This window comes from Electrophorus electricus, chromosome 16, assembly GCF_041902795.1.
Source record: "Electrophorus electricus isolate QZ-2024a chromosome 16, ASM4190279v1, whole genome shotgun sequence".
In the NCBI taxonomy this organism is placed as follows: Eukaryota; Metazoa; Chordata; class Actinopteri; order Gymnotiformes; family Gymnotidae; genus Electrophorus; species Electrophorus electricus.
Genome location: NC_137512.1, coordinates 24,575,416 through 24,718,893, shown reverse-complemented (window position 1 = coordinate 24,718,893; position 143,478 = coordinate 24,575,416). Strand labels below are relative to the sequence as shown.

Here is a 143,478-nt window from a genome sequence, read left to right as displayed (position 1 = left end):
ATTTTTAAAAATAAAGCTCATTTTCCTACAGTATTTCCTACAGTATTACCTGTTATAACTTATGATTTACTGAGTTGCATGTATACAAACTATGTAAACTATATTCAACATAAGGCTGAATTCCTATTTCACTTCAACCAATCACAGCGTTTCCTGTATCACGATCAGTTCCTTTCCCTGTCTTGTGTTTAGTTCCGGTCCATAGTTTCGTTTTGTTCTCACATTGTTTGATTGCGTACACCTGTCCCTCGTTTCGAGTTCATGTATTTAAACCCTGCTGTGTGTCTTGGTCGTGGCTGTTCGTTGTTTGTTTGGATGTGTGACTGTTAGAATTATTGAATTTGTGAATGTGTTTCCCTAGCCTTAGTTATAGCCTGCTTCCCCTTGTGCCTTCGTGTGTTTTTGTTTACTCATGTTTCCCCGTACTCTCCGTGTTGGCTCTATGACCCTGGACTACGACAACAGCTCTGATTTTAGATTTGCCCATAATAAATCTCGTTCCTCTCCGCACACGCGTCCGCCTCCTTACGCTACATCCTGGTGCATGAGAAAACCCTCACATAACCCCAACTCTCACGCCAACTCTAAGCTTAAATATTTGAACGCAGGAGTTTGCTATTAGTTGTTGACAATTTTTGCGGAATCATCCGGGACCTTACACTACATCAGTCCAAAACTCTAAATTAATCTACTTTGAACTTTTACCTTGTTCTTCCTAACTATCAACTGCAGTTGTGAAGCAAGTCATATAAATAAAATAAAAAAACAATAAAGCTTAAGATATAAAGTGTTGCGATAAAGATACAGACTAAATGAAGAATTAAGATATATAAAAGTGCACAGTAGTGTTTAACAGTGCATTGTTACAGGATCTGAGGGAAAAGTGTTTACCCGAGCTGAAAGCTTCACCAAATAAAGGATGTTTTTAGTTTAGATTTAAAGCCACTGGATCCATTTATAAACAGCATCATAGCTACACGCTGCTTCTGTATGCTTAGTATGTCTCTTAGGCAGGATTAACCAACTACATCTGATCTGAGGTTTCTGCTTGGCTCATAACACTGCAGTGTATCACATAGATAAACTCATCCTACTCCTTAAAGGATTATTAGACCAGTAAGAATGCCTTAAAGGTCAACTCTGTAGTATACCAATAGCCAGTGTAAGAACTTAGAAATGAGCGTCACTTCTTTTGCCCGTAGTCAGAAGTCTGGCAGCGGCATTTTGATGGCCTGTCTGATTGATTGTCTTTTTGGGGAGTTCCATTAGGAGGCTGCAATTATATTGTGAAGGCCCAAGTGCAGCAAGACAAGGAACAGGACTCGCAGATGTCTCCCGACGAAGACAGACATTTATTAAGCATTAACAATGGCACTCACATACAACAAAGTAGTGACATAAGTGATACATAAACACGAGCATTAAACTTATACAGGCAACTAAATGTAAACACTAGCACTAATATCAACACAAACAATGACTGACAATAAGTTACAAAACAAAGGGTTTAATATACATAAATAAATGGAACAAATAAAGTGCAGGTGTGTGTTAACAAGGTGGTGTGATTACAAACAAGGGGCAGTCCTGATGAAAACAATGACGCCTCCACATGCATGTGGCGGGACGTGCTGTTACATATACAAGAACAAGCTAGATTTTATCTGTCACCAGTGTGGGAAACCCTAACATGTTGCTTACTATTGCAGGGTTATTTTGGCAGGACAGGAGCAAGGCCAAGCAGTGAGTGTTAATGAGACTGACCAGTCTTTAAACACCTAAAACCTGTGGTAACTAGGGCAACCATGGGTGGTCAGTGAAGCATTTATGCAACAGCTACTCAAAACTGTAATGACACAGCACTTGTGGGCCCTAGTAATGAAGGAGATGTGGTGATGAATGGAACTGTGTGTCAGGCCCTCATTGATTCAGGATATCACGTCACAACAATCACTGATATGTTTTTGAAGAAACACCCCCAGCTTTGTTTAATGAGTCACCACCAATGGGCCCATAGTAGGAACAGCAGGCACCATATTACAGTGTGCTGAACATTTACCTCCAACTCCTCAACTCTATCTTTAACAGTTCCCCATTACATTTACATCATTTAGCTGACACTTTTATCCAAAGCCAATTAAAATTATGACTGAGTACAAGTTGAGGGCTAAGGGCCTTGCTCAGGGGGCCCAACAGCGGCAACTTGAACCAGCCAGTTACAAGCCAAATACCTTAACCACTGAGCTATGACTGCCCCAAGCCCCAGCAGTTGTTCCAGAAATAGAATTCAGGGCAACTCATTGGCACCATTTACAGTTTATATTTAGCTGACACTGACTGAATACAACTTGAGCAATTGAGGGTTAAGGGTATTACTCAGGGGCCCAACAGTGGCAAGTTGGCATTTGTGGGACTTGATCTGGTAACCTTCTGATTACTAGTGAAGTGCTTTAACCACTGAGCTTCCACTGTGCCATGACATTTGTGCTTATGGCATATGGTAAGCAGTTCAGAGTGAAGCAAAGTCACCTTGCATGGTACTCAGCATTGATAGCTGTAGTGAAAATCAACGAGAAAGAAATGGAAGGTAAAACTGGCACTGTAAGGTTTGCAGGACACCATGAGGATGTGATGCCTCCTGGTAACGAAATAAATCTGAGATGTAAAACATACAGAGCACCCAAGGGTGTTCCACATACAGCTTTAGTTGAACGTTTACCCTCTCAAAAGCTTCCAGATGGGTTGATTTTTGTTCGTGTTCTGGCCAATGTGGAAAAGGGATTATACCTGTTAGGCCAATGAACCTCTCTACAAAGTCTATTACTACTATTGCAGCTGTGTTTGATGTGTCTGAACCTGCTGGGGAAGTGAGTAAGATGAGTGATTCCAAGCATGAAAGTGACACCAGTTTACCAGAGGGACATAGTAGTGAAATGCAAAATGAGGTGGACAGGTCATGGAGGGAGAGGCAGCCAAAGAAAATGCAGGTGTTTTCTCCCAGCATGCTCTCAACTATGAGCACAGGAAGACTGTGAAATACCAGTTGTTGACACTAAGCCTTTCTGATTACTTTCAACCCAGTACCAGCAGGGCAGACTGGCCATTAAGGAGATTGAGTAGGCACAATGTAAACACAATGTGTATTGCTCCCACGTGATACACCTGCAGGACGTAAAAGGGTTACTGGGGCGACGCCAAGTCAAGTGGAAAGCACTGGATGTCCTACAGAACCTGTCCAAGCCCTGGTGACTGGTGATGCTTTTGATGGGAAGGGCATTGATGTTTTACAGGCTATGACTAAACAGGACATGAGGGCGAGTTTAAAAGACGATACAGTGATTGGTATCTTTTTGCCAAGTAAAGAGCGTGGTACCAGGCCCGCAGGCGATGAGCTGCTGTGGACTGGACTGCACAAGCGACTTCTCTTAAAGGAGAGGAAGCAGTTCATTTTTAAAGATAGTATTCTGCATTGGTGAATAAGAGCTTGTCAATGTAAAGTTGTGGACCAGCTAGTCTTGTCAGAAAACTGAGGGTGCAGACAAAAACTGTTCTTCATGATGACTGTGGTCACTTCGGAGTTGATCGGATATTTGCATTAATTCAGAAAGTGTTTTTATGGGAAATGTTTCATGATGTTAAAGTGTGGTGTGAGCAGTGCAAAAGGTGCTGCCTCAGGAAAAGGCCACTCAGAGGCCTGAAGGCTCCACTGAACAGGATTCATACAAGCACACACCTAGAGATAATTTTTATAGACTTTCTCATGCTTGAGAAATCCAAGTGTGGAGTAGAAAATGTATTGGTGGTGACTGATTATTTGTCACGATTCGCTCAAGGCTACGTCATGAAAAACCAAAAGGCGAATACAGTAGCAAAAGTGTTGTGGAGAAACCTTTTTTGCAGATTTGGAGTTCCAGTCAGATAATTGTCAGATCAAGGGATACATTTAAAAAATGCTTTGGTGAAGGAACTGTGTCACATTGGTGGGGTGCAGAAAGTCCCTAAGAACTCCATATCACCTGCAAGAGAATGGTACCACTGAAAGGTTCAATGGAAGCGTGATGAACGTTAGGCACCCCAAATTAAGTTCAAAGTTCAAAGTTCAAGTTCAAAGAGGTTTTATTGTCATTTCAGCTAAATAAAAGCACACAACAAAAACGAGACAATATTCCTCCAGGACCATGGTGCAACACAAAACAACAGTGCAACAGACAACATGCTACACAGTCCAATATAGTACGAAAATGTCATTAAATAAACATGAAATAAACAATAATAACTACAGGACAGGACAAATACAAAATGAGTAGACAGTGCAATTATTTAGTCCAGTATACAGTACTGGGCATATGTAAAGCAAGTTGTGCATAGGAATCAGTGACATGCTACCCTGAACATAGCAGTCACCGGTAGCAGCCAGAACAGTTCAGAGTACAGTGCTGCTTTAGTACAGTACTCTAGCAGCAAGTAGGATAATGTGCAAGACTGCAACAGGAGTGCATTGTTTATTTGTGTGAGGTTTGACTTCAGCACTAGTCCGATGCAAAACAATGTGTGAGTGTGTGTATGGATATGTATGTATGTACGTACGTACTTATGTATGTATGTATGTATGTGTGTGTGTGTGTGTGACTGTGTATAAGCATGTATAAAAGTGCCCATTTTGGAATCTGAATTGGAATTGGAGTTAGCCAGAGTTCAGGAGTCTGATGGCTTCTGGGAAGAAGCTGTTGCACAGTCTGGAGGTGCGGGACTGGATGCTGCAGTACCTTCTTCCAGATGGCAAAAGGGTGAACAGTTCATGTGAGGGGTGTGTGGGGTCTTTCACAATGTTGGTGGCTTTCTGGATGCAGCGCGTTATGTAGATGTTCGTGATGGAGGGAAGAGAGACCCCAATGATCTTCTCATCTGTTCTCACTATTCTCTGGAGGGTCTTGCAGTCAGAGGCGGTGCAGTTCCCAAACCAGGTAATGATGCAGCTGCTCAGGATGCTCTCTACAGTACCTCTGTAGAAGGTAGTGAGGATGGGTGATGGGAGATGGGCTTTCCTCAGCTTTCGAAGGAAGTAAAGACGTTGCTGGGCTCTCTTGGTGACGGAACAGGTGAGGTTCTCCGCTATGTGAACACCAAGGAACTTGATGTTCTTGATGATCTCCATTGAGGAGCCGTTGATGGCAAGCGGGGAGTGATCTTGCGTTGCTCTCCTGAAGTCATCAATCATTTCTTTTGTCTTGTCAACATTCAGATACAGGTTGTTGACCTTACACCAGCTCACCAGTTCTGACTCGTTGTCTTTGTTTGATGAGACCCACCACGGTCGTGTCATCAGCGAACTTGATGATGTGATTCAAACTGTGCATCGCTGCACAGTCATGAGTCAGCAGTGTGAACAGCAGAGGGCTGAGTACGCTGCCCTGGGGAGCACCAGTACTCAGTGTGGTGGTGTTGGAAGTGCTGCTCCCAATCCGGACTGACTGAGGTCTACCAGTCAAGAAATCCAGGATCCAGTTGCAGAGGGAGGTGTTCAAGCCCAGTAAGCTCAACTTTCCAATCAGATGCTGAGGAACAATGGTGTTGAATGTTGAACTGATGTCTATGAACAGCATCCTTACGGAGGTGCCCTTTTTATCCAGATGTGTGAGTACCAGATGAAGTGTGGTAGAGATGGCATCATCTGTACAGCGGTTGGAGCGGTACACGAACTGCAGGGGGTCCAGAGAAGGGAGAAGCTGGTTCTTGATGTGTCTCATGATGAGTCTCTCTAAGCACTTCATGATGATGGATGTGAGTGCGATGGAACAGTAGTCATTGAGACACGACACCGTGGGCTTCTTAGGCATGGGGGCGATGGTGGTGGTCTTGAAGCATGTTGGGACCACGGCGCAGCTCAGAGAGATATTGAAGATGTCTGTCAGGACATCTGCAAGCTGGTAAGCACATTCTCTGAGCACACGACCTGGGATGTTGTCTGGTCCAGCAGCTTTCTGTGGGTTAACTCCATGCAGAGTACGCCTCACATCAGCCGCCGTCAGGCACAGCACCTGGCCATTTTGCGGAGGGATGGACTTTTCTGCTGCAACATTGTTCTGCGCTTCAAACCATGCATAGAAGTTATTCAGTGCATCTGGGAAGATGGCATCACTGTTAAGTTATCTATAGATAAAAAATGGTAATTTATAAACAAACAAAAAAATGTTAAGGAATTTGATATGAACACTGATTATTACATCAATCAATCAAAGTTTATTTATATAATGCATTTTACAACAGATGTTGTCACAAAGCAGCTTTACAAATATCCAAGTCCAAGCCCCCAGTGAACAAGCCAAGGATGACAGTGGCAAGGAAAAACTCCCTAGAGCATGAGGAAGAAACCTGGAGAGGAACCAGGACTCAAAGGCAGCCCTCCTCTTCTGGCCAACAGTCACCACAATAGTAATAATTCTAAGAGAAAAAGCTACATAAAGCTACCAAATTTAGTTTATGTGATGCAAAGGGAGATTTCCTCAAACCCCAGTTCAGTGTTAAATGTGCTTCTAAGTAGTGTCTGTTTACACTGGGAGTCTCTTCCTCTTCTGACCACAGATTCTTGCCAACTCTTGTTTTAATGGAATGTGTGCACAGAAGTCCTGCTGATGACCTCACCAGAGAGACATGTGAACAAGAGAAATTAAACTACTGCTACATAATGATGATGATTCATCATAATAATGATGATTATGATGACAGACATGAGTGTGATGAGGTAGAATTTAGTTTGCATGTAAACAAGAGATATTTTCTCCAACTGATATTGGCTTCTGATAATAGCATCTTGTGGTAGTGATACTTTCATTGTTTTACTCATGTGTAACCCATAGAGGATGATTAGAAGAGGACAAGACTAAGACGAAAATATATCAGAAAAATGCAATAAATACTCAAATAGGCTTTTGATAATAGCATCTTAATAGCACTGACCATTTTACTTACACCGCACATTACAACTATACATCAAAAATTGAAATCAATATTTGATTAGTCTATGTGTTTAGTCAGGCATTTTAGTAAATATCTCTCATCTTAGGTAAATGTGTTGATCTGGGGGTTAATGGGCATTAGGATTTATGGAAAACTGGGATGTTATGATGCTGTCACTGCATCTCTATTTTGTCATTAATCTTTGTTGGCTGAGAGCGGCAGCATGCTGATGTTCCAGGGAGCCTCCATGTCAGTGTTTCCTTCTGGCTCTGTCCTTTTAGCCATATGGCTATAGCTAGACCTGCCAGAGTCATTCTATACACCTATTTTACACACTTTAGTATTTGACCATGCCAAATAATCTTATCATACACTCACACACTTACACTCATGAAACCCAGACTAGGACTGTTAGGAACCAGGAAGGCTGGACTTCTATTGCTCACCCTTATTTATTGACTATTTTGGTTTTTTGTTGCACATTTTGTGCTTGTTATGATGTCTGGGGTTGACCAGAGGATGTTGGCCCCCTTGGAGTCTTTGTTCCTCTCGAGGTTTCTTGCTCATGTTCTAGGGCGGTTCTCCTTGCCACTGTCTCCTTTGGCTTGTTCACTTGGGGCTTGGACACAGACATCTGCAAATCTGCTTTGCTCTTATGTAAATGAATTAGAATTTGCATGACAATTTAAAAGGTTTAAAAGAAGAATGCAGGGAAAGAACATTCTTTCAGTGAACTCAAAATTGGGTTTACAAGCTCACAGCCCATTGAGAAAAAAATGAGGACGTGAGAGTTGATGTAAAGAAAAGAGGAAGGAATCAGCAGAATCAGGCTTTCTGGAGTAAGGAGATACTTGGAAAATCAGTGGATGCTAATTTGGAGAACAGCCCTCTCTGTCCCTATATAACAGGGTGCAGAACACTGATTCTACACACACACTACACTTTCTACAGCCGTGACTGTCTGTGTGTGAAATCAGAGATTCTGCTAAAATGAGGAACCTGTCTGCTCTGCTGTTTGTGCTGCTGCTCTGTTCTCTCCAGCTGGTCTCTAGTGGTGAGTCTCCATCTCTCTGTTATATGATGCATTTCTTACACATTTGGCAGACATTCTCGTCAACAGTGACTTAAAATTTCCAGGTAGGCAAATGTAGTGTATGGAGTCTTTCCCAAGGATTCTTATTTGTGTAGTTTGGAGCACTTGGCCAGACATGGAATGAACCCCAATTCCCCACAGGGGAGGCGGTGCTGTTCCCCACTACAGTATATTTACAATGTGAGCCAAATTGAACTGAGACATACTAGACTTAATGAGAGTCTTCTAAAAGTGGTACAATCTCTCATTATTGTACTAAGTGACTTTGTCTGGAACTGTTTGCTGATGTCTTCCAGGTCCTGCTCTTAACCTTGCAGACTGCTGTTATAAACCGACTCAAAATAAGTTGCCCCTCAAACGCATCGTGTCCTACAACTGGACCAGAAGCGATTGCTCCATCAAAGCTGTGGTGTGAGTATCACCTGCTCTGAGAGGCAGCACACGCCTACTACAGCCCTTCATATATGTAACACAGTCCACACACTGCATCTATGAACCATTTCTGGAATCACGTTTGGACTTCCTGCTGAAACGCTGCAGTGAAGGTGCTGTAGCAACAACATTAAGAGCTGATTTTACACACTCACACTAAGCCCAGTGGGAGAATCTTCCACAGGTATTTATCACTGATAGTGTCATTTACATCAGGAATGTTTACTGTGATTTTGCCACACAGGTAGATTTTCACCATCTTGGGTCATTAAGTCCTGGCCTGCTGTATTAACAGAACATTGCTGTACCTTTGTCTCTGTTCCAGCTTTAAGATGATTAGTGGAAAGGAGATATGTGTGGATCCTGCCTCTGACTGGGTCAATGACCACATGAAAGCAGTGGACCAGAGAACAGTATCTACTACTGGAAACCCAACATCTACACCTGCTACTTGAAATACAACATCCTCCAAACATTGAAGATGACCAGCTAAAGGCTATGAAATGTCTAAGATTTTATATCACATACACACTGTATATAAGTACATATAACCGTCTACCATGAGGGACTATTTATCTTAAATATTGGTAAAATATTGGTAAAAGTCTTTTTTTTTATAATAAAGTCAGTTTTTCAAAAATGCATTACTTTTTACAATTTGTTTTATTGAGCTGCATATACAAAAACTACAGAAAATATATAGAAAAAAGGAAAAGGTCATTTAAAAGAGGTTCAAGATAAAGATGAATTCCTATGGTACTTGAACGAATCATAGCCTTTCCTGGTATATTGGGAAACCTTAATTTTAACCCTAATCCTAATTCTAATCCTAAATCAAATATTTGAATGCAGTAGTTTGCTGCCAGATGCTGACAAATATCTCTGAATCATCTCGGACCTCACACTGCATCAAACAGAAACTTAAAATGAATCTGCTATACTTTTAGGGTGTTTTTCCTAACTCACTCAAAACTGCATCTGTGAAGCCTCAATTATAAAAGAAAAATCTGGTAGCAGCTTTGTTAAGAAATTATAAGGTTTTCTATCTTCAAAGAGCTGTCTAGACAAATATCATTCAAAATCAAATATCAGATTTTGAACTATCCATAGACTGAGACTGCGCTAATTAAAGTAATTAATCACATTTGTTTAAATACAGACTTTAGGAAGGTATCACTTTTACTACTGCTCTATTTCAGTGCAGCGTTTGATAAACCATAGACCATAACCTTCTTTATAAATTGGATGTATCTTATAGAATTGTGAAGGGGGTTGGACTCTCAGAAACAGTCCTAAAATGGTGCAATTAATATGTAAAGGGATGACTCTGGCACGAATTATGATTTATCCCTCTCCCCAGACAACTATGGTCCCCTCCACTCTGTTTGTATGTGCCTTAAGCACATAATTAACTGGATTGGCCATAAAATTCTGCAGGTGGATAAAAATAAAACAGAGATCATTAAATTTGGGAACAGCAATAAGAGCCACAGACTAGCTGCCATTTTGGCATTATACCCTATAATGTATAAGTGCTAGCTTGTAACCTTGGTACACTAATGGAATCTGATCTCAGTTTTAACAGCCAAATCAGGATTAATAACCTTAAGAACATCAACAAGATCAGAGATTTCTTAACTAAACCAGACCTTGAGAACCTCATCTATGCTTTTATCTCTAGCAGGTTGATTACTGTAATGGCTTCCTCATAGTGCTCCCAGAAAAGAGAATCAAACAGCTACAGTTGATTCAAATAAGAGTGTCACGATATGCCCCCCCCCCCCCCGAGTCACATTGTACGGCCTGCCACATGCAACGGGTTTCACCTTATTTGTAACCACGCCCTCTGTAATTGCACGCACCAGCACTGGGTTTAATGTCTTGTGTTTTTTGTCTATTTAAATCTCTGCTAGTGTGTGTACTGTTTTGGTCATTGTTAGTCTGCTGCTGTATATGCATATGTACTCATCGTTTAATGTTAGTATTGTCTGTGTTTTGTTAAGTATGAGTCATGTCTTTCATTAATGTTGTGTATGAGTGCCATCGTTGTTGTTCGTGTCTTTTGTTAATAAATGTGTCACTTCATCGAGGGAGTCTGTGCGTCCTGCTCCACGCCCATCGGCACTCGGGCCAGCAGACATGTTACAAAGAGCAAGAAAAGAGAACACATCATCCCGATTCACCCCAATTCACCCCAAGAAAAGAGAACACATCACCCCAATTCTCAAGTCCTTACACCAAGTAACAATATACAACAGAATTGACTTTAGCTATTGTGCTGTTTATAAATTGATCCTGTGGTTTTAAATATAAAAAACATGCTTAATAATCCAGTCGTTTGGCTCAGACACTGTTCCCTCAAATTCTGTAGTATTGCACATTTAATTTTTAAATGCTATTGTGTAATTTTATCTTTTGATTCTTAATTCTTTCTTTCTTTTCTCAACACTTTATTTTTAATTCAGGTTTATGTACTTTATATCTTAATAAGCTTTGTTATTTTTCTGTCTGTGTGAAGCACTTTGAACTGCTGTGTATGAAAAAGCCTATTCAAATAAACTTGCCTTGCCTTTAAACACTGAATGTCAGATTATGATCAAATGTCAAAGACTGAAATTCCAGTCATATTCAGTGAATACACTGTTTGGAGGCTGAACCCAGTCTACGAGCAGACTGTGATATGGCTGTGGACCCCCAGCTACAATCAGATGTGTGAACAGGTCTGAGAAGCTGAATGTGTTAGAGATGTGAACTGCATGGAATAAGGAAGTATAACAGTGTTCCACTTGATGCGGTCTCAGTTCCTGTGTGTGTGAGGAAGATCTTGACCAACCATGCCTTTACTGTAATAATGATTTTCTTTTTTTGCTATTTTCCTGGACAGTAATGAAAGTACTTGTACTGATGTGGGTAGGAGGAGGAACATGAACATGAGATGTGACATTCAGATTCCACTGTTACACAGGGACTTCCAGACCCACTGTGTGCGTCTCAGTGGCCATCTATGATTTTAGAGATGAACATTATTTCACCACCACATAAAGCGGGTACTTCACACAACCACAAACTAAATACAACTGACACAACACTCACTTTCGGCTACAGATGTAAATCAGAGTTGATCCATCATGTACGCATGGAACATCATATAAAAGTAATAAAAATAATGTTTGTAGGCAGAAAGGTTTAAGCACTGAATTAGAAATATTGATAACATAAAACCTGAGTGGTAAAAGCCTAGAGTTGAGGAGGTTCTTCACTGTGTCGCGGACCGCTCCCAGTCCCACCGGTCACGTGGTATGGCCCGCTGTGGGATGTGGGAGTTTGTTTGTGACCACGCCCATGTTAGCACACCTGCACCAGCTTCTGTGTCTAATGTCCGCATGTATTTAAACCATTGCAGGAGAGTGCAGAGTTGTCGGTCTTTGTTCATGTTCATGTTGGACTACGTGTTCATGTCACGGTAGTATCGTATGTTATGTTTGTAACCTGTTGTCCGTGTTCACCTACCTGGTATTGTGTGAGTGCCGATATGTTGGTCCTTCGTGTGTGTGTATAATAAATATGTATAATATGTCTGTCTATGTCAAGTTTGTATGTCCCACTCCTCACCCTGCAGAAATCGGGCCGTTACACACTGGAAATAATGGTGTCACACTTCAACCTGTGTGATATTGTATTTTAATTTGCGTAATATTTAAAAAATGTATGATTTGAATATAATGTAGGCGTTTTCAACAACTGTTATGTAAAGAAGGAGGGGCGATTATCACACACAGAAAACTATTTAAAAGTTTGGGCTCTTTGTGATTTCTTCAGTCATTCTCTGGGGGAAGCCTCAGACCTAAACCTGCAATAGAGAAAAGTACCAGCTCTTCTCTTCAACTAATTCTCTGGTTTGTGTCTTCATTTTTTTTGTCTGTGTGTGTGGCTTAGAAATTATAGTACTGGCAAATCCAAGAATTTCTCCCCCACAATATGATCATACAATAGAATTAATAGAATGTGGGCCCAGTCTTGATCACTAATAGTTTGTTGTGTCCTGTGGGACTTTAACGGTGCAGGTGTTCAATCTTACAGAAGCACAAAACTTCATGAGCTGCTCATTGTTCTCGTCAGCTGAACATCAGAAAACTTATTTGTTTTTTCAAAACCACAACTGATTTTACTTGTTTGTAGATATCAAATGTTATTATTTAGACAAGTGAGTTATAAACAAATAAACCTACTTTCAGGAATCAGAATGATTTTGAAGACCTAAATTAAGCCTTGAAATGCCAGCAATACCTGCAGTGTTTGATGTCTGCCAATGAAATAGTTCATAAATCTGCAGTGCAAGTGTGTACAGATTTACTGTGTTTCAAAATCACGTTGGTCAGACCCTCTTTTCAACATATTGGTCAGACACTACTTTCAACAATGGATTTATAATAAGAACCCAGAGGAGGGTTCAGACGTGACAAGCTCCTCTAAACCACCCTAACAGAGAAAATATGTAAGGAATTGTTGATACAAGTAAATGGAGAAAAAGAAGTCTATTCTTTCTGCTCACTGTGAGTGTGTGTGTGTGTGCGTGTGTGTGCTGAGGTGTAATTGTCTGGTCCTCTGCAGTTTGATAGACACCATGAGCAATCTTTGTAACGCGGTGGCCCGAGTGCCGCAGGGCGTGGAGCAGGACGCACAGACTTCCTCGACATGGACGAACATTTAATTGAAACACAAAGACAACGGCACTCACATGTATTATAAACAATGGAGGCAACACAGTTAACACTGAAGAAACACGATGAACAGGATACATTTAACAACAGCAAGAAGAACATTTAACGTTCACATTATCATGCTACATTAACACATTACGTCAACAATAACCGACAACACTGCGCACAATGACAAGAGATTAAATACACAAAGACTAACACAATACAGGTGTGTGCAGGTGTGGCTATGAAGAGGATCCTCCCACTGCAGGTGGCGGGCCAAACCACGTGACTCACGGGAGGCCAGCGTTCTGACAATCTTTCCTGTACTCCCACCCAGATGGTGAAATGAAATTTGAATGAATGTCTGTACATCGGAGTCTCATGTCATCAAATGTAGAATAAAATTTCACCTCTTCTAGCCCTTGAATGACCTATAGCCATTTAATTGTTAAAAATAAATGACAGTCTAATGTTTTTGTCTCATTTGTTTGATTTGGCTCTTTTTATCTACTGTTAGTACTTGTGACTCCTCATTCATGTGAAAATTATCCTTAGTTTTCATCGACATGTCAATTTGAAAGGTTTAAAAAAAGAATGAAGGAAACGAACATTTTCATTCAGTGAGCTCAAGTTCAAAAGCTCACCATCCACTGAGGAAAAAGAGGATGTGAGAGTTGATGTAAATAAAAGAGGAAGGACTCAGCAGAAGACTCTCTGGATTGAGGTGATGATGTGAACTGTTTGTTTCTGACTCCTACAGCTCCACATGTGCGTAGCACCAACTGTTGGCCCAGTGTGACGGATGTGAACATCCCTCTGAAGAAGGTGCTGTACTAAACACATACAGACAGTCACTGTGCCACTAAAGCCATTGAGTGAGCAGTAATGATTTAACTTCTAATACTGACATGATGATAATAAGAGAGCAAATGTACACTTGATTGTTAGTCTTCTTAAAAGATGATCTTTTAGTATCTTTATATCAATTGGAAATTACTGCACAATAACACATTAACAAACACAAAAATACAAGACAAATACCTTCAGCACATTTTCATTACCAAAATGCATTTTTCCTGCAGCATAATTTTGTATACAAACAGTTCACTTCAACCACGTCCTTTTGAGACAGTTTCAGTTTTTGAAATACATTGTTGTGTTTTCCATAGTTCACACTAGCATAGTCTGTTGTGTAAGCAGAGACATTGTTCAAATCCAGACCAGCCTGATCTAGGTTGGACAGTAGCTGGTGATTACAACTTCAGGAGTTTCACTGCTATTACTGTAAAAGTCCAGCAGCAGCTGTGTAACACACTTCTTAAAATATCAGAGAACAAGTGGAAAAAACATGCTGTGTCTCTTAATGTAGTCCTTATGCACAGTGGCACATAGATTTTGCTTTGATTTTCCCACAGGCCACACCTGAGGCAACAAAGGAGTCGATATAAATCTCTCTGTCATATCTAATGCCACAGTCCACACCTCTGTAAGTGTGTCAGTTTTGGATAAACTTTGTAAAGTTCATCTGCAGTGTTTAAATGACTTACTTTATCCTGCATGAATTGAAGACTTTGTTCAGTTCAAACGTCAACATTATCTGCTCATCAGGTTAAGCCATGGAATCCAGTTGCACACATCTGTAGCATTACCACTGGTCTTTATGAAAGATCTATATATAGATGAACATGCATCCCTTGATCAATTTTTATGCTTTGCTGAAAGTAAGTATGTTGAGTTCAAAGGTTTTTGCAGTGAAAAAAATGGTATTGAGGCTTAAAGGAACACTTCCCTGGAACCTCGCCACTTCTGTAATCACCAGCAAGGGCTTCCTCTTTAATTGGATACTGTCGCGGTTGGTCAGCCAGTTAGCAGGGGAGACACACCCACCCCTGCTAGGGACTACTCATCACACCTGCCCCGTTCAGAGCCCCCTAATTTCTAATTGCTTTCACCTATTTCACATTCACTCCCTGCTCTATTTTAACCCCTAGATACGAGGAGATGGAGCTGCACATTAGCGGTATTATTGCGTCAAGTCGAACCACGCATAATTGATTGTCTAGAGGAAGACTAGCTCCTGTACACCTTGTATTTGAGATCCCATGTTCCCATCGTGGATTACCAATGGAGAATAAAGATGACCTCTCTGCTGACCCGCCTCTCGCTTCCATTCACCCACCGCTTGCAGGAATATGCATCATGATGAGTTATAGAGTAATGTCAAAGCCATATGTGCTAAACTCATGGCTCAAGCTATTCACATGCATTAGTGTATGTATGTATAACAAAAAGTATGTGTTACTCAGAGATTAAAGTATTTCTGGTTAAAAGAACATAATTTATTATAGCAATAAAAATCCCACAATTCTACTGTGCTGTGTATTCAGAAGAACCAAAAAAGCTGGAAAATGACTGACAAGAATGATGAAACATGGAACACAAATATTTTGGACTTGTGTAATACTTTTTGCAGATCGCCTGACCCTTTGCCTGAATTCTGCCTGACCTTCTACCTGACCCTGTGCCTGACCTTCTGCCTGACCTTCTGCGTGACCTTCTGCCTGATATTCTGCCTGATCCTGTGCCTGACCCTGTGCCTGACCTTCTGCCTAACCCTGTGCCTGACCCTCTGCCTGACCTTCTGCATTACCCTGTGCCTGACCTTCTGCCTGATCTTCTACCTGACCCTGTGCCTGACCCTCTGCCTGACCTTTTGCATGACCCTGTGCTTGACCTTCTGCCTAACCCTGTGCCTGACCTTCTGCCTGATCTTCTGCCTGACCCTGTACCTGACCCTGTGCCTGACCTTCTACCTGACCCTGTGCCTGACCCTCTGCCTGACCTTCTGCATGACCCTGTGCTTGACCTTCTACCTGACCCTGTGCCTGACCCTCTGCCTGACCTTTTACCTGACCCTCTGCCTGACTCTCTGCCTGACCTTCTGCCTGAGCCTGTGCCTGACCTTCTACCTGATCTTCTGGCTGACCCTCTGGCTGACCCTCTGCCTGACCTTCTGCCTGACCCTGTTCCTGAACTTCTGCCCCTGCCCCGCTACCTGCAGTCACAGTCACTTCTCTGCCCACAGCCTGGCTGCATTATCCCTGCCTACCTCTATAACACTGTCCTCTTGAGCAGTGAACTTCACCACTGAGCGAAACGTTTGTCCTAATGAGAAGACTTGCCAATAAATATAACTGAAAGGATACATTTGTTTAATAGTATATGGAGGCCCTATGTTTGACTTTACTCTTCAAATTATAAAATTGATCCAACCTGTCACGGAACCGCTCCCATGAGTCACGTGGTATGGCCCGCCGCGTGCAGCGGGACTAGCGTGTGTCATTTGTAACTGATTCCAGTTGATTTGACTCCCTTCAGCTGCCTGGAAATGTTCCATTATCCTTTTCCGAAACAAAAATGGAAATAAATATTACACAAAATGATATATGATAATAATTATTTTTATTCATATTGTTTATCATTTTCAGACATATTTAGTTGTTGTCTATATTTTCAGATATAAATAATACAGCTTACAAAAAGGCATATTTTGCCTGTTTTGTCAGAAGTAATGTATAGAGCTAGAATTAAGCTGTCATGGATCATCACTTAAACTTTATAATTAGGTCCCTGCTATATTCACTCCATGAAATTCCCCTTAAAATAGGCCTACCTGACTTTCTGTGAGATGTAGGAAGATAAAAAAGATCAGAGACGCGTCTTAATTGGATGGTGTGGAGTTTAATGCCAGACCACATAGCAGTTTTTCTGTTGCTGTGGAGAAAAGTCAAAAGAGAACATTGCGCTGGGATCTCCAAAATGTAACGTGCATTTTTAACCTACAATAGTTCTCCTTTTGATTTCTGATGTGGATTTTGTGGGCACTGTATGCTCCTGGATGGGGCTCTACTGTGGTTAGCCAGACCTCCTCTAGTCCCTGCATGGGGGAGACTACTGGCCTCAGAGGGAGCCCAGAAGAGTCCCTGCCAGCTGCTGTTCCACTGTCTCCTGTCTCCAGTGCTGCCACAGAAACATGGCCACCCTCCACCACCTGCAGCCACAAGAGTTCCTGGACCCACCTGCGGCTTTTGCGGCTCTCCCGGTCCACTTTGATGACCCACCATCCTGCGGACACCCTGACCCACCTGTCACACCTGTCACCTTCAACAGCCCATTGCCCTGTTGGCTCCTGGACTAAGCTGTGAAACTTGGGACCTTTACACGCTTTTGTTGCTGTTTTCGTCCTCCTGCTCCAGTCATGGTTCCTGTCATGGCTCCTCCCCCTACACCTGTCGTGGCTCCTCCCCCTACACCTTTCCTGGCTCCTCCCCCTACACCTGTCCTTGTTCCTGGCCCTGCACCTGTCTCTGTCCCCAGTCTCCAGTCCTGACGAATTATTTTACTCAAACCATCATAAACTTGTGGTTCTGAAAAGTGTGTAAACAATCTTTTCATTTGTTTAGGAATACAGAATAAAGAAATAATCCAGAAATGTCTACATAAATGTTCGATATGATGAAATGTCTTTAACCTAAAGCAGGACGATTATATATATACACAATAAAATGTATCATTTTTTGATAAACAAATAAAATTACTTATACATTACTGTCACTCCTTCAGCGCCAATCCACATCTGGTGGACTACATTACCCAGAATCCCCCTGTTCTATCCAAAGCCCCTGAATATTAGCTGCACTTGTGTCTTGTTTGTTCCTTCATCTTTATGTTTTCCCTTCCATATTGTCTTGTTTGCCAGCCAAATGTTTCCTATAAGTGCTATAATTCAGTTTATCTGGTTAGTTTTCTACTTCTGCCTGTTTCTTCCAATCTTATTGTCTACTCTCACATTGATTTGTTTGCCTGGATTATTGTTTGCACTGTGACCAGCCCTTGCCTGTTTAACAATGCTGTGTTTGGACTCCGCTTTGTTATTACAATACATACATCTAAACTGCAAGTTACTCTGTCTCCTAAGCTAACAGTTATATGTTAAAATAACTTATTGTCACAGGACTCTCCCCCTCCCACAAGTCACATGGTATGGCCTGCCGCATGCAGGTGGGGTTCATGCTTGTTTGTAGCCACACCCCCGTCATGGCATGCACCTGTACGGGGTTTATCATTTAATGTTTGTCAGTCTATTTAAACCCCGTTAGTGCGTGCCTCACTGTTGGTCATTGTTTATTAGCGTCTGAGTATAATCTTAGTATCCATGTGTGTCTAGCCTGTGTTAATGTTGCAGTCTTTATCGTTAGCATTGTGTGTCTGTGTTCATTGTCAATGTTATGTGAGTGCTACCATTTTCTTTACGTTTTATGTCATGAAATGTTTCGCAAAGTTGAGGGAGTCTGTGCATCCTGTTCCACGCCCTGCGGCACTCGGGCAAACGTCACACTTATATTAGTTCCAGCTACATATTGGAATTAAATCCCTGAATAGAATTCAAATGACCTTTACTTTAAAAAATGCATCATTTCGTCCTCTAGAATTCTGTCCTCTCGTCCCACTGCACCTTGTGAATGTTTCTGTATGTATAGCCTGGAGTGTGTGTGCTTACAGTGTGGTAATAAAGATCCAGCACTGCTGAATGGGTCCTCTACTACAAAGAAGTCAAAACCTCTACTACAAAGAAGTCAAGATACCAGAATTCTGCAGCACACACAACATGTGTAGAAGGAGCACGTTGATGTCACAGTTCAATAAAACAAAAGCAGATTTCAGGGCACAACTGAAATACTCTACAATTTCTTGTGCTGAATTATACTTCCCGGAGCAAAAATTGATTTGGTGTAGTGTTTAGATTGGCCATACTGTACAGATGCTTCATCAGGTGAAAAAAGAAAAAGAAACAAACAAAAGACTTTTCTGTCTTATTCCCCATTGTTGCCAGGGGTTTGACCTGGAAGCACTCTTGACACTATCCTGTCTATGTTCACATGAAGATATGTTTTGATAGAGTCGCTCTGGACAGAATTTGCATACCAAATTCTGTAAATGTAAGTGAATGTTTCTTATTAACATATTACTTTACAAGATTAAAAATATTAAAGAACCTAAGAGTATAAAAAACACATAACATATTGAATTTAAATAATTTTATTAAAAAAAATAAATTATATAGCAATAATGGAATGGTTAAAAAAAATGCACAAAAACACAAAGTTTGTTTCAGTGTGGTATTGGCTTAATAACTTCACACAGAGAACATTGTGGGAGTTGTAGTTGTAGTTTTTGCTGTGGTATTGCGGCGAGTGTCCACAGCAGTGACATGGCTGCTGACCCACACAGCATCTGGATTCACACAAAACTTTTTTCCAGCTACAGTTTTAAATCTGCAGGAGACGATAAATTAAAAGAAAATTAGAAAACATCATTCTGACAAAATAGAAAAACAACATAGTGCTGAAGTTTAACAAGATTAACAATCAAGTGTCCACAATCAATCTGCCCACATATTATCAATCTGTCAATATTAGAAGTTAAATCATTACTACTCACATAATGCCTTTAACGGCACAATCACTGTCTGTATGTTTGTAGGATACCACCTTCTTCAGAGGGATCTTCTTATCAGTCACACTGGGACAACAGTTGGGGCTACGCGCAAGTGGAGCTGTAGGAGTTAGAAACAAGCAGTTCACATCATGATTCCAACACACAGTATACAAATAACTGACCCATTTGTCCTGGTTTGGTAGTTTGGTAATTTCCTCCCTCTCTCTGTGTGAATGTGGGTTCAGTAATCAGTCCCACAGTCCTGCTCTGGTGATGCTGCTCTCTCCTACACTGACAGTAATGCAGCTGAGTAAATTCAGGAGACTCACCACTAGAGACCAGCTGGAGAGAACAGAGCAGCAGCACAAACAGCAGAGCACACAGGTTCCTCATTCTAGCAGAATGGCTGATTTCACACACAGACAGTCACAGCTGTAGTAAGTACAGTGTCCTCTGCTGTGGAATAGAGATCAGTGTGTGTAGAATCAGTGTTCTGATCCCTGTTATATAGGGAGAGAGAGGGCTGTTCTCCAAATTAGCATCCACTGTAACTGAGTTTCTAAGTATCCACTTAGTTCAGAAAGTCTTTTGATTTCTTCCTCTTTTTAAAAACTTTCTCACAACCTCCATATTATTTCTTAAAGTGAAGAAAAAAACCTGAAAGACCAAAGTCTCAGTTTCCCCCCAGTTTCAGGGATTTAGTAATATTTGATTAGGACTTTGGTTAGAACTCTGTTTATTGCTGTAGATACTAGCCCTTCCTACCGTCCCTGTCTCAAGTTGTTGTTTCATTTTCTGCGTTCCTGTTCCAGTCCCTGTTTTGGTTGTTGCTATTTTCATTAGTTATCACCTGTCTCTAGTTAAGTCCTTATTACCCTACTTAAGTAAACCCTGCATTTTTTCCTGTGTGTTTGCTGGTCATTGTAAATCTAGTTGTTTGTTTTAGCCTCCGTGTGTAATTCCTAGTTGTTTGTGTTTCCTATCCTTACAATCGCACCACGCTACAATACTGCATTAATGCTTCACATAAAATACAGAACATTTTACTTTGGTTGTTGTGTCTGTGTAGTTGGCCTACACTCCCGATAAAGGGCCCTGTTCTAGATGTTGCCAAACCTGCTACTAACATAGTACAAGAGCACATGATTTACTATGAAGGAAACTCTCCTCAGATGGCTGTTTAACTACAGGACATATAGAAAGGAAAATCTTTACAACATGTTTTCAGTAAATTAGACTTTAGTCTCTAGTGTTCAAGTGGTCTAAGGTAGTTTGCAAACTAGCAGTTTGTTCCAAGCAGGTGAAACACAGGCTGTCACTGGCTCTGTCCAGCAGTGGACCCAATTCCTCAGGAGTCAGTCGAACCAGGGTCAAAAACATGTGACTATATCACACCTACCGAAGAGCTACAGCTAGTACCCCAGAAGTGACCTGGTCCTACTGTAGTGAGTCTGAAGGACTTGTGTTGGAGTGCACCACACTCCAGACAATCTCCATTGCCCTCATGCAATGTGAGCATGATGCTGGGACATGTGCACTGACAAAATCTCTGAATGAAAGCAAAAGTAAGCTCACTTCCTACAGACGTCAGTGCAATTTAGCAGAAATCAAAGCAGAACAACACGTTCTTTATAGAGTTCTGAATGGGAAATATCCACTTCAGAGGACATTTCTCATGCATGGAAAGTTCAACAAGAATAAACCCTGCAAGGGTTTTAAAATCTTTCCTAAAGCCCTCGTTCACTGCCACAGTAGTAGACATTAAAATGTAATGTGATTATTTGGTTGATTCCTCTCATCCCCACACTGTTGGCTTTCACCAGTAATAAACACAAAAACAGTAGATGTTTAAATCAATAGTGAATTAATTATTCATATAAATCTGATCTAGGATAATAGCAGGTTGGACTAAATCTAACCATGTAAATCACCCTCTATCTGGAATCCTGTGTGTGTATGAAAATTTGTGTGTGTGTGTGTGTATGTGTGTGTGTGTGTGTGTGTGTGTGCTATAAGAGCTGCTACATTCCCTAAACCTGATATAATACAGCCCAAAGTTCTTGCATTTATGTAGCTTTCTTGCTTAGAGCTACACCTTGGAGAGAGGCAAAAAAACAATGAAACTAAAAAAAAAGTTTTTCTATTGCGGAGCAAGTCATAATGTCATATTTCCAACTCTTCAAATTTTTCTAAAAAAAAAAGTGATTATTTGTAAAGCATCCTTGAGTTTGAGAAAGGCGCTATATAAAAGCAACTAATAATAATAATAATAATAATAATTTTCATATAATGCACAAACATATATGTCCATATCCCCCCACTACGATGATCATCATTATCATCATAAGTATCTTTGTTTCTCCAAACGGATATTTTAGATTTCCCCGTGTTTACCTGGGATCCATAAAGATGACTTGGCAGAGGAACTGGTGAAATTGGGTAAAGTGCATGTTTACAGAAACTGTGCAGTCATCAATGGGTCAATGGGCACAGAATGCATTAGAAAAAAAGAGAGTAATTATAAGAAGGAGAAAAGAGGAAGAGCTACTAGCTGACGTTCAGGGACGCTGTGACCCCCCTGTGACCCATGTTTTAAAAAATGAAGACAATATCTTTAGCAATATAAATATTTCAACACATCATAAAACTAGCACAAATAACTAAAAATAGGGGAAAACTAACTTTTTTTCCTTTTGTCTCACAGACAAGAAGAAGGATGTGGGGAAAAGTAAATAAAAGAGCTCGAAATCAGAAGAAGTCTTTCTGGATTACTTGACTTGTAATCGGAAGGTTGCTGGTTCAAGCCCCGCCACTGTGGGGACCCTGAGCAAGGCCCTTAACCCTCAAGTTGTACTCATAATTGTAAGTCACTTTGGATAAAACCATCAGCTAAATTGCCATAAACATAAATGTAAGGTGATACTTAGAAACTCAGTAACAGTGGATCATTATTTGGAGAACAGCCCTCTCTCTGCCTATATAACAGAGATCAGAACACTGATTCTACACACACTGATCTCTATTCCACAGCAGAGGACACTGCACTTACTACAGCTGTGACTGTCTGTGTGTGAAATCAGCCATTCTGCTAGAATGAGGAACCTGTGTGCTCTGCTGTTTGTGCTGCTGCTCTGTTCTCTCCAGCTGGTCTCTAGTGGTGAGTCTCCTGAATTTACTCAGCTGCATTACTGTTAGTGTAGGAGAGAGCAGCATCACCAGAGCAGGACTGTGGGACTGATTACTGAACCCACATTCACACACAGAGAGGAAGGAAATTACACTACCAAACCAGGAAAAATGGGTCAGTCATTTGTTTACTGTGTGCTGGGATCATGATGTGAGCTGCTTGTTTGCGACTCCTACAGCTCCCCATAGACATACCCCTGACTGCTGTACCAGTGTGAGTGATGTGAAGATCCCTCTGAAGAAGGTGGTGTCCTACACACATACAGACACTAACTGTGCCACTAAAGCCATTATGTGAGTAGTATGATGATGATATGAGGGCAAATGTACACTATTTAATCTTGTTAAACTTCAGCATTAAGTTCTGTTTCTACTTTGTCAGAATGATAATTTCTTTTCAGTTTAATCATATGTTGTCATCTTCTGCAGATTTAAAACTGTAGCAGGAAAACAGTTCTGTGTGAATCCAGATGCTGTGTGGGTCAGCAGCCATGTTGTCGCTGTGGACACTCGCCACAATACCACAGTTATGATTACAACTACAACTCCCACAATGCTCTCTGTTAAAAAAAAAAATCTTACGCTATTAAGTCAATACCACACTGAAGCAAACTGATATGTTTTTGTGCAGTTTTTTTTTTACCATTCAATTATTGCCACAATACTCTCTGTCTGAAAACAAAAACCTGAACTTATTGTCTTTGAAAATCCATACTAGTTTGGATATAGATTGAAAAACTGATTGGTCTTTTTATGTTTGGCTTGTGATCATTTAATGTTTTTAAATAAAAACATTCAATATTCAATATGTTTATGCGTCCTTTATCCTCAGAGATCTATTTGCATGATCTAAATTATGTACATTAATATGATAATAAGGAACATTCACCCGATCAAACATCTATAAACTAAATGTGTAAGCAGGAGCTTGATGTCAAGATGAAGGTCTTTTATAAGTCTGATCATTAGATGGCATTCATATTTCACCTACTATTTGCATGATCTAAATTATGTACATTAATATGATAATAAGGAACATTCACCCGATCAAACATCTATAAACTAAATGTGTAAGCAGGAGCTTGATGTCAAGATGAAGGTCTTTTATAAGTCTGATCATTAGATGGCATTCATATTTCACCTACTAACTTTCAACCAATCTCAGTAGGCACAATCATTTAAAAAATCCTTCAAAAATTGTTCTGTACAGTTACTGTGCTCTGAAATGATAGTTTTTTGTACAGTTTATTTGATAGAACACAGTGTTGTGTGTGTGTGTTTTGTGTGTGTGTGTGTTGCTGGGTTTTTTTTAATCCACTAGAGTAGTGGTTCTTAAAGTGAGGGGGGCAGCAAGGCATACAACATGAAAGTTTTGTATGTATTTGTCTGGGGGCGGGGGCTCAAAATTATTCTTAACTACAAAAGGGTGGCTCTGCAGGAAATGTGTGGGAACTATTGCACTAGAGTAAGAGAGCCCCATGTTAATATAATTTACTCTATAAGCAGTTACACGTCTGTCTCCATCACTTTCAAGTAGAGATTTGGAGAAAGTGAACCAGTTCAGAAGGTCATTTTAGTTTTCAGAGTGGACACTCCAGGATATATAATGAACGATGTTGCAGTTAACCAGAATGAGTAGCTGGCAGGATTGGCCACCCTCCTGGCATCCCTGTTTTCATGGCTTCCTTGCTGGGTCTGTTTTCCTTTACTTCCTAGTTCTGTTTCTTGGTTTCATTTTCTCCACTCCTCGTCTGTTCCTTTATACCGCTCCTTGTTTTAGTTTTCGCTGTTCTTATGTTCACCTGTATGTGGTTAGTCTTTGATTGCCTTGTGTTTTGTTCCCTCGGTTGTCGGTTATTTTGGTGAGATAGGTTTGTTCCGTCGTGTTTAGATTATGCTCGCTATTACTGTCGTGGCCCTTGCTTTTCCGTTTGTTCAGTTCTTGTGTTATTTTGCCTCAGTGTTTTCCTCTTGCCTCTGTTTATTAGCCTGCCGTGTTTTTTGTTTCCCTAGCTCAATAAACCGCCTCCTGCATTTGCGTTCTGCCTCTTGTTCCTGTTGGAAGCTGTTCCAACCTGTCTAGGCTGGGAGGCCGTAACAGGGTTTGAGTGTTTCAGCAGTAGACATGAGTGATGGAATGAATAGCCAAACAAAGTTTACAACAAAGATCAAGCGCATTTACAAGTTTTGGTGTTCAAAGATAAGAAACTGGTGGAATTGCATCAGGAGTGACCAAGGCCAACACACGAACAAAAGCCACACTAGAAACAAAAAGATGATGGACTAAGCTAACACAGATAAACAGACAACGACTACACTGACTACACTTTTAGAAACAAAGATAAACTCAGACCCAAACGAAACGGCAGCCACTCCTTACCACCAGTGTGTAACTATATACAGGACAACACATATACAAGATACATATATTATCCAGCAATCAAACAATCAAGGGACAAATCCAAAGTCATACACACAATCTAGCAAACACAAGCTCAAAATGTAGCAACAAGTCAAAAACCAGCAACACCAAACTCTTCTCCAATGAGGCCTCAGCCGAGCCCTTTGGCTCTTCCTTTTCCTTTTATATTGTCCTCTGCTCAGCGGAAAACCTGGTGTGGATTGGGATGGGAGATACCGGAGAGGCAGAGGCAAAACCTGGAACACACAGGCGGACATAACAAAGCGTTACAGAAGCATGGAAGGCTGCGCTGAACTGGGACTGAAACACTAAATGGGATTGGTCCAGCATTCTGGTTCAGTAGTGTTCATTCAGTAGTGTTCATTTGAATTCTATTCTGTGACAAAATTCCAACAACTGTTAATCCACTGTTAATCAGAAAATGGTCTATGTTCTTCCTGTTTTATTTGACGTTTTAGAGACATTTCATTGTTTTACTTCTGGTTATATCATTCTGACTAAATGTATATAATTCTAACTAAATTCTGGCTTCACTTGGCCTAATTTATAAATGTCTTCATATTCATAGCAGCAAGTCTAGCTGTCATTTCTGAAAAATTCTACTGTGGAATTGAATACAGTGGTATTTGGTTGTGTTAAGTCCACCTATGTGTGTTTCTGTCTTCCCTCTGTTCAAGGTTTTGACTCTGCCTCTGCTGCGTCCCCTGTTCCAGTGAGCTGGAGGACCATGTAAAGGAAGAGGAAAAAGGTCTCAGTTTGGGGCTGATTAGAGAAGAGACTGTTGTGTTAGTGCTTGTACTTGTGTCTGCTTTTTGATATTTCATCACTTAGGATTTGTGTGTATGACTTTGTCATGTCTCCCTGAATTATTGTTCACTGATTCCCTTGTTGGTTTGGTTGCTGGTTGCTATATTTTACTTGTATATATTGTCCTGTATAGAGTAGTTATGCAGTGGTGCAATTACAGTTTCTTTCACTTCTCAAAAGAAACAGTGCGGTCAAGATGAAGGTTCAGAGATCCTGGGATGTGCAGAAGCTCGGTTTTGCTGGAGTTGAGCTTCAAGTGGTGGCCTTGTATCCATGAACCAATGTCACTCAAGCATGTTGAGATATGTCTGGGAACCTGTGCATCAGAGGGTGGGAAAGAAAGAATTAATTGGGTGTCATCAGCATAGCACTGGTAGGAGAACCATGACATTATATCATCAGGTGAGAGAGTATATAAAGAGAAGAGAAGAGGGCCTAATACTGAGCCCTGGGGGACACCAGTAGAGAGTCTACACGGATTGGATTTGGATCCTCTCCATGTTACCAGATAGGACAATCCTTCCAGTTAGGAATGAAAACATTTCTATGTGGAGCCAGTCACAGGGAGGCTGGAAAGAACAGAAAGGAGGATGTTGTGGTTTAATGTGTCAAAGTCTGCCGAAATGTCCAGAAGAATCAAGACAGATGACAGCTTTGCAGCTTTAGCAGCAAACTGATATGAGGGCTGTTTCTGTTGAATGTGCTGGTTTTTAGCCAGACTGATTGGGATCATGAAGCTATTTCTGGGGGAGGAAAAGAGATAATTGATTGCAGACAACTATTACAAAAACTTTTGAAAGTAAAGAGTTTGTCTTTGGTTTGTCATTACTTAGTTGGAGCTGTTGAGTTTTGCCTTCTTTAGGATTAAACCTACCCTGGTGGTCTTTAAGAGAGTTGTCCCGCCCGCAGACCGGAGCATTCTCCGTTTCCCTGGCAACCTAGTCACTTCTGTGTTTTCCAGTTTTCATCTGTTTCCATGGTTCCCTGTCACCTCCCTTTTATCTCGAGCTGTTCCTAGTTGGTCCCTAATTGTGGTCCTATGTGAACCTTGTTCCTGCGTCTCTTGTTTGCCGGTCATTGTTTCTGTATTTCCCTCTAGATCTCGCTGCTTGTTCCTACTTTCTATGCTCTTCTGTGGTGCATTGCTGCAAGTTTCTCCTCAAAGAAGATGATGGAACCCTCAGGGATAAGAGGGATGATGGGGAGGGGAGGATTAAGGAGAGAAGAAAAAATACTGAAGAGCGTGCGTGTAATGGGTGCTGATGGTTCAAATTTATCTCTGTAGTGGGATCACTTTGTTGATGTTCCTTCAAGTGAGAACTTTCAAAGGAGTGAGTGGTAGGAAGTGTGGTCTGAATCTAGCTGAGTTTTCCTCCACCACCTCTCTGCAGTGTTAAGTTTTCTTCAATGGAAACGCAGTGCTTTTGGCAGCCAGGGGGCAGGAGGGACAGATCTTGCAGGTCTGGAGGAGAGAGGCACAGAGGATTCATTCATAGTGTAGAAAGGAAAGTGTCAGTACCTGTATCCAGGGAGGGAGAAGAAAAAGAATCAGGATGAGGAAGGGTAGACAATACAGTAGAAGCAAGAGAGAAGGGAGAGATGGAGGACAGATTGCAACAAAGGAGGAGGACCGTGTGAGGGGGGAGGTGTGGACAGAAAGAGTGGGGAGGGAGAGAGTATAGAAAGTGATGATCTGAGAGGTGGAGGGTGACTGCCATGTCTGGTGTTACGGCCTTATCACAGACACCCCTTGTGTACTCAGTAATCCAGGACCAATAGGGCACAACCTAACATATATCACAGAGATGCACACTCCACTGTTTCAATTAATTTTGTTCATCTTCATAAATTACAAAAAAACAATCACAATATAAACCAAACTTACTTCCCTAAAAAAAAGAAAATAAAATACAATAATTCTATCTTAACTCCCTAAAACAAAAACAGGGTAGAAAAGGCAAAAGAAACACGTCACCCACCTTAAGTACAAACTCATAAGGCCATATTTCAGGAAGCCTACAGCTGATAGCAATGTAGAAACTCAAAGCCATCTACTGTGACTGCATGGTAACCACTGATCAAGACACCATGGAGAACCAAGACATGAGCAACATACCTATTTAAGGAGGAGTTCATTGTCCCGTTGGCCAGTCAGGTTGCTTAGTTTGGAGAGATCAGTCACATCTTTACATCTCAAAGCACAAAAGCACAAATACCAATCTCATAATGTCCAAGGAAGTAACATTGATGCTGTGGTGCTCTGTCTGAAAATTTGGGTCATTGTCTTGCTGAAATGTAAACCTTCACCCCACCTACGATCTTGAATTAGAAAAGAGGTTTTCACACAGGATCATCATCATCATCATCATCATTATCATCATCATCATCATCTCGATTTTCTTGGTACAGGTCGTGGCATCAGCAGGCTGAAAAGATCAGCCGAGGCTTTTCTATTCCCTGTATCAGATTTCAGCATTCCATTTTTTTCAGAAGAGTTTGGACTTGGAAGTGCTGCCACCCACAGTAAAGCTCAACAGCAAAAACCCATGATCACTAACAAATCTGTGCCAGAGACCAGAGCTGGTCCATAGTTCCATAACCTTTGTGGAAACCACATTAATCCTCCTAGGTTGAACTATAAGACTTTTTCTAATAGGAATTAGAACAGAACGTCTGGTTTTTAAATGCAGATCATGACTCCAATTTGCCAGTCGGAGGGCATTGTATTCCTCGGAAGAGCCAATGTGGTTCATCAGAAAGATTCTAAAATATTTTTATTTTTGAGTGAAATTGGAAAAATCTCTTTCTGAGTAGTAGTTTGGAAGTAGTTTTCACTACTCAAAGGTTCAAAGGTTAACCTAGGCATTTCTCTTTCTGCTCTTTAATTAATAAACTGATCTTAAAAAACTCTTCATGAATTCATGTCCATATTTATAGCACATAGTTGTTTATAGATAACGTTCAGATCAGGTCTTTGATAGTAGAGTGTTATTTTGCATTATTAAAGATAAACCTGACATAACTCCCAGGATTAAAGACAACATTTTTAAATAAAAAATATTTTATTACAATAAAAATAAAAATAAATTACAGGGAATAAGTCAAATAAGTCCTGACAGTTCCAGTTCTACACTCTTGAACAGCATTTAGTGTAACTCACAATAACGTACTTATTTTCACTAAAATAAGATTTGTTTAGTTGGGTTGTCACGGCACGCTTCCCTTCGCACTGCTCACGTGGTTCGGCCCGCGCGTGCAGTGGGAGCTCACTGATTGTCTTGTTCGTAACCACGTGCGCACACCTGCACGGGTTTGTCTTTATGTGTGTATTTACCCGCCTGTCGGGCTTTGTTTCTGTTTATGATCCTGGTTGTTATTCGTGTTCACCCTGCATGTTCTCTGTGAGTACCAGTATATTTACCAGTCGTGTATCGTCAGTAAATGTTTGTCCACGTCATGGCAGTGTGGGTTCTGCTGCTTGCCCTGCGGCACTCGGCCTGTTACAGCTCGTTTTATGTATAGATATTTGAATTCTAGTGAGTGTTTCTTATCATTTTACATGATTAACAAAAATACTAATAGAAATATAAAGATAAATATTTGAATGTAACTTTTTTTTGTTAGAATATCCATAATGCTAAGTAGAACAAAAAAGGTGGGCTGGCACTCACGCCTTAACATCTTAAAACATGGAAACAATACCATTACACAGAATACACAATACATAACAAAGTGTTATGTGTATATATACACATACACAGTTTCTATAACATATACAGACATCACCTGCCCTGTTCTTTAGGTACAGTTGTACCTAATAAACTGATGCCGCATGTGACTGATCAACCAGTAGATGGCGCCAAAGCCCTTTTCGGCAGAACCGATTTCCTACTGCAGTTTCAGAACTGACGAAGGTGACAAATATGAATAAAACCAGGAAAAATTGAGTAAACAATCTGACAAAGTAGAAACAACATTGTGTTGATGTTTACCAAGATTAAAATGCAAGTATTTTTCCTCCTATTGCCAGCATGTCAGAATTAGGAGTTAAATCATTACTACTCACACAATGGTGTTACTGGTATTGCTGCTACTAGTCCAGCTGGAGGACACCACCTTCTTCAGAGGGATCTCCACATCAGTCACGGTGAGACAGCAGTCAGCAGTAATGCTCTGTGGAGTTGTAGGATTCCCAAACACTGGTACAGCAGTCAGAGATACACCAGTGGCATGGTAATGTTTAGCTGTAGCAATTAGAAACAAGCAGTTGACATTCTAACCCCAGCACACAGTAAACAAATAACTGACCCATTTTTCCTGCTTTGGTAGTGTAATTTCCTCCCTCTCTGTGTGTGAATGTGGGTTCAGTAATCAGTCCCACAGTCCTGCTCTGGTGATGCTGCTCTCTCCTACACTGACAGTAATGCAGCTGAGTAAATTCAGGAGACTCACCACTAGAGACCAGCTGGAGAGAACAGAGCAGCAGCACAAACAGCAGAGCAGACAGGTTCCTCATTTTAGCAGAATGTCTGATTTCACACACAGACAGTCACAGCTGTAGAAAGTGCAGTGTCCTCTGCTGTGGAATAGAGATCAGTGTGTGTAGAATCAGTGTTCTGATCTGTTATATAGGGAGAGAGAGGGCTGTTCTCCAAATATGAACACAGGAAATCTTCTTCTAGCTCCTCCTTCTTATTTAGTTTTTCTCAGTGAGCTGTGAACTAAACATTTACATTACATTACATGTGAACTAAAAAATATTTCTCAGACTTAAATAATCTTTTTACAATATCTTTCAATATCTTATTTTTTAATACAATCAAGTTGTAATTCATTCTTGAAATATGAATGAAATAAACTGTGCAATGAGCTGAAATTTGATTCCTGTTAACTGTGAGAAGGAAACCAAAAGCTCAGAAGGTAAAATGTTTTCGTTCTTTTTTTTTTTCCTGTTTCTGTGTCGCCAGGTGGAAAGATGCGTGTACACTTTCTGTAGATTTAAAGAGTTTTTGTTGTCTGGCTGTTATATTTCCTTTTGGGTTACTGTCTCTTTAAGAAGCCAGTCTCGCGTTCATTCAGTGTATTAGACGCGCGTAATACAGAGCAAGCCATGAAAAGATGGCTTTGTGCATTTAGTCAGCATTAAGCCTGTGGTATATATTTACTTTTTTTTTTTTTGCTTAGATGATGTAATATCAACATAGCTCCATAAATAGTTCTTTATACTGGTAAATTTGATTGATATATTTTGATAATTAAATGCTTGCCATGTTTGCTGTCATGTATGTCCTTCAAGGCAAGAGGCAACACACATGGACACGTCAGAGCAGCACTGAACAAAGCCAGAACTGACATGCAGAGTCAAACACCAGGGAAAACAAGGAAGTCAGAAACTGGTTCAAAGTGTTAGAAACTGGTTCAAAGTAACCAGTACTTCAGGTTCGATCTCCTCTAAGTTACCCTCTGCCCTCTGTCCCCTGTAGCTGGATCCGGGTAACTCAGGAGACACTGACACCAGGGTAGTGAATCAAGATAGTTCCACTTTATTGAGGAAAGCACAGAGTGTATATATGTCCTAAATCTACAGGATGACGGGGAAAAGTGAGGCATGTTCTAAGGGTCTATGTAGGAGGGAAAGCAAGGTTAGTAAATATTGATGTTCTCTGCATGACTGAGCCATGAGCTACTCCTGTGCGTAGAGAGCGACAGGAAGAGAAAGAAAGACAAAGGGAGGGGTAAAGTATGTAAGAAGAGGGAGCGGATGACCTCGGGTGACCAGCTCGCGGTCGAGCAGTCATGTCATGGCTGATGAGCAGAGAGAGACCTTGCGTTGGGTCCCTGAAGACAGAAAGGCTCCAGTGTGTAATAAGGAACTAAAAAAAAACAAACTCCAAACTGCATGTAGGACAGCAAGTCTTCATAATGGACTACAGCTCAGAACATCTTGGATTGTGATTCTAAAATCCTAAAAGGCATTTTGAAGTGAGAAGTTCTTACGTGTATAACAAAACATAGTGACCCCCAACTAACAAGTGCAATAAAAACAAAACAAAAAAAACCTAAAGAGAAAAACTTTAAAACAATTGAGTAAATTGGACTAGACAAAAATTAGTGAAGGCCTTAATTAACCTCTAGGGTTGTGAGGTCAGTATGATGGATGATGTCCACAGTAAACTCCCCAGTGTGTTCTGCTGGGGGTTGTGCTGTGATCAGACTTGGTGTGTGTTCAATGGACTCTCACACATCACCTACAGAGACCTGCTGATCATCCTCGTTTGAGCCTCTTCCTGTTTACTTTCACATCTGCACATTGAGTTTCTCTCTGAGGAAGAGCACATGTGATATTGTCTATATGACTACTCTGGAAAAATTGAGAGATTCTCAGTATCTCAGTTTTAAAAAACCTTACAGCAAATTGTTCATTCATGCTAAGTTTTTAATTAGCTACGTTGGTCCACTTAATTTAGGCAGAAATTTGCAAAGTAAATGTAAACTACAAAGTACATCCAGAAAGTGTCTCTGGACATATGGGGCTGAGCATTGTTCTGCACCAGGAGGAACCCAGGGTCCACTGCACCAGCATAAAATCTCACTGTAACTCTGAGGAGTTCATCCTTACGTAACAGCAGTCAGGTACCACTGGCTATTATGTGGAGGTGCGACCCTCCCCAGACCATGACTGACACAATGCCAAACCAGTCATGCTGGGTGATGTTACAGGCAGCATAACGTTCACCACGGTGTGTCCAGACTCTTTCACATCTATCACATGTGCTCAGTGTAAACCTTCTCTTATCTGTGAAGAGAACGAGGTGCCAGTGGTGGACCTGCTGATGCTGGTGGTCTTTGGTGAATGCCACACAACTGCACAGTGCTGGACTGTGAGCACAGGTCACTGGAGGACGTTAGGTCCCGATGCCACCGTCATGGAGTCAGTTTCTAACATTTTGGTCAGTTTCATCCAATAAAATCCAGTAGAGACTTTATCTAGAGGTCATTTTGTAAAGCTCTGGCAGACTTCCTCCTCACAAAAAGGAGGAGAGACTGGTCCTGTTGCTGAGGTATTGCTCTTCTATGACGCTGTCCTACTCTCCTTGTGTAATGGCCTGTGTCCTGGTATCTCCTCCTGGTATCTCCTCCATTCACTCTAACTATAAAAGTAAGAGAAACCATCTGAATATAATTCACTAAAGTAAGAGAACTTAATATAATTCCCTCTATAAACAGTTACACTTCTGTCTCCTCAGCACCTTTAAGAAGAGATTTTGAGAAAGGGAGCCAGTTCAGATGGTCATGTTATTTTTCAGTGTAAGTGAACACTCCAGTATATATATTAAAGAAAGGTGCTGTAGTGTTTAACCAGACTGTTTGAATGAATCAACTGACCGAGAGTATTTTTCAGTGTTTAAATAATGTTTACAGTTACTATCATGCATTTCATGTTAAACTTCCTAACCAGTCAAAATGTGCATAACTCTTCAGCAAAATACTGACATCATAAAGAGAAGCGAAGCACGAGTGTGGGAGAGTATCTTCGTTTATGCTAACAAAACCCGGAAAAGAAGGAATAAAGACAAGTGATAAGAACAAAGGGATGTAGCAGTCGCTCGTGTGTGTAGGGGCACTTCCCTCTGGCTGGGTGCTGCCTGAGCTGGAACAACTCCAACATACATCAGCTGTGATGAGCAAAGTTCCTTAAGCTATTGTCATAAAATTATTTGAAGAAGAAAAAAAAAAAAGGAAAATATAAAAAATGGAAATATTCAATTTACATAAGTATTCACACCCTGCACTCAGTACTGGTTTAAAGCACTTTTGGCAGCAATGACAATTCAAGTCATTTTAGGAATCAAGTTGGGAATGACCTTTCTGTTGGAAGTTTCTACCACTCTTCTTGGCAGAATCTTTCAAGCTCTGCCAGGTTGGATGGTGGGCATCGGTGGCCAGCCATTTTCAGGTACCTCCAGAGAATATCTCTGGGATTCAGGTCTGGACTTGGGCTGGACCAATCTAGGACCATCACAGTTTTCTTGAAATCCATTCGTGTGTTGTATTGATAGTACAGCTCAACATTGTCTTGCTGAAATGTAAACCTTTCCCCAAACCGAAGATCTTGGACTCAAAAAGAGGAAAAATTTTCATTCAGGATCATCATCATCATCTCACTTTTCCTCATGAGGGTTGTGGCATTAGCAGGCTGAAAAGATCCGCCAAGTCTTTTCTATTCCCTGTGACAGATAACAACATTCCATTCTTTTCTGGGAGAGTCTGGACATGGAAGTGCAGATTTTCATCCCAGGTTGCTTCCCGTTCAGCTGCACAGTAGTCAAGTACTCAAATACTCAAGTACTCAAATTCTCAAGTCCAAATAACAGATGCCATCTCAAGAAAAATCTTTAGTACAATAAAACCTGAAATTAATTACAGTGAAAAATTCAAATAAATTCTGACATTTCCAGTTTTAAATTCTGAACTTTCTTGTTAAAATCATTTAGTATAATAATGTAAGATTTTTTTGCAGGATGCTGTGGGAGTAATGAAAATGAATTTTCTTCAGTGGTAAATGGATCCTTTAATGTATTGATATTTGAATTCCAGTTACTGTTTCTCATTATTTGACTCTTTTAATGAAAATACTAATCCTATAAAGATATAAAAACTCATATAAGATTAAATGTTTTATTGGATTATAATTTATGGTAAAAAACAAAGTTTTCTTTTTCAGTCTTCTTCAATCTACTATTAACTTTTATTAAAGAGAATAACTTAATGGTTTTATCAAACTGGGAGCACTCTGGGAGTTGTTGTTTTGATTGCTTCAGGTCTCATGGACGACAAGCATCGAGACTATTTTCTGTCCTGGCTCCAAGATGGTGGAATGAACTCCCGCTTGCTGTCTGGAAAGCAGAGTCCCTTGCAGTCTTCAAACGCAGACTGAAGACCCATCTATTTGCAGAATATTTAAAGGACAACTGACACTGCTCCCTTATTGACTGACTAATTTAGTACTTATTGTAGGGCACTGTTTATGTTTTTTAACAAACTCTAGCACTTATTGTTTATAGCACTTATCATTGTTTAAGATAGACCTTATGTATTTTGCAGTTCTAGGTATCAGCATTCATCCCTGTATTCTACAGGATTCTAGTTCATTGGTATGTTTAATTCTAACCTACTATACTGTACTTGGATATATTCTATGAGTGGCACTTTTGTAAGTCGCTCTGGATAAGAGCGTCTGCTAAATGCCGTAAATGTAAATGTAAATGATTGCGGCTTTATTTTGTGTGTCCAGAGCAGTAAAATGGCTGCTGGCATGGCTGTTTAATACAGAAAATGACCATATATTTCTATCTGAGCTGTCACTCACCCCTTAACATCTTAAAGCACAGAAACGACACCTTTGCACAGCATACACACTGTGTTACGCATATATATGCATATATACACATACACAGTTCCTATAACATATACAGAATCACCTGCCCTGTTCTTTAGATACAGTGGTACCTAAAAATATCCTGCAATTTCCTTCAGGAGCAATAAAATGTAATCCTATCTCATTTAATAAATCCTATCTCAATTAATCAATTGAGGCTGCATTTGACTAACCAAACATGTGGCGCCAAATCCATTTGGCAGGAATTCGACAAAATCTAATTATTAAATACCATAACAATCGTGTTGTAGTGTAAACACACTACTTTACACCATTACACATAGTGGTTGTGTGTGTGTGTGTGTGTGTGTGTGTGTGTGTGTGTGTGTGTGTGTGTGTGTGTGAGAGAGATACAAAGGGGTAGCTTTGTGTAAACACTGTGTGATTTCAACATAGTTTACCTACTAAATCCTTGGAAGTTTCTGACCTCATGTCTTTACTTCACTGAACGAGATTGTTTCTTTAATTTAGTCTTTCTGAATGACCCAATTCACTCAGCAGCCTGTGAATATGTTACCAAGAAGGGATTTTGAGTTGGGCTTTAGCCTGCAAACACCTTTGATACTCAATGAAAAGTCTAAACCTGGACAGAGTACCTTCTCAAACATGTCTATTTAAACCTCTGCTGGTGTATGCGTTATGTTGGTCATTGTTTGCTGAAGTCTGCTTAAACATTTGTATATCCATTGTTCAGTGTTGTGTAACCTGTGTATAGTAATATGTATTATGTCTGTCGCTAATGTCATTTGTGAGTGCAACCGTTATTGTTAGTGTTTTACGTTAATAAATGTTTCACTCTATCGAGGGAGTCTGTGTGTCCTGCTCCACGCCCATCGGCACTCGGGCCAGCAGCAATGTTACAAATTTCAAGAAATAAAATGAAAGATTAGTGAAACAAAGAGGAACTGAGGAAATCAGTAGGGGCCAATGAGGTTTATACAACTATTCAGTTTCCAGTATTCATACCCTGCATTTAGTACTGGTTTAAAACACCATTAGCAGCAATGACAATTCATGTCATCTTGGGAATGTTGTTGGTAATGACCTTTCTGTTGGAAGTTTCTCCAATTCCACTTGGCAGAATCATTCAAGCTTTGCCAGGTTGGATCAAGCTTTGCCAGGTGGGCATCGGTGGCCAGCCATTTTCAGGTACTTCCAGAGATTCTCTCTGGGATTCAGGTCTGGACTGGGGCAGGGACAATCCAGGACCATCACAGTTTGCCTGAGAGCAGCCTGAAAGATCGGCCAAGTCTTTTTTATTCCCTGTAACAGATACTGGCATTTCATTCTTTTCTGGTGGAGTTTGAATTTTCATCCCAGGCTGTTTCCTGTTGAGCGGTGCAGTATTCAAGTACTCAAATATTCAAATACTCAAGTCCAAATAACAGAGATGCCATCTCAAGAAAAATATTTTTAGTACATTCCAGTGTTAAATTCTGACATTTCTCTTTAAAATCATTTAGTGTAAAACATAATAATGTAAGATTTTTTTAAAAACACAGTGCACTATGGGAGTATGTATGATGAAAATAAATTTTGTTCAGTCTTTAGATGTATCATGTAACATAATTCCAGTTACTGGAATATTTTATTGGAATATAATTATATAATTATATAATATATAATATAATTGCAATATTTTATTGGAATATAATTTATGGTAAATGAAAAAAGAAAACTCTTTGTTTGTCTGTTTCAATCTAGTGCAGGGATCCTAAAAAAAGGGAAAGGAACCCTTTATTGTTTATTGTATATTTATTTTTAATATTGTAGACAAATTGGCATTAGTGTGTCCCAATCCTGTTTCTGAGTTACGTGTATTCATGTTAGTGGGAACCAACACTCAGATCGTTGCATAAAGAGGAAAACCTTACCTCAATGAGCACTTCCTTTATCCCATTGAGCTGGATTCTCGGAATATGTGTAATGTCTTGGTGGTAACGGATCACTTTATAAGGTATGTGCAGGCGTTTCCCACTAAGGATCAGAAAGTGGTGACGGTTGCCAGAACCCTGTGGGAAAAAAAATTCATTCATTATGATCTGCCAACTTGATTTCATTCTGATCAGGAAAGGGATTTTCAGAGTAAATTAATTCACAAGATGTTGAGCATGTTGGGCATGAAGAAGTCCCGAACATCACCATGTCATCCACAGGGTGAACCCCAGCCAAAAAGGTTTAATTGCACCCTGCTGCATGTACTGGGTACTTTGAATGTTCAGCAGAAGTCTGAATGGAGCCAACACCTGGTGAATGCTTCTAATTGCCCAGCCAATGAGGCTACTGGCTACTACCCGTATTCTCTTATTTGGACAAGAAGCGAGACTGGCCACTGGTGTTTGTTTTGGTGTCTCTACTGATGGTCCATCACCCGCATGATGTATAAAATATGTGTCAAGGATGAAATGGGAATTGGAAAAGGCCTATCACTGCTGTTGACTCTCAAGCATTACAGGAATTATACCTACAATACACAATACACAAGCAATATACCCACAATACACAATATACAAGCAATATACATACAATGCTGCATTCTTCAGTTTCAGAAAAAATATCTCATGACCTTTTTGCTCTTCTCTAAGAATGAACACCTACACTGTAAGTCCCACAGGACACAAATAAACACTATTGGCGATAATTATACTCTGGGCTCACATTCTATTAACCATATTCATATGATCATATGATGTTCCAACATAAACTGTCTGATTGACATCAGTAGACTCAACTGAGTGGTTTGTTAGTTGTGTTTAGTCTGTGGTTGGGTGAAGTGTCCTATTTATGTTGAGGTGGTGATGGCATAAATAAATAAATAAAGTTCATCTCTAAAACTGCAGGCAGTCACTGAGACACACAAAGTGGGTCTGGAAGTCCCTGTGTCACAGTGGAACCTGAATGTCACACCTCATGTTCATGTTCCTCCTCCTACCCACATCAGCACAGGTACTTTCATTACTGTCCACAAAAATAACAATCATTATATGATTGAATATCATTATAAAAATAAAGCCATGTTTGGCCAAGATCTCTTTCACTCACACACCCACCCACAGACACACACCCACTCACCCATACCAACAGAATGGGACTGGGACCACAGAAAGCTGAACACTGCTATTTCTTTATCTTTGTCCATATATTCTTAATCTTTCTCCATAACTGCAGTGCTGTGTCTGTCTCATGCCAACTCCAGACTAGTAGTTCCACACCAGAACACCAGATGCCTCAATTTCTTTTGGTATTTGGACTCATCATTGTTAGAGATGAGACCGACCAGAATGATGTCATCTGCAATTGTAATACGTTTAACAGAGTTATTGTTAGAGGTCCATTCATTTGTGTAATGGGATCAGAGTAAAGCGAGAACACACAGGCCTGTGGAGCACCGATACTGAGGCAGAGAGGGTCTGAAACACCCAGCCTTTCATACTGTTTCCTGTTGGACAGGAAGTTGTGAAACCAGTAGCAAACATTGAGCTGCCTCAGTGTGAGCAGAGCTAAAATCTCCAAACAGCACACAGGTGAAGGTGTGAAGGGCATTCAAGTGTTCTATGATATAGTGTATAGTGACTCATCTACTGTCAGTCAAGATTGTGATGTAATATCAGTCTCTCAAAGCACTTGATGACTACAGGTCTGTAGTCATTCAAGGAGGTCTATCGTCATTCAGTTGTTAGAGAACTGGTATAATGACAGAGATCTTGAAACATGCAGACACAGCACACTGTGTCAGGGACTGACAGAGGAGATCAGTGAGGATGGGGAAGATGTTCAGCACAGTGAAGAATTCAGCAGGAAAGAACATCCAGGCCGCTGATCTCTTACACTTCAGTCTCCTGAGAACTTCCTGTTCAGTGATGATGATGTGCTGGTATTTGTCTCATGATGGTTGAGAGCTGGCTAGCTGCTGGATGGAAATGTGCCTGAATATGTGATAAAAGAAACACACAAACAAAAACAAACAAAAGAAAAAAACAAATTAGTAACAGTGTGATTAAAAAACAAGTGCTTTTTAAGTTTAAACAGCATATGTTTGTTAAAAACCTGTATTCCCAGGTGAGAGAAAAAGTAGTCATAAATATCATAAATCATACAAGATGCAATATTATTAATCTTGATAAATGTCACTAATTGTGTAAAGGCTGTGATATAATATTAGTCTAGATTATTATGATGAATTACAAAAATGTTATGATGTATTTATTAAACTAGATAAATGTCATAAATCATAAAAAGTATGTGTGTAATTACCAGTGTTGATAATACACAACTATAAAACTCCTGTTTTAACTGATGTGGTCATTTATTAGGTACATGTAGAGTACTGATATTGTTAGTATAAAACAAAGAACATGAATTATATGATATCACATGAACTTCAAATCTTAAGTTGGGGGAAGAATTCCGTCAACTCCATGGCAATATCCCATCTGGTTTGTGGCAGTTTGATGGAAATGTGAGTTGGGAATTGTGTTCCGCAAACAGTAGAATCCTTATACCCCCTGTAGAAACCTCTGCATGACACAACATACCTAAACAGGTTCATCACGTTCATTTTCTCATGGGAACCTTCTTGGTTACCAGGGCAGGTGACATCATTGAATAATTACAGGAACATGATAATGATTTTTGTTGTTTTAGCTGCCTACATGGCATATCTATTTATTTTTGCATAATGGAATGATAGAATATAGCAAATTCTAAGTGGTTCATTTATTAAGTGTAATGATAATACTCTTCCTGCAGCATCTGGTTTAGTGTATTGAAACATGAGAAAAGCTGTAACTATGAACTGGCTCTAACTTTAACTGCCCATAGCTTTTCATACGTCATGCAAATTCTTATGAACTTTCACATGTGAGGTTGTAGGGAATGTTAATGTAACACTAGAGGGCGCTAAGATTCAAGTGTGCTTCCTCTGACTGTTGTGCCTGCAGACACGTCAGGGTGAAAGGTCAGCTGTAACTCATCGGCCTCTACGGGTGTTCATCAGTTCATCTTTGTTTCATTGATGTTTAGCTGGATTATGTTGTGTTAGTTTATGATCATGTGGGGTAATTTAACTCAAAAGTTCAAATGAATTAGAAACAGAGCAATTTATTTCATTAGATCTACTTAGAAGTATTTTTAGAACTACAGAAATTCCAGAAGAAAATACATAAAAATACACTGACAGCCTTTTAAATGGAAAATCTGTATTAACTCTAACCCTAACACTTCCATGCAACTACTAAATAACCCTAACCGTAACGCAATCCAATATGGAATAAAAGCAATTGCCCCCAATACAAACACTAGGGTGTTCTGAGCGTGCTCAATCTGCAGTGTGAGAGGACGTGCGTTCTCTGTGCATGTTTAGACTGGACAGGTTTAAGATCTGCCTGATGCTGAAAATGAAGCCACATACAGTGTTTCTGAATACAAGAATTGAAGCTTATTCAAATCATATTGAACTGTAGCTACTAGTGCTTTCAAAAGATTAAAAGACAATAGACTACTAAAGAGTGTCACCATGTTAATATGTGTGTTAGTAGCTTCCTGTTCAATGGGAAGTTGTGGATCCAGTAGGAAGAGGAACAAACAGGAAGGGGAACCCTGAGATCACTTTATACATTAGAACATATGGGATGATTGGATTAAACACACAGCTCCAAATCTCCAAACAACACACAGGTGAAGATGTGAAGGGCATCCAGGTGTTGTAGGTTGTAGTGTATATATTGAGGTAGCATCTATAGACATATTAACTCTGTATGTGAATGTCTGAGGGTCTTAGAGGCTGTCAGTCAGGATTATGAGGTGGTGTAATATCAGTCTCTCAAATCACTTGATGATTACAGGTCTGTAGTCATTCGTGTCTGTAGTCAAGGAGATATTCAGTTGTTTGGGAACTGGTATGATGACAGAAGTCTTGAAACAAGCAGACACAACACACTTTGTCAGGGACTGATAGAGGAAATCAAAGGTTCAAAGGTTCAAAAGGCTTTTATTGTCATTTCAGCTATACACAAGTACACAGCAAAAACGTAACAATGTTCTTCCCGGACCATGGTGCAATATAAAACAAAACAAGTGCAATAGACAACACTCTACACAAGTGCAAACAATACAATACAGTGCAATAATGTCATACAACATACAACATATCAGTGAAGATGGGGAAAGATGTTCAGCACAGTGACAGAGATCAGCAGGAGAGAGACCATCCAGGCTGCTGATCTCTTACTCCTCAGTCTCCCGAGAACCTTGAGAACCTAAACTAGACACATTTTCTTATAGGCTGAAGCCAAGACCTCAGGCCTAGCACATGTATTGCTTTGGTTTTAAAGACCCCAATGCACCATTTCATATGGTATGCAAAAAAGGAAAACAGTGATCCCAGGTCTCAGATGGTTTGTAAAAACAATTAAACTATAACTAATGAGGTTTGTATGTAAAAGGAAATGCAACGTACACAATGCAAAAGCCCCTTAAACAATGTCCCACAACAGAATTTCTTTGTTAAAAAACTGTATTGCTGTAATTATTAAACTATGTAATTATTGTAATTACATAATTAATGTAATTATCAAACTAGATGAATGTCAATCATAAAAAGTATGTTTGTAATAACCAGGTAGATAATTCACAATCACTATCAAATTCATTCACGTTTGACCTGATTTACTAAATTATTAGATACAACCTGTAAACTGCTAATATTGTCAATATAAAACAAAATGGCACATTATGAAAGATCACACGAGCATGAAATATTAACTGAGGAGCGGAAGTTAGTCAGCTTCATGGGATCAGCTAGTTTCTAGTTTACACAGAAGGACCCTGATACCCCCTGAATGGCACAGCATACCTGAGAAGGTGCACCAAGTTCACGTCCTCACGTTCACTTCCTCACGGGGACCTTCTTGGTTACCAAGGCAGGTGACAACAACAAATAATTACAGGAACACGATAGCGAGTTTTGCTGTTTTAGCTGCCTACACAATGTATCAATGTCATTGCGTAAAGGCGTGATAGCAAGATGTGCATTTCTGTATCTTGCGGCAAATTCTAAGTGGTCTGTAAATAGCTGAGATCGTGTAACCACACAGAAGTGATGTAAGTGTAAAGAGAACAGGATGCATCTCACAGCAGCAAGACTGACTCAGAGAGAAACAAGTTTTAATTTAGAACCACTGGGGATTTCAGACAGACAGACACAACAGTTCCCGCTCTGTGAATAAATACAGAGGTGCAGGTCATTCCTCACACACTGAACTGCTCTCACTCACTCAGCTCCTCTGTCCTATAGTACAGGGCCCACTCTGACCTCACAGTCTCTCAGTGTGTGTGTGTAATCAGCCATTTTGCTCTGCTGTTTGTGCTGCTGCTCTGTTCTCTCCAGCTGGTCTCTAGTGGTGAGTCTCCATCTCTCTGTTATATGATGCATTTCTTACACATTTGGCAAACATTCTTGTCAACAGTCACTTAAAATTTCCAGGTAGGCAAATGTAGTGTATGGAGTCTTTCCCAAGGATTCTTATTTGTGTAGTTTGGAGCACTTGGCCAGACATGGAATGAACCCCAATTCCCCACAGGGGAGGCGGTGCTGTTCCCCACTACAGTATATTTACAATGTGAGCCAAATTGAACTGAGACGTACTAGACCTAATGACAGTCTCTTAAAAGCAGTACAATCTCTCATTGCTGTACTGAGTGATTTTGTCTGGAACTGTTTGCTGATGTCTTCCAGGTCCTGATCTTAACCCTGCAGACTGCTGTTCTAAACTGATTCAGGTGAACTTGCCCCTCAAGCACATCGTGTCCTACAACAGGACCAGAAATGATTGCTCCATCAAATCTGTGGTGTGAGTATCACCTGCTCTAAGAGGCAGCACACGCCTACTACAGCCCTTCATATATGTAACACAGTCCACACACTGCATCTATGAACCATTTCTGGAATCAGGTTTGGACTTCCTGCTGAAACGCTGCAGTGAAGGTGCTGTAGCAACAACATTAAGAGCTGATTTTACACACTCACATTAAGCTCAGTGCGAGAATCTTCCACAGGGATTTATCACTGATAGTGTCATTTACATCAGGAATGTTTCCTGTGATTTTCCCACACAGGTACATTTTTGCCATCTTGGGTCATTTAGTCCCGGCCTTCTGTATTAACAGAACATTGCTGTACCTTTGTCTCTGCTCCAGCTTTAAGATGATTAGTGGAAAGATGATCTGTGTGGATCCTGCCTCTGACTGGGTCAATCACCACATGAAAACAGTGGACCAGAGAACAAAAGGACCTGCTACTGCAAAACAAACAACCTCCAAAAACTGAAGTTGACCAGCTAAAGGCTGTGAAATACATGAGATTATACGTCAGTACACAAGTAAATATAACTGTGTACCATGAAGAACTATGTTAAATATTGGTAACATTCTGTAATTGGTGTTCTGGTGTTTCTATCCTTGAAAAGCTGTCTAGAGAAATTTTAGTCAGGATTTTTGCCTGCTTATAGACTGAGGCTGCGCTAATTTAAGATAATTAATCATATATGTTTAAATACAGAATCTGGAAAAAGTACCAGTTTTACTACTGCTCGATCTCAGTGCAGCTCTTGGTACTATAGACCAAAACGTTCTTATAGACAGACTTGAGAAGAGGGTTGTACTCTCAGGAACAGTCCTGAAATGGTTCAGTTCATACGTACAAGTACTCAGATCTCTTCACACGTCTGATTGTAGCTGGGGGTCCACCGCCATCTCATGGTCTGCTCATAGACTGGGCTCAGCCTCCAAAAAGTGTATTCACTGCATATGACTGGAATTTGAGTCAAACCTTTGACATTTGAACATAAACTGACGTTCAATGTTTAAAGGCAAGACGAGGCTAATTTATTTGTACAGGCCTTTACATACACAGCCATTCAAAGTGCTTCACACAGACATAAAAAATAAAGCTTAAGATATAAAGTGTTGCGATAAAGATAAATACAGAATAAATGAAGAATTAAGACATATAAATGTGCACAGTAGTGTGTAACAGTGCACTGTTACAGGATCTGAGGGAAAAGTGTTTACCCGAGATGAAAGCCTCACCAAATAAAGGATGTTTTTAGTTTAGATTTAAAGCCACTGGATCCATTTATAAACAGCATCATAGCTACACGCTGCTTCTGCATGCTTAGTATGTCTCTTAGGCAGGATTAACCGACTACATCTGATCTGAAGGTTCTGCTTGGCTCATAGCACTGCAGTGTATCACATAGATACACTCGTCCTACTCCATTACAGGATGATTAGACCAGTAATAATGCCTTAAAGGTCAACTCTGTAGTATACCAATAGCCAGTGTAAGAACTTAGAAATGAGCGTCATGTGTTCACTTCTTTTGCCCGTAGTCAGAAGTCTGGCAGCGGCATTTTGATTGCCTGTCTGATTGTCTTTTTGGGGAGTTCCATTAGGAGGCTGCAATTATATTGTGAAGGCCCAAGTGCAGCAAGACAAGGAACAGGACTCGCAGATGTCTCTCGACGAAGACAGAGATTTATTAAGCATTAACAATGGCACTCACATACAACAAGGTAGTGACATAAATGATACATAAACACGAGCATTAAACACACAACTTATACAGGCAACTGTAAATGTAAACACTAGCACTAATATCAACACAAACAATGACTGACAATAAGTTACAAAACACAAGGGTTTGTATACCTAAATAAATGGAACAAATAAAGTGCAGGTGTGCAGGGGGTGTGATTACAAACAAGGGGCAGTCCTGACGAAAACAGTGAACAATGACGCCTCCACATGCACGTGGTGGGACGTGCTGTTACATATACAAGAACAAGCTAGATTTTATCTGTCACCAGTGTGGGAAACCCTAACATATTGCTTACTATTGCAGGGTTATTTTGGCAGGACAGGAGCAAGGCCAAGCAGTGAGTGTTAATGAGGCTGACCAGTCTTTAAACGCCTAGAACCTGTGGTAACTAGGGCAACCATGGGTTGTCAGCAAAGCATTTATACAACAGCAACTCAAAAATGTAATGACAGCACTTGTGGGCCCTAGTAATGAAGCAGATGTGGTGGTGAATGGAACTGTGTGTCAGGCCCTCATTGATTCAGGATATCACTTCACAGCAATCACTGATATGTTTTTGAAGAAACAACCCTAACTTTGTTTAATGAGCCACCACCAATGGGCCCATAGAAGGAACAGCAGGCACCATATTACAGTGTGCTGAACATTTACCTCCAACTCCTCAACTCTATGTTTAACAGTGCCCCCTTACATTTACATCATTTAGCTGACACTTTTATCCAAAGCCACTTAAAATTATGACTGAGTACAAGGCTAAGGGTCTTGCTCAGGGGTCCCAACAGTGGCAACTTGAACCAGCCAGTTATAAGCCAAATAGCTTAACCACTGAGCTATGACTGCCCCAAGCCCCAGCAGTTGTTCCAGAAATAGAATACAGGGCAACTCATTGGCACCATTTACAGTTTATATTTAGCTGACACTGACTGAATACAACTTGAGCAATTGAGGGCTAAGGGCATTACTCAGGGGCCCAACAGTGGCAAGTTGGCATTTGTGGGACTTGATTTGGCAACCTTTTGATTACTAGTGAAGTGCTTTAACCACTGAGCTTCCACTGTGCCATGACATTTGTGCTTATGGCATATGGTACTCAAGGGATCAAGGGATACATTTAAAAAATGCTTTGGTGAAGGAACTGTGTCACATTGGAGGGGTGCAGAAAGTCCCTAAGAACTCCATATCACCTGCAAGAGAATGGTACAACTGAAAGGCTCAACTGAAGCGTGATGAACGTTAGGCACCCCAAATTAAGTTAAGTTATCTATAGATAAAAAATGGTAATATTTACAAAAATGGTAATTTATAAACAAACAAACAAAAAGTTCAGGAATTTGATAAGAACACTGATTATTACATCAATCAATCAAAGTTTATTTATATAACGCATTTTACAACAGATGTTGTGACAAAGCAGCTTTACAAATATCCAAGTCCAAGCCCCCAGTGAACAAGCCAAGGATGACAGTGGCAAGGAAAAACTTCCTAGAGCATGAGGAAGAAACCTGGAGAGGAACCAGGACTCAAAGGCAGCCCTCCTCTTCTGGCCAACAGTCACCACAATAGTAATAATTTTAAGAGAAAAAGCTACATAAAGCTACCAAATTTAGTTCATGTGATGCAGAGGGAGATTTCCTCAAACCCCGGTTCAGTGTTAAATGTGATTCTAAGTAGTGTCTCTGTTTAGACTGGGAGTCTCTTCCTCTTCTGACAACAAATTCTTGCCAACTCTTGTTTTAATGGAACGTGTGCACAGACGTCCTGCTGATGACCTCACCAGAGAGACATGTGAACAAGAGAAATTAAACTACTGCTACATAATGCTGATGATTCATCATAATAATGATGATTATGATGACAGACATGAGTGTGATGAGGTAGAATGCCTGTAAACAAGAGATATTTTCTCCAACTGAGATTGGCTTCTGATAATAGCATCTTGTGGTAGTGATACTTTCATTGTTTTACTCATGTGTAACCCATAGAGGATGATTAGAAGAGGACAAGACTAAGAGGAAAATATATCAGAAAAATGCAATAAATAATCAAATAGGCTTTTGATAATAGCATCTTAATAGCACTGACTATTTTAATTACACCGCACATTACAACTATACATCAAAAATTGAAATCAATATTTGATTGTCTATTTGTTTAGTGAGGCATTTTAGTAAATATCTCTCATCTTAGGTAAATGTGTTGATCTGGGTGTTAATGGGCATTAGGATTTATGGAAAACTGGGATGTTATGATGCTGTCACTGCATCTCTATTTTGTCATTAATCTTTGTTGGCTGAGAGCGGCAGCATGCTGATGTTCCAGGGAGCCTCCATGTCAGTGTTTCCTTCTGGCTCTGTCCTTTTAGCCATATGGCTATAGCTAGACCTGCCAGAGTCATTCTATACACCTATTTGACACACTTTAGTATTTGACCATGCCAAATAATCTTATCATACACTCACACACTTACACTCATCAAACCCAGACTAGGACTGTTAGGAACCAGGAAGGCTGGACTTCTATTGCTCACCCTTATTTATTGACTATTTTGGTTTTTTGTTGCACATTTTGTGCTTGTTATGATGTCTGGGGTTGACCAGAGGATGTTGGCCCCCTTGGAGTCTTTGTTCCTCTCGAGGTTTCTTGCTCATGTTCTAGGGCGGTTCTCCTTGCCACTGTCTCCTTCGGCTTGTTCACTTGGGGCTTGGACACAGACATCTGCAAATCTGCTTTGCTCTTATGTAAATGAATTAGAATTTGCATGACAATTTAAAAGGTTTAAAAGAAGAATGCAGGAAAAGAACATTCTTTCAGTGAACTCAAAATTGGGTTTACAAGCTCACAGCCCATTGCGAAAAAATGAGGACGTGAGAGTTGATGTAAAGAAAAGAGGAAGGAATCAGCAGAATCAGGCTTTCTGGAGTAAGGAGATACTTGGAAAATCAGTGGATGCTAATTTGGAGAACAGCCCTCTCTGTCCCTATATAACAGGGTGCAGAACACTGATTCTACACACACACTACACTTTCTACAGCCGTGACTGTCTGTGTGTGAAATCAGAGATTCTGCTAAAATGAGGAACCTGTCTGCTCTGCTGTTTGTGCTGCTGCTCTGTTCTCTCCAGCTGGTCTCTAGTGGTGAGTCTCCATCTCTCTGTTATATGATGCATTTCTTACACATTTGGCAGACATTCTCGTCAACAGTGACTTAAAATTTCCAGGTAGGCAAATGTAGTGTATGGAGTCTTTCCCAAGGATTCTTATTTGTGTAGTTTGGAGCACTTGGCCAGACATGGAATGAACCCCAATTCCCCACAGGGGAGGCGGTGCTGTTCCCCACTACAGTATATTTACAATGTGAGCCAAATTGAACTGAGACATACTAGACTTAATGAGAGTCTTCTAAAAGTGGTACAATCTCTCATTATTGTACTAAGTGACTTTGTCTGGAACTGTTTGCTGATGTCTTCCAGGTCCTGTTCTTAACCCTGCAGACTGCTGTTATAAACCGACTCAAAATAAGGTGCCCCTCAAACGCATCGTGTCCTACAACTGGACCAGAAGCGATTGCTCCATCAAAGCTGTGGTGTGAGTATCACCTGCTCTGAGAGGCAGCACACGCCTACTACAGCCCTTCATATATGTAACACAGTCCACACACTGCATCTATGAACCATTTCTGGAATCACGTTTGGACTTCCTGCTGAAACACTGCAGTGAAGGTGCTGTAGCAACAACATTAAGAGCTGATTTTACACACTCACACTAAGCCCAGTGGGAGAATCTTCCACAGGTATTTATCACTGATAGTGTCATTTACATCAGGAATGTTTACTGTGATTTTGCCACACAGGTAGATTTTCACCATCTTGGGTCATTAAGTCCTGGCCTGCTGTATTAACAGAACATTGCTGTACCTTTGTCTCTGTTCCAGCTTTAAGATGATTAGTGGAAAGGAGATATGTGTGGATCCTGCCTCTGACTGGGTCAATGACCACATGAAAGCAGTGGACCAGAGAACAGTATCTACTACTGGAAACCCAACATCTACACCTGCTACTTGAAATACAACATCCTCCAAACATTGAAGATGACCAGCTAAAGGCTATGAAATGTCTAAGATTTTATATCACATACACACTGTATATAAGTACATATAACCGTCTACCATGAGGGACTATTTATCTTAAATATTGGTAAAATATTGGTAAAAGTCTTTTTTTTTATAATAAAGTCAGTTTTTCAAAAATGCATTACTTTTTACAATTTGTTTTATTGAGCTGCATATACAAAAACTACAGAAAATATATAGAAAAAAGGAAAAGGTCATTTAAAAGAGGTTCAAGATAAAGATGAATTCCTATGGTACTTGAACGAATCATAGCCTTTCCTGGTATATTGGGAAACCTTAATTTTAACCCTAATCCTAATTCTAATCCTAAATCAAATATTTGAATGCAGTAGTTTGCTGCCAGATGCTGACAAATATCTCTGAATCATCTCGGACCTCACACTGCATCAAACAGAAACTTAAAATGAATCTGCTATACTTTTAGGGTGTTTTTCCTAACTCACTCAAAACTGCATCTGTGAAGCCTCAATTATAAAAGAAAAATCTGGTAGCAGCTTTGTTAAGAAATTATAAGGTTTTCTATCTTCAAAGAGCTGTCTAGACAAATATCATTCAAAATCAAATATCAGATTTTGAACTATCCATAGACTGAGACTGCGCTAATTAAAGTAATTAATCACATTTGTTTAAATACAGACTTTAGGAAGGTATCACTTTTACTACTGCTCTATTTCAGTGCAGCGTTTGATAAACCATAGACCATAACCTTCTTTATAAATTGGATGTATCTTATAGAATTGTGAAGGGGGTTGGACTCTCAGAAACAGTCCTAAAATGGTGCAATTAATATGTAAAGGGATGACTCTGGCACGAATTATGATTTATCCCTCTCCCCAGACAACTATGGTCCCCTCCACTCTGTTTGTATGTGCCTTAAGCACATAATTAACTGGATTGGCCATAAAATTCTGCAGGTGGATAAAAATAAAACAGAGATCATTAAATTTGGGAACAGCAATAAGAGCCACAGACTAGCTGCCATTTTGGCATTATACCCTATAATGTATAAGTGCTAGCTTATAACCTTGGTGCACTAATGGAATCTGATCTCAGTTTTAACAGCCAAATCAAGATTAATAACCTTAAGAACATCAACAAGATCAGAGATTTCTTGACTAAATCAGACCTTGAGAACCTCATCTATGCTTTTATCTCTAGCAGGTTAATTACTGTAATGGCTTCCTCATAGTACTCCCAGAAAAGAGAATCAAACAGCTACAGTTGATTCAAATAAGAGTGTCACGGTATGGCCCCCCCCCCGAGTCACGTGGTACGGCCTGCCACATGCAACGGGGTTCACCTTATTTGTAACCACGCCCTCTGTAATTGCACGCACCTGCACTGGGTTTAATGTCTTGTGTTTTTTGTCTATTTAAATCTCTGCTAGTGTGTGTACTGTTTTGGTCTTTGTTAGTCTGCTGCTGTACATGCATATGTACTCATCGTTTAATGTTAGTATTGTCTGTGTTTCGTTAAGTATGAGTCACGTCTTTCATTAATGTTGTGTATGAGTGCCATCGTTGTTGTTCGTGTCTTTTGTTAATAAATGTGTCACTTCATCGAGGGAGTCTGTGCGTCCTGCTCCACGCCCATCGGCACTCGGGCCGGCAGACACGTTACAAAGAGCAAGAAAAGAGAACACATCACCCCGATTCACCCCAACTCACCCCAAGAGAAAAGAACACATCATCCCAATTCACCCCAAAAAAAGAGAACACATCACCCCAATTCTCAAGTCCTTACACCAACTAACAGTATACAACAGAATTGACTTTAGCTATTGTGCTGTTTATAAATTGATCCTGTGGTTTTAAATATAAAAAAAACATGCTTAATTCTCCAGTCGTTTGGCTCAGATTAAACACTGTTCCCTCAAATTCTGTAGTATTGCACATTTAACTTTTAAATGCTATTGTGTAATTTTATCTTTTCTTTCTTAATTCTTTCTTTCTTTTCTCAACACTTTATTTTTAATTCAAGTTTATGTACTTTATATCTTAATAAGCTTTGTTATTTTTCTGTCTGTGTGAAGCACTTTGAACTGCTGTGTATGAAAAAGCCTATTCAAATAAACTTGCCTTGCCTTTAAACACTGAATGTCAGATTATGATCAAATGTCAAAGACTGAAATTCCAGTCATATTCAGTGAATACACTGTTTGGAGGCTGAACCCAGTCTACGAGCAGACTGTGATATGGCTGTGGACCCCCAGCTACAATCAGATGTGTGAACAGGTCTGAGAAGCTGAATGTGTTAGAGATGTGAACTGCATGGAATAAGGAAGTATAACAGTGTTCCACTTGATGCGGTCTCAGTTCCTGTGTGTGTGAGGGAGATCTTGACCAAGCATGCCTTTACTGTAATAATGATATTCTTACCCAGTTGCTATTTTCGTGGACAGTAATGAAAGTACTTGTACTGATGTGGGTAGGAGGAGGAACATGAACATGAGATGTGACATTTAGATTCTACTTTTACACAGGGACTTCCAGACCCACTGTGTGCGTCTCAGTGGCCATCTATGATTTTAGAGATGAACATTATTTCACCACCACATAAAGCGGGTACTTCACACAACCACTAACTAAATACAACTGACACAACACTCACTTTTGGCTACAGATGTAAATCAAAGTTGATCCATCATGTACGCATGGAACATCATATTAAATTAATAAAAAGAATGTTTGTAGGCAGAAAGGTTTAAGCACTGAATTAGAAATATTGATAACATAAAACCTAAGTGGTAAAAGCCTGGAGTTGAGGAGGTTCTTCACTGTGTCGCGGACCGCTCCCAGTCCCACTGGTCACGTGGTATGGCCCGCTGTGTGATGTGGGAGTTTGTTTGTGACCACACCCATGTTAGCACACCGGCACCAGCTTCTGTGTCTAATGTCTGCATGTATTTAAACCATTGCAGGAGAGTGCAGAGTTGTCGGTCTTTGTTCATGTTCATGTTGGACTACGTGTTCATGTCACGGTAGTATCGTATGTTATGTTTGTAACCTGTTGTCCGTGTTCACCTACCTGGTATTGTGTGAGTGCCGATATGTTGGTCCTTCATGTGTGTATAATAAATATGTATTATATGTCTGTCTATGTCACGCTTGTGTGTCCCACTCCTCACCCTGCAGAACTCGGGCCGTTACACACTGGAAATAATAGTGTCACACTTCAACCTGTGTGATATTGTATTTTAATTTGCGTAATATTTTAAAAATGTATGATTTGAATATAATGTAGGCGTTTTCAACAACTGTTATGTAAAAAAGGAGGGGCGATTATCACACACAGAAAACTATTTAAAAGTTTGGGCTCTTTGTGATTTCTTCAGTCATTCTCTTGGGGAAGCCTCAGACCTAAACCTGCAATAAAGAAAAGTACCAGCTCTTCTCTTCAACTAATTCTCTGGTTTGTGTCTTCATTCTTTTTGTCTGTGTGTGTGGCTTAGAAATTATAGTACTGGCAAATCCAAGAATTTGTCCACCACAATATGATCATACAATAGAATTAATAGACTGTGGACCCAGTCTTGATCACTTACAGTTTGTTGTGTCCTGTGGGACTTTAACAGTGCAGTTGTTCAATCTTACAGAAGCACAAAACTTCATGAGCTGCTCATTGTTCTCGTCAGCTGAACATCAGAAAACTTATTTGTTTTTTCAAAACCACAACTGATTTTACTTGTTTGTAGATATCAAATGTTATTATTTACACAAGTGAGTTATAAACAAATAAACCTACTTTGAGGAATCAGAACGATTTTGAAGACCTAAATTAAGCCTTGAAATGACAACAATACCTGCAGTGTTTGATGTCTGCCAATGAAATAGTTCATAAATCTGCAGTGCAAGTGTGTACAGATTTACTGTGTTTCAAAATCACGTTGGTCAGACCCTCTTTTCAACATATTGGTCAGACACTACTTTCAACAATGGATTTATAATAAGAACCCAGAGGAGGGTTCAGATGTGACAAGCTCCTCTAAACCACCCTAACAGAGAAACTATGTAAGGAATTGTTAATACAAGTAAACGGAGAAAAAGAAGTCTATTCTTTCTGTTCACTGTGAGTGTGTGTGTGTGTGTGTGTGTGTGCTGAGGTGTAATTGTCTGGTCCTCTGCAGTTTGATAGACACCATGAGGAATCTTTGTAACGCGGTGGCCCGAGTGCCGCAGGGCGTGGAGCAGGACACACAGACTTCCTCGACATGGACGAACATTTAATTGAAACACAAAGACAATGGCACTCACATGTATTATAAACAATGAACGCAACACAGTTAACACTGAAGAAACACGATGAACAAGGATACATTTAACAACAGCAAGAACAACATTTAACATTCACATTATCACGCTACATTAACACATTACGTCAACAATAACCGACAACACTGCGCACAATGACAAGAGATTAAATACACAAAGACTAACAAAATACAGGTGTGTGCAGGTGTGGCTATGAAGAGGATCCTCCCACTGCAGGTGGCGGGCCAAACCACGGGACTCGCGGGAGGCCAGCGACACAAAAATACAAGACAAATACCTTCAGCACATTTTCATTACCGAAATGCATTTTTCCTGCAGCATAATAATACAAACAGTTCACTTCAACCACGTCCTTTTGAGACAGTTTCAGTTTTTGAAATACATTGTTGTGTTTTCCATAGTTCACACTAGCGTATTCTGTTGTGTAAGCAGAGACATTGTTCAAATCCAGACCAGCCTGATCTAGCTTGGACAGTAGCTGATTGATTACGATTTCAGGAGTTTCACTGCTATTACTATAAAAGTCCAGCAGCAGCTATGTAACACACTTCTTAAAATATCAGAGAACAAGTGGAAAAAACATGCTGTGTCTCTTAATGTAGTCCTTATGCACAGTGGCACATAGATTTTGCTTTGATTTTCCCACAGGTCACACCTTAGGCAACAGAGGAGTCGATATAAATCTCTCTGTCATATCTAATGCCACAGTCCACACCTCTGTAAGTGTGTCAGTTTTGGATAAACTGCAGTGTTTAAATGACTTACTTTATCCTGCATGAATTGAAGACTTTGTTCAGTTCAAACGTCAACATTATCTGCTCATCAGGTTAAGCCATGGAATCCAGTTGCACACATCTGTAGCATTACCACTGGTCTTTATGATTATCTCTTATTGGAGGATAATTGTGACAAAGCTAGTTATCTATATATACAAGAACATGCATCCCTTGATCAATTTTTATGCTTTGCTGAAAGTAAGTATGTTGAGTTCAAAGGTTTTTGTAGTGAAAAAAATGGTATTGAGACTTAAAGGAAAACTTCCCTGCAACCTCTCCACTTCTATAATCACCAGCAATGGCTTCCTCTTTAATTGGATAGAAGGTGTGACCATTAAAGTTGTTGGCTTTGCCAGGAATATGCATCATGGTGAGTTATAGAGTAATGTCAAAGCCATATGTGCTAAACTCATGGCTCAAGCTATTCACATGCATTAGTGTATGAATGTATAACAAAAAGTATGTGTTACTCAGAGATTAAAGTCTTTCTGGTTAAAAGAACATCATTTGATATAGCAATAAAAATCCCACAACTCTACTGTGTTGTGTATTCAGAAGAACTGAAAAAGCTGGAAAATGACTGACAAGAATGATGAAACATGGAACACAAATATTTTGGACTAATAATTTTTGCAGATTGCCTGACCCTTTGCCTGAATTCTGCCTGACCTTCTGCCTGACCCTGTGCCTGACCTTCTGCCTGATCTTCTACCTGACCCTGTGCCTGACCTTCTGCCTGACCCTGTGCCTGACCTTCTACCTGACCTTCTGCCTGATCTTCTACCTGACTCTGTGCCTGACCTTCTGCCTGATCTTCTACCTGACCCTGTGCCTGACCTTCTGCCTGACCCTGTGCCTGATCTTCTACCTGACCCTGTGCCTGACCTTCTGTCTGACCCTGTGCCTGACCTTCTACCTGACCTTCTGCCTGATCTCTACCTGACCCTGTGCCTGACCTTCTGCCTGACCCTGTGCCTGACCTTCTGCCTAACCCTGTTCCTGACCTTCTGCCTGACCTTCTGCCTGATCTTCTGCCTGACCTTCTGCCTGACCCTGTGCCTGACCTTCTGCCTGACCTTCTGCGTGACCTTCTGCTTGATATTCTGCCTGATCCTATGCCTGACCCTGTGCCTGACCTTCTGCCTAACCCTGTGCCTGACCCTCTGCCTGACCTTCTGCATTACCCAATTTCAAGTTCAAGTTCAAGTTCAAGTTCAAGTTTATTTGTCACATACATAGTCATACACAGTACAACACGCAGTGAAATGGTGGAGAGTGCTCTGTCCAAACTGAGGAAGAGAACCAGGGGTGCATAGAGAAAAAAATATATATACAGATAAATATATATTCTATGTATGTACAAAAATATATTAACAATGTATGTACAATATATGTATATTATGATTATATACACAATGTACAATGTATATGGTTGAGTATATATGTACACAATCTACAGAATGTACAGATCCATTGTATAGTACCATATCTACAGTTGTTGTAACAGGTTAATTGAGTATAAATCTAAATCTATATATACAGATGTACAGATATACAGTCATGTTACGTGGTGGTGGTCCCCACAGTTTATCAGTTTCCCTGATTCAGGGCCCGAATGGCCTGTGGGAAGAAGCTCTTCTTCAGCCTCTCTGTCTTGGCCTTCAGGGAGCGGAAGCGCCTCCCTGACCTCAACAGAGAGAAGAGTCTATTGTTGGGATGGGTGGGGTCCTTCACAATTTTCCTGGCCTTGGTTTGGCAACGCTTGTAGTAGGTGGTCTGCAGGTCAGGAAGTTCCGAGTGAGTGATGCGCTCTGCTGAACGCACTACCCTTTGGAGTGCTTGTCTGTCCTGCTTGGTGCTACCCTGTGCCTGACCTTCTGCCTGACCTTCTGCCTGATCTTCTACCTGACCCTGTGCCTGACCCTCTGCCTGACCTTCTGCATGACCCTGTGCTTGACCTTCTACCTGACCCTGTGCCTGACCCGCTGCCTGACCTTTTACCTGACCCTCTGCCTGACTCTCTGCCTGACCTTCTGCCTGAGCCTGTGCCTGACCTTCTACCTGATCTTCTGGCTGACCCTCTGGCTGACCCTCTGCCTGACCTTCTGCCTGACCCTGTTCCTGAACTTCTGCCCCTGCCCCGCTACCTGCAGTCACAGTCACTTCTCTGTTACATGTGAGTTCCACCGTTAATGTCTCTGTTATATAGAGGAGTGGCATTTATGTGTAATAATTAAAAGTAAATTAACAATACGATTTTAAATTGGAAACAGCACTTATGTCTTGCTCATTTAATTACCATCGATTAAAAAGTATGATAACATAAATTGACTGTAGGAAAATGTAATTGGATAGAAAATGTGATTCCACTTGATTTGATTCCCTTCAGCTGCCTGGAAATGTTCCATTATCCTTTTCTGAAACAAAAATGGAAATAAATATTACACAAAATGATATATGATAATAATTATTTTTATTCATATTGTTTATTATTTGCAGACATATATAGTTGTTGTCTATATTTTCAGATATAAATAATACAGCTTACAAAAAGGCATATTTTGCCTGTTTTGTCAGGAGTAACGTATAGAGCTAGAATTAAGCTGTCATGGATCATCACTTAAACTTTATAATTAGGTCCCTGCTATATTCACTCCATGAAATTCCCCTTAAAATAGGCCTACCTGACTTTCTGTGAGATGTAGGAAGATAAAAAAGATCAGAGACGCGTCTTAATTGGATGGTGCGGAGTTTAATGCCAGACCACATAGCAGTTTTTCTGTTGCTGTGGGGAAAAGTCAAATGAGAACATTGAGCTTGGATCTCCTAAAAGTAACGTGCAAGTTTCACCTACAGTAGTTCTCCTTTTGATTTCTGATGTGGATTTTGTGGGCACTGTATGCTCCTGGATGGGGCTCTACTGTGGTTAGCCAGACCTCCTCTAGTCCCTGCATGGGGGAGACTACTGGCCTCAGAGGGAGCCCAGAAGAGTCCCTGCCAGCTGCTGTTCCACTGTCTCCTGTCTCCAGTGCTGCCACAGAAACATGGCCACCCTGCACCACCTGCAGCCACAAGAGTTCCTGGACCCACCTGCGGCTTTTGCGGCTCTCCCGGTCCACTTTGATGACCCCCCATCCTGCGGACACCCTGACCCACCTGTCACAACTGTCACCTTCAACGGCCCATTGCCCTGTCGGCTCCTGGACTAAGCTGTGAAACTTGGGACCTTTACACGCTTTTGTTGCTGTTTTCGTCCTCCTGCTCCAGTCATGGCTCCTGTCGTGGCTCCTCCCCCTACACCTGTCGTGGCTCCTCCCCCTACACCTGTCCTGGTTCCTCCCCCTACACCTGTCCTTGTTCCTGGCCCTGCACCTGTCTCTGTCCCCAGTCTCCAGTCCTGAGAAATTATTTTACTCAAACCATCATAAACTTGTGGTTCTGAAAAGTGTGTAAACAATCTTTTCATTTGTTTAGGAATACAGAATAAAGAAATAATCCAGAAATGTCTACATAAATGTTCGATATGATGAAATGTCTTTAACCTAAAGCAGGAAGATTATATATATACACATTAAAATGTATCATTTTTTGATAAACATATAAAATTACTTATACATTACTGTCACTCCTTCAGCGCCAATCCACATCTGGTGGACTACATTACCCAGAATCCCCCTGTTCTATCCAAAGCCCCTGAATATTAGCTGCACTTGTGTCTTGTTTGTTCCTTCATCTTTATGAGTTCCCTTCCATGTTGTCCTGTTTGCCAGCCAAATGTTTCCTATGTCCTATAATTCAGTTTATCTGGTTAGTTTTCTACTTCTGCCTGTTTCTTCCGATCTTATTGTCTACTCTCACATTGATTTGTTTGCCTGGATTATTGTTTGCACTGTGACCAGCCCTTGCCTGTTTAACAATGCTGTGTTTGGACTACCCTTTGTTATTACATTACATACATCTAAACTGCAAGTTACTCTGTCTCCTAAGCTAACAGTTATATGTTAAAATAACTTATTGTCACAGGACTCTCCCCCTCCCACAAGTCACATGGTATGGCCTGCCGCATGCAGGTGGGGTTCATGCTTGTTTGTAGCCACACCCCCGTCATGGCATGCACCTGTACGGGGTTTATCATTTAATGTTTGTCAGTCTATTTAAACCCCGTTAGTGCGTGCCTCACTGTTGGTCATTGTTTATTAGCGTCTGAGTATAATCTTAGTATCCATGTGTGTCTAGCCTGTGTTAATGTTGCAGTCATTATCATTAGCGTTGTGTGTCTATGTTCATTGTCAATGTTATGTGAGTGCTACCATTGTCTTTACGTTTTATGTCATGAAATGTTTCGCAAAGTTGAGGGAGTCTGTGCGTCCTGTTCCACGCCCTGCGGCACTCGGGCAAACGTCACACTTATATTAGTTCCAGCTACATATTGGAATTAAATCCCTGAATAGAATTCAAATGACCTTTACTTTAAAAAATGCATCATTTCGTCCTCTAGAATTCTGTCCTCTCGTCCCACTGCACCTTGTGAATGTTTCTGTATGTATAGCCTGGAGTGTGTGTGCTTACAGTGGGGTAATAAAGATCCAGCACTCCTGAATGGGTCCTCTACTACAAAGAAGTCAAAACCTCTACTACAAAGAAGTCAAGATACCAGAATTCTGCAGCACACACAACATGTGTAGAAGGAGCATGTTGATGTCACAGTTCAATAAAACAAAATCGGATTTCAGGGCACAACTGAAATACTCTACAATTTCTTGTGCTGAATTATACTTCCCGGAGCAAAAATTGATTTGGTGTAGTGTTTAGATTGGCCATACTGTGCAGATGCTTCATCAGGTGGAAAAAGAAAAAGAAAGAAACAAAAGACTTTTCTGTCTTATTCCCCATTGTTGCCAGGGGTTTGACCTGGAAGCACTCTTGACACTATCCTGTCTATGTTCACATGAAGATATGTTTTGATAGAGTCGCTCTGGACAGAATTTGTATACCAAATTCTGTAAATGTAAGTGAATGTTTCTTATTAACATATTACTTTACAAGATTAAAAATATTAAAGAACCTAAGAGTATAAAAAACACATAACATATTGAATTTAAATAATTTTATTTAAAAAAAAAATTATATAGCAATAATGGAATGGTAAAAAAAAAAAAATGCACAAAAACACAAAGTTTGTTTCAGTGTGGTATTGGCTTAATAACTTCACACACAGAGCATTGTGGGAGTTGTAGTTGTAGTTTTTGCTGTGGTATTGCGGCGAGTGTCCACAGCAGCGACATGGCTGCTGACCCACACAGCATCTGGATTCACACAGAACTTTTTTCCAGCTACAGTTTTAAATCTGCAGGAGAGGATAAAATATAATTAAAAGAAAATTAGAAAACAACATTCTGACAAAGTTGAAAAACAACATAGTGCTGAAGTCTAACAAGATTAACAATCAAGTGTCCACAATCAATCTGCCCACATATTATCAATCTGTCAATATTAGAAGTTAAATCATTACTACTCACATAATGCCTTTAACTTCACAATCACTGTCTGTATGTGTGTAGGACACCACCTTCTTCAGAGGGATCTTCCCATAAGTCACACTGGGACAGCAGTTAGGGGTATGTCCATGTGGAGCTGTAGGAGTCACAAACAAGCAGCTCACATCATGATCCCAGCACACAGTAAACAAATGACTGACCAATTTTTCCTGGTTTGGTAGTGTAATTTCCTCCCTCTCTTTGTGTGAATGTGGGTTCAGTAATCAGTCCCATAGTCCTGCTTTGGTGATGATGCTCTCTCCTACACTAACAGTAATGCAGCTGAGTAAATTCAGGAGACTCACCACTAGAGACCAGCTGGAGAGAACAGAGCAGCAGCACAAACAGCAGAGCACACAGGTTCCTCATTCTAGCAGAATGGCTGATTTCACACACAGACAGTCACAGCTGTAGAAAGTGCAGTGTCCTCTGCTGTGGAATAGAGATCAGTGTGTGTAGAATCAATGTTCTGATCCCTGTTATATAGGGAGAGAGAGGGCTGTTCTCCAAATTAGCATCCACTGTAACTGAGTTTCTAAGTATCAACTTAGTTCAGAAAGTCTTCTGATTTCTTCCTCTTTTTAAAAACTTTCTCACATCCTCCATATTATTTCTTAAAGTGAAGAAAAAACCTGAAAGACCAAAGTCTCAGTTTCCCCCCAGTTTCAGGGATTTAGTAATATTTGATTAGGACTTTGGTTAGAATTCTGTTTATTGCTGTAGATACTAGCCCTTCCTACCGTCCCTGTCTCAAGTTGTTGTTTCATTTTCTGCGTTCCTGTTCCAGTCCCTGTTTTGGTTGTTGCTGTTTTCATTAGTTATCGCCTGTCTCTAGTTAAGTCCTTATTACCCTACGTAAGTAAACCCTGCGTTTTTTCCTGTGTGTTTGCTGGTCATTGTAAATCTAGTTGTTTGTTTTAGCCTCCGTGTGTAATTCCTAGTTGTTTGTGTTTCCTATCCTTACAATCGCACCACGCTACAATACTGTATTAATGCTTCACATAAAATACAGAACATTGTACTTTGGTTGTTGTGTCTGTGTAGTTGGCCTACACTCCCGATAAAGGGCCCTGTTCTAGATGTTGCCAAACCTGCTACTAACATAGTACAAGAGCACATGATTTACTATGAAGGAAACTCTCCTCAGATGGCTGTTTAACTACAGGACAAATAGAAAGGAAAACCTTTACAACATGTTTTCAGTAAATTAGACTTTAGTCTCTAGTGTTCAAGTGGTCTAAGGTAGTTTGCAAACTAGCAGTTTGTTCCCAGCAGGTGAAACACAGGCTGTCACTGGCTCTATCCAGCAGTGGACCCAATACTGCAGGAGTCAGTCGAACCAGGGTCAAAAACGTGAATATATCACACCTACCGAAGATCTACAGCTAGTACCCCAGAAGTGACCCGGTCCTACTGTAGTGAGTCTGAAGGACTTGTGTTGGAGTGCACCACACTCCAGCCAATCTCCATTGCCATCATGCAATGTGAGCATGATGCTGGGACATGTGCACTGACAAAATCTGAATGAAAGCAAACGTAAGCTCACTTCCTACAGACGTCAGTGGAATTTAGCAGAAATCAAAGCAGAACAACACGTTTTTTATAGAGTTCTGAATGGGGAAATATCCACTTAAGAGGACATTTCTGATGCATGGAAAGTTCAAGAAGAATAAACCCTGCAAGGGTTTTAAAATCTTTCCTACAGCCCTCTTTCACTGCCACAGTAGTAGACATTCAAATATAATGTGATTATTTGGTTGATTCCTCTCAACCCCACACTGTTGGCTTTCACCAGTGATAAACACAAAAACAGTCGATGTTTAAATCAATAGTGAATTAATTATTCATATAAATCTGATCTAGGATAATAGCAGGTTGGACTAAATCTAACCATGTAAATCGCCCTCTATCTGGAATCCTGTGTGTGTATGAAAATTTGTGTGTGTGTGTTTGTGTGTGTGTGTGTGTGTGTGTGCTATAAGAGCTGCTACATTCCCTAAACCTGATATAACACAGCCCAAAGTTCTTGCATTTATGAAGCTTTCTTGCTTAGAGCTACACCTAGAGGCAAAAAACAATGAAACTAAAAAAATAGTTTTTCTATTGGGGAGCAAGTCATAATGTCATATTTTGAACTCTTCTAGTTTTTCTAAAAAAAAAGTGATTAGTTGTAAAGCATCCTTGAGTTTGAGAAAGGCGCTATATAAAGGCAACTAATAATAATAATAATAATAATAATAATTTTCATATAATGCACAAACATATATGTCCATATCCCCCCACTACGATGATCATCATTATCATCATAAGTATCTTTGTTTCTCCAAATGGATATTTTAGATTTCCCGGTGTTTACCTGGTATCCAAAAAGATGACTTGGCAGAGGAACTGGTGAAATTGGGTAAAGTGCATGTTTACAGAAACTGTGCAGTCATCAATGGGTCAATGGGCACAGAATGCATTAGAAAAAAAGAGAGTAATTATAAGAATGAGAAAAGAGGAAGAGCAACTATCTGACGTTCAGGGACACTGTGACCCAGCTGTGACCCATGTTTAAAAAAATGAAGACAATATCTTTAGCAATATAAATATTTCAACACATCATAAAACTAGCACAAATAACTAAAAATAGGGGAAAACTAACTTTTTTCCTTTCGTCTCACAGACAAGAAGAAGGATTTGGGGAAAAGTAAATAAAAGAGCACGAAAACAGAAGAAGTCTTTCTGGATTACTTGACTTGTAATCGGAAGGTTGCTGGTTCAAGCCCCGCCACTGTGGGGACCCTGAGCAAGGCCCTTAACCCTCAAGTTGTACTCATAATTGTAAGTCACTTTGGATAAAACCATCAGCTAATTGCCATAAATGTTAATGTACGGTGATACTTAGAAACTCAGTTACAGTGGATGCTAATTTGGAGAACAGCCCTCTCTCTCCCTATATAACAGGGATCAGAACACTGATTCTACACACACTGATCTCTATTCCACAGCAGAGGACACTGCACTTACTACAGCTGTGACTGTCTGTGTGTGAAATCAGCCATTCTGCTAGAATGAGGAACCTGTGTGCTCTGCTGTTTGTGCTGCTGCTCTGTTCTCTCCAGCTGGTCTCTAGTGGTGAGTCTCCTGAATTTACTCAGCTGCATTACTGTTAGTGTAGGAGAGAGCATCATCACTAAAGCAGGACTGTGGGACTGATTACTGAACCCACATTCACACAAAGAGAGGGAGGAAATTACACTACCAAACCAGGAAAAATGGGTCAGTCATTTGTTTACTGTGTGCTGGGATCATGATGTGAGCTGCTTGTTTGTGACTCCTACAGCTCCACATGGACATACCCCTGACTGCTGTCCCAGTGTGACTTATGGGAAGATCCCTCTGAAGAAGGTGGTGTCCTACACACATACAGACAGTGACTGTGCCAATAAAGCCATTATGTGAGTGGTAATGATTTAACTTCAAACACTGACATGATCATTTGAGGACAAATGTACACTTAATTGTTAATCTTGTTAAACTTCAGCACTGCGTTGTGTTTGTACTCAGAATGATGATTGTTAACTTCTTCTCAGTTTATTATATATATATATATATATATATATATATATATATATATATATATATATATATATATTAATGTAATTTGGACCATTTCTTTATTGTAATAAAAATATTTTCATTTAAAATTGTCTTTGTTCTGAGTTATTTCAGGCTTATGTTATTAATCCTCAATAACACACGATAAAGCAAGACATCATCTGAACAAGCATCTATAAATCTTTCTGCCCAGTATATTTATGGACATATTAGAGGTTTTTTAAATGAAGTTTTTTGCTTAGTGTTTTAGTTTCAAAGCATAAAAATAAAATGCATAAAAACCCACCAAAGATAGACAGTGCATGAGAAAAAATCTTTTAGCATCTTTCTGGCTGATAATTTTGAAGTAAATATACTCTCACATCAAAAGTAGAAGTCCTGGGAGTTCTTACAGTTGTTCTGTTATGTTGATGAAAAATTGGACACCTGCGTTGAGTCTGTTATCTCAACTCAGCTGTAAAAGACCAAAACTGCTACTGTGTCCCAACCTCCACACAAAATGCAGAATTAGTCTGAAAATGAATCAAAGCAAAATCCAAAAATATAAATCCTATAATGAAGGAAAGAGCCTGTAAAAATACTTAAGCACAGATATTAAATATGACTGTAGATTTTACCCAGAATATATAGATCTAACATGAGCTTCTCACAGTGATGTAGGATGCTGTTGTATTCATTTTGTCCACAGTACATCACACAAACACTAGGCATTGTTTGACAAAGAAAATTCACACAGGACGTTTAACTCAACAAGTGCTCCATGAGTTTCTTCTTGGTGCCCTTATTTTCATATACATGGATAATTATATATACTTGTTTCACTTTGGCCAGATCATCCACGAACACGGTTTTAGTTTTCATTGCTTACACCCACGTCACCACTAATTATTCTGCTGTAGTATCATCTTGGGAAATTTATATGCATATATCTATTGCCTTTTCTTTTCTAAAGTGTTCTTTTCTTTTCTAAAGTGTTCTTTTCTAAAGTTATTGTCTATTTCTTTTGAAAAATATATTTTTCATCAGAAATTGCTGACTGAAAATCATACTCAGGTATTTTATGGCTTGGTGCCATTTATGTAATCTTTCCTGGCATTTCTCCTGCTCTGGGTTGGGTAGGGAGTCTGGGGAGCTGTTTGTGTCTCAGTTTATTTTGGCTTGATTGTCATGGTATGGCCCCTCCCCCCTCAAATGTGTGTGTGTGTGTGTGTCTGTGTGTGTGTATCTGTTGTGTGTGTGCATGTGTCTGTGTGTCTGTGTGTGTGTATCTGTTGTGTGTGTGTGTGTGTGTGCATGTGTCTGTGTGTCTGTATATGTGTGTGTGTGTGTGTGTGGATCTGTTGTGTGTGTGTGTGTGTGTGTGTGTCTGTGTGTCTGTATGTGTGTGTGTCTGTGTGTGTCTGTGTGTGTCTGTGTGTTTGCACGTCTGTATTGCCACGCCCTCTTGTGTTTTGCACCTGATCCTTGTTGTGTGTAATTGTCCTGAGAGTGTTTACAAGTCTCGTGTCGTATCGTCAAAGTTGTCAGTGTTTGACCCACGTAATGTGTTTATGTGTGTGTGTGTGTTGAGTCTTGCTTGTTACTTTGATATTAAAACATATGTTCTGTTTAACATGCCTCATCCCCACATCCTCCTTAACCCGTTAAACATCACATTGAATCCCAGGGGGAAATTGACATACTGCAGTAGCTCAATGTACAAAAAAGGCAACAGTGCAGAAATGCAGATAAAACATAATGTAATAACAACTAAGATACAAAGATATAGTATGTACGTCTTATGCAAGTGTAAGAATGGTAAGGTGTCCGATCGTTCCGATCATTCACTGTTGACAGTCTAACAGGTAAAGTGACAGTGCAATACAAGCATTCAGTTAGATGTGTATATAAGATTGTGCAGTGAATGCAGAAGAGAATGACAATAGAGTGGATATTAATAATAAGCACGATTCTAGTACTCCATACTACTCAGTAGTGTCCCGACACAAGAAGAAGTATTGTACAGTGTGAATGCAGTTGGTACGAATGATCTCCTGTACCACTCTTTACTACAGCGGAGCTGATGACTCTGTGACTAAAAGCGCTCCGCTGTCTGGCCAGTAGATTATGGAGAGGGTGTGAAGAATTATCCAGGATAGCCTTAAGTTTATTAACTGTCCTCCTTTTAACCACCACCTCAAAACTGTCCAGAGAGCAGCCCAGGACTGAGCCAGCCTTCTTGATCAGCATGTTGAGCTTGTTTGTGTCTCCTTCTCTGATGCTACCTCCCCAACACACAGCTGCATAGAAGATAGACTGGTAGAACATTGTCAGCATCTTGCTGCACACATTAAAGGAAGTGAGTTTCCTCAAAAAGTAACGTCTACTCATCCCCTTCCTGTACACAGCTTCTGAATTGTCCTTCCAGTCCAGTTCATTGTCAGCATCTTGCTGCACACATTAAAGGAACTGACTTCCCTCAAAAAGTAAAGTGACACCAAGGTATTTGGACGTTACCGCCTGCTCAACATCTTGATCCTTGATGGTAATAGGACTGGTTGTTGTCCTCCTCCTCCTGAATCAACCACCATTTCCTTGGTCTTGTCCACATTGAGGAGCAGATGGTTCCTCTCACACCACTCTGCAAAACTGTTAACCACATTTCTGTATTCTCCCTCCTGACCATGCTTGATACATCCTACCACTGCAGAATCCTAAGAAAACCTCTGAAAATGGCATAGGTCAGACCTGCACTGGAAGCGAGTAGTATGCAGGGTGAATAGGAAAGGTGAGAGTAAAGTTCCCTGTGGTGCTCCAATGTTACTGACCAAGACTTCAGATCAGCTTGCTCCCAGCTGCACATACTGGGGTCTGTCAGACAGGTAGTCCTTGTCCCAGGTGGTCATGGACACATCCACCTGCATTCTCCCCATCTCCCCCAACCTGAGAGGTTGGATGGTGTTGAATGCATCTGAGAAATTAAAAAAGTGAGTCTTACAGTAGTGTTATTCTGATCCAAATGTGCGTGTGCCTTCTGCAGTAGGTAGATAATAGCATCATTCATTTACATTTTACATTTACAGCATTTAGCAGACGCTCTTATCCAGAGCGACTTACAAAAGTGCTTTGTCATTTACTCATAGACTATATCCAAGTGCAGTACAGTAGGTTAGAATTAAACATACCAATGAACTAGAATACTGTAGAATACAGGGATGAATGCTGATACCTAGAAGTGCAAATACATCAGGTCTATCTTAAACAATGATAAGTGCTATAAACAATAAGTGCTAGAGTTTGTTAAACAACATAAACAATGCCCTACAATAAGTACTAAGTTAGTCAGTCAATAGATGGGTCTTCAGTCTGCATTTGAAGACTGCAAGGGACTCTGCTGTCCAGACAGCAAGCTGGAGTTCATTGCACCATCTTATAGCTTTGTAGGCAAGCATCAAGGTTTTAAATCTGATGCGTGCAGCTACAGGGAGCCAATGAAGGGAGCACAGCAGTGGAGTAACATTTGTGAACTTCTGAAGATTGAAGACCAGTCGTGCTGCTGCATTCTGGACAAGTTATAGAGGTTTGATGGCTCTTAGAGGAAGACAAGCAAATACCGAGCTGTAGTAGTCTAGATTTGAGATCACAAGAGACTGCACAGGCACCTGGGTAGCTTCCTGTGAGAGAAAGGGTCAAATCCTTCGTATGTTACAAAGGAGGAATCTGCAAGACCGGGTTAGAATAGAAACATGAGTTGAGAATGACAACCGGTTGTACAAAGTTACGCCAGGCTACGGGCAGCTTTGGATGCTGATACCAGGGAGTTCTCAAAGGAAACAGTGAGGTCATGGTAAGGGTTGGGAGTACCTGGGATGAACAGAAGCTCAGTTTTATTGGGGTTGAGCTTCAAGTGGTGGGCTGTCATCCATGACGCGATGTCAGTCAAGCATGCTAAGATACGTCTGGAGACCTGCATGTCAGAGGGTGGAAAAGAAAGAAATAATTGAGTGTCATCAGCATAGCAGTGGTAGGAGAAACCATGAGAAGATATTGCATCACCAAGAGTACGAGTATACAAAGAGAAGACAAGGGGGCCCGATACTGAGCCTTGTGGAACACTGATTCATACAGCACCTCCCAGTCTGTAGTCTCAAAGCAAACCTGCAGAGCCTCCTTTGCCTCTGGTGACCACCTCCTTATCGACTTCTTTGTCACAGGTTGTCTTAAGTTCAAGTTCAAGTTTGGTTTATTTGTCACATATATAGTCATATACAGTATAACTCGCACTGAAATGGTTTGAGAGGGCTCTGTCCAAACTGAGGAGAAAAAAACAGGGGTGTATAGGGAAATATATATATATATATATACAAAATATATTAACAATGTATGTACAATATATGTATAATATGTTTATATAAACAATGTACAATGTATATATTAATATGTATAAATGTATGTACACAATGTACAGTTGCAGCTTACAATTGAATATTTACAGTTACATGGTGGTGGTGGTACCCACAGTTTATCAGTTACCCTGATTCAGGGCCCGAATGGCCTGTGGGAAGAAGCTCCTCTTCAGTATCTCTGTCTTGGTCATCAGGGAGCGAAAGCGCTTCCCTGACCTCAACAGAGAGAAGAGCCTATTTTTGGGATGGGTGGGGTCCTTCACAATCCTCCTGGCCTTGGTCTGGCACCGCTTGTAGTAGATGGTCTGCAGGTCAGGAAGTTCCGTATGAGTGATGCGCTCTGCTGAACGCACCACCCTTCGGAGTGCTTGTCTGTCCTGCTTGGTGCTGTTCCCAAACCAGACTGTGATGTTCCCCATGAGGATGCTCTCGATAGTGCAGGTGTAGACGTTCCGCAGTACCTTGAAGGGCAGTCTGAAGTCTCTTAGGCATCTGAGGTGGTAAAGACGCTGACAAGCCTTGTTTGCCAGGGAGTTGGTGTGGCGGGACCAGAACAGATCCTGCGAGATGTGAACACCAAGGTACCTGAAACAATCTACTCTCCACCGTGGTTCCACTGACCCTCACAGGTTGTTAGTGCCGCTCCTGCTTCTTGCTGCAATCCACGAGCAGATCCTTTGTCTTGCTGATGTTTAAGAGGAGATTATTTTCCTGGCACCAGTTTTCCAGGTGTTTAATCTTCTCCAGGTAGGCCCTCTCATCGTTGTCCGAGATCAGGCCCATGACGACGGTATCGTCAGCAAACTTGACAATGATGGTGGGGCTGGAAGTGGCTGTGCAGTTGTAGGTGTACAGTGAGTAGAGCAGGGGGCTTAGGACACAACCCTGAGGAGTTCCAGTGCTGAGGCTGAGGGTGGATGAGATACAGTTGCCCACCCGTACTGATTGTGGTCTGTCTGTTAGGAAGTTGGAGATCCAGTCGCACAGGGATGTATGCAGTCCTAGATCCTCCAACTTAGTAGTGATTAGGGAGGGGATGATGGTGTTAAATGCTGAACTGTAGTCTACAAACAGCATTTTAACATAATTACCGCAGTTGCGACATCAGTGGAGCGGTTGTGGCAGTATGCAAACTGCAGTGGGTCCATGGAGGCTGGCAGTGAAGATGTGATGAAATCTCTGACTAGCTTCTCAAAGCACTTCATCACGACTGATGTGAGGGCAACAGGGCGGTAGTCATTGAGGCCGGAGGGTCGAGGTTTCTTTGGGACGGGAACGATGGTGGAACGCTTGAAGCTGGCTGAGACAATACCGAACGTCAGGGAGAGATTAAAGATGTTGGTGAATACCGGGGCTAGCTGGTCTGTTCAGGCTTTGAGGACTCTCCCGCAGATACCGTCTGGTCCCGCCGCCTTCCTGGTATTCACTCTTTTGAACACTCTCCTCACGTCACTCTCCGTGATAAGAGGGCACTGTTCTATGGTTGACTCTGTGCATGCGCTGTTGGCTGCGCCGATAGCACCATTTGCGTTGTTAGCGTAAGCGCTGTTAGCATTAGTGCTGCTAGATGTAGCCTCGAAGTGAGCGAAGAATGTGTTCAGCTCGTTCGCCAGAGACTCATTCGCACTCATCAGTCCGGAGGGTGGGCTCCTGTAGTCCGTGATCGTCCGTAGTCCCTGCCACAGGGATCTAGAGCCACTCTGCTGGAACTGTGTCTCTAGTTTCTTCCCGTAGCGCTGCTTCGCCTCCCTCACAACCCTGCGCACTCCGTATGCCGCAGACTTGTACTCGTCCATGTTCCCGCTGAAGATCCCCACGTTGTAGGCAGCAGTGCGAGAGTTCAGAGTCTCGCGGATGGTTTTGTCCACCCAGGGCTTCTGGTTGGGAAACTTCTTGATGGTGGTTCTTGGAATCGTGTGGTCCACCAGTTTCCCAATAAACCCTACTACTGCCTCCGTAAACTCGCTGACATCATCAGTGCTGTGCTGGAACATGTCCCAGTCTGCGTCATCCAGAGCGTCCTGCAGAGTGGCCACCGATTGTTCTGTCCAGCGCATGACCTCCCTCTGAACCGGAGTTTCCCGTTTCAGCCTTTGTTTATATTTTGGTAGGAGGAAGATGGCGGCGTGGTCCGACTTACCAAACGGTGGATGAGCTAGTGCCTTGTAGCTGTCCTTGTATGGGGTGTAGCAGTGGTCAAGTGTCCTATTTCCCCTGGTGGGGAAGGTTATGTGCTGGTAAAGGTTGGGCACTGCACGCTTAAGGTTAGCGCTGTTGAAATCCCCAACCACAATAAATGCAGCGTCCCGGTGTTGTGCCTGTATCTGTGTGAGAGCCTCACGAAGTCCCCACAGTACAGTGTCCATGTTGGCCTGAGGTGGGATGTACACAGTGTTGATGATGACCGAAGTGAACTCCCGAAGAAGGTAGAAAGGACTAAACTTGAGGGCAAGCAGCTCCAGGTTGGGTGAGCAGGAGCGTGCGAGAATAACAAAATTGGCATTGTTGCACCATCTGTTGTTTACCATCACACACACTCCACCGCATGTCGACTTCCCTGAATCTGCTGTCCTGTCCATGCGATGAACCGAGAAGAACTTGGCCTGCTGGATGGCGTGGCTCGGTACCGCTGGGTTCAGCCATGACTTGGTGAAGCAGAGGAGGCTGCAGTCCCGAATGTCCCTCTGGAACTTTATCCTGGCCCAGAGGTCGTCAAGCTTGTTGTCCAGAGACTGGAGATTGGCCAGCAGGATGCTAGGTAAGGGAGCTCAGTGTGCTCAAGCCCTCAGCCTGTTCCTGACGCCGGCTCGCTTCCCTTGAGGCCTTTTCCTCGCGTCGCGTCCTTTGTTCTCCCTCAGGATCTCCGTCGGCCATCTTGTGTCTGGGGTTAGAGACGACTTGAGGTGAGTGCTATGTAGATTAAGAGAAATAAGAGGCATCTCTGCTGTAAGAGATAGGCGTCGTGGTGTAAGAAGGGCTGCGGAGAAATCAGGGGTAGCGGGAAGAGCAAAAAGAGCGAAAATGATAGCGAAAAAAGCGAAAAAAATGCCAGGTGTGCATGGAGCAGTCGTGACGGCAGCCGACTTCACCGGCGCCATCTTGAATTGTCTTAAGACAACAGACCGGTATGTGGGTGACAACAGAACCAGGTTATGGTCTGATCGTCCAAGTGGAGGTAGAGCCGATTAACTGTATGCATATTTAACATTTGTATACAGAAGATCCAGTACTCTGTTTTCCCTGGTAGCACAAATGACAAGCTGCTGGAATCTTGGTAGTGTGGTAAAGAGAAAGTAAGTTAGAAAAGGCAGTTTGTTTTTGTGTTTATTCTTTTGGTGTGAGGCATGTCCTGAAGCCTTTTACTTCTGGATATATTTTCTATTTCTATTTCAAAATCTATTTCACACTAATTTTGTCAGTGTTGTTAATATGTTTAGATCCCTAAGAAATATCAAACATTAAGTAAACATTTGCATAAACTGGCAAAGTAGTAATCTCTGTGACACTAGTTTTATCGTTATTTTTACAATTATGTTGCTATTTTATATATTAAATGTCCTATCACATCATATTAAGGTATCAATTTGATATTCATTTAGTCCAAATCTGTTGTGGGTACTGAACCTGACAGTATTGTTTTATTTTGATCAAGAAACCAGAGAAGCCATTTCAAGAAATGGTAATTTAACTAGAAAAACTAACTAAGTTAAACATAACCTAACTATCCAGTTATCTGTAGGTTCTGTAACAGTACTGGTAGCTTTGATACCTTATAGTTCAAGGCTATTGTTCTTTCTTGGAAGAACAGCCATTAATGAGTACTGTTGGCTTCTTCTGTTGTCACATGTACAGTTTTAGAGTTACCTTGAATTCTCTTTATAACGTTATTGTGGTTTGGAGTTTGGATTTGTTTTATTTTTCACTTTTTTTCTCTTGTGTTTCTAGTTGGAGTCAGAGAATAGATGTTTTTGTTTTCTTTGCTTTGAGGAAATTGGGGTCGTAGGTTGTTTTGTCTGTTGTGTTGACCTTAGCCCATCCTGATGCCATACACCTTTGTTTAATTTTTGAGGTGTTTTTTAAACATTTTTTGTTCCTTGTGATTTGCGTTGTTCCCTCCCTTGAGATAAACTGGTTAAAACCTAGTTGGGCTTTGTGTCAGCGATGGTTTCCTTTGTCTCATCCTATCCAGGGATTAGCCTATGGACTGAGCCCAACCTTAAAAGGTAATTTGTGAATTTCTTTGATTCCATTTCAATTACTTGGGTTTTTCCATGGAGCATCAGGAGCTGTTTGCATGCATGCCTCAACATGTACATCAGGTACATCAGGTTCTACAGGACACAAATCAGAATATCTGCATTACACTTGAACAATGTCGATCTCTTAGTCATACTGCAAAAATGTTTCCTTTAGTTTAAAAATACTAAGCCTCAGGAATTTGAAATGCATGAAAAAACAACATTTGGAGAAGAAGCAAGAAATAAAATGGATAAACAGAAGAGGGAAACAGAGAAGAGAGCTTTGCAGATGTACATCTGTGCTGTTTTGAATTCTAAAGGTGGGGCGCTCATTTGGAACATTACTAATACCAACTACAGATACAATGAACATGGCATCGGTCAAGATCTAGAACAGTGTTTAAACACCTTGATGTATCCTGCATGAATTGAAGATTTCGTTCAGCTCAAACAGCAGCTACATATTCTACTCACTGAGATAAGGCCTTGGAATCAAGTTGAGGGGTGAGCACACATTTGCAGTGTTACGAGTGGCCTTTTTGAAAGCTCTGGAAACACTTATAACAGTTCACTCTGTTACAAGGAGGAAAAACTTCTAAATTCATATATAACTGTTCAGTACGTTCCAAACAGAGCTAATGAATTCCATGTGTTTTTTTTCTGCTGAGCTGCACAGCCTCTCATCTCTACTGATGCCGAGGCAATAAGAGTTCCTGGTTGTTTACTCTTCAGATCAGCCTAACCACCATGGACCCTCCAGCTGTACCCCATTAGCTCATCTGCATGTCCATCAGATCAGTCTGACCACCAGCAACCCTCCAGCTGTACCTGATTGGCTCATCTGCCAGACCAGACCAGTCTGACCAGCAGGGACCCTCTATACTTGATTGGGTCATAACCACTGCCATTGGCCAGACTGCCAGACTGTTTTAGTTGTTTACTCTGTGGACTACAAATTGGTTCTACAAATTGAATAACTCCAGTATTTTTGCCAAATATGTTGGTCATTCCATTTGGTTTGTTAGCTGCTTCTTCTTCTTCTTCTTCATAAGTTTTAAAGCATATTAAAGTTAAAAGCAACTTTTATTCATTTTGCGCTATTTGCCATCCAGTGTCAACCAGAGGAGGATGGGTTCCCCTTCTGATCCTGGTTCCTCTCAAGGTTTCTTCCTTCTGCTGAGAGTTTTTCCTTGCCATTTTCACCATGACTTGTTCATTAGGGGCTTGGAACTGGATTCTATGTACATATGATCTCTGTAAACCTGCTTTGTGAGAACCCATCAACCATTTTGAGATCATTTGAGGCCCTCATTATCTAAATTACATTATATTCTGCATCCTATACTCACACAGGTCGAAAAAATCTGCCATGTGCTATAACGAACTGAAGTGATTTGGTGCTGGGGTAGTTTATCAGGGGAACAGATCAGCCTGCAAACATCTTCTCTGAGCTCCTTTGACATTGTTACAGCTTTTCAGCAGAATTCCACACACTACCACACTGAGTCAATATCACGCATTACCCTTTAAGAGATGGAAACAGCTGACAGTGTGTGTTGGAAGTCTACATAGATTATAGTTTGAATGAAATATATGTTGTAGCAAGTTTTAAAAAATGGCAAAACAATTATGCATACAAGATTTATTTCATACTGAATATATATTCAGATATATTTGTTTATTATACAGATTTCTCAAGAAGATCAAAAATGAGTTAAATAATATTTTCCAGAGTAATACATATCAGCTAAGTAAACATTTACATCTATTGCAGATGGGTGAGACATTTATCCAAAGTGACTTACAACTATGACTGAATACATTTTGAGCAATCAAGAGTTAAGGGTCTTGCTAAGGGGCACAACAGTGGCAACCTGGCAGTGATGGGACATGAACTGGCAAACTTCTGATCACTAGTCAAATACCTTGACCCGTGAGCTACCACTGCCATTTACATTAGTGTTGAATAAATCATGGAATAAACTTGTTCTTGGTAATCAACTAAGACTTTGGTCTGTATTGTATGTGATTAAAGAAATATCTTAAAGATGTTATATTTGTCATAAAAAATGAGCTGCACCTTCAAAAATCATTAAAACGCAGGCTGTGATAAACAATCCTTACATTTTACTTTATCTTTACCACTTCTACAAAACGTCAATCATACATTTATATTATTATTCCTTGAGTGAAGTGACTTGTCATTCCCGTTCATTCTCTCATCTTCTGATCTTGCTGGGGTTGCTCTCCCTCTCGGAGCTGTGAGACAAGTTCATTTTTTTAAGTGTAGAATTTTTACAATTTTAAATAAACTAGTAAAACTGTCATTACTTTCACCTTCCTGTGCAGGTTGGTCAGTGTTCTAGAATATGTGTAGCATTTTGGAATGATGTCCCAAAAGGTCTCTATGACATCATGTGAAAGAAATCCTCATTGTTTATTTACTTGGCTTATTAGAGATTTTCTTAGCATACACACTTTTTATAGCTATTAACCTCATATGAAGTAGGGTACAAGAAGGCCATAGCCATGAGCTATTATTATTATTATTATTATTATTATTATTAAGGGACTAATAAAGTATAATGATACTCATATAACCAGAAATCTATGTATTGTTATATGAATGTCCACATATAGTGACCAAGGTTTAGGAAATTGATGTTTTTATTTACTAACACATTTTATTTACTTAAGTACACATGGGTGGACATCAGGGACATCTGCTCTGCCCTCCTCTCATTTTAACCTCCACTCATCTCCTCCTCTGGGCATATATTCTAATCTCCTTTCCAGTCACATAAATTCTTCGTCCCTGTTCTCCAGTCATCTCTCCTCTGTTCTCCATGTGTTTCTTCCTCTGCTCTGGTACTTCTTCTCTTCTCCAGTCATCTCTTCTCCTCTAATTTCTTTTTAGTTATGCATTTAATTATTTTTTAATACCTCCCCCTCATGCTGGAGGACTACTAATTTGAAATACTACTAATAAATTAAAGCTGCCACTCTCTACCTGTTCACATGCATCACTACAGATGTCTGACAGCGCCAATCCACATCTGGTGGACTACATTACCCAGAATCCCCCTGTTCTATCCAAAGCCCCTGAATATTAGCTGCACTTGTGTCTTGTTTGTTCCTTCATCTTTATGTGTTCCCTTCCATATTGTCTTGTTTGCCAGCCAAATGTTTCCTATAAGTGCTATAATTCAGTTTATCTGGTTAGTTTTCTACTTCTGCCTGTTTCTTCGGATCTTATTGTCTACTCTCACATTGATTTGTTTGCCTGGATTATTGTTTGCACTGTGATCAACCCTTGCCTGTTTAACAATGCTGTGTTTGGACTCCCTTTTGTTATTACATTACATACATATAAACTGCAAGTTACTCTGTCTCCTAAGCCTGACAGTTATATGTTAAAATAACTTATTGTCACAGGACTCTCCCCCTGCCACAGGTCACATGGTATGGCCTGCCGCGTGCAGGTGGGGTTCATGCTTGTTTGTAGCCACACCCCCGTCATGGCATGCACCTGTGCGGGGTTTATCGTTTAATGTTTGTCAGTCTATTTAAACCCCATTAGTGCATGCCTCACTGTTGGTCATTTTTTAGTAGCGTCTGAGTATAATCTTAGCATCCATGTGTGTCTAGCCTGTGTTAATGTTGCAGTCTTTATCGTTAGCATTAAGTGTGTCTATGTTCATTGTCAAAGTTATGTGAGTGCTACCATTGTCTTTACGTTTTATGTCATGAAATGTTTCGCAAAGTTGAGGGAGTCTGTGCGTCCTGTTCCACGCCCTGCGGCACTCGGGCAAACGTCACACTTATATTAGTTCCAGCTACATATTGGAAGTAAATCCCTGAATAGAATTCAAATGACCTTCACTTTAAAAAATGCATCATTTCGTCCTCTAGAATTCTGTCCTCTCGTCCCACTGCACCTTGTGAATGTTTCTGTATGTATAGCCTGGAGTGTGTGTGCTTACAGTGGGGTAATAAAGATCCAGCACTCCTGAATGGGTCCTCTACTACAAAGAAGTCAAAACTTCTACTACAAAGAAGTCAAGATACCAGAATTCTGCAGCACACACAACATGTGTAAAAGGAGCACGCTGATGTCACAGTTCAATAAAACAAAAGCGGATTTCAGGGCACATCTGAAATACTCTACAATTTCTTGTGCTGAATTATACTTCCCGGAGCAAAAATTGATTTGGTGTAGTGTTTAGATTGGCCATACTGTACAGATGCTTCATCAGGTGAAAAAAGAAAAAGAAACAAACAAAAGACTTTTCTGTCTTATTCCCCATTGTTGCCAGGGGTTTGACCTGGAAGTACACTATCCTGTCTATGTTCACATGAAGATATGTTTTGATAGAGTCGCTCTGGACAGAATTTGTATACCAAATTCTGTAAATGTAAGTGAATGTTTCTTATTAACATATTACTTTACAAGATTAAAAACATTAAAGAACCTAAGAGTATAAAAACACATAACATATTGAATTTGAATAATTTTATTAAAAAAATAAATTATATAGCAATAATGGAATGGTAAAAAAAAAATGCACAAAAACACAAAGTTTGTTTCAGTGTGGTATTGGCTTAATAACTTCACACAGAGAGCATTGTGGGAGTTGTAGTTGTAGTTTTTGCTGTGGTATTGCGGCGAGTGTCCACAGCAGCGACATGGCTGCTGACCCACACAGCATCTGGATTCACACAAAACTTTTTTCCAGCTACAGTTTTAAATCTGCAGGAGACGATAAATTAAAAGAAAATTAGAAAACATCATTCTGACAAAGTTGAAAAACAACATAGTGCTGAAGTTTAACAAGATTAACAATCAAGTGTCCACAATCAATCTGCCCACATATCAATCTGTCAATATTAGAAGTTAAATCATTACTACTCACATAATGCCTTTAACGGCACAATCACTGTCTGTAAGTGTGTAGGACACCACCTTCTTCAGAGGGATCTTCCCATAAGTCACACTGGGACAGCAGTCAGGGGTATGTCCATGTGGAGCTGTAGGAGTCACAAACAAGCAGCTCACATCATGATCCCAGCACACAGTAAACAGACTGACCCATTTTTCCTGGTTTGGTAGTGTAATTTCCTCCCTCTCTTTGTGTGAATGTGGGTTCAGTAATCAGTCCCACAGTCCTGCTTTGGTGATGATGCTCTCTCCTACACTAACAGTAATGCAGCTGAGTAAATTCAGGAGACTCACCACTAGAGACCAGCTGGAGAGAACAGAGCAGCAGCACAAACAGCAGAGCAGACAGGTTCCTCATTCTAGCAGAATGGCTGATTTCACACACAGACAGTCACAGCTGTAGAAAGTGCAGTGTCCTCTGCTGTGGAATAGAGATCAGTGTGTGTAGAATCAGTGTTCTGATCCCTGTTATATAGGGAGAGAGAGGGCTGTTCTCCAAATTAGCATCCACTGTAACTGAGTTTCTAAGTATCAACTTAGTTCAGAAAGTCTTCTGATTTCTTCCTCTTTTTAAAAACTTTCTCACATCCTCCATATTATTTCTTAAAGTGAAGAAAAAAACCTGAAAGACCAAAGTCTCAGTTTCCCCCCAGTTTCAGGGATTTAGTAATATTTGATTAGGACTTTGGTTAGAACTCTGTTTATTGCTGTAGATACTGGCCCTTCCTACCGTCCCTGTCTCAAGTTGTTGTTTCATTTTCTGCGTTCCTGTTCCAGTCCCTGTTTTGGTTGTTGCTGTTTTCATTAGTTATCACCTGTGTCTAGTTATGTCCTCATTACCCTACGTAAGTAAACCCTGCGTTTTTTCCTGTGTGTTTGCTGGTCATTGTAAATCTAGTTGTTTGTTTTAGCCTCCGTGTGTAATTCCTAGTTGTTTGTGTTTCCTATCCTTACAATCGCACCACACTACAATACTGCATTAATGCTTCACATAAAATACAGAACATTTTACTTTGGTTGTTGTGTCTGTGTAGCTGGCCTACACTCCCGATAAAGGGCCCTGTTCTAGATGTTGCCAAACCTGCTACTAACATAGTACAAGAGCACATGATTTACTATGAAGGAAACTCTCCTCAGATGGCTGTTTAACTACAGGACAAATAGAAAGGAAAACCTTTACAACATGTTTTCAGTAAATTAGACTTTAGTCTCTAGTGTTCAAGTGGTCTAAGGTAGTTTGCAAACTAGCAGTTTGTTCCCAGCAGGTGAAACACAGGCTGTCACTGATTCTGTCCAGCAGTGGACCCAATACTGCAGGAGTCAGTCGAACCAGGGTCAAAAACATGTGACTATATCACACCTACCGAAGAGCTACAGCTAGTACCCCAGAAGTGACCCGGTCCTACTGTAGTGAGTCTGAAGGACTTGTGTTGGAGTGCACCACACTCCAGCCAATCTCCATTGCCATCATGCAATGTGAGCATGATGCTGGGACATGTGCACTGACAAAATCTGAATGAAAGCAAACGTAAGCTCACTTCCTACAGACGTCAGTGGAATTTAGCAGAAATCAAAGCAGAACAACACGTTTTTTATAGAGTTCTGAATGGGGAAATATCCACTTAAGAGGACATTTCTGATGCATGGAAAGTTCAAGAAGAATAAACCCTGCAAGGGTTTTAAAATCTTTCCTACAGCCCTCTTTCACTGCCACAGTAGTAGACATTCAAATATAATGTGATTATTTGGTTGATTCCTCTCAACCCCACACTGTTGGCTTTCACCAGTGATAAACACAAAAACAGTCGATGTTTAAATCAATAGTGAATTAATTATTCATATAAATCTGATCTAGGATAATAGCAGGTTGGACTAAATCTAACCATGTAAATCGCCCTCTATCTGGAATCCTGTGTGTGTATGAAAATTTGTGTGTGTGTGTTTGTGTGTGTGTGTGTGTGTGTGTGCTATAAGAGCTGCTACATTCCCTAAACCTGATATAACACAGCCCAAAGTTCTTGCATTTATGAAGCTTTCTTGCTTAGAGCTACACCTAGAGGCAAAAAACAATGAAACTAAAAAAATAGTTTTTCTATTGGGGAGCAAGTCATAATGTCATATTTTGAACTCTTCTAGTTTTTCTAAAAAAAAAGTGATTAGTTGTAAAGCATCCTTGAGTTTGAGAAAGGCGCTATATAAAGGCAACTAATAATAATAATAATAATAATAATTTTCATATAATGCACAAACATATATGTCCATATCCCCCCACTACGATGATCATCATTATCATCATAAGTATCTTTGTTTCTCCAACAAATGGATATTTTAGATTTCCCGGTGTTTACCTGGTATCCAAAAAGATGACTTGGCAGAGGAACTGGTGAAATTGGGTAAAGTGCATGTTTACAGAAACTGTGCAGTCATCAATGGGTCAATGGGCACAGAATGCATTAGAAAAAAAGAGAGTAATTATAAGAATGAGAAAAGAGGAAGAGCAACTATCTGACGTTCAGGGACACTGTGACCCAGCTGTGACCCATGTTTAAAAAAATGAAGACAATATCTTTAGCAATATAAATATTTCAACACATCATAAAACTAGCACAAATAACTAAAAAGAGGGGAAAACTAACTTTTTTCCTTTCGTCTCACAGACAAGAAGAAGGATTTGGGGAAAAGTAAATAAAAGAGCACGAAAACAGAAGAAGTCTTTCTGGATTACTTGACTTGTAATCGGAAGGTTGCTGGTTCAAGCCCCGCCACTGTGGGGACCCTGAGCAAGGCCCTTAACCCTCAAGTTGTACTCATAATTGTAAGTCACTTTGGATAAAACCATCAGCTAATTGTCATAAATGTTAATGTACGGTGATACTTAGCAACTCAGTTACAGTGGATGCTAATTTGGAGAACAGCCCTCTCTCTCCCTATATAACAGGGATCAGAACACTGATTCTACACACACTGATCTCTATTCCACAGCAGAGGACACTGCACTTTCTACAGCTGTGACTGTCTGTGTGTGAAATCAGCCATTCTGCTAGAATGAGGAACCTGTCTGCTCTGCTGTTTGTGCTGCTGCTCTGTTCTCTCCAGCTGGTCTCTAGTGGTGAGTCTCCTGAATTTACTCAGCTGCATTACTGTTAGTGTAGGAGAGAGCATCATCACCAAAGCAGGACTGTGGGACTGATTACTGAACCCACATTCACACAAAGAGAGGGAGGAAATTACACTACCAAACCAGGAAAAATGGGTCAGTCATTTGTTTACTGTGTGCTGGGATCATGATGTGAGCTGCTTGTTTGTGACTCCTACAGCTCCACATGGACATACCCCTGACTGCTGTCCCAGTGTGACTTATGGGAAGATCCCTCTGAAGAAGGTGGTGTCCTACACACATACAGACAGTGACTGTGCCAATAAAGCCATTATGTGAGTGGTAATGATTTAACTTCAAACACTGACATGATAATTTGAGGACAAATGTACACTTGATTGTTAATCTTGTTAAACTTTAGCACTGCGTTGTGTTTGTACTCAGAATGATGATTGTTAACTTCTTCTCAGTTTATTTTATATATATATATATATATATATATATATATATATATATATATATATATATATATATATATATATATATATTAATGTAATTTGGACCATTTCTTTATTGTAATAAAAATATTTTCATTTAAAATTGTCTTTGTACTGAGTTATTTCAGGCGTATGTTATTAATCCTCAATAACACACGATAAAGCAAGACATCATCTGAACAAGCATCTATAAATCTTTCTGCCCAGTATATTTATGGACATATTAGAGGTTTTTAAATGAAGTTTTTTGCTTAGTGTTTTAGTTTCAAAGCATAAAAATAAAATGCATAAAAACCCACCAAAGATAGACAGTGCATGAGAAAAAATATTTTAGCATCTTTCTGGCTGATAATTTTGAAGTAAATATACTCTCACATCAAAAGTAGAAGTCCTGGGAGTTCTTACAGTTGTTCTGTTATGTTGATGAAAAATTGGACACCTGCGTTGAGTCTGTTATCTCAACTCAGCTGTAAAAGACCAAAACTGCTACTGTGTCCCAACCTCCACACAAAATGCAGAATTAGTCTGAAAATGAATCAAAGCAAAATCCAAAAATATAAATCCTATAATGAAGGAAAGAGCCTGTAAAAATACTTAAGCACAGATATTAAATATGACTGTAGATTTAACCCAGAATATATAGATCTAACATGAGCTGCTCACAGTGATGTAGGATGCTGTTGTATTCATTTTGTCCACAGTACATCACACAAACACTAGGCATTGTTTGACAAAGAAAATTCACACAGGACCTTTAACTCAACAAGTGCTCCATGAGTTTCTTCTTGGTGCCCTTATTTTCATATACATGGATAATTATATATACTTGTTTCACTTTGGCCAGATCATCCACGAACACGGTTTTAGTTTTCATTGCTTACACCCACGTCACCACTAATTATTCTGCTGTAGTATCATCTTGGGAAATTTATATGCATATATCTATTGCCTTTTCTTTTCTAAAGTGTTCTTTTCTAAAGTTATTGTCTATTTCTTTTGAAAAATATATTTTTTCATCAGAAATCTATGACTGAAAATCATACTCAGGTATTTTATGGCTTGGTGCCATTTATGTAATCTTTCCTGGCATTTCTCCTGCTCTGGGTTGGGTAGGGAGTCTGGGGAGCTGTTTGTGTCTCATTTTATTTTGGCTTGATTGTCACGGTACGGCCCCTCCCCCCTCAAATGTGTGTGTGTGTGTGTCTGTGTGTGTGTGTCTCTGTGTGTGTGTCTGTGTGTGTGTGTGCGTATCTCTGTGTGTGTCTGTGTGTGTTTGCATGTCCATATTGCCACGCCCTCTTGTGTTGTGCACCTGATCCTTGTTGTGTGTAATTGTCATGAGAGTGTTTATAAGTCTCGTCTCGTATCGTCAAAGTTGTCAGTGTTTGACCCACGTAGTGTGTTTATGTGTGTTGAGTCTTGCTTGTTACTTTGATATTAAAACATATGTTCTGTTTAACGTGCCTCATCCCCACATCCTCCTTAACCCGTTAACCATCACATTGATTAAGATAGATCGATCAATCACTTTATTAATCCCAGGGGGAAATTGACATACTGCAGTAGCTCAATGTACAAAAAAGGCAATAGTGCAGAAATGCAGATAAAACATAATGTAATAACATCTAAGATACAAAGATATAGTATGTATGTCTTGTGCAAGTGTAAGAATGGTAAGGTGTCCGATCATTCCAATCATTCACTGTTTACAGTCTAACAGGTAAAGTGACAGTGCAATACAAACATTCAGTTAGGTGTGTATATAAGATTTTGCAATGAATGCAGAAGAGAATGACAATAGAGTGGATATTAATAATAAGCACGATTCTAGTACTCCATACTACTCAGTAGTGTCCCGACACAAGAAGAAGTATTGTACAGTGTGAATGCAGTTGGTACGAATGATCTCCTGTACCACTCTTTACTACAGCGGAGCTGATGACTCTGTGACTAAAAGCGCTACGCTGTCTGGCCAGTAGATTATGGAGAGGGTGTGAAGAATTATCCAGGATAGCCTTAAGTTTATTAACTGTCCTCCTTTTAACCACCACCTCAAAACTGTCCAGAGAGCAGCCCAGGACTGAGCCAGCCTTCTTGATCAGTTTGTTGAGCTTGTTTGTGTCTCCTTCTCTGATGCTACCTCCCCAACACACAGCTGCATAGAAGATAGAATGGTAGAACATTGTCAGCATCTTGCTGCACACATTAAAGGAACTGACATCCTTCAAAAAGTAAAGTGACACCAAGGTATTTGGACATTACCGCCTGCTCAACATCTTGATCCTTGATGGTAATAGGACTGGTTGTTGTCCTCCTCCTCCTGAATCAACCACCATTTCCTTGGTCTTGTCCACATTGAGGAGCAGATGGTTCCTCTCACACCACTCTGCAAAACTGTTAACCACATTTCTGTATTCTCCCTCCTGACCATGCTTGATACATCCTACCACTGCAGAATCCTAAGAAAACCTCTGAAAATGGCATAGGTCAGACCTGCACTGGAAGCGAGTAGTATGCAGGGTGAATAGGAAAGTTGAGAGTAAAGTTCCCTGTGGTGCTCCAATGTTACTGACCAAGACTTCAGATCAGCTTGCTCCCAGCTGCACATACTGGGGTCTGTCAGACAGGTAGTCCTTGTCCCAGGTGGTCATGGACACATCCACCTGCATTCTCCCCATCTCCCCCAACCTGAGAGGTTGGATGGTGTTGAATGCATCTGAGAAATTAAAAAAGTGAGTCTTACAGTAGTGTTATTCTGATCCAAATGTGCGTGTGCCTTCTGCAGTAGGTAGATAATAGCATCATCCATTTACATTTTACATTTTACATTTACAGCATTTAGCAGACGCTCTTATCCAGAGCGACTTACAAAAGTGCTTTGTCATTTACTAGAATATATCCAAGTACAGTACAGTAGGTTAGAATTAAACATACCAATGAACTAGAATACTGTAAAATACAGGGATGAATGCTGATACCTAGAAGTGCAAAATACATAAGGTCTATCTTAAACAATGATAAGTGCTATAAACATTAAGTGCTAGAGTTTGTTAAACAACATAAAAAATGCCCTACAATAAGTACTAAGTTAGTCAGTCAATAAATGGGTCTTCAGTCTGCATTTGAAGACTGCAAGGGACTCTGCTGTCCAGACAGCAAGCTGGAGTTCATTGCACCATCTTATAGCTTTGTAGGCAAGCATCAAGGTTTTAAATCTGATGCCTGCAGCTACAGGGAGCCAATGAAGGGAGCACAGCAGTGGAGTAACATTTGTGAACTTCGGAAGATTGAAGACCAGTCATGCTGCTGCATTCTGGACAAGTTGTAGAGGTTTGATGGCTCTTAGAGGCAGACATGCAAGTACCGAGCTGCAGTAGTCTAGCTTTGAGATCACAAGAGACTGCACAGGCACCTGGGTAGCTTCCTGTGAGAGAAAGGGTCAAATCCTTCGTATGTTACAAAGGAGGAATCTGCAAGACCGGGTTAGAGTAGAAACATGAGTTGAGAATGACAACCGGTTGTCCAAAGTTACGCCAGGCTACGGGCAGCTGATACCAGGGAGTTCTCAAAGGAAACAGTGAGGTCATGGTAAGGGTTGGGAGTACCTTCGATGAACAGAAGCTCAGTTTTATTGGGGTTGAGCTTCAAGTGGTGGGCTGTCATCCATGACGCAATGTCAGTCAGACATGCTAAGATACGTCTGGAGACCTGCATGTCAGAGGGTGGAAAAGAAAGAAATAATTGAGTGTCATCAGCATAGCAGTGGTAGGAGAAACCATGAGAAGATATTGCATCACCAAGAGTACGAGTATACAAAGAGAAGACAAGGGGGCCCGATACTGAGCCTTGTGGAACACCAGTGGAGAGTCTACATGGTTTGGATGTGGATCTTCTCCATGTCACCTGATAGGACCATCCCTAGAGATAGGACTGAATCCATCTCCAAGTAGAGCCAGTCACACCAAGCCTGGAAAGAACAGAGAGAAGAATGTTGTTGTTCATTGTGTCAAAGGCTGCTGAAAGGTCTAGAAGAATCAAAACAGATGACTGTTTGGCAGCGTTAGTGGCATGAAGTTTCTCAGTCACTGTTATGAGGGCCGTTTCTGTAGAATGTGCCGGTTTGTAGCCAGAGTGATTGGGATCATGCAGCTGGTTCTGGGTGAGAAAAAAAGACAATTGATTATAAACTGCTTGTTTGAGAGGAAAGAGAGAAGTGATCCCAGTGTGTAGTTGGTAACACTGGAGCCATCAAGTGTGGCCTTCTTGAAGATTGGTACCACCCTGGCAGTTTTCAATGCAGTAGGCATGTATCCAGAAGGTAAGGAGTTGTTGATGATGACAGAGATGAAAGGAAGCAGATCTCTTGCGATTGTCTGGAACAGAGCAGAAGGAATTGGATCCAGCGGACATGTAGTCGGATTGCTGGAAGTCAGGAGCTGAAGAATTTCATCTGTGAATAGAGAGGAGAAAAAGAAATCAGAGAGTTGGATGTTGGGGAATGCACATTGGTTGGAGGGGTGGGAACAGAGAAAAAGAACTGGTTCATTGCTGCAACCTTCTCCTCAAAGAAGGTGACAAAATCCTCTGGAGTAAGAGATGAGGAAGGAGTGGGGGGGGAGTATTAAGGAGAGAAGAAAAAATAGTGAAGAGCTGGCGTGGATCAGATGATGATGATTCAAACTTCTCTCTGAAGTAGGATGACTTTGCAGATGTTACTTCCAGTGTGAACTTGGAAAGGAGAGACTTGTATGAGCTAAGGTCTGAATCTACGCGAGATTTCCTCCACCGCCTGTCTGCAGTCTTTAGTTCTCTCATGTGGCAGCGAAGTGTTTCTGTTAGCCGGGGGCAGGTGGGGAGAACTTAGCAGGTCTAGAGGAGAGAGGGCACAGAAGATTCTTTGATGAGGAGAGTGTAGAAATGAAAGTATTTGTAATGGTATCCAAAGAGAGAGAGGATAGAGAGTCAGGGTGAGGAAGGGTGGACAAAATAGTAGAAGTAAGGGAAGAGGGAGTTATGGGGTGCATATTGTGATGGAGGGAGGAGGAACATGTTGGAGAGGATTGAATGGAAAGAGAAGAAAGGGAGAGACAGAAGGATAGAAAGTGATGCTCCGAGAGGTGGAGGGAGGTGACTGCGATGTCTGATGTTGTGGTGGTATGGGTGATAATCAGGTCCAGAACATTGCCTGCTTTGTGAGTCGGAGGAGAGTGGTTGAAGGTGAGCTCAAATGCTGTCAACAGCGGGAGGATGCAGGAGGAATGCAGCTTGTCTGATGGAAGGTTGAAGTCACCAAGGAGAATGAGTGGATTTCCTTCAATGGGGAATTGTCGAGTTCATCCACGCCTACCTGCTGCTAGGAAGCAAACTGCAGAGGGTCCAGGAAAGGGCTGACTATAGGTCTAAGATATGGCAGCACTAGTCTTTCCAGGACCTTCCTGACATGAGATGTGAGTGCCACCGGTCTGTAATCTTTCAAGGAAAAGGTAGTAGACTTCTTTGGAACAGGAAATAGGCAGGAAGTTTTCCTCCACACTGGCACCTTCTCCTGTTTAAGGCTCAGGTTCTAGAGCTGCTAAAGGATCCCACACAACTGGGTTGCACAAACCTTCAGTACCCTTGGGCTGATTCCATCCGGCCCTACAGCTTTGCAGACTCTAAACTTTTCCAGCTGTCTTTTCACCTGGCTGGTTGTAACTTCTAGGTGGGGGGCTTGTGTAAGTTTCGAATCAACAGATAATGACTGTAGGGTGAGAGGGGGTGAGTGCTGATGTTTAAGAGGTGTTGATGTTAAGGAAGTGGGGGAGATGCCCCTGCAGGTGTGGGGGGAAGGTGTTGTGCTGAACCTGTTAAGAAATACATTCAGTTCATTGGCCTTGTCTTGAGTGCCCCTAACAGTCTGTTGCCTTATTTTGAAGCCAGTCATCTGCTTCATGCCTGTCCACACCTCCTTTCTATTCTGCTGAAGCTTCATCTCCAGCTTCTTTCTATAGGCTTCCTTGTTCTCCTGGAGTCTCACCTTAAGCTCTTTCTGTACCCCCTTCAATAGTTCATTATCCTTAAGTCTGAAAGCCTGTTTTTTACTATTAAGAAATTCCTTCAGGTCTTTGGTGACCCATGGATTGTTATTAGGGAAACAATGTACCCACCTGACAGGAACAATGAAGTCAGTGCAAAAGTTGTTATAGTTGGTGATTCAGTCTGTGACACTGTTAATGTCCTTGCCAACTGATTCATACAGCACCTCCCAGTCTGTAGTCTCAAAGCAAACCTGCAGAGCCTCCTTTGCCTCTGGTGACCACCTCCTTATCGACTTCTTTGTCACAGGTTGTCTTAAGTTCAAGTTCAAGTTTGGTTTATTTGTCACATACATAGTCATACACAGTATAACTCGCAGTGAAATGGTTTGAGAGGGCTCTATCCAAACTCACGAAAAATAACAGGGGTGTATAGGGAAATATATATATATATATATACAAAATATATTAACAATGTATGTACAATATATGTATAATATGTTTATATATACAATGTACAATGTATATATGGATATGTATAAATATGTACACAATGTATAGTTGCAGCTTACAATTGAATATTTACGGTTACATGGTGGTGGTGGTTGACAGTATTGTTTTATTTTGATCAAGAAACCAGAGAAGCCATTTCAAGAAACGGTAATTTAACTAGAAAAACTAACTCGGTTAAACATAACCTAACTAGCCAGTTATCTGTAGGTTCTGTGAAAGAGCCTTGAGGGTACTGGTACCTTTGATACCTTATAGTTCGATGCTATTGTTGTTTCTTGGAAGAAAAGCCATAAGTTAGTACTGTTAGCTTCTTCCTTTGCCACATGTACAGTTTTAGAGTTTGCCTTTAGGGCACTCTATGTTACCTTGAATTCTCTTTATAACATTATTGTGGTTTGGAGTTTGGATTTGTTTTATTTTTCACTTTTTTCTCTTGTGTTTCTAGTTGGAGTCAGAGAATAGATGTTTTTGTTTTCTTTGCTTTGAGGAAATTGGGGTCGTAGGTTGTTTTGTCTGTTGTGTTGACCTTAGCCCATCCTGATGCCATACACCTTTGTTTAATTTTTGAGGTGTTTTTTAAATTTTTTTTGTTCCTTGTGATTTGCGTTGTTCCCTCCCTTGAGATAAACTGGTTAAAACCTAGTTGGGCTTTGTGTCAGCGATGGTTTCCTTTGTCTCATCCTATCCAGGGATTAGCCTATGGACTGAGCCCTATCATAAAAAGTAATTTGTGAATTTCTTTGATTCCATTTCAATTACTTGGGTTTTTCCATGGAGCATCAGGAGCTGTTTGACTGCATGCCTCAACATGTACATCAGGTACATCAGGTTCTACAGGACACAAATCAGAATATCTGCATTACACTTGAACAATGTGTCTTCTCCTTTGTCGATCTCTTAGTCATACTGCAAAAGTGTTTCCTTTAGTTTAAAAATACTAAGCCTCAGGAATTTGAAATGCATGAAAAAACAACATTTGGAGAAGAAGCAAGAAATAAAATGGATAAACAGAAGAGGGAAACAGAGAAGAGAGCTTTGCAGATGTACATCTGTGCTGTTTTGAATTCTAAAGGTGGGGCGCTCATTTGGAACATTACTAATACCCACTACAGATACAATGAACATGACATCAGTCAAGATCTAGAACAGTGTTTAAACACCTTGATTTATCCTGCACAAATTGAAGATTTTGTTCAGTTCAAACAGCAGCTACATATTCTACTCACTGAGATAAGGCCTTGGAATCAAGTTGAGGGGAAGCGAACATTTACAGTGTTACCAGTGGCCTTCTTGAAAGATCTGGAAAGTTCTATTACAAGGAGGAAAAACTTCTAAATTCATATATAACTGTCCAGTACATTCCAAACAGAGCTAATGAATTCCATGTGTTTTTTTCTGCTGAGCTGCACAGCCTCTCATCTCTACTGATGCTGATGCAATAAGAGTTCCTGTTTGTTTGCTCTTCAGACCAGTCTAACCACCATGGAACCTCCAGCTGTACCCCATTAGCTCATCTGCATGTCCATCAGATCAGTCTGACCACCTGCAACCCTCCAGCTGTACCTGATTGGCTCATCTGCCAGATCAGACCAGTCTGACCCTCTGTACTTGACTGGGTCATAACCACTGCCATTGGCTCTCCTGCCAGACTGTCTTAGTTGTTTACTCTGTGGACTACAAATTGGTTCTACAAATTGAATAACTCCAGTATTTTTGCCAAATATGTTGGTCATTCCATTTGGTTTGTTAGCTGCTTCTTCTTCTTCTTCATAAGTTTTAAAGCATGTTAAAGTTAAAGCAACTTTTATTCATTTTGCACTATTTGCCATCCAGTGTCAACCAGAGGAGGATGGGTTCCCCTTCTGATCCTGGTTCCTCTGAAGGTTTCTTCCTTCTGCTCTCTGGGAGTTTTTCCTTGCCACTTTCACCTTGGCTTGTTCATTGGGGGCTTGGAACTGGATTCTATGTACATGTGATCTCTGTAAAGCTGCTTTGTGAGAACATGTGGGGTAAAAATGCTTTATACAAATACATTTGGATTTGAACTTTTGGGACTTCTTGAAGCAGTCAAGGTTTGGCATGACCTTATGACACAATGGCAAGAGAACAAGCTCTTCACCACAACAGGAAAACCCATGAACCATTTTGAGATCATTTTGAGGCCCTCATTATCTAAATTACATTATATTCTGCATCCTTTACGCAGTCAGGTCCAAAAAATCTGCTATGTGCTATAACGAACTGAAGTGATTTGGTGCTGGGGTAGTTTATCAGGGGAACAGATCAGCCTCAAACATCTTCACTGAGCTCCTTTGGCATTGTTACAGCTTTTCAGCAGAATGCTACACACTACCACACTGAGTTAATATCATGTATTTCTCTTTAAAAGATGGAAACAGCTGACAGTGTGTGTTGGAAGTCTACATGGATTATAGTTTGAATGAAATGCATGCTGTAGCAACAGTTTAAAAAAAAGGCAAAAAGGTTATACGTACAAGATAGATTTCACATATTATATTAGACATGAGTGATTGAATGAATAGCCAAACAAAGTTTACAGCAAAGATCAAGCGCATTTACAAGTTTTGGTGTTCAAAGATAAGAAACTGGTGGAATTGCGTCAGGAGTGACCAAGGCCAACACAACGAACAAAAGCCACACTAGAAACAAAAAGATGATGGACTAAGCTAACAAAGATAAACAGACAACGACTACACTGACTACACTTTTAGAAACAAAGATAAACTCAGACCCAAATAAAACGGCAGCCACTCCTTACCACCAGTGTGTAACTATATACAGGACAACATATATACAAGATACATATATTATCCAGCAATCAAACAAACAAGGGACAAATCCAAAGTCATACACACAATCTAGCAAACACAAGCTCAAAATGTAGCAACAAGTCAAAAACCAGCAACACCAAACTCTTCTCCAATGAGGCCTCAGCCGAGCCCTTTGGCTCTTCCTCTTACTTTTATATTGTCTTCCCTCTGTTCAAGGTTTTGACTCTGCCTCTGTTGCATCCCCTGTTCCAGTGAGCCAGAGGACCATGTAAAGGAAGAGGAAAAAGGTCTCAGTCTGGGGCTGATTAGAGAAGAGACTGTTGTGTTAGTGCTTGTACTTGTGTCTGCTTTTTGATATTTCATCACTTAGGATTTGTGTGTATGACTTTGGCATCTCTCCCTGAATTATTGTTCACTGATTCCCTTGTCGGTTTGGTTGCTGGTTGCTATATTTCACTTGTATATATTGTCCTGTATAGAGTAGTTACGCAGTGGTGCAATTACAGTTTCTTTCACTTCTCAAAAGAAACGGTGCGGTCAAGATGAAGGTTCAGAGATCCTGGGATGTGCAGAAGCTCAGTTTTGCTGGAGTTGAGCTTCAAGTGGTGGCCTTGTATCCATGAACCCATGTCAGTCAAGCATGTTGAGATATGTCTGGAAACCTGTGCATCAGAGGGTGGGAAAGAAAGAATTAATTGGGTGTCATCAGCATAGCACTGGTAGGAGAACCATGACATATCATCAGGTGAGAGAGTATATAAAGAGAAGAGAAGAGGGCCTAATACTGAGCCCTGGGGGACACCAGTAGAGAGTCTACACGGATTGGATTTGGATCCTCTCCATGTTACCAGATAGGACAATCCTTCCAGTTAGGAATGAAACCATTTCTATGTGGAGCCAGTCACAGGGAGGCTGGAAAGAACAGAAAGGAGGATGTTGTGGTTTACTGTGTCAAAGACTGCTGAAATGTCCAGAAGAATCAAGACAGATGACAGCTTTGCAGCTTTAGCAGCAAACTGATATGAGGGCTGTTTCTGTTGAATGTGCTGGTTTTTAGCCAGACTGATTGGGATCATGAAGCTGTTTCTGGGGGAGGAAAAGAGATAATTGATTGCAGACAACTATCACAAAAACTTTTGAAAGTAAAGAGTTTGTCTTTGGTTTGTCATTACTTAGTTGGAGCTGTTGAGTTTTGCCTTCTTTAGGATTAAACCTACCCTGCTGGTCTTTAACACAGTTCTCCCGCCAGCAGACCGGAGCATTCTCCGTTTCCCTGGTAACCTAGTCACTTCTGTGTTTTCCAGTTTTCATTTGTTTCCATGGTTCCCTGTCACCTCCCTTTTATCTCGAGCTGCTCCTAGTTTGTCCCTAATTGTGGTCCTATGTGAACCTTGTTCCTGCGTCTCTTGTTTGCCGGTCATTGTTTCTGTATTTCCCGCTAGATCTCGCTGCTTGTTCCTACTTTCTATGCTCTTCTGTGTTTTTGACTACGTTGCTTTCCGCATTAATATTTACTTATTTGATTCCGCTTTCTTTCCTCGTCTGATATTCTCCCGTTGCTTCGCTTCTGTTTGTTTCCTCTTAATAAATATGTATATGCAAGTATTATCTGGTTTTCTTTAAGTTATTATTACTTATGTTTTTTTTTTGTATTGGCTGTTGCTTGTCTACCGTATGTAGTCCAGTTCAGTGTTCTCCCTGTATGTTCTAGTTTTATACCTCTTTGTCGTTCTGTTAGTGTTTCCTTTGTTTAATTCCTTAGTTCTCACCCTCACCCTGTGAACCTGTTACTCTTATGTTAGTATGTTTGTTCTTTGTTCTATTCTGTATTGTTAGTCTGTGTCTGTTATTAAACATATTATTTAGTTATTCTATCCCATCCGTCCCTTCTATTATGGATTCCCTATGTAGTTCAGTTCCCTCTCGTGTCTAAGGTGCCCGCACTTCGCAAGTGTGTTCTCTCTCCACCTCCAACATGTCCAGAAGATAAGGAGTGGTTGTTGGCAGTGATAAATAGAAACACATCCCTTGAAAGTGTCTGGAACAGCGTAGAAGGAATGGGATCCAGTGGGCATGTAGTTGGATATCTGGAAGTCAGGAATTGAAGGATTTCGTCTGAGGAGAGAGGAGGAAAAGAAGCCAGAGAGTTGGATGTAGGGGAATTAACATGGTTTGGAAGAGTGAGAACAGAGGAAAAGGACTGGTGCATTGCTGCAAGTTTCTCCTCAAAGAAGATGATGGAACCCTCAGGGATAAGAGGGATGATGGGGAGGGGAAGGATTAAGGAGAGAAGAAAAAATACTGAAGAGCGTCCGTGTAATGGGTGCTGATGGTTCAAATTTATCTCTGTAGTGGGATCACTTTGTTGATGTTCCTTCAAGTGAGAACTTTCAAAGGAGTGAGTGGTAGGAGTGTGGTCTGAATCTAGCTGAGTTTTCCTCCACCACCTCTCTGCAGTGTTAAGTTTTCTTCAATGGAAACGCAGTGCTTTTGGCAGCCAGGGGGCAGGAGGGGCAGATCTTGCAGGTCTGGAGGAGAGAGGCACAGAGGATTCATTCATAGTGTAGAAAGGAAAGTGTCAGTACCTGTATCCAGGGAGGGAGAAGAAAAAGAATCAGGATGAGGAAGGGTAGACAATACAGTAGAAGCAAGAGAGAAGGGAGAGATGGAGGACAGATTGCAACAAAGGAGGAGGACCGTGTGAGGGGGGAGGTGTAGACAGAAAGAGTGGGGAGGGAGAGAGTATAGAAAGTGATGATCTGAGAGGTGGAGGGTGACTGCCATGTCTGGTGTTACGGCCTTATCACAGACACCCCTTGTGTACTCAGTAATCCAGGACCAATAGGGCACAACCTAACATATATCACAGAGATGCACACTCCACTGTTTCAATTAATTTTGTGCATCTTTATAAATTACAAAAAAACAATCACAATATAAACCAAAATTACTTCCCTAAAAAAAATAAAATAAAATACAATAATTCTATCTTAACTCCCTAAAACAAAAACAGGGTAGAAAAGGCAAAAGAAACACGTCACCCACCTTAAGTACAAACTCATAAGGCCATATTTCAGGAAGTCTACAGCTGATAGCAATGTAGAAACTCAAAGCCATCTACTGTGACTGCATGGTAGCCACTGATCAAGACACCATGGAGAACCAAGACATGAGCAACATACCTATTTAAAGAGGAGTTCATTGTCCCGTTGGCCAGTCAGGTTGCTTAGTTTGGAGAGATGAGTCACTTCTTTACATCTCAAAGCACAAAAGCACAAATACCTTATCTCATAATGTCCAAGGAAGTAACATTGATGCTGTGGTGCTCTGTTTGAAAATTTGGGTCATTGTCTTGCTGAAATGTAAACCTTCACCCCCACCTAAGATCTTGAATTAGAAAAGAGGTTTTCACACAGGATCATCATCATCATCATCATCATCATCTCGATTTTCTTGGTACAGGTCGTGGCATCAGCAGGCTGAAAAGATCAGCCAAGGCTTTTCTATTCCCTGTATCAGATTCCAGCATTCCATTTTTTTCAGAAGAGGTTGGACTTGGAAGTGCTGCCACCCACAGTAAAGCTCAACAGCAAAAACCCATGATCACTAACAAATCTGTGCCAGAGACCAGAGCTGGTCCATAGTTCCATAACCTTTGTGGAAACCACATTAATCCTCCTAGGTTGAACTATAAGACTTTTTCTAATAGGAATTAGAACAGAACGTCTGGTTTTTAAATGCAGATCATGACTCCAATTTGCCAGTCGGAGGGCATTGTATTCCTCGGAAGAGCCAATGTGGTTCATCAGAAAGATTCTAAAATATTTTTATTTTTGAGTGAAATTGGAAAAATCTCTTCCTGAGTAGTAGTTTGGAAGTAGTTTTCACTACTCAAAGGTTCAAAGGTTAACCTAGGCATTTCTCTTTCTGCTCTTTAACTAATAAACTGATCTTAAAAAACTCTTCATGAATTCATGTCCATATTTATAGCACATAGTTGTTAATAGATAACGTTCAGATCAGGTCTTTGATAGTAGATTGTTATTTTGAATTATTAAAGATAAGCCTGACATAACTCCCAGGATTAAAGACAACAGTTTTAATAAAAAAATATTTTATTACAATATAAATTAAAATAAATTAAAGGGACTAAGTCAAATAAGTCCTGACAGTTCCAGTTCTACACTCTTGAACAGCAATTAGTGTAACTCACAATAACGTACTTATTTTCACTAAAATAAGATTTGTTTAGTTGGGTTGTCACGGCACGCTTCCCTTCGCACTGCTCACGTGGTTCGGCCCGCGCGTGCAGTGGGAACTCACTGATTGTCTTGTTCGTAACCACGTGCGCACACCTGCACTGGTTTGTCTTTATGTGTGTATTTACCCGCCTGTCGGGCTTTGTTTCTGTTTATGATCCTGGTTGTGTTTATGATCCTGGTTGTTATTCGTGTTCACCCTGCATGTTCTCTGTGAGTACCAGTATATTTACCAGTCGTGTATCGTCAGTAAATGTTTGTCCACGTCATGGCAATGTGGGTTCTGCTGCTTGCTCTGCGGCACTCGGCCTGTTACAGCTCGTTTAATGTATAGATATTTGAATTCCAGTGATTGTATATATACACACATACACAGTTTCTATAACATATACAGACATCACCTGCCCTGTTCTTTAGGTACAGTTGTACCTAATAAACTGATGCTGCATGTGACTGATCAACCAGTAGGTGGCGCCAAACCCCTTTACCAGGAATTCGACATAATAATAAACTTTATTTGTATAGAACGTTCTTAAATTATTCTTTGTAGTTTACAAAGTGCGTTATGGAGAATAGAATAGAAGGGTAATAAAGCTTATTCTGCAGAGATCTCTCACCTCAGGAAGGTATCTGACAGGAAAAGGAAAAGAAAACAAAAGAATTTAAGATAAGGAAGGCTATAAAGCACTAAATTATGAAAGAGTGAATGGATGAATAATAAACCTCATTGCATGCTGGGATCCATCACACCAGGAAGGTGTTTGCTATAATATAGCATATAAATGTAATATATAAGAGAAACTGAAACTACAATCAAATAACTTAAACACAATGAGAAAATGAAAAGACATTAAAGGAATGAACAGTTTAAAACATTAGTTTATGAATCAGTTCATTTAAAGGCTGTTTAAGACCACATTTCCAAAGTGCAGCAGTATTGAAAACTAAAGTTAAAATATAGCAGAAGTGTAAACATACGTGATGTCACACACGCAAACCTTTTACAGGCTTCTCTAAATATAATTGCTTTATTTATTTTGGATTTAACTACAGCAGATACTAAGATGAGTTTCTGTCTGCTCTGCTTCAGATCAGTGGTTCCTGTTTTATGATAAAAACTCAGTTTTTTTTTTATTTTTTGTTTTTTAATTTCCAATATTATGGTAAAAATAATAGTCACATAAGTGAATATATAGTTTTGTAGCATTCTTAGTGTGCCAGTATTCATGATTTTAAAAATGATGTTGATAAAACTAAAAAGATATTTAATATTTTTTTATTACCAATATTCATTATAGTAACAAAAGTACATTAACAAAGCCAATTTGATACTGTAATGGCCCGAGTGCCACAGAGCGAGGAGGAAGACGCACAGACTCCCTCGACACAGACAGACGTTAATTAATCAAACACGAATAATGACTACGGCAGCACTCACATGGAACAGGCAAGGTGAACACAGCTCACAAACAAACATGATTACGATTAAAGACCAACAAGAATGCAAACAGCAACAGGAGCTTAAATACGTACAAACAACCACACAAAATTGGGTGCAGGTGTGTGCTAAACAGCATAGGCGTGGTTACAAACGAGACACACTGATCTCCCACTCCACGCGGCGGGCTGTACCACTCAAACAGTGGTAAGGGGAGCGTTTCGTGACAGATATTCAAGTAATAAGGCAATAACTTGTGTGCTCTTTGTTACCAGAGAGCACTGCGGGACCTGCAGTTTTTGTTACACTATTGTATGAGAGCATTGTGGGATATGTAGTTGTAGTCTTGGCTGCGGGACTGTTGTGTGTGTCCAGAGCAGCGACATGGCTGCTGACCCACACAGCATCTGGATTCACACAGAACAGGTTTCTTGATAAAGTTTCAAATCTGCATGATATGACAAAATATGATAAAAACCAGGAAGAAATTAGAAAACATCATTCTGACAAAGAGAAGGTTTAACTACATATACAAGTAAGTGCACATTTGGTCTCATCATCCATATCTTCATTTCAGAATTATTACTCACATAACGGCTTTAATGGTACAGTCACTGCCTGTATGTGTGTAGGACACCACCTTCTCCAGAGGGATCTCCAAATCAGTCACACTGGTACAACAGTCTGTGTTACCCACATGTGGAGCTGTAGGAGTCACAAACAAGCAGCTCACATCATGATCCCAGCACACAGTAAACAAATGACTGACCCATTTTTCCTGGTTTGGTAGAATGTTAATTTCCTCCCTCTCTGTGTGTGAATGTGGGTTCAGTAATCAGTCCCACAGTCCTGCTCTGGTGATGCTGCTCTCTCCTACACTGACAGTAATGCAGCTGAGTAAATTCAGGAGACTCACCACTAGAGACCAGCTGCCTCTGGTCCACTGCTTTCATGTGGTCATTGACCCAATCAGAGGCAGGATCCACACAGAACATCTTTCCACTAATCATCTTAAAGCTGCAACAGAGACAAAGGTACAGCAATGTTCTGTTAATACAGCAGGCCGAGACTAAATGACCCAAGATGGCAAAAATGTACCTGTGTGGGAAAATCACAGTAAACATTCCTGATGTAAATGACACTATCAGTGATAATTCCCTGTGGATGTTTCTCCCACTGGGCTTAATGTGAGTGTGTAAAATCAGCTCTTAATGTTGTTTCTACAGCACCTTTACTGTGGTGTTTCAGCAGGAAGTCCAAACCTGATTCCAGAAATGGTTCAGATGCAGTGTGTGGACTGTGTTACATATATGAAGGGCTGTAGTAGGCATGTGCTGCCTCTCAGAGCAGGTGATACTCACACCACAGCTTTGATGGAGCAATCACTTCTGGTCCAGTTGTAGGACACGATGTGTTTGAGGGGCAACTTTATCTGAGTCAGTGCAGGACAGCAGATAATCACAGGGTTAGAAGCAGCAGGAGCTGGAAGACATCAGCAAACAAACAAAGTCACTCAGTACAGCAGTACAGCAATGAGAGATTGTACCACTTTTCTGTGTCCTTTGACCTAAACTATGTAACAGTGATGTAAAAATGAATTCACTGAGTTTGGTTCACATTGGTAGTTTTCACAGTAAAAGACAGAAAGCATCATATAACAGAGAGATGGAGACTCACCACTAGAGACCAGCTGGAGAGAACAGAGCAGCAGCACAAACAGCAGAGCACACAGCTTCCTCATTCTAGCAGAATGGCTGATTTCACACAGACAGTCACAGCTGTAGTAAGTGCAGTGTCCTCTGCTGTGGAATAGAGATCAGTGTGTGTAGAATCAGTGTTCTGATCTCTGTTATATAGGGAGAGAGAGGGCTGTTCTCCAAATATGTACACAGGAAATCCTCTTATAGCTCCTCCTTCTTATTTAGTTTTTCTCAGTGAGCTGTGAACTAAACATTTACATTACATTACATGTGAAATAAAAAATATTTCTCAGACTTAAATAATATCTTTTTACAATATCTTTCAATGTCTTATTTTTTAATCCAATCAAGTTGTAATTCATTTTTGAAATATGAATGAAATAAACTGTGCAATGAGCTGAAATTTAATTCCTGTTAACTGTGGGAAGGAAACCAAAAGCTCAGAAGGTAAAATGTTTTTGTTCTTTTTTTTTTCCTGTTTCTGTGTAGCCAGGTGGAAAGATGCATGTACACTTTGTGTAGATTTAAAGAGTTTTTGTTGTCTGGCTGTTATATTTCCTTTTGAGTTACTGTCTCTTTAAGAAGCCCGTCTCGCGTTCATTCAGTGTATTAGATGCGCGTAACACAGAGCAAGCGATGGAAAGATGGCTTTGTGCATTTAGTCAGCATTAAACCTGTGGTACATATTTACATTTTTTTTTACTTAGATGATGTAGTATCAACATAGCTCCATAAATAGTTCTTTATACTGGTAAATTTGATTGATATATTTTGATAATTAAATGCTTGCCTTGTTTACTGTCATGTATGTCCTTCAAGGCAAGAGGCAACACACATGGACACGTCAGAGCAGCACTGAACAAAGCCAGAACTGACATGCAGAGTCAAACACCAGTAAAACAGAAGAACCTGAACCAGGGAAAACAAGGTGTTAGAAACTGGTTCAAAGTAACCAGTACTTCAGGTTCGATCTCCTCTAAGTTACCCTCTGCCCTCTGTCCCCTGTAGCTGGATCCGGGTAACTCAGGAGACACTGACACCAGGGTAGTGAATCAAGATAGTTCCACTTTATTGAGGAAAGCACAGAGTGTATATATGTCCTAAATCTACAGGATGACGGGGAAAAGTGAGGCATGTTCTAAGGGTCTATGTAGAAGGGAAAGCAAGGTTAGTAAATATTGATGTTCTCTGCATGACTGAGCCATGAGCTACTCCTGTGCGTAGAGAGAGACAGGAAGAGAAAGAAGGAGCGGATGACCTCGGGTGACCAGCTCGCGGTTGAGCAGTCATGTCATGGCTGATGAGCAGAGAGAGACCTTGCATTGGGTCCCTGAAGACAGAAAGGCTCCAGTGTGTAATAAGGAACTAAAAAACAAACAAACTCCAAACTGCATGTAGGACAGCAAGTCTTCATAATGGACTACAGCTCAGAACATCTTGGATTGTGATTCTAAAATCCTGAAAGGCTTTTTGAAGTGAGAAGTTCTTACGTGTATAACAGAACATAGTGACCCCAAACTAACAAGTGAAATAAAAACAAAACAAAAAAAACCTAAAGAGAAAAACTTTAAAACAATTGAGTAAATTGGACTAGACAAAAATTAGTGAAGGCCTTAATTAACCTCTAGGGTTGTGAGGTCAGTATGATGGATGATGTCCACAGTAAACTCCCCAGTGTGTTCTGCTGGGGGTTGTGCTGTGATCAGACTTGGTGTGTGTTCAGTGGACTCTCACACATCACCTACAGAGAACTGCTGATCATCCTCGTTTGAGCCTCTTCCTGTTTACTTTCACATCTGCACATTGAGTTTCTCTCTGTGGAAGAGCACATGTGATATTGTCTGTATGACTACTCTGGAAAAATCGAGAGATTCTCAGTATCTCAGTTTTAAAAAACCTTACAGCAAATTGTTCATTCATGCTAAGTTTTTAATTAGCTACGTTGGTCCACTTAATTTAGGCAGAAATTTGCAAAGTAAATGTAAACTACAAAGTACATTCAGAAAGTGTCTCTGGACATATGGGGCTGAGCATTGTTCTGCACCAGGAGGAACCCAGGGTCCACTGCACCAGCATAAAATCTGTAACTCTGAGGAGTTCATCCTTACGTAACAGCAGTCAGGTACCACTGGCTATTATGTGGAGGTGCGACCCTCCCCAGACCATGACTGACACAATGCCAAACCAGCCATGCTGGGTGATGTTACAGGCAGCATAACGTTCACCACGGTGTGTCCAGACTCTTTCACATCTATCACATGTGCTCAGTGTGAACCTTCTCTCGTCTGTGAAGAGAACAAGGTGCCAGTGGTGGACCTGCTGATGCTGGTGGTCTTTGGTGAATGCCACACAACTGCACAGTGCTGGACTGTGAGCACAGGTCACTGGAGGACGTTAGGTCCCGATGCCACCGTCATGGAGTCAGTTTCTAACATTTTGGTCAGTTTCATCCAATAAAATCCAGTAGAGACTTTATCTAGAGGTCATTTTGTAGAGCTCTGGCAGACTTCCTCCTCACAAAAAGGAGGAGAGACTGGTCCTGTTGCTGAGGTATTGCTCTTCTATGGCCCTGTCCTACTCTCCTTGTGTAATGGCCTGTGTCCTGGTATCTCCTCCTGGTATCTCCTCCATTCACTCTAACTATAAAAGTAAGAGAAACCATCTGAATATAATTCACTAAAGTAAGAGAACTTAATATAATTCCCTCTATAAACAGTTACACTTATGTCTCCTCAGCACCTTTAAGAAGAGATTTTGAGAAAGGGAGCCAGTTCAGATGGTCATGTTATTTTTCAGTGTAAGTGAACACTCCAGTATATATATTAAAGAAAGGTGCTGTAGTGTTTAACCAAACTGTTTGAATGAATCAACTGACCGAGAGTATTTTTCAGTGTTTAAATAATGTTTACAGTTACTATCATGCATTTCATGTTAAACTTCCTAACCAGTCAAAATGTGCATAACTCTTCAGCAAAATACTGACATCATAAAGAGAAGCGAAGCACGAGTGTGGGAGAGTATCTTCCTTTATGCTAACAAAACCCGGAAAAGAAGGAATAAAGACAAGTGATAAGAACAAAGGGATGTAGCAGTCGCTCGTGTGTGTGTAGGGGCACTTCCCTCTGGCTGGGTGCTGCCTGAGCCGGAACAACTCCAACATACATCAGCTGTGATGAGCAAAGTTCCTTAAGCTATTGTCCTAAAATTATTTGAAGAAGAAAAAAAAAGGAAAATATAAAAAATTGAAATATTCAATTTACATAACTATTCACACCCTGCACTCAGTACTGGTTTAAAGCACTTTTGGCAGCAATGACAATTCAAGTCATTTTAGGAATCAAGTTGGGAATGACCTTTCTGTTGGAAGTTTCTACCACTCTTCTTGGCAGAACCTTTCAAGGTCTGCCAGGTTGGATGGTGGGCATCGGTGGCCAGACATTTTCAGGTACCTCCAGAGAATATCTCTGGGATTCAGGTCTGGACTGGGGCTGGACCAATCCAGGACCATCATAGTTTTCTTGAAATCCATTTGTGTGTTGTATTGATAGTACATCTCAACATTGTCTTGCTGAAATGTAAACCTTTCCCCAAACCGAAGATCTTGGACTCAAAAAGAGGAAAAGATTTTCATACAGGATCATCATCATCATCTCACTTTTCCTCATGAGGGTTGTGGCATTAGCAGGCTGAAAAGATCCGCCAAGTCTTTTCTATTCCCTGTGACAGATAACAACATTCCATTCTTTTCTGGGAGAGTCTGGAAGTGTAGATTTTCATCCCAGGTTGCTTCCCGTTCAGCTGCACAGTAGTCAAGTACTCAAATACTCAAGTACTCAAATTCTCAAGTCCAAATAACACTGATGCCATCTCAAGAAAACATTTTAGTACAATAAAACCTGAAATTAATTACAGTGAAAAATTCAAATAAATTCTGACATTTCCAGTTTTAAATTCTGAACTTTCTTGTTAAAATCATTTAGTGTAATAATGTAAGATTTTTTTGCAGGATGCTGTGGGAGTAATGAAAATGAATTTTCTTCAGTGGTAAATGGATCGTTTAATGTATTGATATTTGAATTACAGTTACTGTTTCTCATTATTTGACTCTTTTAACGAAAATACTAATCCTATAAAGATATAAAAACTCATATAAGATTAAATGTTTTATTGGATTATAATTTATGGTAAAAAACAAAGTTTTCTTTTTCAGTCTCCTTCAATCTACTATTAACTTTTATTAAAGAGAATAATTTAATGGTTTTATCAAACTGGGAGCACTCTGGGAGTTGTTGTTTTGATTGCTTCAGGTCTCATGGACGACAAGCATCGAGACTATTTTCTGTCCTGGCTCCAAGATGGTGGAATGAACTCCCGCTTGCTGTCTGGAAAGCAGAGTCCCTTGCAGTCTTCAAACGCAGACTGAAGACCCATCTATTTGCAGAATATTTAAAGGACAACTGACACTGCTCCCTTATTGACTGACTAATTTAGTACTTATTGTAGGGCACTGTTTATGTTTTTTAACAAACTCTAGCACTTATTGTTTATAGCACTTATCATTGTTTAAGATAGACCTTATGTATTTTGCAGTTCTAGGTATCAGCATTCATCCCTGTATTCTACAGGATTCTAGTTCATTGGTATGTTTAATTCTAACCTACTATACTGTACTTGGATATATTCTATGAGTGGCACTTTTGTAAGTCGCTCTGGATAAGAGCGTCTGCTAAATGCCGTAAATGTAAATGTAAATGATTGCGGCTTTATTTTGTGTGTCCAGAGCAGTAAAATGGCTGCTGGCATGGCTGTTTAATACAGAGAATGACCATATATTTCTATCTGAGCTGTCACTCACCCCTTAACATCTTAAAGCACAGAAACGACACCTTTGCACAGCATACACACTGTGTTACGCATATATATGCATATATACACATACACAGTTCCTATAACATATACAGAATCACCTGCCCTGTTCTTTAGATACAGTGGTACCTAATAATATCCTGCAATTTCCTTCAGGATCAATAAAGTGTAATCCTATCTCATTTAATAAATCCTATCTCAATTAATCAATTGAGGCTGCATTTGACTAACCAAACATGTGGTGCCAAACCCATTTGGCAGGAATTCGACAAAATATAATTATTAAATACCATAACAATCCATTACACATATTGGTTGTGTGTGTGTGTGTGTGTGTGTGTGTGTGTGTGTGTGTGTGTGTGTGTGTGTGTGTGTGTGTGTGTGTGTGTGTGATACAAAGGGGTAGCTTTGTGTAAACACTGTGTGATTTCAACTTAGTTTACCTACTAAATCCTTGAAGTTTTCCCACAGGTCTCTGACCTCATGTCTTTACTTCACTGAAAGAGATTGTTTCTTTAATTTAGTCTTTCTGAATTACCCAATTCACTCAGCAGCCTGTGAATATGTTACCAAGAAGAGATTTTGAGTTGGAGTTTAGCCTGCAAACACCTCTGATACTCAACGAAAAGCCTAAACCTGGACAGAGTACCTTCTCAAACATGTCTATTTAAACCTCTGCTGGTGTATGCGTTCTGTTGGTCATTGTTTGCTGAAGTCTGCTTAAACATTTGTATATCCATTGTTCAGTGTTGTGTAACCTGTGTGTAGTAATATGTATTGTTATGTCTGTCGCTAATGTCATTTGTGAGTGCTACTGTTATTGTTAGTGTTTTACGTTAATAAATGTTTCTGAGTCTGTGCGTCCTGCTCCACGCCCATCGGCACTCGGGCCAGCAGCAATGTTACAAATTTCAAGAAATAAAATGAAAGATTAGTGAAACAAAGAGGAACTGAGGAAATCAGTAGGGGCCAATGAGGTTTATACAACTATTCAGTTTCCACTATTCATACCCTGCACTTAGTACTGGTTTAAAACACCATTAGCAGCAATGACAATTCATGTCATCTTGGGAATGTTGTTGGTAATGACCTTTCTGTTGGAAGTTTCTCCAATTCCACTTGGCAGAATCATTCAAGCTTTGCCAGGTTGGATCAAGCTTTGCCAGGTGGGCATCGGTGGCCAGCCATTTTCAGGTACTTCCAGAGATTCTCTCTGGGATTCAGGTCTGGACTGGGGCTGGGACCATCCAGGACCATCACAGTTTGCCTGAGAGCAGCCTGAAAGATCGGCCAAGTCTTTTCTGTTCCCTGTAACAGATACTGGCATTTCATTCTTTTCTGGCGGAGTTTGAATTTTCATCCCAGGCTGTTTCCTGTTGAGCGGTGCAGTATTCAAGTACTCAAATATTCAAATACTCAAGTCCAAATAACAGAGTTGCCATCTCAAGAAAAATATTTTAGTACATTCTAGTTTTAAATTCTGACATTTCTCTTTAAAATCATTTAGTGTAAAACATAATAATGTAAGATTTTTTTAAAAACACAGTGCACTATGGGAGTATGTATGATGAAAATAAATTTTGTTCAGTCTTTAGATGTATCATTTAACATAATTCCAGTTACTGGAATATTTTATTGGAATCTAATTATATAATTATATAATATATAATATAATTGCAATATTTTATTGGAATATAATTTATGGTATATGAAAAAGGAAAACTCTTTGTTTGTCTGTTTCAATCTAGTGCAGGGATCCTAAAAAAGGGAAAGGAACCCTTTATTGTTTATTGTATATTTATTTTTAATATTGTAGACAAATTGGCATTAGTGTGTCCCAATCCTCTTTCTGAGCTACGTGTAGCCATGTTAGTGGGAACCAACACTCAGATAATGCGGAAGCTGTTTAAGGTACATTTTGACATCTGCAAAGCTTGATGCAACCCAGTCACCAATGGTTGTCTGCTTTGTCCACATATTATTTCAACCTGAAATATAGGCCTGGGCGGAGGAACATAGACATGGAGTCTTTGTCCAGGTGGCACCATGCAAGATCTTCCCCAGAGGGTGAATGGCAAGAAATTCCTGCTCCTGGGGTTAGGGCAATGTGTCAGGGACTGTCACATGATGACTTGGTATGATGTGTCTTCCATACCAAGGGCTTATTGTCAAAGTACTACAGTGGGAGCTGACCAGCTGCCAGTTTTCAGTTCAGAAGATATCCAAACTGCACAGAGGAGTGACCCGTGTATTGGAGAGGTTTGGTCATCTCTTAATCAAAGAAAACCTGCTGCAAGTGTTGGGACTAAACATCCAGACATTAGAGTTTTGAAGAGAGAATAGGAGAAATCATCTCTTAACCTTCAAGGACTATTGTACTGAAGAGTTAAGTTCCCTGACCAGTGAATGAGACAATAACTAGTGCTTCGCAAGCAGTTTTGTGGTGTGGTATTGAAATTTTTGCATGATGACAGTGGACATGTAGGTTTTGACAAAACCTTTGCCCTAGTATGAGACAGATTTTTCTGGCCGCGCATGAAGCATGAGGTAGAGATCTATTGTCAGACCTGTGATCATTGCATAAAGAGGAAAACCTTACCTCAATGAGCACTTCCTTTATCCCATCTGAGTAGTTCTGGACCCATGGATCTTGTATGGGATTTTCTTACCATTGAGCCAGATTCTCAGAATGTGTGTAATGTCTTTGTGGTAACGGATCACTTTATAAGGTATGTGCAGGCGTTTCCCACTAAGGATCAGAAAGTGGTGACGGTAGCCAGAACCCTGTGGGAAAAATATTTCATTCATTATGATCTGCCAACTTGATATCATTCTGATCAGGAAAGGGATTTTCAGAGTAAATTAATTCACAAGATGTTGAGCATGTTGGGCATGAAGAAGTCCCGAACATCACCATGTCATCCACTGGGTGAACCCCAGCCAAAAAGGTTTAATTGCACCCTGCTGCATATACTGGGTACTTTGAATGTTCAGCAGAAGTCTGAATGGAGCCAACACCTGGTGAATGCTTCTAATTGCCCAGCCAATGAGGCTACTGGCTACTACCCGTATACTGGTATTTGGACAAGAAGCGAGACTGGCCACTGGTGTTTGTTTTGGTGTCTCTACTGATGGTCCATCACCCACATCATGTATAAAATATGTGTCAAGGATGAAATGGGAATTGGAAAAGGCCTATCACCTAGCACAGGCTGTTACCCATTACCAAATGCAACATGTAACCCATTTATAAAATAAAATTCCATAGAACACAACTATTAAAGGAACTATTACTATCTTTTCATTATATTTTCACTGGGCTACAGTGTCCTTTGTCTTTCTTGTCTGCTCTATGAGGGACAGTCTTCCCTCGTGTCTCAGTCTCAGAAAAGAGTTCCCCCCTCTGTCAGTTGTTCAACAGGAAAATAGATCTGTAGCAGGCAGTGTTCCTGCATATGTTTTCTGCCATTTTCTGTGTTTCTGGTGTTGTGATTAGAGCTGAGGTCCCTGACATGCGTGGACTCTGATTTTCTCCCTGGACTGGGCAAATCTAGTGGGCTTTACTCCTTTTTGTTTCTGTTTGGACATGGCTGAGGATCTGTGCACGTATTCCCATCCCATCTGCTTGGGCAAGATTCCTGCTTCTTTCCTCAATTAACGGTGTCACCAAGGCGTCAACCCCCCTCACCTTCTACTGAACTTGTTTTCTAGATTTTTTACTATCCCTGTAGTGTAGCATGAATCAGAATCAATCAGGTTTATTGGGCAAGTATGCCGACACAAACAAGGAGTTTGGTTCTGGCTGCTGTTGACTCTCAAGTATTACAGGAAATATACCTACAATACACAATATACAAGCAATATACCCACAATACACAATATACAAGCAATATACCCACAATACACAATATACAAGCAATATATCCACAATACACAATTTACAAGCAATACACATACAATACACAATATACAAGCAATATACCCACAATACACAATATACAAGCAATATACATACAATACACAATATACAACCAATATACCCACAATACACAATATACAAGCAATATACATACAATGCTGCATTCTTCAGTTTCAGAAAAAATATCTCATGACCTTTTTGCTCTTCTGTAAGAATGAACACCTACACTGTAAGTCCCACAGCACACAAATAAACACTATTGGTGATTATTATAATCTGGGCTCACATTCTATTAACCATATTCATATGATCATATGATGTTCCAACATAAACTGTCTGATTGACATCAGTAGACTCAACTGAGTGGTTTGTTAGTTGTGTTTAGTCTGTGGTGGGGTGAAGTGTGCTATTTATGTTGAGGTGGTGGTGGCATAAATAAAGTTCATCTCTAAAACTGCAGGCAGTCACTGAGACACACAACGTGGGTCTGGAAGTCCCTGTGTCACAGTGGAACCTGAATGTCACACCTCATGTTCATGTTCCTCCTCCTACCCACATCAGCACAGGTACTTTTACTACTGTCCACAAAAATAACAACCGGGTAAGAATATCATTATAAAAATAAAGCCATGTTTGGCAAAGATCTCTTTCACTCGCACACCCACCCACAGACACACACCCACTCACCCATACCAACAAAATAGAACTGGGACCACAGAAAGCTGAACAATGCTATTTCTTTATCTTTGTCCATATATTCTTAATCTTTCTCCATAAATGCAGTGCTGTGTTTGTCTCATGCCAATTCCAGACTAGTAGTTCCACACCAGAACACCAGATGCCTCAATTTCTTTTGGTATTTGGACTCATCATTGTTAGAGATGAGACCGACCAGAATGATGTCATCTGCAATTGTAATAAGTTTAACAGAGTTATTCTTAGAGGTCCATTCATTTGTGTAATGAGAGCAGAGTAAAGCGAGAACACACAGGCCTGTGGAGCACCGATACTGAGGCAGAGAGGGTCTGAAACACCCAGCCTTACATACAGTTTCCTGTTGGACAGGAAGTTGTGAAACCAGTAGCAAACATTGAGCTGCCTCAGTGTGAGCAGAGCTAAAATCTCCAAACAGCACACAGGTGAAGGTGTGAAGGGCATCCAGGTGCTCTATGATGTAGTGTATATATTGAGTTATCATCTACTGTCAGTCAGGATTGTGATGTAATATCAGTCTCTCAAAGCACTTGATGACTACAGGTCTGTAGTCATTCAAGGAGGTCTATAGTCATTCAGTTGTTAGAGAACTGGTATAATGACAGAGGTCTTGAAACAAGGGACTGACAGAGGAGATCAGTGAGGATGGGGAAGATGTTCAGTACAGTGAAGAGATCAGCAGGAGAGAGAACATCCAGGCCGCTGATCTCTCACAACTCAGTCTCCTGAGAACTTGCTGTTCAGTGATGATGATGTGCTGGTATTTGTCTCATGAGGGTTGAGAGCTGGCTAGCTGGTGGATGGAAACTGGAATAGTGCCTGAAAATTGGATAAAAGAAACAAAGAAATAAAAACAAACAAAAGAAAAAAACAAATTAGTAACAGTGTGATTAAAAAACAAATGCTTTTTAACTTTACACAGCATATGTTTGTTAAAAACCTGTAATCCCAGGTGAGAGGAAAAGTAGTCATAAATATCATAAATCATACAAGATGCAATATTATTAAACTTGATTAAAGTCACTAATTGTGTAAAGGCTGTGATATAATATTAGTCTAGATTAGTATGATGAATTACAAAAATGTTATGATGTATTTATTAAACTAGATAAATGTCATAAATCATAAAAAGTATGTAATATAATATAATATAATTCCCTCTATAAACAGTTACACTTCTGTCTCCTCAGCACCTTTAAGAAGAGATTTTGAGAAAGGGAGCCAGTTCAGATGGTCATGTTATTTTTCAGTGTAAGTGAACACTCCAGTATATATATTAAAGAAAGGTGCTGTAGTGTTTAACCAAACTGTTTGAATGAATCAACTGACCGAGAGTATTTTTCAGTGTTTAAATAATGTTTACAGTTACTATCATGCATTTCATGTTAAACTTCCTAACCAGTCAAAATGTGCATAACTCTTCAGCAAAATACTGACATCATAAAGAGAAGCGAAGCACGAGTGTGGGAGAGTATCTTCCTTTATGCTAACAAAACCTGGAAAAGAAGGAATAAAGACAAGTGATAAGAACAAAGGGATGTAGCAGTCGCTCGTGTGTGTAGGGGCACTTCCCTCTGGCTGGGTGCTGCCTGAGCCGGAACAACTCCAACATACATCAGCTGTGATGAGCAAAGTTCCTTAAGCTATTGACATAAAATTATTTGAAGAAGAAAAAAAAAGGAAAATATAAAAAATTGAAATATTCAATTTACATAACTATTCACGCCCTGCACTCAGTACTGGTTTAAAGCACTTTTGGCAGCAATGACAATTCAAGTCATTTTAGGAATGAAGTTGAGAATGACCTTTCTGTTGGAAGTTTCTACCACTCTTCTTGGCAGAATCTTTCAAGCTCTGCCAGGTTGGATGGTGGGCATCGGTGGCCAGACATTTTCAGGTACCTCCAGAGAATATCTCTGGGATTCAGGTCTGGACTGGGGCTGGACCAATCCAGGACCATCATAGTTTTCTTGAAATCCATTCGTGTGTTGTATTGATAGTACAGCTCAACATTGTCTTGCTGAAATGTAAACCTTTCCCCAAACCGAAGATCTTGGACTCAAAAAGAGGAAAAGATTTTCATACAGGATCATCATCATCATCTCACTTTTCCTCATGAGGGTTGTGGCATTAGCAGGCTGAAAAGATCCGCCAAGTCTTTTCTATTCCCTGTGACAGATAACAACATTCCATTCTTTTCTGGGAGAGTCTGGAAGTGTAGATTTTCATCCCAGGTTGCTTCCCGTTCAGCTGCACAGTAGTCAAGTACTCAAATACTCAAGTACTCAAATTCTCAAGTCCAAATAACACTGATGCCATCTCAAGAAAAAATTTTAGTACAATAAAATCTGAAATTAATTACAGTGAAAAATTCAAATAAATTCTGACATTTCCAGTTTTAAATTCTGAACTTGAACTTTCTTGTGAAAATCATTTAGTGTAATAATGTAAGATTTTTTTGCAGGATGCTGTGGGAGTAATGAAAATGAATTTTCTTCAGTGGTAAATGGCTCGTTTAATGTATTGATATTTGAATTCCAGTTACTGTTTCTCATTATTTGACTCTTTTAACGAAAATACTAATCCTATAAAGATATAAAAACTCATATAAGATTAAATGTTTTATTGGATTATAATTTATGGTAAAAAACAAAGTTTTCTTTTTCAGTCTTCTTCAATCTGCTATTAACTTTTATTAAAGAGAATAATTTAATGGTTTTATCAAACTGGGAGCACTCTGGGAGTTGTTGTTTTGATTGCTTCAGGTCTCATGGACGACAAGCATCGAGACTATTTTCTGTCCTGGCTCCAAGATGGTGGAATGAACTCCCGCTTGCTGTCTGGAAAGCAGTCTTGCAGCCTTGCAGTCTTCAAACGCAGACTGAAGACCCATCTATTTGCAGAATATTTAAAGGACAACTGACACTGCTCCCTTATTGACTGACTAATTTAGTACTTATTATAGGGCACTGTTTATGTTTTTTAACAAACTCTAGCACTTATTGTTTATAGCACTTATCATTGTTTAAGATAGACCTTATGTATTTTGCTCTTCTAGGTATCAGCATTCATCCCTGTATTCTACAGGATTCTAGTTCATTGGTATGTTTAATTCTAACCTACTATACTGTACTTGGATATATTCTATGAGTGGCACTTTTGTAAGTCGCTCTGGATAAGAGCGTCTGCTAAATGCCGTAAATGTAAATGTAAATGATTGCGGCTTTATTTTGTGTGTCCAGAGCAGTAAAATGGCTGCTGGCATGGCTGTTTAATACAGAGAATGACCATATATTTCTATCTGAGCTGTCACTCACCCCTTAACATCTTAAAGCACAGAAACGACACCTTTGCACAGCATACACACTGTGTTACGCATATATATGCATATATACACATACACAGTTCCTATAACATATACAGAATCACCTGCCCTGTTCTTTAGACACAGTGGTACCTAATAATATCCTGCAATTTCCTTCAGGAGCAATAAAGTGTAATCCTATCTCATTTAATAAATCCTATCTCAATTAATCAATTGAGGCTGCATTTGACTAACCAAACGTAGCGCCAAACCCATTTGGCAGGAATTCGACAAAATATAATTGTTAGTGTGTGTGTGTGTGTGTGTGTGTGTGTGTGTGTGTGTGTGTGTGTGTGTGTGTGTGTGTGTGTGTGTGTGAGAGATACAAAGGGGTAGCTTTGTGTAAACACTGTGTGATTTCAACATAGTTTACCTACTAAATCCTTGAAGTTTTCCCACAGGTCTCTGACCTCATGTCTTTACTTCATTGAAAGAGATTGTTTCTTTAATTTAGTCTTTCTGAATGACCCAATTCACTCAGCAGCCTGTGAATATGTTACCAAGAAGGGATTTTGAGTTGGAGTTTAGCCTTCAAACACCTCTGATTCTCAACAAAAAGCCTAAACCTGGACAGAGTACCTTCTCAAACATGTCTATTTAAACCTCTGCTGGTGTATGCGTTCTGTTGGTCATTGTTTGCTGAAGTCTGCTTAAACATTTGTATATCCATTGTTCAGTGTTGTGTAACCTGTGTATAGTAATATGTATTGTTATGTCTGTCGCTAATGTCATTTGTGAGTGCTACCGTTATTGTTAGTGTTTCACGTTAATAAATGTTTCACTCTATCGAGGGAGTCTGTGCGTCCTGCTCCACGCCTATCGGCACTCGGGCCAGCAGCAATGTTACAAATTTCAAGAAATAAAATGAAAGATTAGTGAAACAAAGAGGAACTGAGGAAATCAGTAGGGGCCAATGAGGTTTATACAACTATTCAGTTTCCACTATTCATACCCTGCACTTAGTACTGGTTTTAAACACCATTAGCAGCAATGACAATTCATGTCATCTTGGGAATGTTGTTGGTAATGACCTTTCTGTTGGAAGTTTCTCTAATTCCACTTGGCAGAATCATTCAAGCTTTGCCAGGTTGGATAAAGCTTTGCCAGGTGGGCATCGGTGGCCAGCCATTTTCAGGTACTTCCAGAGATTCTCTCTGGGATTCAGGTCTGGACTGGGGCTGGGACAATCCAGGACCATCACAGTTTGCCTGAGAGCAGCCTGAAAGATCGGCCAAGTCTTTTCTATTCCCTGTAACAGATACTAGCATTTAATTATTTTCTGGTGGAGTTTGAATTTTCATCCCAGGCTGTTTCCTGTTGAGCGGTGCAGTATTCAAGTACTCAAATATTCAAATACTCAAGTCCAAATAACAGAGTTGCCATATCAAGAAAAATATTTTAGTACATTCCAGTTTTAAATTCTGACATTTCTCTTTAAAATCATTTAGTGTAAAACATAATAATGTAAGATTTTTTTAAAAACACAGTGCACTATGGGAGTATGTATGATGAAAATAAATTTTGTTCAGTCTTTAGATGTATCATTTTACATAATTCCAGTTACTGGAATATTTTATTGGAATCTAATTATATAATTATATAATATATAATATAATTGCAATATTTTATTGGAATATAATTTATGGTATATGAAAAAGGAAAACTCTTTGTTTGTCTGTTTCAATCTAGTGCAGGGATCCTAAAAAAGGGAAAGGAACCCTTTATTGTTTATTGTATATTTATTTTTAATATTGTAGACAAATTGGCATTAGTGTGTCCCAATCCTCTTTCTGAGCTACGTGTAGCCATGTTAGTGGGAACCAACACTCAGATAATGCGGAAGCTGTTTAAGGTACATTTTGACATCTGCAAAGCTTGATGCAACCCAGTCACCAATGGTTGTCTGCTTTGTCCACATATTATTTCAACCTGAAATATAGGCCTGGGCGGAGGAACATAGACATGGAGTCTTTGTCCAGGTGGCACCATGCAAGATCTTCCCCAGAGGGTGAATGGCAAGAAATTCCTGCTCCTGGGGTTAGGGCAATGTGTCAGGGACTGTCACATGATGACTTGGTATGATGTGTCTTCCATACCAAGGGCCTATTGTCAAAGTACTACAGTGGGAGTTGACCAGCTGCCAGTTTTCAGTTCAGAAGATATCCAAACTGCACAGAGGAGTGACCCGTGTATTGGAGAGGTTTGGTCATCTCTTAATCAAAGAAAACCTGCTGCAAGTGTTGGGACTAAACATCCAGACATTAGAGTTTTGAAGAGAGAATAGGAGAAATCATCTCTTAACCTTCAAGGACTATTGTACTGAAGAGTTAAGTTCCCTGACCAGCGAATGAGACAATAACTAGTGCTTCGCAAGCAGTTTTGTGGTGTGGTATTAAAATTTTTGCATGATGACAGTGGACATGTAGGTTTTGACAAAACCTTTGCCCTAGTATGAGACAGATTTTTCTGGCTGCGCAGGAAGCATGAGGTAGAGATCTATTGTCAGACCTGTGATCATTGCATAAAGAAGAAAACCTTACCTCAATGAGCACTTCCTTTATCCCATCTGAGTAGTTCTGGACCCATGGATCTTGTATGGGATTTTCTTACCATTGAGCCAGATTCTCAGAATGTGTGTAATGTCTTTGTGGTAACGGATCACTTTATAAGGTATGTGCAGACGTTTCCCACTAAGGATCAGAAAGTGGTGACGGTAGCCAGAACCCTGTGGGAAAAATATTTCATTCATTATGATCTGCCAACTTGATTTCATTCTGATCAGGAAAGGGATTTTCAGAGTAAATTAATTCACAAGATGTTGAGCATGTTGGGCATGAAGAAGTCCCGAACATCACGATGTCATCCACAGGGTGAACCCAGGCCAAAAAGGTTTAATTGCACCCTGCTGCATATACTGGGTACTTTGAATGTTCAGCAGAAGTCTGAATGGAGCCAACACCTGGTGAATGCTTCTAATTGCCCATCCAATGAGGCTACTGGCTACTACCTGTATTCGCTTATTTGGACAAGAAGCGAGACTGGCCACTGGTGTTTGTTTTGGTGTCTCTACTGATGGTCCATCACCCACATCATGTATAAAATATGTGTCAAGGATGAAATGGGAATTGGAAAAGACCTATCACCTAGCACAGGCTGTGTTACCCATTACCAAATGCAACATGTAACCCATTTATAAAATAAAATTCCATAAAACACAACTATTAAAGGAACTATTACTATCTTTTCATTATATTTTCACTGGGCTACAGTGTCCTTTGTCTTTCTTGTCTGCTCTATGAGGGACAGTCTTCCCTCGTGTCTCAGTCTCAGAAAAGAGTTCCCTCCTCTGTCAGTTGTTCAACAGGAAAATAGATCTGTAGCAGGCAGTGTTCCTGCATATGTTTTCTGCCATTTTCTGTGTTTCTGGTGTTGTGATTAGAGCTGAGGTCCCTGACATGCGTGGACTCTGGTTTTCTCCCTGGACTGGGCAAATCTAGTGGGCTTTACTCCCTTTTGTTTCTGTTTGGACATGGCTGAGGGTCTGTGCATGTATTCCCATCCCATCTGCTTGGGCAAGATTCCTGCTTCCTTCCTCAATTAACGGTGTCACCAAGGCGTCAACCCCCCTCACCTTCTACTGAACTTGTTTTCAAGATTTTTTACTCTCCCTGTAGTGTAGCATGAATCAGAATCAATCAGGTTTATTGGGCAAGTATGCCGACACAAACAAGGAGTTTGATTCTGGCTGCTGTTGACTCTCAAGCATTACAGGAAATATACCTACAATACACAATATACAAGCAATATACCCACAATACACAATATACAAGCAATATACATACAATACACAATACACAAGCAATATACCCACAATACACAATTTACAAGCAATATACATACAATACACAATATACAAGCAATATACATACAATACACAATACACAAGCAATATACCCACAATACACAATATACAAGCAATATACCCACAATACACAATATACAAGCAATATACATACAATGCTGCATTCTTCAGTTTCAGAAAAAATATCTCATGACCTTTTTGCTCTTCTGTAAGAATGAACACCTACACTGTAAGTCCCACAGCACACAAATAAACACTATTGGTGATAATTATAATCTGGGCTCACATTCTATTAACCATATTCATATGATCATATGATGTTCCAACATAAACTGTCTGATTGACATCAGTAGACTCAACTGAGTGGTTTGTTAGTTGTGTTTAGTCTGTGGTGGGGTGAAGTGTGCTATTTATGTTGAGGTGGTGGTGGCATAAATAAAGTTCATCTCTAAAACTGCAGGCAGTCACTGAGACACACAACGTGGGTCTGGAAGTCCCTGTGTCACAGTGGAACCTGAATGTCACACCTCATGTTCATGTTCCTCCTCCTACCCACATCAGCACAGGTACTTTCACTACTGCCCACAAAAATAACAACTGGGTAAGAATATCATTATAAAAATAAAGCCATGTTTGGCCAAGATCTCTTTCACTCACACACCCACCCACAGATACACACCCACTCACCCATACCAACAAAATAGGATTGGGACCACAGAAAGCTGAACACTGCTATTTCTTTATCTTTGTCCATATATTCTTAATCTTTCTCCATAACTGCAGTGCTGTGTCTGTCTCATGCCAACTCCAGACTAGTAGTTCCACACCAGAACACCAGATGCCTCAATTTCTTTTGGTATTTGGACTCATCATTGTTAGAGATGAGACCGACCAGAATGATGTCATCTGCAATTGTAATACGTTTAACAGAGTTATTGTTAGAGGTCCATTCATTTGTGTAATGGGATCAGAGTAAAGCGAGAACACACAGGCCTGTGGAGCACCGATACTGAGGCAGAGAGGGTCTGAAACACCCAGCCTTTCATACTGTTTCCTGTTGGACAGGAAGTTGTGAAACCAGTAGCAAACATTGAGCTGCCTCAGTGTGAGCAGAGCTAAAATCTCCAAACAGCACACAGGTGAAGGTGTGAAGGGCATTCAAGTGTTCTATGATATAGTGTATAGTGACTCATCTACTGTCAGTCAAGATTGTGATGTAATATCAGTCTCTCAAAGCACTTGATGACTACAGGTCTGTAGTCATTCAAGGAGGTCTATCGTCATTCAGTTGTTAGAGAACTGGTATAATGACAGAGATCTTGAAACATGCAGACACAGCACACTGTGTCAGGGACTGACAGAGGAGATCAGTGAGGATGGGGAAGATGTTCAGCACAGTGAAGAATTCAGCAGGAAAGAACATCCAGGCCGCTGATCTCTTACACTTCAGTCTCCTGAGAACTTCCTGTTCAGTGATGATGATGTGCTGGTATTTGTCTCATGATGGTTGAGAGCTGGCTAGCTGCTGGATGGAAATGTGCCTGAATATGTGATAAAAGAAACACACAAACAAAAACAAACAAAAGAAAAAAACAAATTAGTAACAGTGTGATTAAAAAACAAGTGCTTTTTAAGTTTAAACAGCATATGTTTGTTAAAAACCTGTATTCCCAGGTGAGAGAAAAAGTAGTCATAAATATCATAAATCATACAAGATGCAATATTATTAATCTTGATAAATGTCACTAATTGTGTAAAGGCTGTGATATAATATTAGTCTAGATTATTATGATGAATTACAAAAATGTTATGATGTATTTATTAAACTAGATAAATGTCATAAATCATAAAAAGTATGTGTGTAATTACCAGTGTTGATAATACACAACTATAAAACTCCTGTTTTAACTGATGTGGTCATTTATTAGGTACATGTAGAGTACTGATATTGTTAGTATAAAACAAAGAACATGAATTATATGATATCACATGAACTTCAAATCTTAAGTTGGGGGAAGAATTCCGTCAACTCCATGGCAATATCCCATCTGGTTTGTGGCAGTTTGATGGAAATGTGAGTTGGGAATTGTGTTCCGCAAACAGTAGAATCCTTATACCCCCTGTAGAAACCTCTGCATGACACAACATACCTAAACAGGTTCATCACGTTCATTTTCTCATGGGAACCTTCTTGGTTACCAGGGCAGGTGACATCATTGAATAATTACAGGAACATGATAATGATTTTTGTTGTTTTAGCTGCCTACATGGCATATCTATTTATTTTTGCATAATGGAATGATAGAATATAGCAAATTCTAAGTGGTTCATTTATTAAGTGTAATGATAATACTCTTCCTGCAGCATCTGGTTTAGTGTATTGAAACATGAGAAAAGCTGTAACTATGAACTGGCTCTAACTTTAACTGCCCATAGCTTTTCATACGTCATGCAAATTCTTATGAACTTTCACATGTGAGGTTGTAGGGAATGTTAATGTAACACTAGAGGGCGCTAAGATTCAAGTGTGCTTCCTCTGACTGTTGTGCCTGCAGACACGTCAGGGTGAAAGGTCAGCTGTAACTCATCGGCCTCTACGGGTGTTCATCAGTTCATCTTTGTTTCATTGATGTTTAGCTGGATTATGTTGTGTTAGTTTATGATCATGTGGGGTAATTTAACTCAAAAGTTCAAATGAATTAGAAACAGAGCAATTTATTTCATTAGATCTACTTAGAAGTATTTTTAGAACTACAGAAATTCCAGAAGAAAATACATAAAAATACACTGACAGCCTTTTAAATGGAAAATCTGTATTAACTCTAACCCTAACACTTCCATGCAACTACTAAATAACCCTAACCGTAACGCAATCCAATATGGAATAAAAGCAATTGCCCCCAATACAAACACTAGGGTGTTCTGAGCGTGCTCAATCTGCAGTGTGAGAGGACGTGCGTTCTCTGTGCATGTTTAGACTGGACAGGTTTAAGATCTGCCTGATGCTGAAAATGAAGCCACATACAGTGTTTCTGAATACAAGAATTGAAGCTTATTCAAATCATATTGAACTGTAGCTACTAGTGCTTTCAAAAGATTAAAAGACAATAGACTACTAAAGAGTGTCACCATGTTAATATGTGTGTTAGTAGCTTCCTGTTCAATGGGAAGTTGTGGATCCAGTAGGAAGAGGAACAAACAGGAAGGGGAACCCTGAGATCACTTTATACATTAGAACATATGGGATGATTGGATTAAACACACAGCTCCAAATCTCCAAACAACACACAGGTGAAGATGTGAAGGGCATCCAGGTGTTGTAGGTTGTAGTGTATATATTGAGGTAGCATCTATAGACATATTAACTCTGTATGTGAATGTCTGAGGGTCTTAGAGGCTGTCAGTCAGGATTATGAGGTGGTGTAATATCAGTCTCTCAAATCACTTGATGATTACAGGTCTGTAGTCATTCGTGTCTGTAGTCAAGGAGATATTCAGTTGTTTGGGAACTGGTATGATGACAGAAGTCTTGAAACAAGCAGACACAACACACTTTGTCAGGGACTGATAGAGGAAATCAAAGGTTCAAAGGTTCAAAAGGCTTTTATTGTCATTTCAGCTATACACAAGTACACAGCAAAAACGTAACAATGTTCTTCCCGGACCATGGTGCAATATAAAACAAAACAAGTGCAATAGACAACACTCTACACAAGTGCAAACAATACAATACAGTGCAATAATGTCATACAACATACAACATATCAGTGAAGATGGGGAAAGATGTTCAGCACAGTGACAGAGATCAGCAGGAGAGAGACCATCCAGGCTGCTGATCTCTTACTCCTCAGTCTCCCGAGAACCTTGAGAACCTAAACTAGACACATTTTCTTATAGGCTGAAGCCAAGACCTCAGGCCTAGCACATGTATTGCTTTGGTTTTAAAGACCCCAATGCACCATTTCATATGGTATGCAAAAAAGGAAAACAGTGATCCCAGGTCTCAGATGGTTTGTAAAAACAATTAAACTATAACTAATGAGGTTTGTATGTAAAAGGAAATGCAACGTACACAATGCAAAAGCCCCTTAAACAATGTCCCACAACAGAATTTCTTTGTTAAAAAACTGTATTGCTGTAATTATTAAACTATGTAATTATTGTAATTACATAATTAATGTAATTATCAAACTAGATGAATGTCAATCATAAAAAGTATGTTTGTAATAACCAGGTAGATAATTCACAATCACTATCAAATTCATTCACGTTTGACCTGATTTACTAAATTATTAGATACAACCTGTAAACTGCTAATATTGTCAATATAAAACAAAATGGCACATTATGAAAGATCACACGAGCATGAAATATTAACTGAGGAGCGGAAGTTAGTCAGCTTCATGGGATCAGCTAGTTTCTAGTTTACACAGAAGGACCCTGATACCCCCTGAATGGCACAGCATACCTGAGAAGGTGCACCAAGTTCACGTCCTCACGTTCACTTCCTCACGGGGACCTTCTTGGTTACCAAGGCAGGTGACAACAACAAATAATTACAGGAACACGATAGCGAGTTTTGCTGTTTTAGCTGCCTACACAATGTATCAATGTCATTGCGTAAAGGCGTGATAGCAAGATGTGCATTTCTGTATCTTGCGGCAAATTCTAAGTGGTCTGTAAATAGCTGAGATCGTGTAACCACACAGAAGTGATGTAAGTGTAAAGAGAACAGGATGCATCTCACAGCAGCAAGACTGACTCAGAGAGAAACAAGTTTTAATTTAGAACCACTGGGGATTTCAGACAGACAGACACAACAGTTCCCGCTCTGTGAATAAATACAGAGGTGCAGGTCATTCCTCACACACTGAACTGCTCTCACTCACTCAGCTCCTCTGTCCTATAGTACAGGGCCCACTCTGACCTCACAGTCTCTCAGTGTGTGTGTGTAATCAGCCATTTTGCTCTGCTGTTTGTGCTGCTGCTCTGTTCTCTCCAGCTGGTCTCTAGTGGTGAGTCTCCATCTCTCTGTTATATGATGCATTTCTTACACATTTGGCAAACATTCTTGTCAACAGTCACTTAAAATTTCCAGGTAGGCAAATGTAGTGTATGGAGTCTTTCCCAAGGATTCTTATTTGTGTAGTTTGGAGCACTTGGCCAGACATGGAATGAACCCCAATTCCCCACAGGGGAGGCGGTGCTGTTCCCCACTACAGTATATTTACAATGTGAGCCAAATTGAACTGAGACGTACTAGACCTAATGACAGTCTCTTAAAAGCAGTACAATCTCTCATTGCTGTACTGAGTGATTTTGTCTGGAACTGTTTGCTGATGTCTTCCAGGTCCTGATCTTAACCCTGCAGACTGCTGTTCTAAACTGATTCAGGTGAACTTGCCCCTCAAGCACATCGTGTCCTACAACAGGACCAGAAATGATTGCTCCATCAAATCTGTGGTGTGAGTATCACCTGCTCTAAGAGGCAGCACACGCCTACTACAGCCCTTCATATATGTAACACAGTCCACACACTGCATCTATGAACCATTTCTGGAATCAGGTTTGGACTTCCTGCTGAAACGCTGCAGTGAAGGTGCTGTAGCAACAACATTAAGAGCTGATTTTACACACTCACATTAAGCTCAGTGCGAGAATCTTCCACAGGGATTTATCACTGATAGTGTCATTTACATCAGGAATGTTTCCTGTGATTTTCCCACACAGGTACATTTTTGCCATCTTGGGTCATTTAGTCCCGGCCTTCTGTATTAACAGAACATTGCTGTACCTTTGTCTCTGCTCCAGCTTTAAGATGATTAGTGGAAAGATGATCTGTGTGGATCCTGCCTCTGACTGGGTCAATCACCACATGAAAACAGTGGACCAGAGAACAAAAGGACCTGCTACTGCAAAACAAACAACCTCCAAAAACTGAAGTTGACCAGCTAAAGGCTGTGAAATACATGAGATTATACGTCAGTACACAAGTAAATATAACTGTGTACCATGAAGAACTATGTTAAATATTGGTAACATTCTGTAATTGGTGTTCTGGTGTTTCTATCCTTGAAAAGCTGTCTAGAGAAATTTTAGTCAGGATTTTTGCCTGCTTATAGACTGAGGCTGCGCTAATTTAAGATAATTAATCATATATGTTTAAATACAGAATCTGGAAAAAGTACCAGTTTTACTACTGCTCGATCTCAGTGCAGCTCTTGGTACTATAGACCAAAACGTTCTTATAGACAGACTTGAGAAGAGGGTTGTACTCTCAGGAACAGTCCTGAAATGGTTCAGTTCATACGTACAAGTACTCAGATCTCTTCACACGTCTGATTGTAGCTGGGGGTCCACCGCCATCTCATGGTCTGCTCATAGACTGGGCTCAGCCTCCAAAAAGTGTATTCACTGCATATGACTGGAATTTGAGTCAAACCTTTGACATTTGAACATAAACTGACGTTCAATGTTTAAAGGCAAGACGAGGCTAATTTATTTGTACAGGCCTTTACATACACAGCCATTCAAAGTGCTTCACACAGACATAAAAAATAAAGCTTAAGATATAAAGTGTTGCGATAAAGATAAATACAGAATAAATGAAGAATTAAGACATATAAATGTGCACAGTAGTGTGTAACAGTGCACTGTTACAGGATCTGAGGGAAAAGTGTTTACCCGAGATGAAAGCCTCACCAAATAAAGGATGTTTTTAGTTTAGATTTAAAGCCACTGGATCCATTTATAAACAGCATCATAGCTACACGCTGCTTCTGCATGCTTAGTATGTCTCTTAGGCAGGATTAACCGACTACATCTGATCTGAAGGTTCTGCTTGGCTCATAGCACTGCAGTGTATCACATAGATACACTCGTCCTACTCCATTACAGGATGATTAGACCAGTAATAATGCCTTAAAGGTCAACTCTGTAGTATACCAATAGCCAGTGTAAGAACTTAGAAATGAGCGTCATGTGTTCACTTCTTTTGCCCGTAGTCAGAAGTCTGGCAGCGGCATTTTGATTGCCTGTCTGATTGTCTTTTTGGGGAGTTCCATTAGGAGGCTGCAATTATATTGTGAAGGCCCAAGTGCAGCAAGACAAGGAACAGGACTCGCAGATGTCTCTCGACGAAGACAGAGATTTATTAAGCATTAACAATGGCACTCACATACAACAAGGTAGTGACATAAATGATACATAAACACGAGCATTAAACACACAACTTATACAGGCAACTGTAAATGTAAACACTAGCACTAATATCAACACAAACAATGACTGACAATAAGTTACAAAACACAAGGGTTTGTATACCTAAATAAATGGAACAAATAAAGTGCAGGTGTGCAGGGGGTGTGATTACAAACAAGGGGCAGTCCTGACGAAAACAGTGAACAATGACGCCTCCACATGCACGTGGTGGGACGTGCTGTTACATATACAAGAACAAGCTAGATTTTATCTGTCACCAGTGTGGGAAACCCTAACATATTGCTTACTATTGCAGGGTTATTTTGGCAGGACAGGAGCAAGGCCAAGCAGTGAGTGTTAATGAGGCTGACCAGTCTTTAAACGCCTAGAACCTGTGGTAACTAGGGCAACCATGGGTTGTCAGCAAAGCATTTATACAACAGCAACTCAAAAATGTAATGACAGCACTTGTGGGCCCTAGTAATGAAGCAGATGTGGTGGTGAATGGAACTGTGTGTCAGGCCCTCATTGATTCAGGATATCACTTCACAGCAATCACTGATATGTTTTTGAAGAAACAACCCTAACTTTGTTTAATGAGCCACCACCAATGGGCCCATAGAAGGAACAGCAGGCACCATATTACAGTGTGCTGAACATTTACCTCCAACTCCTCAACTCTATGTTTAACAGTGCCCCCTTACATTTACATCATTTAGCTGACACTTTTATCCAAAGCCACTTAAAATTATGACTGAGTACAAGGCTAAGGGTCTTGCTCAGGGGTCCCAACAGTGGCAACTTGAACCAGCCAGTTATAAGCCAAATAGCTTAACCACTGAGCTATGACTGCCCCAAGCCCCAGCAGTTGTTCCAGAAATAGAATACAGGGCAACTCATTGGCACCATTTACAGTTTATATTTAGCTGACACTGACTGAATACAACTTGAGCAATTGAGGGCTAAGGGCATTACTCAGGGGCCCAACAGTGGCAAGTTGGCATTTGTGGGACTTGATTTGGCAACCTTTTGATTACTAGTGAAGTGCTTTAACCACTGAGCTTCCACTGTGCCATGACATTTGTGCTTATGGCATATGGTACTCAAGGGATCAAGGGATACATTTAAAAAATGCTTTGGTGAAGGAACTGTGTCACATTGGAGGGGTGCAGAAAGTCCCTAAGAACTCCATATCACCTGCAAGAGAATGGTACAACTGAAAGGCTCAACTGAAGCGTGATGAACGTTAGGCACCCCAAATTAAGTTAAGTTATCTATAGATAAAAAATGGTAATATTTACAAAAATGGTAATTTATAAACAAACAAACAAAAAGTTCAGGAATTTGATAAGAACACTGATTATTACATCAATCAATCAAAGTTTATTTATATAACGCATTTTACAACAGATGTTGTGACAAAGCAGCTTTACAAATATCCAAGTCCAAGCCCCCAGTGAACAAGCCAAGGATGACAGTGGCAAGGAAAAACTTCCTAGAGCATGAGGAAGAAACCTGGAGAGGAACCAGGACTCAAAGGCAGCCCTCCTCTTCTGGCCAACAGTCACCACAATAGTAATAATTTTAAGAGAAAAAGCTACATAAAGCTACCAAATTTAGTTCATGTGATGCAGAGGGAGATTTCCTCAAACCCCGGTTCAGTGTTAAATGTGATTCTAAGTAGTGTCTCTGTTTAGACTGGGAGTCTCTTCCTCTTCTGACAACAAATTCTTGCCAACTCTTGTTTTAATGGAACGTGTGCACAGACGTCCTGCTGATGACCTCACCAGAGAGACATGTGAACAAGAGAAATTAAACTACTGCTACATAATGCTGATGATTCATCATAATAATGATGATTATGATGACAGACATGAGTGTGATGAGGTAGAATGCCTGTAAACAAGAGATATTTTCTCCAACTGAGATTGGCTTCTGATAATAGCATCTTGTGGTAGTGATACTTTCATTGTTTTACTCATGTGTAACCCATAGAGGATGATTAGAAGAGGACAAGACTAAGAGGAAAATATATCAGAAAAATGCAATAAATAATCAAATAGGCTTTTGATAATAGCATCTTAATAGCACTGACTATTTTAATTACACCGCACATTACAACTATACATCAAAAATTGAAATCAATATTTGATTGTCTATTTGTTTAGTGAGGCATTTTAGTAAATATCTCTCATCTTAGGTAAATGTGTTGATCTGGGTGTTAATGGGCATTAGGATTTATGGAAAACTGGGATGTTATGATGCTGTCACTGCATCTCTATTTTGTCATTAATCTTTGTTGGCTGAGAGCGGCAGCATGCTGATGTTCCAGGGAGCCTCCATGTCAGTGTTTCCTTCTGGCTCTGTCCTTTTAGCCATATGGCTATAGCTAGACCTGCCAGAGTCATTCTATACACCTATTTGACACACTTTAGTATTTGACCATGCCAAATAATCTTATCATACACTCACACACTTACACTCATCAAACCCAGACTAGGACTGTTAGGAACCAGGAAGGCTGGACTTCTATTGCTCACCCTTATTTATTGACTATTTTGGTTTTTTGTTGCACATTTTGTGCTTGTTATGATGTCTGGGGTTGACCAGAGGATGTTGGCCCCCTTGGAGTCTTTGTTCCTCTCGAGGTTTCTTGCTCATGTTCTAGGGCGGTTCTCCTTGCCACTGTCTCCTTCGGCTTGTTCACTTGGGGCTTGGACACAGACATCTGCAAATCTGCTTTGCTCTTATGTAAATGAATTAGAATTTGCATGACAATTTAAAAGGTTTAAAAGAAGAATGCAGGAAAAGAACATTCTTTCAGTGAACTCAAAATTGGGTTTACAAGCTCACAGCCCATTGCGAAAAAATGAGGACGTGAGAGTTGATGTAAAGAAAAGAGGAAGGAATCAGCAGAATCAGGCTTTCTGGAGTAAGGAGATACTTGGAAAATCAGTGGATGCTAATTTGGAGAACAGCCCTCTCTGTCCCTATATAACAGGGTGCAGAACACTGATTCTACACACACACTACACTTTCTACAGCCGTGACTGTCTGTGTGTGAAATCAGAGATTCTGCTAAAATGAGGAACCTGTCTGCTCTGCTGTTTGTGCTGCTGCTCTGTTCTCTCCAGCTGGTCTCTAGTGGTGAGTCTCCATCTCTCTGTTATATGATGCATTTCTTACACATTTGGCAGACATTCTCGTCAACAGTGACTTAAAATTTCCAGGTAGGCAAATGTAGTGTATGGAGTCTTTCCCAAGGATTCTTATTTGTGTAGTTTGGAGCACTTGGCCAGACATGGAATGAACCCCAATTCCCCACAGGGGAGGCGGTGCTGTTCCCCACTACAGTATATTTACAATGTGAGCCAAATTGAACTGAGACATACTAGACTTAATGAGAGTCTTCTAAAAGTGGTACAATCTCTCATTATTGTACTAAGTGACTTTGTCTGGAACTGTTTGCTGATGTCTTCCAGGTCCTGTTCTTAACCCTGCAGACTGCTGTTATAAACCGACTCAAAATAAGGTGCCCCTCAAACGCATCGTGTCCTACAACTGGACCAGAAGCGATTGCTCCATCAAAGCTGTGGTGTGAGTATCACCTGCTCTGAGAGGCAGCACACGCCTACTACAGCCCTTCATATATGTAACACAGTCCACACACTGCATCTATGAACCATTTCTGGAATCACGTTTGGACTTCCTGCTGAAACACTGCAGTGAAGGTGCTGTAGCAACAACATTAAGAGCTGATTTTACACACTCACACTAAGCCCAGTGGGAGAATCTTCCACAGGTATTTATCACTGATAGTGTCATTTACATCAGGAATGTTTACTGTGATTTTGCCACACAGGTAGATTTTCACCATCTTGGGTCATTAAGTCCTGGCCTGCTGTATTAACAGAACATTGCTGTACCTTTGTCTCTGTTCCAGCTTTAAGATGATTAGTGGAAAGGAGATATGTGTGGATCCTGCCTCTGACTGGGTCAATGACCACATGAAAGCAGTGGACCAGAGAACAGTATCTACTACTGGAAACCCAACATCTACACCTGCTACTTGAAATACAACATCCTCCAAACATTGAAGATGACCAGCTAAAGGCTATGAAATGTCTAAGATTTTATATCACATACACACTGTATATAAGTACATATAACCGTCTACCATGAGGGACTATTTATCTTAAATATTGGTAAAATATTGGTAAAAGTCTTTTTTTTTATAATAAAGTCAGTTTTTCAAAAATGCATTACTTTTTACAATTTGTTTTATTGAGCTGCATATACAAAAACTACAGAAAATATATAGAAAAAAGGAAAAGGTCATTTAAAAGAGGTTCAAGATAAAGATGAATTCCTATGGTACTTGAACGAATCATAGCCTTTCCTGGTATATTGGGAAACCTTAATTTTAACCCTAATCCTAATTCTAATCCTAAATCAAATATTTGAATGCAGTAGTTTGCTGCCAGATGCTGACAAATATCTCTGAATCATCTCGGACCTCACACTGCATCAAACAGAAACTTAAAATGAATCTGCTATACTTTTAGGGTGTTTTTCCTAACTCACTCAAAACTGCATCTGTGAAGCCTCAATTATAAAAGAAAAATCTGGTAGCAGCTTTGTTAAGAAATTATAAGGTTTTCTATCTTCAAAGAGCTGTCTAGACAAATATCATTCAAAATCAAATATCAGATTTTGAACTATCCATAGACTGAGACTGCGCTAATTAAAGTAATTAATCACATTTGTTTAAATACAGACTTTAGGAAGGTATCACTTTTACTACTGCTCTATTTCAGTGCAGCGTTTGATAAACCATAGACCATAACCTTCTTTATAAATTGGATGTATCTTATAGAATTGTGAAGGGGGTTGGACTCTCAGAAACAGTCCTAAAATGGTGCAATTAATATGTAAAGGGATGACTCTGGCACGAATTATGATTTATCCCTCTCCCCAGACAACTATGGTCCCCTCCACTCTGTTTGTATGTGCCTTAAGCACATAATTAACTGGATTGGCCATAAAATTCTGCAGGTGGATAAAAATAAAACAGAGATCATTAAATTTGGGAACAGCAATAAGAGCCACAGACTAGCTGCCATTTTGGCATTATACCCTATAATGTATAAGTGCTAGCTTATAACCTTGGTGCACTAATGGAATCTGATCTCAGTTTTAACAGCCAAATCAAGATTAATAACCTTAAGAACATCAACAAGATCAGAGATTTCTTGACTAAATCAGACCTTGAGAACCTCATCTATGCTTTTATCTCTAGCAGGTTAATTACTGTAATGGCTTCCTCATAGTACTCCCAGAAAAGAGAATCAAACAGCTACAGTTGATTCAAATAAGAGTGTCACGGTATGGCCCCCCCCCCGAGTCACGTGGTACGGCCTGCCACATGCAACGGGGTTCACCTTATTTGTAACCACGCCCTCTGTAATTGCACGCACCTGCACTGGGTTTAATGTCTTGTGTTTTTTGTCTATTTAAATCTCTGCTAGTGTGTGTACTGTTTTGGTCTTTGTTAGTCTGCTGCTGTACATGCATATGTACTCATCGTTTAATGTTAGTATTGTCTGTGTTTCGTTAAGTATGAGTCACGTCTTTCATTAATGTTGTGTATGAGTGCCATCGTTGTTGTTCGTGTCTTTTGTTAATAAATGTGTCACTTCATCGAGGGAGTCTGTGCGTCCTGCTCCACGCCCATCGGCACTCGGGCCGGCAGACACGTTACAAAGAGCAAGAAAAGAGAACACATCACCCCGATTCACCCCAACTCACCCCAAGAGAAAAGAACACATCATCCCAATTCACCCCAAAAAAAGAGAACACATCACCCCAATTCTCAAGTCCTTACACCAACTAACAGTATACAACAGAATTGACTTTAGCTATTGTGCTGTTTATAAATTGATCCTGTGGTTTTAAATATAAAAAAAACATGCTTAATTCTCCAGTCGTTTGGCTCAGATTAAACACTGTTCCCTCAAATTCTGTAGTATTGCACATTTAACTTTTAAATGCTATTGTGTAATTTTATCTTTTCTTTCTTAATTCTTTCTTTCTTTTCTCAACACTTTATTTTTAATTCAAGTTTATGTACTTTATATCTTAATAAGCTTTGTTATTTTTCTGTCTGTGTGAAGCACTTTGAACTGCTGTGTATGAAAAAGCCTATTCAAATAAACTTGCCTTGCCTTTAAACACTGAATGTCAGATTATGATCAAATGTCAAAGACTGAAATTCCAGTCATATTCAGTGAATACACTGTTTGGAGGCTGAACCCAGTCTACGAGCAGACTGTGATATGGCTGTGGACCCCCAGCTACAATCAGATGTGTGAACAGGTCTGAGAAGCTGAATGTGTTAGAGATGTGAACTGCATGGAATAAGGAAGTATAACAGTGTTCCACTTGATGCGGTCTCAGTTCCTGTGTGTGTGAGGGAGATCTTGACCAAGCATGCCTTTACTGTAATAATGATATTCTTACCCAGTTGCTATTTTCGTGGACAGTAATGAAAGTACTTGTACTGATGTGGGTAGGAGGAGGAACATGAACATGAGATGTGACATTTAGATTCTACTTTTACACAGGGACTTCCAGACCCACTGTGTGCGTCTCAGTGGCCATCTATGATTTTAGAGATGAACATTATTTCACCACCACATAAAGCGGGTACTTCACACAACCACTAACTAAATACAACTGACACAACACTCACTTTTGGCTACAGATGTAAATCAAAGTTGATCCATCATGTACGCATGGAACATCATATTAAATTAATAAAAAGAATGTTTGTAGGCAGAAAGGTTTAAGCACTGAATTAGAAATATTGATAACATAAAACCTAAGTGGTAAAAGCCTGGAGTTGAGGAGGTTCTTCACTGTGTCGCGGACCGCTCCCAGTCCCACTGGTCACGTGGTATGGCCCGCTGTGTGATGTGGGAGTTTGTTTGTGACCACACCCATGTTAGCACACCGGCACCAGCTTCTGTGTCTAATGTCTGCATGTATTTAAACCATTGCAGGAGAGTGCAGAGTTGTCGGTCTTTGTTCATGTTCATGTTGGACTACGTGTTCATGTCACGGTAGTATCGTATGTTATGTTTGTAACCTGTTGTCCGTGTTCACCTACCTGGTATTGTGTGAGTGCCGATATGTTGGTCCTTCATGTGTGTATAATAAATATGTATTATATGTCTGTCTATGTCACGCTTGTGTGTCCCACTCCTCACCCTGCAGAACTCGGGCCGTTACACACTGGAAATAATAGTGTCACACTTCAACCTGTGTGATATTGTATTTTAATTTGCGTAATATTTTAAAAATGTATGATTTGAATATAATGTAGGCGTTTTCAACAACTGTTATGTAAAAAAGGAGGGGCGATTATCACACACAGAAAACTATTTAAAAGTTTGGGCTCTTTGTGATTTCTTCAGTCATTCTCTTGGGGAAGCCTCAGACCTAAACCTGCAATAAAGAAAAGTACCAGCTCTTCTCTTCAACTAATTCTCTGGTTTGTGTCTTCATTCTTTTTGTCTGTGTGTGTGGCTTAGAAATTATAGTACTGGCAAATCCAAGAATTTGTCCACCACAATATGATCATACAATAGAATTAATAGACTGTGGACCCAGTCTTGATCACTTACAGTTTGTTGTGTCCTGTGGGACTTTAACAGTGCAGTTGTTCAATCTTACAGAAGCACAAAACTTCATGAGCTGCTCATTGTTCTCGTCAGCTGAACATCAGAAAACTTATTTGTTTTTTCAAAACCACAACTGATTTTACTTGTTTGTAGATATCAAATGTTATTATTTACACAAGTGAGTTATAAACAAATAAACCTACTTTGAGGAATCAGAACGATTTTGAAGACCTAAATTAAGCCTTGAAATGACAACAATACCTGCAGTGTTTGATGTCTGCCAATGAAATAGTTCATAAATCTGCAGTGCAAGTGTGTACAGATTTACTGTGTTTCAAAATCACGTTGGTCAGACCCTCTTTTCAACATATTGGTCAGACACTACTTTCAACAATGGATTTATAATAAGAACCCAGAGGAGGGTTCAGATGTGACAAGCTCCTCTAAACCACCCTAACAGAGAAACTATGTAAGGAATTGTTAATACAAGTAAACGGAGAAAAAGAAGTCTATTCTTTCTGTTCACTGTGAGTGTGTGTGTGTGTGTGTGTGTGTGTGCGTGTGTGTGCTGAGGTGTAATTGTCTGGTCCTCTGCAGTTTGATAGACACCATGAGGAATCTTTGTAACGCGGTGGCCCGAGTGCCGCAGGGCGTGGAGCAGGACGCACAGACTTCCTCGACATGGACGAACATTTAATTGAAACACAAAGACAACGGCACTCACATGTATTATAAACAATGAACGCAACACAGTTAACACTGAAGAAACATGATGAACAGGATACATTTAACAACAGCAAGAACAACATTTAACATTCACATTATCACGCTACATTAACACATTACGTCAACAATAAATGACAACACTGCGCACAATGACAAGAGATTAAATACCCAAAGACTAACACAATACAGGTGTGTGCAGGTGTGGCTACGAACAGGATCCTCCCACTGCAGGTGGCGGGCCAAACCACCCAGATGGTGAAATGAAATTTGAATGAATGTCTGTACATCGGAGTCTCATGTCATCAAACGTAGAATAAAATTTCACCTCTTCTAGCCCTTGAATGACCTACAGCCATTTCAATGTTAAAAATAAATGACAGTCTAATGTTTTTGTCTCATTTGTTTGATTTGGCTCTTTTTATCTACTGTTAGTACTTGTAACTCCTCATTCATGTGAAAATTATCCTTAGTTTTCATTGACATGTCAATTTGAAAGCTTTAAAAAAAGAATGAAGGAAACAAACATTTTCATTCAGTGAACTCAAGTTCAAAAGCTCACCATCCACTGAGGAAAAAGAGGATGTGAGAGTTGATGTAAATAAAAGAGGAAGGACTCAGCAGAAGACTCTCTGGATTGAGGTGATGATGTGAACTGTTTGTTTCTGACTCCTACAGCTCCACATGTGTGTAGCACCAACTGTTGGCCCAGTGTGACGAATATGAACATCCCTCTGAAGAAGGTGCTGTCCTACACACATACAGACAGTCACTGTGCCACTAAAGCCATTGAGTGAGCAGTAATGATTTAACTTCTAATACTGACATGATGATAATAAGAGGGCAAATGTACACTTGATTGTTAGTCTTCTTAAAAGATGATCTTTTAGAATCTTTATATCAATTGGAAATTACTGCACAATAACACATTAACAAACACAAAAAGACAAATACCTTCAGCACATTTTCATTGCCAAAATGTATTTTTCCTGCAGCATAATTCTATATACAAACAGTTCACTTCAACCACGTCCTTTTGAGACAGTTTCTGTTTTTGAAATACATTGTTGTGTTTTCCATAGTTCACACTAGCATAGTCTGTTGTGTAAGCAGAGATATTGTTCAAATCCAGACCAGCCTGATCTAGCTTGGACAGTACATGGTAATTACAACTTCAGGAGTTTCACTGCTATTTTGCTATTTTGCTATTACTGTAAAAGTCAAGCAGCAGCTGTGTAACACACTTCTTAAAATATCAGAGAACAAGTGGAAAAAACATGCTGTGTCTCTTAATGTAGTCCTTATGCACAGTGGCACATAGATTTTGCTTTGATTTCCCCACAGGTCACACCTTAGGCAACAGAGGAGTCGATATAAATCTCTCTGTCATATCTAATGCCACAGTCCACACCTCTGTAAGTGTGTCAGTTTTGGATAAACTGCAGTGTTTAAATGACTTACTTTATCCTGCATGAATTGAAGACTTTGTTCAGTTCAAACGTCAACATTATCTGCTCATCAGGTTAAGCCATGGAATCCAGTTGCACACATCTGTAGCATTACCACTGGTCTTTATGAAAGATCTCTTATTGGAGGATAATTGTGACAAAGCTAGTCATCTATATATAGAAGAACATGCATCCCTTGATCAATTTTTATGCTTTGCTGAAAGTAAGCATGTTGAGTTCAAAGGTTTTTGCAGTGAAAAAAATGGTATTGAGGCTTAAAGGAACACTTCCCTGGAACCTCTCCACTTCTATAATCACCAGCAAGGGCTTCCTCTTTAATTGGATACTGTCATGGTTGGTCAGCCAGTTAGCAGGGGAGACACACCCACCCCTGCTAGGGACTACTCATCGCACCTGCCCCGTTCACAGTCCCCTGATTTCTAATTGCTTTCACCTATTTCACATTCACTCCCTGCTCTATTTTAACCCCCAGATACGAGGAGATGGAGCTGCACATTAGCGGTCCTATTGCGTCAAGTCGGACCACGCATAATTGATTGTCTAGAGGAAGACTAGCTCCTGTACACCTTGTATTTGAGATCCCGTGTTCCCATCATGGATTACCAATGGAGAATAAAGATTACCTCTCTGCTGACCCGCCTCTCGCTTCCATTCACCCACCGCTTGCAGGAATATGCATCATGATGAGTTATAGAGTAATGTCAAAGCCATATGTGCTAAACTCATGGCTCAAGCTATTCACATGCATTAGTGTATGTATGTATAACAAAAAGTATGTGTTACTCAGAGATTAAAGTCTTTATGGTTAAAAGAACATCATTTATTATAGCAATAAAAATCCCACAATTCTACTGTGCTGTGTATTCAGAAGAACCAAAAAAGCTGGAAAATGACTGACAAGAATGATGAAATATGAAACACAAATATTTTGGACTTGTGTAATAATTTTTGCAGATCGCCTGACCCTCTGCCTGACCTTCTGCATGACCCTGTGCCTGACCCTCTGCCTGACTTTCTACCTGACCCTGTGCCTGACCTTCTGCTTGATCCTGTGCCTGACCCTCTGCCTGACCTTCTACCTGACCCTCTGTCTGACCTTCTGCCCCTGCCCCGCTACCTGCATTCACAGTCACTTCTCTGCCCACAGCCTGGCTGCATTATCCCTGCCTACCTCTATAACACTGTCCTCTTGAGCGGAGAACTTCACCTCTGAGCGAAACGTTTGTCCTAATGAGAAGACTTGCCAATAAATAGAACTGAAAGGATACGTTTGTTTAAAAGTATATAGAGGCCCTATGTTTGACTTTACTCTTCAAATTATAAAATTGATCCATCCTGTCACGGAACCGCTTCCATGAGTCATGTGGTACGGCCCACCGCGTGCAGCGGGACTAGCGTGTGTCATTTGTAACCACGCCCCTCCGGGGATTGCGTACACCTGGACAGGGATTAATGTTAAACGTTACTCTGTGTGATCCCCGTGTAGTTGTCATACACGTTTGTATCATCTTCCGTTGCATGTTGGTTAGCTTTGTTACGTGTTAAGTGTAGAGTCGGGTTGCTCGTAGATGTTACATGTGAGTTCCACTGTTAATGTCTCTGTTATATAGAGGAGTGGCATTTATGTGTAATAATTAAAAGTAAATTAACAATACGATTTTAAATTGGAAACAGCACTTATGTCTTGCTCATTTAATTACCGTCGATTAAAAAGTATGATAACATAAATTGACTGTAGGAAAATGTAATTGGATAGAAAATGTGATTCCACTTGATTTGATTCCCTTCAGCTGCCTGGAAATGTTCCATTATCCTTTTCCGAAAAAAAATCGGAACTAAATATTACCCAAAATTATATATGATAATATTTATTTTTATTCATATTGTTTATCATTTTCAGACATATTTAGCTGTTGTCTATATTTTCAGATATAAATAATACAGCTTACAAAAAGGCATATTTTGCCTGTTTTGTCAGAAGTAACGTATAGAGCTAGAATTAAGCTGTCATGGATCATCACTTAAACTTTATAATTAGGTCCCTGCTATATTCACTCCATGAAATTCCCCTTAAAATAGGCCTACCTGACTTTCTGTGAGATGTAGGAAGATAAAAAAGATCAGAGACGCGTCTTAATTGGATGGTGCGGAGTTTAATGCCAGACCACATAGCGTTTTTTTTGTTGCTGTGGAGAAAAGTCAAATGAGAACATTGCGCTGGGATCTCCAAAATGTAACGTGCATTTTTAACCTGCAATAGTTCTCCTTTTGATTTCTGATGTGGATTTTGTGGGCACTGTATGCTCCTGGATGGGGCTCTACTGTGGTTAGCCAGACCTCCTCTAGTCCCTGCATGGGGGAGACTACTGGCCTCAGAGGGAGCCCAGAAGAGTCCCTGCCAGCTGCTGTTCCACTGTCTCCTGTCTCCAGTGCTGTCACAGAAACATGGCCACCCTCCACCACCTGCAGCCACAAGAGTTCCTGGACCCACCTGCGGCTTTTGCGGCTCTCCCGGTCCACTTTGATGACCCACCATCCTGCGGACACCCTGACCCACCTGTCACACCTGTCACCTTCAACGGCCCATTGCCCTGTCGGCTCCTGGACTAAGCTGTGAAACTTGGGACCTTTACACGCTTTTGTTGCTGTTTTCGTCCTCCTGCTCCAGTCATGGTTCCTGTCATGGCTCCTCCCCCTACACCTGTCGTGGCTCCTCCCCCTACACCTTTCCTGGCTCCTCCCCCTACACCTGTCCTTGTTTCTGGCCCTGCACCTGTCTTTGTCCCCAGTCTCCAGTCCTGACGAATTATTTTACTCAAACCATCATAAACATGTGGTTCTGAAAAGTGTGTAAACAATCTTTTCATTTGTTTAGGAATACAGAATAAAGAAATAATCCAGAAATGTCTACATAAATGTTCGATATGATGAAATGTCTTTAACCTAAAGCAGGAAGATTATATATATACACAATAAAATTTATAATATTTTGATAAACATATAAAATTACTTATACATTACTGTCACTCCTTCAGCGCCAATCCACATCTGGTGGACTACATTACCCAGAATCCCCCTGTTCTATCCAAAGCCCCTGAATATTAGCTGCACTTGTGTCTTGTTTGTTCCTTCATCTTTTCGATCCCTTCCATATTGTCTTGTTTGCCAGCCAAATGTTTCCTATAAGTCCTATAATTCAGTTTATCTGGTTAGTTTTCTACTTCTGCCTGTTTCTTCGGATCTTATTGTCTACTCTCACATTGATTTGTTTGCCTGGATTATTGTTTGCACTGTGACCAGCCCTTGCCTGTTTAACAATGCTGTGTTTGGACTCCCCTTTGTTATTACATTACATACATCTAAACTGCAAGTTACTCTGTCTCCTAAGCCTGACAGTTATATGTTAAAATAACTTATTGTCACAGGACTCTCCCCCTCCCACAAGTCACATGGTATGGCCTGCCGCATGCAGGTGGGGTTCATGCTTGTTTGTAGCCACACCCCCGTCATGGCATGCACCTGTACGGGGTTTATCATTTAATGCTTGTCAGTCTATTTTAAACCCCGTTAGTGCGTGCCTCACTGTTGGTCATTGTTTATTAGTGTCTGAGTATAATCTTAGTATCCATGTGTGTCTAGCCTGTGTTAATGTTGCAGTCTTTATTGTTAGCGTTGTGTGTCTATGTTCATTGTCAAAGTTATGTGAGTGCTACCATTGTCTTTACGTTTTATGTCATGAAATGTTTCGCAAAGTTGAGGGAGTCTGTGCGTCCTGTTCCACGCCCTGCGGCACTCGGGCAAACGTCACACTTATATTAGTTCCAGCTACATATTGGAAGTAAATCCCTGAATAGAATTCAAATGACCTTCACTTTAAAAAATGCATCATTTCGTCCTCTAGAATTCTGTCCTCTCGTCCCACTGCACCTTGTGAATGTTTCTGTATGTATAGCCTGGAGTGTGTGTGCTTACAGTGGGGTAATAAAGATCCAGCACTCCTGAATGGGTCCTCTACTACAAAGAAGTCAAAACCTCTACTACAAAGAAGTAAAGATACCAGAATTCTGCAGCACACACAACATGTGTAGAAGGAGCACATTGATGTCACAGTTCAATAAAACAAAAGCGGATTTCAGGGCACAACTGAAATACTCTACAATTTCTTGTGCTGAATTATACTTCCCGGAGCAAAAATTGATTTGGTGTAGTGTTTAGATTGGCCATACTGTGCAGATGCTTCATCAGGTGAAAAAAGAAAAAGAAACAAACAAAAGACTTTTCTGTCTTATTCCCCATTGTTGCCAGGAGTTTGACCTGGAAGCACTCTTGACACTATCCTGTCTATGTTCATATGAAGATATGTTTTGATAGAGTCGCTCTGGACAGAATTTGTATACCAAATTCTGTAAATGTAAGTGAATGTTTCTTATTAACATATTACTTTACAAGATTAAAAATATTAAAGAACCTAAGAGTATAAAAAACACATAACATATTGAATTTAAATAATTTTATTAAAAAAATTAATTATATAGCAATAATAGAATGGTTAAAAAAATGCACAAAAACACAAAGTTTGTTTCAGTGTGGTATTGGCTTAATAACTTCACATAGAGAACATTTTGAGAGTTGTAGTTGTAGTTTTTGCTGTGGTATTGCGGCGAGTGTCCACAGCAGCAACATGGCTGCTGACCCACACAGCATCTGGATTCACACAAAACTTTTTTTCAGCTACAGTTTTAAATCTGCAGGAGACGATAAATTAAAAGAAAATTAGAAAACATCATTCTGACAAAGTAGAAAAACAACATAGTGCTGAAGTTTAACAAGATTAACAATCAAGTGTCCACAATCAATCTGCCCACATATTATCAATCTGTCAATATTAGAAGTTAAATCATTACTACTCACATAATGCCTTTAACGGCACAATCACTGTCTGTAAGTGTGTAGGACACCACCTTCTTCAGAGGGATCTTCTTATCAGTCACACTGGGACAACAGTAGGGGTTACGCGCAAGTGGACCTGTAGGAGTTAGAAACAAGCAGTTCACATCATGATCCCAACACACAGTAAACAAATAACTGACCCATTTGTCCTGGTTTGGTAGTTTGGTAATTTCCTCCCTCTCTGTGTGTGAATGTGGGTTCAGTAATCTGTCCCACAGTCCTGCTCTGGTGATGCTGCTCTCTTCTATGCTGACAGTAATGCAGCTGAGTAAATTCAGGAGACTCACCACTAGAGACCAGCTGGAGAGAACAGAGCAGCAGCACAAACAGCAGAGCAGACAGGTTCCTCATTCTAGCAGAATGGCTGATTTCACACACAGACAGTCACAGCTGTAGAAAGTGCAGTGTCCTCTGCTGTGGAATAGAGATCAGTGTGTGTAGAATCATTGTTCTGATCCCTGTTATATAGGGAGAGAGAGGGCTGTTCTCCAAATTAGCATCCACTGTAACTGAGTTTCTAAGTATCCACTTAGTTCAGAAAGTCTTCTGATTTCTTCCACTTTTTAAAAACTTTCTCACATCCTCCATATTATTTCTTAAAGTGAAGAAAAAAACCTGAAAGACCAAAGTCTCAGTTTCCCCCCAGTTTCAGGGATTTAGTAATATTTGATTAGGACTTTGGTTAGAACTCTGTTTATTGCTGTAGATACTAGCCCTTCCTACCGTCCCTGTCTCAAGTTGTTGTTTCATTTTCTGCGTTCCTGTTCCAGTCCCTGTTTTGGTTGTTGCTGTTTTCATTAGTTATCACCTGTCTCTAGTTAAGTCCTTATTACCCTACGTAAGTAAACCCTGCGTTTTTTCCTGTGTGTTTGCTGGTCATTGTAAATCTAGTTGTTTGTTTTAGCCTCCGTGTGTAATTCCTAGTTGTTTGTGTTTCCTATCCTTACAATCGCACCACGCTACAATACTGTATTAATGCTTCACATAAAATACAGAACATTTTACTTTGGTTGTTGTGTCTGTGTAGCTGGCCTACACTCCCGATAAAGGGCCCTGTTCTAGATGTTGCCAAACCTGCTACTAACATAGTACAAGAGCACATGATTTACTATGAAGGAAACTCTCCTCAGATGGCTGTTTAACTACAGGACAAATAGAAAGGAAAACCTTTACAACATGTTTTCAGTAAATTAGACTTTAGTCTCTAGTGTTCAAGTGGTCTAAGGTAGTTTGCAAACTAGCAGTTTGTTCCCAGCAGGTGAAACACAGGCTGTCACTGGCTCTGTCCAGCAGTGGACCCAATACTGCAGGAGTCAGTCGAACCAGGGTCAAAAACATGTGACTATATCACACCTACCGAAGAGCTACAGCTAGTACCCAAGAAGGGACCTGATCCTACTGTAGTGAGTCTGAAGGACTTGTGTTGGAGTGCACCACACTCCAGCCAATCTCCATTGCCGTCATGCAATGTGAGCATGATGCTGGGACATGTGCACTGACAAAATCTGAATGAAAGCAAACGTAAGCTCACTTCCTACAGACGTCAGTGGAATTTAGCAGAAATCAAAGCAGAACAACACGTTTTTTATAGAGTTCTGAATGGGGAAATATCCACTTAAGAGGACATTTCTCATGCATGGAAAGTTCAAGAAGAATAAATGCTGCAAGGGTTTTAAAATCTTTCCTACAGCCCTCTTTCACTGCCACAGTAGTAGACATTCAAATATAATGTGATTATTTGGTTGATTCCTCTCAACCCCACACTGTTGGCTTTCACCAGTGATAAACACAAAAACAGTAGATGTTTAAATCAATAGTGAATTAATTATTCATATAAATCTGATCTAGGATAATAGCAGGTTGGACTAAATCTAACCATGTAAATCGCCCTCTATCTGGAATGCTGTGTGTGTATGAAAATTTGTGTGTGTGTGTTTGTGTGTGTGTGTGTGTGTGCTATAAGAGCTGCTACATTCCCTAAACCTGATATAACACAGCCCAAAGTTCTTGCATTTATGAAGCTTTCTTGCTTAGAGCTACACCTAGAGGCAAAAAAAGAGGCAAAAAACAATGAAACTAAAAAAATAGTTTTTCTATTGGGGAGCAAAGTCATAATATCATATTTTGAACTCTTCTAGTTTTTCTAAAAAAAAAGTGATTAGTTGTAAAGCATCCTTGAGTTTGAGAAAGGCGCTATATAAAGGCAACTAATAATAATAATAATAATAATAATTTTCATATAATGCACAAACATATATGTCCATATCCCCCCACTACGATGATCATCATTATCATCATAAGTATCTTTGTTTCTCCAAATGGATATTTTAGATTTCTCGGTGTTTACCTGGTATCCAAAAAGATGACTTGGCAGAGGAACTGGTGAAATTGGGTAAAGTGCATGTTTACAGAAACTGTGCAGTCATCAATGGGTCAATGGGCACAGAATGCATTAGAAAAAAAGAGAGTAATTATAAGAATGAGAAAAGAGGAAGAGCAACTATCTGACGTTCAGGGACACTGTGACCCAGCTGTGACCCATGTTTAAAAAAATGAAGACAATATCTTTAGCAATATAAATATTTCAACACATCATAAAACTAGCACAAATAACTAAAAATAGGGGAAAACTAACTTTTTTCCTTTCGTCTCACAGACAAGAAGAAGGATTTGGGGAAAAGTAAATAAAAGAGCACGAAAACAGAAGAAGTCTTTCTGGATCACTTGACTTGTAATCGGAAGGTTGCTGGTTCAAGCCCCGCCACTGTGGGGACCCTGAGCAAGGCCCTTAACCCTCAAGTTGTACTCATAATTGTAAGTCACTTTGGATAAAACCATCAGCTAATTGCCATAAATGTTAATGTACGGTGATACTTAGCAACTCAGTTACAGTGGATGCTCATTTGGAGAACAGCCCTCTCTCTCCCTATATAACAGGGATCAGAACACTGATTCTACACACACTGATCTCTATTCCACAGCAGAGGACACTGCACTTTCTACAGCTGTGACTGTCTGTGTGTGAAATCAGCCATTCTGCTAGAATGAGGAACCTGTCTGCTCTGCTGTTTGTGCTGCTGCTCTGTTCTCTCCAGCTGGTCTCTAGTGGTGAGTCTCCTGAATTTACTCAGCTGCATTACTGTTAGTGTAGGAGAGAGCATCATCACCAAAGCAGGACTGTGGGACTGATTACTGAACCCACATTCACACAAAGAGAGGGAGGAAATTACACTACCAAAGCAGGAAAAATGGGTCAGTCATTTGTTTACTGTGTGCTGGGATCATGATGTGAGCTGCTTGTTTGTGACTCCTACAGCTCCACATGGACATACCCCTGACTGCTGTCCCAGTGTGACTTATGGGAAGATCCCTCTGAAGAAGGTGGTGTCCTACACACATACAGACAGTGACTGTGCCAATAAAGCCATTATGTGAGTGGTAATGATTTAACTTCAAACACTGACATGATAATTTGAGGACAAATGTACACTTGATTGTTAATCTTGTTAAACTTCAGCACTGCGTTGTGTTTGTACTCAGAATGATGATTGTTAACTTCTTCTCAGTTTATTTTATATATATATATATATATATATATATATATATATATATATATATATATATATATATATATATATATATAAATGTAATTTGGACCATTTCTTTATTGTAATAAAAATATTTTCATTTAAAATTGTCTTTGTTCTGAGTTATTTCAGGCGTATGTTATTAATCCTCAATAACACACGATAAAGCAAGACATCATCTGAACAAGCATCTATAAATCTTTCTGCCCAGTATATTTATGGACATATTAGAGGTTTTTAAATGAAGTTTTTTGCTTAGTGTTTTAGTTTCAAAGCATAAAAATAAAATGCATAAAAACCCACCAAAGATAGACAGTGCATGAGAAAAAATCTTTTAGCATCTTTCTGGCTGATAATTTTGAAGTAAATATACTCTCACATCAAAAGTAGAAGTCCTGGGAGTTCTTACAGTTGTTCTGTTATGTTGATGAAAAATTGGACACCTGCGTTGAGTCTTTTATCTCAACTCAGCTGTAAAAGACCAAAACTGCTACTGTGTCCCAACCTCCACACAAAATGCAGAATTAGTCTGAAAATGAATCAAAACAAAATCCAAAAATATAAATCCTATAATGAAGGAAAGAGCCTGTAAAAATACTTAAGCACAGATATTAAATATGACTGTAGATTTAACCCAGAATATATAGCTCTAACATGAGCTGCTCACAGTGATGTAGGATGCTGTTGTATTCATTTTGTCCACAGTACATCACACAAACACTAGGCATTGTTTGACAAAGAAAATTCACACAGGACGTTTAACTCAACAAGTGCTCCATGAGTTTCTTCTTGGTGCCCTTATTTTCATATACATGGATAATTATATATACTTGTTTCACTTTGGCCAGATCATCCACGAACACGGTTTTAGTTTTCATTGCATACACCCACGTCACCACTAATTATTCTGCTGTAGTATCATCTTGGAAAATTTATATGCATATATCTATTGCCTTTTCTTTTCTAAAGTGTTCTTTTCTTTTCTAAAGTGTTCTTTTCTAAAGTTATTGTCTATTTCTTTTGAAAAATATATTTTTCATCAGAAATCGCTGACTGAAAATCATACTCAGGTATTTTATGGCTTGGTGGCATTTATGTAATCTTTCCTGGCATTTCTCCTGCTCTGGGTTGGGTAGGGAGTCTGGGGAGCTGTTTGTGTCTCATTTTATTTTGGCTTGATTGTCACGGTATGGCCCCTCCCCCCTCAAATGTGTGTGTGTCTGTGTGTGTGTATCTGTTGTGTGTGTGTGTGTGTGTGCATGTGTCCGTGTGTGTGTCTGTGTGTGTGTATCTGTTGTGTGTGTGTGCGTAAGTTTGTGTGTCTTTATGTGTGTGTGTGTCTGTGTGTGTGTGTCTGTGTGTGTGTGTGTGTGTGTGTGTGTGTGTATCTGTTGTGTGTGTCTGTATGTGTGTGTGTGTGTGTCTGTGTGTGTGCGTGTGTGTGCATGTGTCTTTGTGTCTGTATGTGTGTGTGTGTGTGTCTGTGTGTGTGTGTATCTGTTGTGTGTGTCTGTATGTGTCTGTGTCTCTGTGTGTGTGTGTGTCTGTGTGTGTGTGTGTGTGTGTGTGTATGTGTGCGTATGTGTCTGTGTGTGTCTGTCTGAGTGTGTATCTGTTGTGTGTGTGTGTGTGTGTGTGCATGTGTCTGTGTGTCTGTATGTGTGTGTGTGTGTGTGTGTGTGTGTGTGTGTGTGTATCTGTTGTGTGTGTGTGTGTGTGTGTCTGTGTGTCTGTATGTGTGTGTGTCTGTGTGTGTGTGTCTCTGTGTGTGTGCGTATCTGTTGTGTGTGTGTGTGTGTCTGTGTGTGTATCTGTTGTGTGTGTGTATGCATGTGTCTGTGTGTCTGTATGTGTGTGTCTGTATGTGTCTGTGTGTGTGTGTGTGTCTCTGTGTGTGTGTCTCTGTGTGTGTGTGTGTCTGTGTGTGCGTGTCTCTGTGTGTGTCTGTGTGTGTTTGCATGTCCGTATTGCCACGCCCTCTTGTGTTGTGCACCTGATCCTTGTTGTGTGTAATTGTCATGAGAGTGTTTACAAGTCTCGTGTCGTATTGTCAAAGTTGTCAGTGTTTGACCCACGTAGTGTGTTTGTGTGTGTGTTGAGTCGTGCTTGTTACTTTGATATTAAAACATATGTTCTGTTTAGCGTGCCTCATCCCCACATCCTCCTGAACCCGTTAAACATCACATTGATTAAGCTAGATCGATCAATCACTTTATTAATCCCAGGGGGAAATTGACATACTGCAGTAGCTCAAGGTACAAAAAAGGCAACAGTGCAGAAATGCAGATAGAACATAATGTAATAACAACTAAGATACAAAGATATAGTATGTATGTCTTATGCAAGTGTAAGAATGGTAAGGTGTCCGATCGTTCCGATCATTCACTGTTGACAGTCTTACAGGTAAAGTGACAGTGCAATACAAACATTCAGTTAGGTGTGTATATAAGATTGTGCAGTGAATGCAGAAGAGAATGACAATAGAGTGGATATTAATAATAAGCACGATTCTAGTACTCCATACCACTCAGTAGTATCCCGAGACAAGAAGAAGTATTGTACAGTGTGAATGCAGTTGGTACGAATGATCTCCTGTACCACTCTTTACTACAGCGGAGCTGATGACTCTGTGACTAAAAGCGCTCCGCTGTCTGGCCAGTAGATTATGGAGAGGGTGTGAAGAATTATCCAGGATAGCCTTAAGTTTATTAACTGTCCTCCTTTTAACCACCACCTCAAAACTGTCCAGAGAGCAGCCCAGGACTGAGCCAGCCTTCTTGATCAGTTTGTTGAGCTTGTTTGTGTCTCCTTCTCTGATGCTACCTCCCCAACACACAGCTGCATAGAAGATAGAATGGTAGAACATTGTCAGCATCTTGCTGCACACATTAAAGGAACTGACATCCTTCAAAAAGTAAAGTGACACCAAGGTATTTGGACGTTACCGCCTGCTCAACATCCTGATCCTTGATGGTAATAGGACTGATTGTTCTCCTCCTCCTCCTGAATCAACCACCATTTCCTTGGTCTTGTCCACATTGAGGAGCAGATGGTTCCTCTCACACCACTCTGCAAAACTGTTAACCACATTTCTGTATTCTCCCTCCTGACCATGCTTGATACATCCAACCACTGCAGAATCCTAAGAAAACCTCTGAAAATGGCATAGGTCAGACCTGCACTGGAAGCGAGTAGTATGCAGGGTGAATAGGAAAGGTGAGAGTAAAGTTCCCTGTGGTGCTCCAATGTTACTGACCAAGACTTCAGATCAGCTTGCTCCCAGCTGCACATACTGGGGTCTGTCAGACAGGTAGTCCTTGTCCCAGGTGATCATGGACACATCCACCTGCATTCTCCCCATCTCCCCCAACCTGAGAGGTTGGATGGTGTTGAATGCATTTGAGAAATAAAAAAAAGTGAGTCTTACAGTAGTGTTATTCTGATCCAAATGTGCGTGTGCCTTCTGCAGTAGGTAGATAATAGCATCATCCATTTACATTTTACATTTTACATTTACAGCATTTAGCAGACGCTCTTATCCAGAGCGACTTACAAAAGTGCTTTGTCATTTACTAGAATATATCCAAGTACAGTACAGTAGGTTAGAATTAAACATACCAATGAACTAGAATACTGTAGAATACAGGGATGAATGCTGATACCTAGAAGTGCAAAATACATAAGGTCTATCTTAAACAATGATAAGTGCTATAAACAATAAGTGCTAGAGTTTGTTAAACAACATAAACAATGCCCTTTGTAGGCAAGCATCAACGTTTTAAATCTGATGCGTGCAGCTACAGGCAGCCAATGAAGGGAGCAC

The 143,478-nt window shown here is 40.2% G+C and overlaps 6 protein-coding genes and 8 long non-coding RNA genes across 19 annotated transcripts in view; 8 read left to right on the top strand and 6 right to left on the bottom strand.

Moving 5' to 3' along the window:
- The first annotated feature begins 7,855 nt into the window (after nucleotides 1–7,855).
- Nucleotides 7,856–9,126, top strand: LOC113569303 (monocyte chemotactic protein 1B-like). The gene is made up of 3 exons (XM_035532172.2): nucleotides 7,856–8,011; nucleotides 8,347–8,461; nucleotides 8,808–9,126. The coding sequence occupies exons 1-3, from the start codon at nucleotides 7,948–7,950 to the stop codon at nucleotides 8,935–8,937; spliced, it is 309 nt and encodes a 102-aa protein (XP_035388065.1). The 5' UTR covers nucleotides 7,856–7,947; the 3' UTR covers nucleotides 8,938–9,126.
- Nucleotides 9,127–22,669: 13,543 nt separating this feature from the next.
- On the top strand, nucleotides 22,670–23,675 carry LOC118242278 (C-C motif chemokine 2-like). Its single transcript, XM_035532175.2, has 3 exons — nucleotides 22,670–22,840; nucleotides 23,049–23,163; nucleotides 23,299–23,675. The coding sequence occupies exons 1-3, from the start codon at nucleotides 22,777–22,779 to the stop codon at nucleotides 23,483–23,485; spliced, it is 366 nt and encodes a 121-aa protein (XP_035388068.1). The 5' UTR covers nucleotides 22,670–22,776; the 3' UTR covers nucleotides 23,486–23,675.
- A 256-nt stretch (nucleotides 23,676–23,931) lies between these two features.
- Nucleotides 23,932–97,488, bottom strand: LOC145651641 (C-C motif chemokine 13-like). 5 transcript variants are annotated; one of them, XR_014117411.1, is made up of 6 exons: nucleotides 97,297–97,488; nucleotides 96,981–97,101; nucleotides 96,536–96,636; nucleotides 30,165–30,342; nucleotides 25,937–26,414; nucleotides 23,932–25,527 (listed from the first exon to the last, which is right to left on the bottom strand). XR_014117411.1 is itself a non-coding variant. In XM_081698522.1 (5 exons), the coding sequence occupies exons 1-5, from the start codon at nucleotides 97,358–97,360 to the stop codon at nucleotides 26,387–26,389; spliced, it is 492 nt and encodes a 163-aa protein (XP_081554648.1). In that variant the 5' UTR covers nucleotides 97,361–97,488; the 3' UTR covers nucleotides 23,932–26,386. The 5 variants fall into 5 exon arrangements, 4 of the variants coding, with proteins under 4 accessions (XP_081554648.1, XP_081554646.1, XP_081554645.1 ...); XM_081698522.1 differs by having other exon boundaries at nucleotides 23,932–26,414; XM_081698520.1 differs by lacking the exons at nucleotides 23,932–25,527; nucleotides 25,937–26,414 and adding an exon at nucleotides 29,166–30,003.
- LOC145651643 (uncharacterized) lies at nucleotides 42,804–43,971 on the top strand. Its single transcript, XR_014117427.1, has 3 exons — nucleotides 42,804–42,937; nucleotides 43,273–43,387; nucleotides 43,734–43,971. It is a non-coding gene; the product is annotated as an uncharacterized LOC145651643 (long non-coding RNA).
- On the top strand, nucleotides 48,126–49,384 carry LOC113569312 (monocyte chemotactic protein 1B-like). Its single transcript, XM_035532171.2, has 3 exons — nucleotides 48,126–48,269; nucleotides 48,605–48,719; nucleotides 49,066–49,384. Exons 1-3 carry the CDS (start codon nucleotides 48,206–48,208, stop codon nucleotides 49,193–49,195), a joined length of 309 nt encoding a protein of 102 aa, XP_035388064.1. The 5' UTR covers nucleotides 48,126–48,205; the 3' UTR covers nucleotides 49,196–49,384.
- Nucleotides 59,403–60,312, bottom strand: LOC145651716 (uncharacterized). Its single transcript, XR_014117649.1, has 3 exons — nucleotides 60,153–60,312; nucleotides 59,830–59,944; nucleotides 59,403–59,657 (listed from the first exon to the last, which is right to left on the bottom strand). It is a non-coding gene; the product is annotated as an uncharacterized LOC145651716 (long non-coding RNA).
- On the top strand, nucleotides 61,234–62,664 carry LOC145651676 (uncharacterized). The gene is made up of 3 exons (XR_014117499.1): nucleotides 61,234–61,383; nucleotides 62,188–62,248; nucleotides 62,513–62,664. It is a non-coding gene; the product is annotated as an uncharacterized LOC145651676 (long non-coding RNA).
- On the bottom strand, nucleotides 66,496–68,742 carry LOC145651624 (uncharacterized). Of its 2 annotated transcripts, none has more exons than XR_014117372.1 (3): nucleotides 67,946–68,742; nucleotides 67,291–67,739; nucleotides 66,496–67,100 (listed from the first exon to the last, which is right to left on the bottom strand). It is a non-coding gene; the product is annotated as an uncharacterized LOC145651624 (long non-coding RNA). The 2 variants fall into 2 exon arrangements; XR_014117373.1 differs by having other exon boundaries at nucleotides 67,960–68,742.
- Nucleotides 76,569–77,463, bottom strand: LOC145651642 (monocyte chemotactic protein 1B-like). Its single transcript, XM_081698524.1, has 3 exons — nucleotides 77,304–77,463; nucleotides 76,984–77,098; nucleotides 76,569–76,820 (listed from the first exon to the last, which is right to left on the bottom strand). Exons 1-3 carry the CDS (start codon nucleotides 77,365–77,367, stop codon nucleotides 76,682–76,684), a joined length of 318 nt encoding a protein of 105 aa, XP_081554650.1. The 5' UTR covers nucleotides 77,368–77,463; the 3' UTR covers nucleotides 76,569–76,681.
- LOC118242280 (uncharacterized) lies at nucleotides 78,463–79,818 on the top strand. The gene is made up of 3 exons (XR_004776734.2): nucleotides 78,463–78,537; nucleotides 79,342–79,402; nucleotides 79,667–79,818. It is a non-coding gene; the product is annotated as an uncharacterized LOC118242280 (long non-coding RNA).
- A 21,437-nt stretch (nucleotides 97,489–118,925) lies between the features above and the next one.
- Nucleotides 118,926–120,093, top strand: LOC145651742 (uncharacterized). The gene is made up of 3 exons (XR_014117687.1): nucleotides 118,926–119,059; nucleotides 119,395–119,509; nucleotides 119,856–120,093. It is a non-coding gene; the product is annotated as an uncharacterized LOC145651742 (long non-coding RNA).
- Nucleotides 120,094–124,847: 4,754 nt separating this feature from the next.
- Nucleotides 124,848–125,319, top strand: LOC145651741 (uncharacterized). The gene is made up of 2 exons (XR_014117686.1): nucleotides 124,848–125,046; nucleotides 125,188–125,319. It is a non-coding gene; the product is annotated as an uncharacterized LOC145651741 (long non-coding RNA).
- Nucleotides 125,320–135,613: 10,294 nt separating this feature from the next.
- On the bottom strand, nucleotides 135,614–136,512 carry LOC113568727 (monocyte chemotactic protein 1B-like). The gene is made up of 3 exons (XM_035532161.2): nucleotides 136,356–136,512; nucleotides 136,030–136,144; nucleotides 135,614–135,863 (listed from the first exon to the last, which is right to left on the bottom strand). The coding sequence occupies exons 1-3, from the start codon at nucleotides 136,417–136,419 to the stop codon at nucleotides 135,725–135,727; spliced, it is 318 nt and encodes a 105-aa protein (XP_035388054.1). The 5' UTR covers nucleotides 136,420–136,512; the 3' UTR covers nucleotides 135,614–135,724.
- Nucleotides 136,513–141,881: 5,369 nt separating this feature from the next.
- The window catches only part of LOC145651710 (uncharacterized), a 2,963-nt gene continuing 1,366 nt past the window's right edge, over nucleotides 141,882–143,478 (bottom strand). The window contains exon 3 of the long non-coding RNA XR_014117627.1: nucleotides 141,882–143,478. This exon is cut by the window's right edge and continues 170 nt beyond it. This is a non-coding gene — a long non-coding RNA (uncharacterized LOC145651710).

What these genes read in the sequence shown, in the direction of transcription:
- LOC113569303 (XM_035532172.2), top strand. Translation starts at nt 7,948, where the DNA reads ATGAGGAACCTGTCTGCTCTGCTGTTTGTGCTGCTGCTCTGTTCTCTC. An exon ending in TCTCCAGCTGGTCTCTAGTG is followed by an intron (nt 8,012 to 8,346) that starts GTGAGTCTCCAT and finishes GATGTCTTCCAG; the next exon opens with GTCCTGCTCTTAACCTTGCA. An exon ending in TGCTCCATCAAAGCTGTGGT is followed by an intron (nt 8,462 to 8,807) that starts GTGAGTATCACC and finishes TCTCTGTTCCAG; the next exon opens with CTTTAAGATGATTAGTGGAA.
- LOC118242278 (XM_035532175.2), top strand. Translation starts at nt 22,777, where the DNA reads ATGAGGAACCTGTGTGCTCTGCTGTTTGTGCTGCTGCTCTGTTCTCTC. An exon ending in TCTCCAGCTGGTCTCTAGTG is followed by an intron (nt 22,841 to 23,048) that starts GTGAGTCTCCTG and finishes CGACTCCTACAG; the next exon opens with CTCCCCATAGACATACCCCT. An exon ending in TGTGCCACTAAAGCCATTAT is followed by an intron (nt 23,164 to 23,298) that starts GTGAGTAGTATG and finishes CATCTTCTGCAG; the next exon opens with ATTTAAAACTGTAGCAGGAA.
- LOC113569312 (XM_035532171.2), top strand. Translation starts at nt 48,206, where the DNA reads ATGAGGAACCTGTCTGCTCTGCTGTTTGTGCTGCTGCTCTGTTCTCTC. An exon ending in TCTCCAGCTGGTCTCTAGTG is followed by an intron (nt 48,270 to 48,604) that starts GTGAGTCTCCAT and finishes GATGTCTTCCAG; the next exon opens with GTCCTGTTCTTAACCCTGCA. An exon ending in TGCTCCATCAAAGCTGTGGT is followed by an intron (nt 48,720 to 49,065) that starts GTGAGTATCACC and finishes TCTCTGTTCCAG; the next exon opens with CTTTAAGATGATTAGTGGAA.
- LOC145651642 (XM_081698524.1), bottom strand. Translation starts at nt 77,367, where the DNA reads ATGAGGAACCTGTCTGCTCTGCTGTTTGTGCTGCTGCTCTGTTCTCTC. An exon ending in TCTCCAGCTGGTCTCTAGTG is followed by an intron (nt 77,099 to 77,303) that starts GTGAGTCTCCTG and finishes TGACTCCTACAG; the next exon opens with CTCCACATGGACATACCCCT. An exon ending in TGTGCCGTTAAAGGCATTAT is followed by an intron (nt 76,821 to 76,983) that starts GTGAGTAGTAAT and finishes CGTCTCCTGCAG; the next exon opens with ATTTAAAACTGTAGCTGGAA.
- LOC145651641 (XM_081698519.1), bottom strand. Translation starts at nt 97,360, where the DNA reads ATGAGGAAGCTGTGTGCTCTGCTGTTTGTGCTGCTGCTCTGTTCTCTC. An exon ending in TGCTCCATCAAAGCTGTGGT is followed by an intron (nt 96,637 to 96,980) that starts GTGAGTATCACC and finishes TCTCTGTTGCAG; the next exon opens with CTTTAAGATGATTAGTGGAA. An exon ending in TGTACCATTAAAGCCGTTAT is followed by an intron (nt 96,068 to 96,209) that starts GTGAGTAATAAT and finishes CATATCATGCAG; the next exon opens with ATTTGAAACTTTATCAAGAA.
- LOC113568727 (XM_035532161.2), bottom strand. Translation starts at nt 136,419, where the DNA reads ATGAGGAACCTGTCTGCTCTGCTGTTTGTGCTGCTGCTCTGTTCTCTC. An exon ending in TCTCCAGCTGGTCTCTAGTG is followed by an intron (nt 136,145 to 136,355) that starts GTGAGTCTCCTG and finishes TAACTCCTACAG; the next exon opens with GTCCACTTGCGCGTAACCCC. An exon ending in TGTGCCGTTAAAGGCATTAT is followed by an intron (nt 135,864 to 136,029) that starts GTGAGTAGTAAT and finishes CGTCTCCTGCAG; the next exon opens with ATTTAAAACTGTAGCTGAAA.